Raw genomic sequence first — 144,179 nt, 5'->3', positions numbered from 1 at the left:
GGATGTAAGGTGTAGTCCATTCTTAAAATACTTTTTTTCAGCACGATATTCTCATGATATCTGATTTAGGGGTGTTTTCGGGGATTAGGTGGTCCCCCAGACACTTGGCCCTGAAAAATATCAGCATCGTGCTCTTCTTCCAAATACCATTTATTTAAACCCCATATTGCCATTAGTTTAGGGGAGTTTACAGGATGAGGCGTCCCCCAAACACATGGCCCCAAAATAGGTTAGCAAATTCGTTTTCTAATCTCAAATACCTTTCATTTGAGCCACATATCGGCATGGTGGAAAAAATGTTCACACTTTGGGGGATGTTTTGGGGAACGGGTGATGCCCGAAATACATGGTCCTACATTTGGATATCATTCGTATTCTACTCCCAAATACCTTTATCTTAGCCCCATATTGCGATGATCAGTACAAAATTGCTGTTTGTGAGGTATTTTGGGAAAGGGGTAGACCCCCAGAAAATTGGTCCCGAAAGTGGGTATTAAGTCTTGCCCTACCCTCCAATACCATTCATTTAAGCTCCACATTGACATGGTCGGTAAATATGCCCGATTTAGGTGTGTTTTGGGGATTGGGGTGGTCTCCCAAATACTAAGCCCGGAAAATATATCACCAACGTGCTCTATTCTCATATATCTATATATATTATTTATTTGAACCCCATATTACTATTGGATATCAAATTTGTTTTCTAATCTCATTTAAACTCCTTATTGCAAAAGTCAGCAAATATATCCGGTTTGGGGATTGGCCCTAAAAACTATAAATATTTAGGTTCCATTCTCTTTAAGACCCAAATTGTCTTGGTGAGTAAATACGTCCTATTTGGGGGTTGTTATGGTGGTGCGACATACCCTAGACAGTTGGTCTCTAATGTTGATATCAGATACGTGGTCTACATATTTCCATAGTCGGCAAGCATGACCGGCTTAGATGGTGTTTTGGTAGATGGCGAGTAGGCCTTGAAAATATATATCGGATTCGTGTTCCTCTGAAAACCCTCTTAGTTGAGCCTCATATTGCAATAGTCAGCAAATACTTCGTACTTGGGTGGTGTTGTGGGGGTGGGTGGTCCCATAGACACTTTTCCCAAATACCGATATCAGATTCGTGCTTTACTCCCAAATACCTTTCATTTGAGCCCCATGTGGATATGGTCGTAAATTTGGGGGAGATGTTTTTGGTGAGAGGCGGCCCCCCAACACTTGGTCCCATATTTGGATATTAGATTAGAATGCTACTCTACGAATGCTTTTATTTAAGCCCCATATTTCCATGGTCAGTAAATAAGTCCTGTTTGGGGGGAGTTTTGGGGAAGTGGTGAACCCCCAGAAACGTGGTCCCACATTTGGATATCAGATTCGTATTCTACTCGCAAATACCTTTCATTTGAGTTCCATATTGCCATGGTCGGTAAATATGTCTGATTTAGAGGTGTTTGAGGGATGGGTAATCCCCCTAACACTTGGTCCGACATTTCGATATCAGATACATTTTCTTATCTTAAATACCTTTCATTTGAGTCCCATATTGTCGTGATTGGTCTTAATATATGTTTGGTAGGTTTTAGGGTGGGACGGCTCTCTTAGGTACAAAAAATGTAGTACCCTATTTTCACCACGGGATCATTATGCACCATCTGTGGAAATTTTAACGAAATCGGTTTAGCCGTTTCTGAGTCTATACGGAACACACAAACAAACACACAAACAAACATAAATTGGTTTTTATATATAAGATACCTTTCATTTGAGTCCCATATTGTCGTTGTTGGTCTAAATATATGTTTGGTAGGTTTTAGGGTGGGCGGCCCCCCTAGGTATCCCATCCAAAATTTGGATACTAAATTTTTATTTTTAGGGTACTATATGAGAGCACACAAAATTTAGCTTAAATCGCACCACCCATCTCCGACATCTGGCGTTTCTGAAAATTAGGGTAAGGGTGAGGGTCCGCCTCCCTTCAGATATTAAAAAATGTAGTACCCTATATTCACCACGGGATCATTATGCACCATCTGTGAAATTTCAAGAAAATCGGTTCAGCCGTTTCTGAGTCTATAAGGACAGACAAACAAAACACAATTGATTTTTATATATAAGATATGATTTTTATACCCTCCACCATAAGATGGGGGGTATACTAATTTCGTCATTCTGTTTGTAACTACTCGAAATATTCGTCTGAGACCCCATAAAGTATATATATTCTTGATCGTCATGACATTTTATGTCGATCTAGCCATGTCCGTCCGTCTGTCCGTCCGTCCGTCCGTCCGTCCGTCCGTCTGTCTGTCGAAAGCACGCTAACTTCCGAAGGAGTATAGCTAGCCGCTTGAAATTTTGCACAAATACTTCCTATTACTGTAGGTCGGTTGGTATTGTAAATGGGCCATATCGGTCCATGTTTTGATATAGCTGCCATATAAACCGATCTTGGGTCTTGACTTCTTGAGCCTCTAGAGTGCGCAATTCTTATCCGATCAGAATGAAATTTTGCACGACGTGTTTTGTTATGATATCCAACAACTGTGCCAAGTATGGTTCAAATCGGTCCATAACCTGATATAGCTGCCATATAAACCGATTTTGGGTCTTGACTTCTTGAGCCTCTAGCGTGCGCAATTCTTATCCGATTGAAATGAAATTTTGCACGACGTGTTTTGTTATGATATCCAACAACTGCGTCAAGTATGGTTGAAATCGGTCTATAACCTTATATAGCTGTCATATAAACCGATCTTGAGTCTTGACTTCTTGAGCCTCTAGAGGGCGCAATTCTTATCCGAATGGAATGGAATTTCGCACGACGTGTTTCGTTATGATACCCAACAACTGTGCCAAGTATGGTTTAAATCGGTCCATAACCTGATATAGCTGCCATATAAACCGATCTTGGGTCTTGACTTCTTGAGCCTCTAGAGGGCACAATTCTTATCCGATTTGAATGAATTTTTGCACCAGGTATTTCGTTGTTATATCCAACAACTGTGCTAAGTATGCTTGAAATCGGTCTATAACCTGATATAGCTGTCATATAAACAGATCTGGGGTTTGACTTCTTGAGCTTCTAGAGGGCGCAATTCCTATCCGATTTGGCTGAAATTTTGCATGACGTATTTTATTTTTACTTTCAACAACTGTGTCAAATAAGGTTCAAATCGGATCATAACCTGATATAGCTGCCATATAAACCGATCTGGGATCTTGACCCCTAGAAGTCGCAATTATTATCCGATATGCCTGAAATTTTGTACGACGGATCCTCTCATGACCATCAACAAACGTGTTTATTATGGTCTGAATCGGTCTATAGCCCTATACAGATCCCATATAAATCGTTCTCTCTATTTTATTTCGTGAGCCCCAATGGTCGCAATTCTTATACGAATTGGCTGAAATTTTCCAACATATAATTTAATTGTGGTCCGAACCGGACCATATCTTGATATCGTTTTAATAGCAGAGCAAATCTTTTCTTATATCCTTTTTTGCCTAAGAAGAGATGCCGGGAAAAGAACTCGACAAATGCGATCCATGGTGGAGGGTATATAAGATTCGGCCCGGTCGAACTTAGCACGCTTTTACTTGTTATATATAAGATACCTTTCAATTGAGTCCCATATTGTCGTGATTGGTCTAAATATATGTTTGGTAGGTTTTAGGGTGGGGCGGCCCATCCAAAATTTGGATACCAAATTTTTATTTTTAGGGTACTATATGAGAGCACACAAAATTTAGCTTAAATCGCAACACCCATCTCCGACATCTGGCGTTTCTGAAAATTAGGGTAAGGGTGAGGGTTCGCTTCCCTTCAGATATCAAAAAATGTAGTACCCTATATTCACCACGGGATCATTATGCACCATCTGTGAAATTTCAAGAAAATCGGTTCAGCCGTTTCTGAGTCTATAAGGACACACAAACAAAATACAATTGATTTTTATATATAAGATATGATTTTTATATATAAGATATGATTTTTATATATAAGATATGAGAGGCTGGAGTTCAAAAAGTCATATATTTTATGGAATTATCATAACTGTCTATGTCTATGCTGTATGGCTATAGGATTGACCAACGCGATCGTCGAGAGATCTAACAAAGTTTATTTTAGGTTGCCAGTCTGCCATCAGACTCACATAGACGTTTTCGTCCATTGTCATACCAAAACCAGTAAGGAAAGGCAAAAGACCGGCGGAGCCGGGTATATAATACCATGCACCATCTATAGTAGGTAATACTTTTTATATGCAGAACTTATCTCGAAATCTAGTGAGACTTTAATTTAGATACCAAATCAAATAGAACATGGTAAGATTTTTCTACGATAGGGCAACAAATTTGGATTTCCACATCCTTAAAAGGCCATATTGGATAAAAGATTATATGGGAGTTATATCGAAACCAGTGCCAATTTTGATGACACATACTGGGACGTCAAATAGAACATCTCACGCCCTACATTGTAGAGATGTGACCAAAATTGTGGTTTTTACTGCCTTAAAAATCCATATCGGATGAAACATATGCATTGGAGCTATATCTAAATCAGGACCGATTTTAATGAAATTATATGCGCACGTATTGGAACGTCAAATAAAACGCCTCATGCAAAATCGGACGGCTTATGTATAGTTCGGATAAAAGATATATCGGAGACCTATATCTAAATCTAAACCGAATTTTATGAAATTTTGCACACGTATTAAGACGTTAAAAAAAAACACCTTGTACTGCATATTGTTAAGATCGGACTAAAATAATGGTCCATAACCTGATATAGTTCCCATAAACTAAGCTTAAATCGGTTCATAACCTGATATAGCTGCTACCTTAGCCGATCTCCCAATAAGACTTCTTGAGCCTCTAGAGGGCGCAATTGTTATCCAATTTGGTTGAAATTTTGCATATGTCGTTTTGGTATCTGTCTAAAACCTGATATATCCGCCAATCAAACCAATCTCCCGATTAATCTTCTTGAGCTTCTAAAGAGCACAATTCATATCCGATTTGACTGAAATTTTGCACATATCGTTTCGGTATGACGTCCATCAAATGTGCTAAGTATGGTTCAAATCAGTCCATAGCCTGATATAGCTGCCATATAAACCCATCTCCCGATTAAACTTCTTGACCTTCTAGAGGGCTCAATTCTTATCCGATTTGCCTGAAATTTTCGATGAGATATTTTTCTATGACTTGTATGGCATGACAAGTACAGTCCATATCGGCCAATAACTTCATATAGTTCATATATATTTAAAAAAGTAATTCAAAGAACTTGACAAATGCGATCCTTGGTGCAGATTATATAAGATTCTGCTCGGCCGAACTTAGCACACTTTTAATTGTTTCAAATGGCATATTTCCACGCAAATGTCGCCAGCATTAAGAAGGGTTAACCACCGCCAAAAAATTTTTCTGATGTGGACATGCTTACCTCAGCGTTACGGTGGCCTCGTCTGCTTAGTGGGACAGGGATCTGGGTCTGAGTCGAGTGGGTCTGGCTGGGTAGTTAAATAAAGCAGTGACGTGTGTACACCACACACGGGACACACATCCTGTACGATGACATCAAACCTTGCTCTGTTGGAGTTGAGGCAGCAGGTACTGCCGGGCGGTGATTGAGCCTGAACTACTCTGGTTTGCCGGTGGAGTTCACCCGGTAGCTGTTCATCGCATCTGCTACCGTGTCTGCATTAATGTTGTCTAGACCCATTTGACATACCGCTTGATCTAGATTTTCTCTCTTGTAGCGCTGAACCTCATGCTCTAGATCTAGAAGGCGTCTGGACTGTGGATTTGGAAGGTCCCTGCGATAACAACACGAAGGTGTTGCTTAGCTTGCTTTTCAACCTAGCCGAACATGATGGTGAGGTTGAAAAGAGGGAGTGGATATTAACCTGCCCCATGCCACTATAGACATACACCTGTGCGCTCTAAATACTTAAAAGTAACCTCGAAAAAGAATATCTTAATCAGCAATTCCGTGTAACATCAAAATCCCCAATCGTTTCCCATACCACACCCCTAATTTGGTTCATGTCTGGTATTATGTCCCCACCTAAGTATCTATGTCTGTATTTACAGACAGCATATAAGTTTGTCTTCGCACTGGGTAGGACCTTTGTCTCCTGATGAAGGAGACAGCGCGTCGTAGTTCGAAGAGCGATTCACTAAGCTGACGAGACCACACTGGCGTTGCATAACTTACCACAGATCGGCCAATTTCTTTGTGTGTGGTCAACGAGATTTCTTTGTCAGCACCCCAAGTGCTCCCGGCGAGTGACTTGAGGATCTTGTTTATACTTTTAACCTTATCGCAAATTGCTGTGGCATTTGGAGAGAAAACGTAAGAGCTGTCACAAACATTTTGGGACACTTGATGGTCGGAATCATTACCTCATCGACCTTCACATTCAACTCCTTATAAGAGACAAGTTCGTTGAGGTAGACGTTTAACCTATCGCAGATGTCACCGCCCTCCAGACGGTGGAGTGGAGGATAGGTAATGGTTAAACAGTGTCGAAGATATCAACCCCCCTTGGAGAACTTTCTGTTTCACTCTACGGTGTTTTGACTCCTTATCCATAAATTCCTCAAACAATTGGAAACCACACAGATAATTCCTGAACCGGCGTTTCAGGCCTAGCTAAAGGGATGTGTTGGCAGTGTCTACATATAGTTTGGCATGACTAAGTTAGGTTAAGTTGAAAAGAGGGTGCGGATGTTAATTAGCTTCATGCCACTATGGACATACGCCTAAGTCCGTAATCGGCTTGTTTTACGCCCTAAATACAAAAAAAAAGAGCGCAAATCCCGAGTTACAAAAAACTTAATTGTTTTCCATGACACGCCCCTAAGTTGGTTCATGTCTGATATTGTGTCCCCACCTAACTGCCGGTATCTGTTAGACGCGAAAGCCGGGCAATGGCAAAGGAAATGCTCCAACGAGTCATCATCTTCCCCGCATGCCCTACACATGCCGCACAGATTTTACATAAGTGAGCTCGTCGTCCTGTGTCCCGTTATGATACCAATACCTATACTGACCTCCTCCTTACTTCCTTTCAATAATAGCTGGATTATCGCCGTCCAACCGACCGTTTCGCTGTTCCACAGGGTTGCATGCGCATTCGTCGCCCACGCCCTTAACTCGGACTTCGTCAACGCGAAAGGATTCGGGTTAACCAAGTTTATTGACGGCAGTCCTCTGGCCTTTACCGCCAAATCGTCTGCTCTTTCATTTCCCCTTACTCCGTTATGGCCCGGCACACAAACGATGCTGATTTTGCCATCCTCAGAGAAGACGTTAATCTCCTTCTTACACTGCAAGACTGTTCGTGACCTTATCGTCCTGGTTGTTATTGCCTTTATGGCAATTTTACTGTCGGTAAAGATGTTCAGACTCGACGTCCTCGCGTTAGCACCACACCACTTCACGCATTCCGTGATCGCCTGGATCTCCGCCTGCAGGACCGTATTATGGTCAGGCAGTCTAAAACAGATCTCAGTCCCTGTGTTCTCAATGTAGACCCTCAGGCCCACTCTGTCCTCTAGCTTTGATCCATCCATGTAACATGATCTTCCAGAAGGCACTAACAAGGTTCCTACAGTCCAAGACTGTGCCGCTGGCCGCATTGCCTCGCAATCGACCTCAAGGTTCATCTTCGGTATCCGATCAGAAACCTCCTCCCTTCCATTGGACATCGGTTACTTTAAGAGTGTTCAAAGATAGGTAAGCACATTTGTAAGGTACTCGACTCGATTGAGATGGATGTCAATCGGCTCGGAGATCACGGATACGACGCATGGCCCTTCTCCTAGCCCTGTCACTCTCGGGTGGCACAATAAATTGACGGTTGAACAAACTGTCACATCACTTCGGACTAGTCACGGTTACGTCACCGGGGATCGAGTGACTTAATATTAGACCACAGCGTGCCTAAACCGACACCTAAGTTACATTGCTTCAAGTCTTCCAGCCACATATTCCGCTAATGTTCGTTGACACGCCGTTTATTTCAGCTCGCTGATTCTGGAGTTAGTGGGGACCGTGCAACGAATTCCATCACGCTCCTTTGAGAGTACCACTGCCTGCGCCGAGAAATTAGGCCGCATTTGGGGTTTTCGACTGGTAGGTATAAAAAAAGAGAGTTGCTGGTGTGTTAGATTAGACTCTCAGCAGCTAGCATATTTGTGAGGGATGTCAGCTCACTGAAGCGATGATTGGTGAATCTCTGAAGCAGACTCAATCGGCCTTCTTTTGATTGCTAAACGTCCGGCACTCAGAGGATATGAAGTCAGGCGGTCGGTCGATGCTACGCCTCTTTGTAATCCTAATGGGTGCATCCTCATTCCCCATGCAGAACGTGGATTTGTACTGCCAAAGCTATGCCCCGCTGGTCGTTGCCTGTTTGATTTTGTGAACGCGCGATGTTGATTTCATGCACCGACCGTTATGAACATCATCCCTACAAAATGTGTATGTGTACCAACCTTTAGTTTAAAAGACTCATTAAACATTGTATGTACGTAGGCTGCCGTTATGCAATGTGGTAAGACGTTTGTAAACACACTATCATAGGAAGATAGAACACAGGTTCGATTCTCAGCAGCACACAAAAACTTTTTGCAATCTTAAAAAAACTGTGCGCTAGACGTTATCAGAATGTAAACGGCTGTGGACAGTTTCGAACGTTCGATCACATAAAACTGTTGTTGATTTATGAGCATTTGTGGTTGATCTGACAACAGCTGTGTGTTGATTCAGTTTTTTGAACGAACGTGGTTGATTTTTATACCCACCACCGAAGGATGGGGATATATTCATTTTGTCATTCCGTTTGCAACACATCGAAATATCCATTTCCGACCCTATAAAGTATATATTCTTGATCATCGTAAAAATCTAAGACGATCTAGACATGTCCGTCCGTCTGTCTGTTGAAATCACGCTACAGCCTTTAAAAATTGAGATATTGAGCTGAAGCTTTTCACAGATTTTTTTTTTGTCCACAGTGAGTTGTGTTAGGCCATTCGACATCCTCCGTCAATATGGCTCCAATCGGTTCAGATTTGGGTATAGCTGCCATATAGACCGATCCTCAAATTTAGGGTCTTAGGCCCATAAAAGCCACATTTATTAGCCGATTTTGCTATGATTTGAGACAGTGAGTTGTGTTAGGCCCTACAACGTCCTTCGTCAATTTGGCTCAGATCGGTTCACATTTGGATATAGCTGCCATATAGACCGATCCTCCGATTTAGGGTTATATGCCCATAAAAGCTACATTTATTATCCGATTTTGCTGAAATTTGGAACTGTGTGTTGTCTAAGGCCCTCCGACGTCCTCTGTGAATTTGTCCAGATTTGGATATAGTTGCCATATAGACCGATCCACCGATTTGGGGTCTTAGGCCCATAAAACACGCATTTATTGTCCGATGTCGCCGAAATTTGGGACAGTGAGTAAGGTTAAGCCCCTTGACATACTTCTGCATTATCGCACTGATCGGTCCATATTTGGATATAGCTGCCATATAGACCGATCTCTCGGTTTTAGGTTTTGGGGCAATAAAAAGCGCATTTATTGTCCGATGTTGCCGAAATTTGGGACAAAGAGTTCAGTTAAGCCCCTCCACATATTTCTGCTATGGGCCATAAGTTATGAGTTTTGCACCGGATTTTGACGAAAAGTGGTTTACATATATAGCCGAGGTGGTGGATATCCAAAGTTCGGCCCGGCCGAACTTAACGCTTTTTACTTGTTTTCTATTGGTGTAAAACATACGAAAAATTATAGAAAATAACCCCCAAACTAAATGATTGGTCCCAGCCGAACCTACATGCATTCAACAATGGTCATATTTCGGTACAGAGCAAGAAACCACATTAATGTTTTTTTTTGTTATTACCTTATACACGACTATTAACAATTAAACGATCAAATCACTAGATAACAATTTTAAGGTCTATGTGCTTATTAATTCAGAAACCACACAACACTGTCCCTACATATTCAGTAAAAATCTCAACCTTGATATATTTTCCATACAATTCAACATGCTTTGTGCATAAAGTCCTGACATGTTCTTAGAAAGATGCTGAAGTGTAATATGAACTGGCAATCAGTTATTGTTTGTGTTAGATTTTGAAAGTGATGGAAAACACAGGACATCACGGCCTTATTAACATCAACACCACACACAAACAAACAAGTCAAGTGTTTTTCAAACACTTTTCACACCAAGTATGTCCTCTTGTTTGCACTACAATGGAATCACTTCAATGAGGTTGCAATTATTTGAAAGAGCTATGAGCACTGATCTCGAATTTCTAAGGTATGTTGGCGTTAAAGGAAACACCCGAATAGAAAAACACACACGTCCTTATGACAGTACAACAATCTTATCTACTATGGTGGTCCTGTTATGATGCTCATATTTTTTTCTTTATCATTTCTATTAGATTTTTTTTGTCTAGTGGTTTTGGTATATTTGTCTCTTATTCTTCTCCTTGCCGAGTTCAAGTATCAATTATCATATGCCTGACATATGTATATATGCGTCTAATAGCAGTACATCTTAGGAAAGAACAATAACAAGAAAAACAATGCCACAATTACAAAATGTATTATTGGGCCATACGATCCATCCTGGGAAGAAAATCGATGAGCACGTTTTTAAACCATGTGACCATTGCTAATCATTTTGGTCAATAAATATTCATATATTTTTTGAGTTTATGATTATGATCTCGATTTGTGCTCTTATTTTGCGATTGTCTTTCTTGGGCCACGACAATCACATATTGAAATGTACAATATTTCATGTTCAACTTGTCCCTTTTTTGTAGTACAACTAAGCGGATGTTCTTGTACATTGAAAACAATAAAACATGACCCCCCACATGAGTGGAGCCAGGTACAACTTATTATTATTGTGCGCTTAATATGTTGGACAATGCTAACCATTTGCTATAATGCAAGACATTTTTGTTAACATTGTTATATTTTCCACGACAGGATTCATCTCTCCAATTCATAGCTATATTCATCTTCCACTCTATACAGTATACGTTTGCTGATCTTAGTCCAGTATTTAGAGAGCACAACATGCTCATTACTGACTAAGATGTATATCCATAGTGGCATGGAGCGGATTAATATCCACACCCTGTTTTCAACCTTATCTTCCCTTAAAAACATCCACATTTTCATTTTGTTATCACAATGCTGGCGGATTACGTACAAAAACTAATGACGTATATCGCGCCTCATACCATCATGATTTTTATTTCGTCATTCTGTTTGTAACACCTCGAAATATGCGTCTGATCGTCATGTCATTTTAAGTCGATTTAGCCATGTCCATTCGTCCGTCCGTTCGTCTGTCTGTCGAAAGCACACTAACTTTCGAAGGAGTAAAGCTAGCCGCTTGAAATTTTGCACAAATACTTTTTATTAGTGTAGGTCGGTTGGGATTGGGCCAAATCGGTCCATATTTTGCCCGATATTCTGTCCGATCTTGGGTCTTGACTTCTTGAGCCTCTAGAAGGCACAATTCTCGTCCGATTTGACTGAAATTTTGCACGTGGTGTTTTGGTATCACTTCCAAGAACTATGTTAAATATGATTCAAATCGGTTCATAATCTGGTATTGCTGTCATATGAACCGATCCTGGACCTTGAATTCTTGAGCAATTGGGCGCGCAATCGGAACATAACCTGATATAGCTGACATATAAACTGATCTGGGATCTCGACTTCTTGCGCCTCTAGAGGGCGCAATTATCATCCGATTTGGCAGACATTTTATACAACGGCTTCTCTCGTGACTTTCAACATACGTGTCTAATATGGTCTAAATGGATCAATAGCTTAATAAGCTCCCATGTAAACTTATCTCCCGATTTTGCTTCTTGAGCCCTTACAAGCCGCAATTCTTATCTGAATGAACTGAAATATTACTCAATGACTTCTACAATGTTCAGCATTCATTTATGGTCCGAATATGTGTCCGAATTTGTTTGCATAAAAAGAGAAGCGCATAGAACTCGACAAATGCGATCCATGTTGGAGGGTATATACGATTCGGCCCGGCCGAACTTAGCACGCTCTTACTTGTTATATTATTGCTATGGTTGAAACTTGGTTGACATGACATGTCTTATCATCTGAACTGTTCAATTCTCCGTATGGGGTATATAGGCATGATCGTGTACTAAGCGAAATCGTTACGAGAGGAGGCAGTGCTCACTTAGTCATTGATTCATCATTGGGAAGTAAAGAAATACGTCTTCCTCATAAAAAATTTAACAAATTTGTGTATCGATTATTTTACCATCAGTGGATCTTTTCGAATATCAGGATTTCATATTCATTCAGAGCTATATTTCATCTCTGAGTAGTTATGAGCTGTATCCTTCCAGGTTTCCTATCATCGCCTTGATTATACCGCGATGGTATAATCCTTTCTCCCATCGCCATAAGTCGCAGTGGCTGCCTCACACCTAATCTATATGTCGATGGGTCGGTTATCTAGAACTGTCTGCAGTGCCCTAGTGAGCGTGGTCCTTATCGCTCCACCTATTCCAAGACATCATGTTCTCTGAACCTGATGTATGGCTATTATGTTGCGCTAATTTGCCATAGCAGTCCAACAAACTACTGAGGCGTAAATAAGTATTGGTCTAATTACGCTCCTGTACAGCCAGTGGATTATCTTCGGATTCAGGCTCCATTTCGAGCATACGGCCCGTCTACATAGTGCCCAACATCTGTGAGCCTTCTCAATACGCTCCTGAATGTGACACTTACAATTAAGTTTCCTAACCAAGATCACCTCTAAATATTTGACCTTATCAGATGTCGAAATCATTTTGTGGAGGAAACGTTGTGCATCAAATTGACGCACATTCGTCTTCCTCGTGAACAAGCAGATTTCGATCTTTTCTGGGTTAACATTAAGAACTCTAGATCTAGCCCAGTCATATACCATATGTAAGACCCTTTCGGCCCTTCTCCATAGCTGGTTCGGATTTTTACCCTTTAGAAATATCTTAACATCGTCTGCATAGCAGACCGGTTCAAATCCCTCCTCAGTTAGCATCCGTAAAAGGTCATTTTTGGTGGTAACCCATAGGAATGACCATAAAATGCCCCCTGTGGCGTGCCCTGTGTCACTTTCTCCCTTATATTTATGCCACACAATTTATCCACCTCTTCCTTTGCATATGGTTTATCCAGTCTTTAAGGAACTGGTCCGCACGGTACTGGCCTAAGGGTTGGATCAGTGTGTCATTCCGCACATTGTTAAAAGCCTCCGCGATGTCAATGCAAACCGCCAATGTGTTCGTTTTGGCAGCGAACGATTCTTCTATATAATGTACAACCTCGTGCAAGACAGTCTCCACCGACCTTTCCTTAAACATAGGCATGCTGTTTGTATTTGAGCAGTTCGCTGGATGTCCTACTCTTTATCATGGTGTCGACAATACGTTCCAAGGTTTTGAGTAGAAAGGACGTAAGGCTAATAGGTCTGCAGGCCTTTGGTGTCGCATAACTTGCCTTGCCGGGCATGGGTATAAATACCACCGTTACCTCCTGCCAGGCTTTCGGAGTATATGCAAGTCCCAGGAACGCTGCGAAAATATTGAACAGGTGGGGCGCCAGATAGTCGGCCTTCTTCTGTAGTTACACCGGAAACGTTCCATCACATCCGGGTGACTTAAATGGTTTGAAGCTCCACAAGGATTCCTTCACCATTAATTCCGTAATTATCAACCTTAGATCAACATGATTATTCTAACATTTTGGTGTCTCCGTGAGTCCCGTCGTGTGTTGTGGAAAATAGGTTTTCATTAAAAGCCTCTACGTATCCTCCGTTTTCTCTGCTCTCACTCCCACATCATCTACTAAAGTTTCAGTTTGGACAATAAACTTCCGCTTTTTTAAGACATGCTGTTTTAAAAAGTCTGCGTACCACTTTCCCAATATTGTGAGTCTCCCCGGTCATCCAAGATTTTTCTTGGGCTGATTTCGTTCCCCGAGGACAGAGGACAACTATCTTCGAAAGACCTTACCAGTGCTGTCGTAATTCTGTTGGCATGTTCGTCAATGTCTTCTATGCTTGGACAATCTAAATTATCTTGCACAAATCTTCTTCGTGTAGTCTTCCGAATTTTGTCCAGTTGGTTTTCAACTTATTCCGGAAGCTTATCGCAATCGGCGTTGGCTGTGCTTTTCTAAACCTAATGAAGCGATGGTCAGAGAAAGAGTGTTCCATGGAGACTCTAATCCTGAACCTCATCGATTAGATTTTCCGAACATATCGTCACATCTATTACCTTCTCCCTAAATCTATTAACAAAGGTAGCGGTGTTACCAATATTAAGTGTTATTAGGTCGTTAGTATTTAACAACTCTGCCAAGGCTTGGCCCCGCTTATTAGTGTTTGTACTACGCCACGAAATGTGGTGAGAGTTCGGATCGCACCCTATTAGTACCTCGTTTCTTCCGACTTGCTTGCTTGCGGGTGTCGAAAAGTTGAAAGGCAGATGAAGTGATGCCAGGTATGCTCCACCGTCTCCCTGTCTCACCACTGTTGCATATGAAGTTGACAACTTTGGGGAAAATATATAATTCAAATTTTTATGACAAATACCGCAGGTCCTCGCCCGAGTACCAGTGTTAGCATAGAAGAATTGGTAGTTGATATGATTCAGTCCAGAAACTTTGTTCCGGGTCACCCATAGCTCCTGAATTAAGGCAATATGAATCTTGCCCTTGTTGATTTTGTCCAACAGAGCGAGTGTAGCAGTCTCCCTCGCTGGAGATTCTTCTGGACTCTTTATAAAGTCGGTAATGGTTCCATCGTGGGGTCCCCGTTCGTAAGACTATATTGAGTTTCCATTCCCTGTACTGCCTGATGTTTCAATACTAGGATCATTACCTCTTAGTCTTCCAACACTTAAGTAAATAGGCCTCTTGGGAGTAGGTGATGGTATCATCATCGGCTCCCTGTTCAATATTCTGCATTGAGACTCCTGCCGCTGCACTGCCTAATGTTTCAATATTAGGATCTTTACCTATCAAAGTATTCCGAATCTTGAAGTCTATGACGGGTCCGTCGTCGGGTCCCTGTTTGTTAGGCTGTTTTGGGTCTCTCGCCACTGCACTGCCAAATATTTTAGTATTAGGATCTGAGCTTATCCTAGTCTTTCCAGAGGACAGAGTGGGCCTGGGGTTTACATTGAGAACCCAGAAACTGAGATCTGTTTTAGACTGCCTGACCATAATACGGTCCTGCAGGCGGAGATCCGGGCGATCACGGAATGCGTGAAGTGGTGTGGTGCTAACACGAGGACGTCGAGTGTGAACATCTTTACCGACAGTAAAATTGCCATAAGGGCAATAACAACCAGGATGGTAAGGTCACGAACAGTCTTGCAGTGTAAGAAGGAGATTAACGCCTTCTCCGCATCGATTGTGTGCCGGGCCATAACGGAGTAAGGGGAAATGAAGGCCAGAGGACTGCCGTCAATAAACTTGGTTAACCCGAAGCCTCTCGGGTCGACACAGTCCGTGTTAAGGGAGTGGGCGACGAATGCGCGTGCAATATTATGGAACAGCGAAACGGTCGGTAGGATGGGGAAAATCCTAAGGGGGGGATTTCTGAAAGGAAGCAAGAAGGAGGTCAGTATAGCTATTGGTATCATAACGGGACACATAGGACTACGAGCTCACTTATGTAAAATCTGTGCGGCAAGTGATTGCATGTGCAGGGCATGCGTGGAAGATAATGAGACGTTTAAGCATTTCCTTTGTTACTGCCCGACTTTCTCGTCTAACAGATACCGGCACTTAGGTGGAGACACAATACCAGACATGAACAAACTTAGGGGAGTGGTATTGAAAACAATTAAGGATTTTTAAGTAGCACGGAATTCCTAACTTAAAATTTTCTTTTTATACCCTTCACCATAGGATAAGGGGTATACTAATTTCGTCATTCTGTTTGTAACTACCCGAAATATTCGTCTGAGACCCCATAAAGTATATATATTCTTGATCGTCGCGACATTTTATGTCGATCTAACCATGTCTGTCAGTTCGTCCGTCTGTCTGTCGAAAACACGCTAACTTCCGAAGGAGTAAAGCTAGCCGCTTGAAATTTTGCACAAATACTTTTTATTAGTGTAGGTCGGTTGGTATTGTAAATGGGCCATATCGGTCCATGTTTTGATATAGCTGCCATATAAACCGAGCTTGGGTCTTGACTTCTTGAGCCTCTAGTGTGCGCAATTTTTATCCGATTGGAATGAAATTTTGCACGACGTGTTTTATTATGATATCCAATAATTGTGCTAAGTATGGTTCAAATCGGTTCATAACCTGATATAGCTGTCATATCAACCGATCTGGGGTCTTGACTTCTTAGGCCTCTAGAGGGCGGAATTCTTATCCGATTAGAATGAAATTTTGCACGACGTGTTTTGTTATGATATCCAACAACTGTGCCATGTATAGTTCAAATCGGTCTATAACCTGATATAGCTGTCATATAAACCGATCTTGGGTCTTGACTTCTTGAGCCTCTAGAGGGCGCAATTCTTATCCGATTGGAATGAAATTTTGCACGACGTGTTTTGTTATGATATCCAATTGAATTGTGCTAAGTATGGTTCAAATCGGTCCATAACCTGATATAGCTGTCATATAAACCGATCTGGGGTCTTGACTTCTTGAGCCTCTAGAGGCCGCAATTCTTATCCGATTGGGATGAAATTTTGCATGACGTATTTTATTCTTACTTTTAACAACCGTGTCAAAAAAGGTTCAAATCGGTTCATAACCTGATATAGCTGCCATATAAACCGATCTGGGATCTTGATTCTTGAGCCTCTGAAATTTTGTACGACAGATCCTCTCATGACCATCAACATACGTATTTATTATGGTCTGAATCGGTCTATGGCCCGATACATCTCCCATATAAATCGATCTCTCTATTTTACTCCTTGAGCCCCAAAGGGCGCAATTCTTATTCGAATTGGCTGACATTTTACACAGGTCTCCAACATATAATTTAATTGTGGTCCAAACCGGACCATATATTGATATCGCTCTAATTGCAAAGCCAATCTTTTCTTATATTCGTTTTTGCCTAAGAAGAAATGCCGGGAAAAGAACTCGACAAATACGATCCAAGGTGGAGGGTATATAAGAATCGGCCCGGCCGAACTTAGCACGCTTTTACTTGTTGGAGGTTACTTTATAGTTTTTAGAGCGCACAACAAGCCGATTACTGGCTTAGGTGTATGTCCATAGTGGCATGGGGCGGATTAATATCTGCACCCTCTTTTCAATCTAACCTAACCTAGTCTTTCCAATATTGAGAGAGGCCGTGATTGTCTCGTTGTCAGCCCCCTGTTCGTTGGGCGGTATTGAGTCAGCTGCCACTGCAAAAACCTGATTACCATTATCCATCTTCCCCCTCTGTGATGGCTGAGGTCTCAGTTTGGAAGTCGCAGTCCTCTATGAAGACTCAGGGGCCGTGCCCGTTTTTTTTCGTTCCTGTTCGGATTTTGTCTTCCTTCGCAGGACACTGTCTGGAGTCTCCTTTAATGGATGATTGGCTTGGTGTTCCCAGAGTACTTGGAAGCGGGGAGCTCCTCTTCTTCTTCAGCATTGAAGCAGTGTTATGCTCTGATTCTCTTCCAGCTTATGTAGAAGTGCTTGTAATTGCAGTTCTATCCCTTCTAGCACCTGCACTTTCGCCCGATTGCACTTCTGGTGTATACTCCTCTGTCGCTTTTGTCGTGCTCCGGATTCGTTTCTCTGTCTGCTTGTGAGCTTAGCAAAGCCAGCGCTAGCTTCTGCCGTCATTCCGATGCCCTCATCTCTCGATTCGGCTGCAATGACTGTTCCATTGGCACCGTTGCTTTCGGAATCCGAGTCGGAAACACCATCTGTTCTCAAAGGCTGGGGACGAACTGCGCATCCCTCTGGTTTATCCGTCTCGTCCTCATTGATAAGTCTGACGACTTTTGTACGCTTGAAGCATTACTCTCGACTACAGGTGCCAAGGTACCCACACCTATAGGAGGGGAGGACAACATGCTACGGTCTGACGCCACCGCCGCAGCTGTTGAGTCTTTGGAGTCAATTTCTAGCCTACTTCAAAAGGATTTAAAATTTTTTTGTAATAGGTAGTACCTATTCCGAGATACATATATATATATATATATATTTTTTTTTTTTCTTTGAGAAGCGAAATAAAAACACTTCCGCTCCACACAACGGCTACCTAGCCTAACGTGACGTATTTTGCTGAGTAGGATTGTGTACTTTAAACCCATAATTTTGGAAAGAAGGGGAAATGCAGCTCTTATTCTATACACCTGAGAGAGATATATTGACAAAATTGGCTTTTTACTGTCATGAATTGGCTTTATACAGCTTTGTTTCAGACCTATGATCCGTTGAATGGATTTTAAGAAATTCACTTACTTTGAATGGCAACAGGACCCAGCACACTTTATACCTCCGAATATTGTGAATTGACGAATATTGTGGAGCTCCGTGGCTCCAGCAAATTCGGATAAGAATTGTTTCCTCTTGAAGTGTAATCGCGAAGTCTATTTATATGGGAGCCATAATTAAAAATTGAGCTATTTCACCGGTTTACATCTGACCAATTGCCCATTTACACTTGGAAAGCGTCTCGTTAAACATCCTGCTGTTTTCCAAATTCAGTTCCCCACGTATGGGGTATTCGACCGTCTGAAAGAGCGAGTATATTCTGGTGTGAACATCAGAAAAAGAATTCAGCGATGTTTTTACGGTGCATTTAATTTTTAACTAATAAAATTTATTATAACGAGTTTTTGTTGCAGTAAATGTACTTAAGTTGTGCATTAAATTAAGCATATGTTTGTGTCCTTCCTGTAAAGCAGAGAAATTAAAAATCCCCTACGGCAAACCCCTGTTTTGGGTAACAAAAATTCTCAGATTGAAAAACAAAAACGATAAAAGAAAACAGCCAAAACTGTTCACAAGGAAACATTAACAACGACATGCCAAACAACCGGCAATATTTGACAGAGATCATAGAGCAGCCTAACTGCGGGGGATGACATTTGCAAGTTCACCTGGCCAAAAAAGAAATTGAAATCCACCAAAAATGCCCAACATTTGAGGTACAACCAACAAAAACCCATCTACACGATGGCCCATATCGCCAATGGAGGGACAATATTTGCCAAACTATGAATGGAAGCCAGTGAGTCAATTCAGCTTGATCATCTCCAGCGACGACCATAGTGGTGCAGTAAGTTCACATTGCATTTGGGTTTATCAGCTTTTTGGTATCGATATACCACCAGTCGATGGATGATCGTCTGTCTGTCTGTATGTCTGCCTCTTCGCCAAGGGAATAATCCAAAAAATGTACTTGTAACAAAAATATGATTCGTGTAAACATTCGAATACACCAACAACAATAGTTCCAAATAAATACTTTATGATGAGGATGTTTGAGGTTGATTCACAGTGGATGCTGCAAACAGAGAGCTCAGTTTGTGTCATTGATTTTTCCAACTGATTTCGCAGAATATGTTGGCAAACATCATAAACATCATAAACGACATGAGAGAGTATAGCGCTGAATAAAATTCAAAAGTTGTATCATAACCTGGGCATAGCAACGAATTTGATTCGGCCTATCGTGGGGATTTCACTTTGTGGTAGACAAATATGTTGAGGATCATATGGAAATTTTGGTGAAATTTTAATTGGAAAAGGATAATTACGAAATTTGAGTAAATATGGCTAAATCCTTGATATGATTTCTTGTTCACAACACAAAAAATCTGCACAAGAAAACCAATAGGAAAGAGGTCCTCAGACATTATAGCAGAGCACAGCAGAGCAATATGTATTATACATGGCTCAAGGGATACAATAAGATAATCAGGGTGAGGCACTCCTGGAAGCTTTTCTGCGAACAGGTCAATAGCATTAATGACGTCGCCAAACTGAAAATGTTTATCTCAATAATCCATGTACAAACTGAAACTTTAGTAAACGGCATGAGAGTGAGAGCAGAGAAGGGAGCATATGTTAAGGCTCGTGATGAGAACGCATTTTCCAGAGAAAACGACGTAACTCAAGAAGACATCGGAATCTTAGAATAATGAGGTTGATCGAAGGATTATCGTTTATGGTTAAGGATGCTTGAACGGCTCCCAACCATTTAAGTCACCCACAACTGATAGAAAATTTTCGGCATTATTACAGAAAGAGGCGGACTACTTCGCACCCCATCGGGGCGCTTAACTTAGAGCGTGACTAGGACTTGTTATACTCCGAAATGTAGGCAGGGGGCAACCCCGGAAATGCAAGTTATGCGACTCCAAAGACACAGAACAAGGACGTAGGCAGGAATAACTTTTTTTTTTTTTTGCGGGGGTCACATGGCATAACGTTAAGGGAGAAACTGGCACAAGGCATGCCACAGGGGGCATTTTATCTACACTCCAATGGGTACTCTACATAAATAATCTATTACTGATGTTGGCTAAGGAGGAAATTGAACCCGAGAGTTGCGAAAATAATGGGGAGATTGGGTACGGATCGAATGAAACTGCCTGTTTTCCAATATGAGGAGCCTCGTTTCCTCAACAGAACGATTTCGATATCCTACAACGTCAAATAAAGGGTGATTTTTTTGAGGTTAGGATTTTCATGCATTAGTATTTGACAGATCACGTGGGATTTCAGACATGATGTCAAAGAGAAAGATGCTCAGTTTGCTTTGACATTTCATCATGAATAGACTTACTAACGAGCAACGCTTGCAAATCATTGAATTTTATTACCAAAATCAGTGTTCGGTTCGAAATGTGTTCATTCACCGTTCAGCGATGAGGCTCATTTCTGGTTGAATGGCTACGTAAATAAGCAAAATTGCCGCATTTGGAGTGAAGAGCAACCAGAAGCCGTTCAAGAACTGCCCATGCATCCCGAAAAATGCACTGTTTGGTGTGGTTTGTACGCTGGTGGAATCATTGGACCGTATTTTTTCAAAGATGCTGTTGGACGCAACGTTACGGTGAATGAACACATTTCGAACCGAACACTGATTTTGGTAATAAAATTCAATGATTTGCAAGCGTTGCTCGTTAGTAAGTCTATTCATGATGAAATGTCAAAGCATACTGAGCATCTTTCTCTTTGACACCATGTCTGAAATCCCACGTGATCTGTCAAATACTAATGCATGAAAATCCTAACCTCAAAAAAATCACCCTTTACTTAATTGTGATCTTGGAGAGGAAACTGAACTGGAAGTGTTGCATTCGGAAAAGATGTACCCTAGGCTCGAAATGAGGCTTGAATCCGAGGATAGTCCACTGGATCTACAAAAGCGTGTTTAGACAAATACTTACTAAGGTCTCAGTAGTTTGGTGGACTACGACGCAGAAAAAAAGATTATATGGATAATACGATGAAGACCACGCCCCCTAGGTCGCTGGAGACTATTCTGATATCCGTCCCATTGACATGCAGATTAAGTGTGAGGCAGCTACTACGGCAATGAGACATAAGGCAATGGGTGTATGGATAGAGGATAGAAGCAGGTCACACCATCGCGGCATAATCGAGAAAATCTGGAAGGAATGGAAGAGTTTTTGATCGGATACACAGGTCGCCAGCGGCACAGACTGCACATTGCACATAGATGAAACTCGGGTACTTTTTGCTACAGTGATATAATATATACTATATATATACTATAATAGGGTCTTGGAGTTAGAGATCCGGACGATGGTACTAAAGCGATGCCATCGAATGGGAACATCTGAACGATCCACATTGTTTGGGTGCTAATGGAACGGCAGATGATTGTGCCAGCCATAAGGCTGAAAGGTAAGGAAAATTATGAGACGGTGGAGCTTTTCCTATGTGATTGCCCGGCTATCTCGGCTCACAAACTGCGGCACATAAGTGAGGATACAATGCTAGACATGAAACAACTTGGGTAGTCTACACTGCCTGGGATATCGAGAATTGTATCAGAGATAACAGAGTAGCCGTAGCCACTGCTTGACCATAAAGAAGACAGTCTTATCTTCACAGCATTAGTTGTAGAAATTTGTCCATCCACTACGTACGGAGACATCCAATATAGCATACAATTCTGTGTCGTCTACAGTGCAGCTTCAATGTACAAAAAGCCATCCGTTGCATCCGCTAGAAGATTTAAGAATGGAACACAAACCAACACCACGCATGCAGGCGCTATTGAGAAAACAGTGGCAGCACTCTTCCCCAAAGCACTGTACACTGTCTCCTATTCACATGCTTCCCCAGCTGCTGCCGTCGAAGTACCCAATGAATTTTCTTATTAACTGCCAACGCACACATTGAGCCTAGTCCAAAATCGTCCATGATTCCTTGAGCCACGGAATGATTCATGGGTTGATATATTGAGATTGAAGTTCCTTAATCCCCCAAGTATGGATTCGAGATATGAAAAATTCCTTGGTATCCATGCGTGCGTCATTGGGGCCGACGTGAGAAGTGGTCTAGGCTATTCTTACATTCTCTAAAACAAAAACAAGTAAGTTAAGGCAAAACTCGGGGGTACCGACTATATAACACCCTACTCCTACCCTATTGGAAATTGGAAGCTATCAAATTCTGAACCTATGACTGATGGACTACGGTGAAGGTTTTCAGATAGGTTATAAAATAATTCGTATTAAATCTGGAGCAAATGTGTTCAAAATTGCAATAAATAAGGCTCTATATGTGCGTATAGGGCGATGTATTCATGTTTAAGAAGCTAAGAAGCCAAACTCTTTATATATTGTGGCAGTAGTCGAAAAACGCGTTGTGCAAAATTTTTGGAAGATTGGCGAAAAAATGTGTTTGCAGTGGCTCTAGAAACAAAAGTCAGGCGAAATATATATGGAGTCTAAATCTGAACGCATTTACGAGTAATTCACCAGGAATGTCGAAAGTCAAAAGAAACCTTCTGTCCAAATATCGAGAGAAGCGGGTAACAAATGGCCACATAATGGCAATATAAGTCGAAATCCCACGAACATATAAATGATAGTCATATTCAAATTTGAAACAATTTTTATACCCACCGCCGAAGAATGGAAGTATATTCATTTTGACATTCCGTTTACAACACATAGAAGTAAACATTTTCGACCCTATAAAGTACATATATGTTCTTGATCGTAGTGAAAATCTAAGACGACCTAGCCATGTCCGTCCTTCTGTATGTTGAAATCACGCTAAGTCTTTAAAAAAGAAGATAATTAGCTGAAAATTTACATATTTCAGATTATATCTTAATATAGACCGATCTGCCGATTTAAGGTTTTAATATGGCCTCCATCGGTCTATATTTCGACAACGCTGCCATATAGACCGATTTTCCGCTCTAAGGTCTTAGGCCCATAAAAGGCGCATTTATTATCATATTTGGCTGAAATTTGGAATAGTGACCTATGTTAGGCTTTTCAACATCCGTGCCCTTTATGGATTAGATCGATCTGTTGTTGTTGTTGTTGTAGCAATGTGTTCTACACAGAGGCGGCAGCACTTGCTGATTAGGGATTCCATCGGGTCAATCCGGTACGGATAACCGGCTGCCATGGGATCGGTCTGTATTTGGATACAGCTGCCATGTATACCGATCTCCCCATTTGAGGTCTTGGGCCCATAAAAGGAGCATTTATTACCCAACTTCGTTGAAAATTGGCGCAGTAAGCTGTGTTAGATCCTTCAACATCTGTGTTTAATATGTTCCCGAACGGTCCATATTTCGATATATCTGCCATATATGTCGCGATCTCCCTATTTATGGTCTTGGGCCAAAAAAGGCCCATTTGTTATCAGATTCGACTGAAATTTGGTATAGTGACCTATGCTAGGTTTTTCGACATCCGTGCCCTATATAGCTCATATCTGTCAATATTTCGATATAGCTGACATATTGACCAATATTCTGTTTTAACAACTAGAACAGCGAATTGCATTTAGCATTATACTTCTCGATGTCCGTGCCGAGTTTGGTCCATATCGGACCATATTTCAATACAGCTGTAATGGGTTCATAAATGGTGCATTTTTCTCCAGATTATGGCGAAAGGTGATTGACATATATACCCGAGTGGTGGGTATCCAAAATTCGGCCGGGCCGAACTTAATACCTTTTTACCTGTTTTTATACCCACTGCTCTAGGATGGGGGTTTACTAATCTAGTCATTCTGTTTGTAACACCTCGAACTATTGATCTGAGACCTCATACAGTATATATATTCTGGATCGTCTGGACATTCTGATTCGATCTAGCCCGGTCCGTCCGTTTGTCTGTCGAAATCATGATAGCGGTCAAATGCGTAAAGCTAACAGCTTGAAATTCTTCACAGACACTTAGAATTGATAGAGGTCGTTGGCGATGGAAAATAGATCATATCGGTTCAGATTTGGATATAGCTCCCATATAAACTGATCTCCCGATTAAGAAATCAAATCGGTCGAACCCCTGGAAGTCTCAATTTTTGTCCGATTTGGCTGAAATTTTGCACAAAGTGTTCTGCTATGACTTCCAACAACTTTTCTAAGTACGGTCCAAATCGGTTTATAACCTGATATAGCTCCCATATAAAACAATTGCCCGATTTGACTTTTTGAGTCCTTACAAGCCGCAATCTTCGTCCGATGTGGCTGAAGTTTTGCATGTGATGTTCTGTTATAACTCCTAATAATTGTACCAAGCAAGGTCCAAATCTATTTGATTTCTTGAGTCCTTACAAGCCGCAATTGTTTTCCTATTTTGCTGAAATTGCACGCATGAGCATGACGTGCTCTTTTGCGACTTTCAACAACTGTGCCAAGTTCGGTCCAAATCGGTTTATAATCTTTAATAGCTCCCATATAAGCCGATCTCCCGATTTGACTTCTTGAGCCCTTGGAAGCCGCAATTTTTGTCCGATTGTGCACATAGAGTTTTGTTATTACTTCCAGCAACTGTACCAAGTACGGTCCAAATCAGTCTAGAACCTGATATTGCTCCAATGTAAACCGAACGGTCCATATTTCGATATATCTGCCATATATGTCGCGATCTCTCGATCATCGTTGTTCGGCTCTAGAAGATTTAATTTTTTCTGGTTGCCCTTCAACTAAATTAATTTGTATAAATTTTTAGCACAATCCATGGAGGTGGTTTCCAAAGATTCGGCCTGGCCGAACTCAATACGCTTTTACTTGTTTATTTTAATAGCCTTCTTCTCTTGGCTAAAAACAATGTCCGTGTCAAATTTGAAGATGATTGGATAAAAATCGCGATCTATAACTTGTACACAATTTAAAAAGGACAGACAGACGGCCAGACGGACATAGCTTAATTGAATTAGGAAGTGATTCTGTGTCGATGGGTATGCTTATCACTGGGCCCATCTCGCCTCCCTCTGGGTCCTACAAACAAATGCAGTAAGTTATAATACCCTGTACCAAAGTAGTTGTGTCATATCAAGTTATAGACCGATTCAGGCCATATTTGCCACGTATGTTTAGGGTCATAAGACACGGACTGCGCCCTCTAGGGCTCAAGAAGTATAATCAAGAGATCGGTTTAGGGGAGCTTTATCAAGTTAAACACAGCTTCAGGCCATACTTTGGACGTATGTTGGAGTTCATAGGAAAAATGATTGTACAAAAGTTCAGCAAAATTGGATAAAAATTGTGCCCTCTGGATACTCAAGACTATAATCGGGAGATCGGTTTATATGAGAGCTAAATCAGGTTTTGATCCGATTCGGACCATAGATCTGTTAAATGTCACAATCATCGTCAAACGTCATCGTACACAATTTTAGCCCACTTGGATTGGAAAGAGCTCAAAAAGTAGAACTGGGCGATCAGATTATGTGGGAACTATTTCAAAACGGGAACCGATATGGCCCATTTACAATCTTAACCGACCTATACTTATAGGACCTATACTTGTGTGCAAAACCTCAAGCGCCTAATTTTACTCCTTGATATATCATGGCAAACAAGAATATATACTTAATGGGGTCTTTGATGTATTACAAGCAGAATGACGATATAAGTATACTCCCTTCCTTTGGTGGACGGTATAAAGAAAAACCGAGAGTGAGAAAGGACAAATATATAGAACACGAGAAAGGACATTCGCTGAGGACAAACAAGTGAAAGCGTGTCATGTTCGGGCGTGCTGAATCTTATATATCCACTAACATGGATCGTATTTGCCAAGTTCTTTGCCCTGTATCGCTTTTAAGCAAATAAAGGATAAAGGATATGAATTGCTATGCTATTGGAGCTTTATCAGGTCATGAACCGAATCAGGTCATACTTGGTTTGAATGTTGGTAGATGCCATTGTTTATATAGGTTTATATAGGAGCTACATATATCAGGTTATGGACCAATTCATACCATATTTGACACGTATGTTAGGGGTCACAGAAAAAGTCACTGTGCAAAATTTCAGCGATTTCGATATGAATTACACCTTCTAGAGGCTCGAAAAGTAAACTCTGGAGATCTGTTTATATAGGAGCTATATCAGGTTATGGATCAATTCAGACCGTATTTGGCACGCTAGGGACTCAAGAAACACAATCGTGAGATCGGTTTATCTGGAAGCTATATAAGGTTTATGGACCGATTCAGACCATTCTTGGCACCTGTGTTAAAGGTTATAGAGAAAGTCACTGGGCAAATTTTTAGGTAAATCGGATAAGAATTACGCACTCTAGAGGCTGAAGAAGTATAATCGAGAGATCGGTTTAAATAGAGGCTATATTAGATTTAAGATCGATTCGGACAATACTGAGCGCGTATACTAGAGGTCGTAGAAAAAGTAGCTGTGCAAAATTTCAACAAAATCGGATAAGAATTTCGATCTCTTAAGGCTCAAGAAGTATAATCGGAAGATCGGTTAATAAGGGAGCTTGATTTAAATATGGACCGATATGGCCCATTTAAGACAAGAATTGAGCTACCATATGCTCAAGAAATAAAATCGTGAGATCTCCTAATATATCCAAATAAATAAACCATATTTAATATGTATATTAATGGTCATAAAAGAAGTCGTTGTGCAAAATTTCAGCCAAATTGGATAACGATTGCTCCCACTAGAGGCTTAAGAAGTATTATCGGGAGATCGGTTTTATGTGAGCTATATCAGGCTGTGAACCGATTTAGATCAAAGCGGTTAAGAACTAAAGATCCGAGATCGGTTTACATAAGAGCTATATCAGATAATGAAGCGATTTGGACCATACTTTGAACATACTTTGATGGTTAAAACAAAACACTTCATGCAAAATTTAAGCCAAATCTGATCATAATTGCATTCTCTAGAGGCTCAAGAAGTCAAGATCCGCGATAGGTTTATGTGGGAGCAATATCAGGTAATTGACACAGTTGTTGATGGTCAAACCAAAAGACTTATGCCAAATCGGATAATAATTGAGCCCTCTAGCGGCTCAAAAAGGTAAGATCCGAACCCGGTTTATATGGGAGCTACATCAGGTATTAGCACAGTTGTTGGTAATTATACCAAATCTTTTCATGCAAAATTTCAGCCAAATCTGATCATAACTGCGCCCTCTAGAGGCTTAAGAATCAAGATCCGTGATCGGTTTATATGGAAGCTATATCAGGTAATGAACCGATCCGAGCCATACTTGACACAGTTTTTGAAGGTTAAACTAAAACATTTCATGCGAAATTTCAGTGAAATCGGATAATAACTTGTTGGAAGTCAAAATTAAACTATTGGTGCACAATTTCAGCCTAGTATTGCGCCATCTAGAAGGTCAAGAATCAAGATCCAGGGTCCGTATATATAGCAGCTATATCAAAACATGGACCGCTATTAACCTAACTGACGCACACTAATTGGAAGTATTCGTGCAAAATGTCAAGCGCCTAGCTTTATTCCTTCGAAAGTTAGCGTGCTTTCGACAGACGGACAAGGCTTAATCCTAAGACCAATATTTCCTTGTGTTATGATCGGAATGACGAAGTTGGTATACCCCCATCCTATGGTGGAGAGTTTTTGAAAAACCCTAGGGGAGAAAGGACAAATATATAGAACTCGTGGAAGGACATTTTTTGAGCACAGTAGAGTGAAATTTTATATATTTGTGTTCAAGCATTCCAAAGATTGCACCCCATCTGTTGAGTTACTACATATCCTAACGTATTAACACATGCCTCGTAATTTTCAAATAATTTTTTTGAAATTTCCAGCATGCGCCGTGATTGTTGTTACCAACCATGTTGTACCTATTTGCTGTTGTTGAATTTTGGAAAAACTCATGGTTCAGCTGTTGGTTAGTTGCAATCGTTGCCAACGATCGGATTTTTTTTTTCTACCAAAAAAATACATCGCTTTTCTCTGCAGTCTCTTCTCCAACAGTATTGGGAAAGCAAATAATATTTTGTTGTGGCCAAAAGTAACACCAACAGAGTTTGTAGCGGTGAAACATGCTGTTTGCTCGGTTTCCAATTGGTATGGGTCGGGAGTTCCGTCTGTAGTATTACTTTTTTTTTGTTCGCTGTTTTTTGGGATTTTCGGTGGTAGTATCACTACCCGTATCATGCTGATAACTGGCAGTGTTCAATGGTGCAGCTGTTGTTGGTTTGGGCCAACAATGCCAAATATAACCGCTGCAACAATAGCAACAAATTCGACGAATAACTACAAGTACATTGTACTACAAAAAGCCGAACATACAACAGCAACAGAGAGACCAACAGATCTTTTAGCGGTTCATTTGTTTAAACAAAAGCTTTTGTGGTATTTTGGCACAACTGTTAAAAACTCTGCAAAGTTTGGGCAGAGCCGACAACGTTGTGCCCTGCTCGATGAACAACAATTACAGTAAAATTTTTGAGTTGGTTAGGTAAGATTGAAATCAGGGCGCAGATATTAATCCGCCCCATGACACTATGGACATATACCTAAGCCAGTAATCGGCTTGTTGTGCGCACTAAAAACTATAAAGTAACCTCTGTAAAGAAAATTGTAAGTTAGGAATTTCGTGCTACTTACAAAATCCTTAATTGTTATCCATGTCACTCCCCTAAGTTGATTCATGTCTGGTTTGTGTCCCCACCTAAATGCCGGTATCTGTTAAACGCGCAAGCCGGGCAATGACAAAGAAAATGCTCCAACGTCCCATCATCTTCCCCGCATGCCCTACACATGCTATCACTTGCCGCACCGATTTTAAAAAGGTGAGCTCGTAATCCTATGTGTCCCGTTTTGATACCAATAGCTATACTGACCTCCTTCTTGCTTCCTTTCAGTAATTACATCGTCTTCTAACGATCTGGATCCTCCCATAGGATTTTTGCCGTTCTACCGATCGTGTCGCTGTTCCACAATGTTGCATGCGCATTCGAGATCAGTTCCTGGGATCTCAATGTAGACCCCCAGGCCCACTCTGTCCTCTAGCTTTGATCCATCCGTGTAGCGTGATCTTTCAGATGGCAATACTAGGGATCCGTCAATCCAAGAGTGTGGCGCTGGCAGCACCCGCTCTCGACCTCAAGGTTCATCTCAACTATCCGATCGGAAACCTCTTGCCTTCCTTCCAGGTTTCCTAACGTCACCTCCATTAAACCGTTAGAGGATGAGCTGCTCCCATCCGCAATCCATTTTCCCATCGCCTTAAGTCTCATAGCAGCAGTGGCTGCCTCACACTTAATCTGTATGTCAATGGTTCGGATATCTGGAATAATCTCTTTTTGAATAAAAAGTGTTATAAAATTTTATTCTAGTTCCGTATATAGTATGGCTCTTTCCTCAATAAAATCGAAGCTATAGACTTGTCACCGATTGACATTAGTTTTGAAGCACTGTGAGGTAGATGAACGGCAAGTCCAATTATTAAACAACAGTATTCATGAGGTAAGACTCGATGAAAAGAAAATTGTGAATCCAAAATATGAGCTGCTTATATGCTGGTGGAAACAGAATATCATGATCATGTTCATATGGAAATAAATCAAAAAATTATGAAAGGTTTCGGAATAAAGTGATAAATTTGTGAAGTGAATGGAATAAGAAAATCTATTGGGGATATCAATATGAACAAGTAAAAGCGTGCTAAGTTCGGCCGGGCCGAATCTTATATACCCTCCACCATGGATCGCATTTGTCGAGTTCTTTTCCCGGCATCTCTTCTTAGGCAAAAAAAGGATATAAGAAAAGATTTGCTCTGCTATTAGAGCGATATCAAGATATGGTCCGGTTTGGACCACAATTAAATTATATGTTGGAGACCTGTGTAAAATGTCAGCCAATTCGAATAAGAATTGCGCCCATTGTGGGCTCAAGAGCTGTGGGAGCTGTATCGGCCTATAGACCGATTCAGACCATAATAAACACGTATGTTGATGGTCATGATAGGATCCGTCGTACAAAATTTCAGGCAAATAGGATAATAATTGCGACCTCTAGAAGCTCAAGAAGTCAAGTCCCCAGATCTGTTTATATAACAGCTATATCAGGTTATGAACCGATTTGAACCATATTTGGCACAGTTGTTGGATAGTATAACAAAATACTACGTGCCAAAATTCATTCAAATTGGATAAGAATTGCGCCCTCTAGAGGCTCAAGAAGTCAAGACCCAAGATCGGTTTATATGACAGCTAAATAAGGTTAAGGACCGATTTGAACCATACTTGGCACAGTTGTTGGATATCATAACAAAACACGTCGTGCAAAATTTCATTCCAATCGGATAAGAATTGCGCACTCTAGAGGCTCAAGAAGTCAAGACCCCAGATCGGTTTATATGGCAGCTATATCAGGTTATGAACCGATTTGAACCATACTTGGCACAGTTGTTGGATATCATTACAAACCACGTCGTGCAAAATTTCATTCCAATCGGATAAGAATTGCGCACTCTAGAGGCTGTAGAAGTCAAGACCCAAGATCGGTTTATATGGCAGCTATATCAAGTTATGGTCCGATTTAAACCATACTTGGCACAGTTGTTGGATATCATAACAAAACAAGTCGTGCAAAATTTCATCCCAATCGGATAAGAATTGCGCACTCTAGAGGCTCAAGAAGTCAAGACCCAAGATCGGTTTATATGGCAGCTATATCAAAACATGGACCGATATGGCCCATTTACAATACCAACCGACCTACACTAATAATAAGTATTTGTGCAAAATTTCAAGTAGCTAGCTTAACTCCTTCGGAAGTTAGCGTGCTTTCGACAGACAGACGGACGGACGGACGGACGGACAGACGGACGGACATGGCTAGATCGACATAAAATGTCACGACGATCAAGAATATATATATTTTATGGGGTCTCAGACGAATATTTCGAGTAGTTACAAACAGAATGACGAAATTAGTATACCCCCCATCTTATGGTGGAGGGTATAAAAAAGTTAATTGACTAATAACAAATAAAAACGCGTTAAGTTCGGCCGAATCAGGCAAATGAAGTAATTACGCCCTCCAGAGACTCAGAGGCTCAGACCGTAGCGTGTTGTCCTCCTCTCCTATAGGTGTAGGTGCCTTGGCACCTGTAGTCGAGAGTAAAGAGACGGATAAACCAGAGGGATGCACAGTTCGTCCCCAGCTTTTCAGTAAAGGTGGTGTTTCTGACTCGGATTCAGACAGCGACTGTGTCAATGAAACAGTCATCGCAGCCTAATCGAGAGATGAGGGCATCGGGATGACAGCAGAAGTGAGCGATGGCTTTGCTAAGCTCACAAGCAGACAGAGAAAGCGATCCGGAGCACGACAAAAGCGACAGAGGAGTATGCACCAGAAGTGCAATCGGGCGAAAGTGCAGGTGCTAGAAGGGATAGAACTGCAATTGCAAGCACTTCTACGGAAGCTGGAAAAGAATCAGATCTCCCGAAGAGCATAACAATGCTTAAATACTGAAGAAGGAAAAGAGCTCCCCGCTTTCAACTACTCTGGGAAAACCAAGCCAGCCATTCCGCAATGGAGACTCCAGACAGCGTCCTGCGGAGGTAGACAAAGTTGGAATAGAAACGAAGGAAGCACGGCCCCTGAATCTTCATGGAGGACTGTGGCTTCCAAAAGGAGTCCACAGCCATCACGGAAGGAGAAGATGGTCGCTGAGAATGGTAGGAGAGTGACAAGGAGGCACAACAGAGATGAGCTGACTTATGCAGTCATCAATATCGGCTGTGCATGCGGTAGGATTCCACCAGATCATCGGTCCCAAGTGGAGGATCTGGTTAACGATCGGATTTTTGAACATGTGTGGAATTCTTTAGAGGGTCTACCCATACAAATGATGTGCGAGTATAGAGGGGACACCTTTACCCTGCGTTTTGCGTCGGCGGAATGTGTTGATACCGTCAAACAGCTCGTCAGAGGTATTCACGCTCCCTGGAACGGCGCAAAGCTCGACCTAGTGAGAAAGATGGATATCCCCCAGCTCACAAAGGCTACGGTCTTCATCAAGGGATGGGGCAGTAAATTTTCGACGGAACGCATCTTCGGATTCTTGGGCAAGCAAAACCAAGGTTTGGTCGCGGAGAAGTGGGAGGTCTTCCACAGGGAGGAGAAGGAGGAAGAAACTCTCTTTGTGGTTGGCATTGATCAAGTCCCGTGACAAGTTTGGCTAAGGCTAAAGGCATGACGCACTACGGGAGCAAAGCTGTCTTTTTCAAGATTGGGAAGACTAGGATAGGTAGAATTTCAAATTTTCATTCTGCGACATCAGGCCCTGCAGTGGCAGGTGACTCAACACCGCCCAACAAACAGGGGACCGACAACGAGACAATCACGGCATCTATTAATATCGGAAGGACTAGGAAAAGCAAAGATCTTAATACTAAAATATCAGGCAGTGCAGTGGCGAGTGACACAACACAGCCTAACAAACAGGAACCCGGCGACGGACCCATCACCGACTTCAAGATTCGGAATACTGGGATAGGTAAAGATCCTAATATTGAAACATTAAGCAGCGCGCGCGATAGGAGTGTCAGTGCAACCCAACGAACAGGGAGCCGACGTTGGTACCATCAGCTACTCCCAAGAAGCCCATTTACTAAAGATTTGGAAAGCTAAGGTAGACAAAGATCCTAGTATTGAAACATCAAGCAGTACAGGGAATGGAAACGCAATACAGCTTAACGAACGGGGACTCAACGATGGAACCATTACCGACTTTATAAAAAGTCGAAAGACTAGACTAGGCAAAAACCTAAAACGATGACACCAGGCAGTGTAGTGATAGGAAAGTCAATGCAGTCTAAAGAACAGGGAGCACACGATGAGATCATCACCTACCATACATGGCGCAGTTATTGAAAGTCAAAACAAAACGCTACGTGCAAAAATTCAGGTAAATCGGATAAGAATTGTGCACTCTAGAAGCTCAAAAAGTCAAATCGGGAGATCGGATTATATGGCAGCAATATAAATAACCGATTTGGCCCATTTACATTCCCTACCGGCCTACACTAGTGTGGTGCAGAGATTTACATTGCTGTTATGGCATCCGGATTTGAATCCTGGCTAGGTATTTAGCCTGTGGTTTCCCGTTCGGACTCAACTGCTTTATCATTTAAGCTTACATGCCAAACGGATCCATTTCTTGACAAGGGGTCAATCTTTTCCTCCTCTCAGGTTGCAGACAAATGTACCCATTTAAAGGGTCCAACACCACAGAGGTAGGGTAAACACATTCAGTTAGTCAAGTCCATATCCGCGGAAGGAAAGAACCGAGAAAAAAAATCATCAAATACACCAAATGTACTGTGGCTGGGGGACCTCCTGGGTCTTTTGACTAAATGTTGTTGCTGTAGTTGTAGTAGTGTCCGATACCATAGTAGTCTTTGTGGTTCTTGTTGTTGTTACTTTGGTATCCGATATCTGTTGATGTTTTGACTTTTGTTAGCCTATGTTATGTTGTTGTCTTGTAGTTTATCGTATCTTTGTAGCACTACCTACAATAACAATAGCAACAACATTTATCGAAATATTGGAAATTGCTTTTTGCACACTTTTCCTTAGGATCGTCCTCATGTAAATATTTCTTATTTGCATAAATTATTTATGTGAACATCCACTTCATATTGATTGAATGATGACGATAAAGGATATGGAATTGAGTTGGTTGATAAGCATCATCAACTAACACAAGTTAAAGTTTGTCAAGATGCAAGTTTTCCAGGGGAGTTTCTAATAGTTCTTCTTTGTTTCTCTTGTCATAATACTTCCAATGGACAATGATCTATATTAGACGAAAGGGTCTTAGATATTTCATATGCCTAGTTGATATGAATATTGGCCAATTCAACGCTCCATGTAATCCCAACAGCACCATCTTTATATCCTACAAGATGAAGTAACAGGGAGTAATCTTGGATAGGAAACTGAACTGGAAGTGCCAAATTTTCGGGGCCAATCGACAAGACCCACAGATGTCATCATATTAAGGTGATTTTTATTTGAATCGATACTACGGTCCATATAATTTAATGTTTGAAGATTTTTTGGCCGTGACTGCGTCTCAAAGGGTCCATCCTAAGCAGATCGACCCATTGAGGCGTATGCCAATTTTGTCATACTCTTTCAAACATTTCGGCCAGTATCTCACAAATAAATGCTTCAATGTTGTCTTCCAATGAGGCAATGGAAGCGGACTTGTCTGACATGAGCTTTAACGTAGACCCACAAAAAATAATTTAAAAGAGTTAAATAGCACGATCTACGCGGCCAATTGATCGGTCCCGAACGTGAAGTAAAATATTCACCGAACTCGCCTCTCAATAGGTCCATTGTAACGCGAGCAGTGTGACATGTTGCACCGTCTTGTTGAAACCACATGTCATGCAAGTCAAGCTCATTTTGGGCAAAAAGTTGGATATCACAATAGCGCTAACCCTTCTCAGTTAAGTTACGATACGCATCATCTTTTAAGAAGAACGGTCCAATGATGCAACCAGCCCATAAACCGCAGCAAACTGTGACTTTTTCTAGATGCATTGGTAGCTCTTGCAATGCTTCTGGCTGATCTTCACTCTAAAATCGACAATTCTGCATATTTATGTACCCATTGGCGCCAAAACTGAGCCAAAAGAAGCGAGCGATAAACTTTCTTAGCAGAGCACGCACTTTGATAATAAAATTCAATAATTCGCAAGAATTGTTCGTTTTTAAAACGATTCATGGTTAAATTATTGACCAAACTGAGGATGTTTGACAGTGAAACTAAACACGAAACGTGCGTGAGCTGTTTAAGCCAGGGCTGACAAGAAAATAGTAATAAAATACCCTTTAGAAGAGCCACAAGTTCGAAAACGTATCTGAATACGAATTCAGGCCACTAGCTCTACAACAGCAAAATGAGATTAATACCTACTCTTGCCTCAGTAGAATAGTGCATAACGATGGAAATGTAGTGAAACATAAGGACATTACAACAGGTTTAAGATTTGTCTTGTCTAGGCACAAGTGGATCATTGATAACCAATCCTAATAGGTCACTGGAGACTCTTCAGGGTGGCCGACCGTAAAAAAATTTAGTATAGGAGATTTATGGCATAAGGAGAATAATGGACAGAAGTAGGCTGAACTGGCAGATATATTTTTTTGATGTCTGCGGTCGAGTGCGAAGCAAAAAATACTGCACCCTCTTTCCTTTACTTGTTTTAATTCTCCGCCAACTATGTCATACATTAAGTGCATAGCGTGACCACACAATTACTTTAGGTTAGGTCCGCTCCATGCCACTTTGGACATACACCTAAGCCAGTAATCAGCCGATTACTGGCTTAGGTGTATGTTGTGTGCCCTAAAACTATAAAGTAACCTCTAAAAAGAAAATTTTATGTTAGGAATTCCGTGCTGTTTACAAAATCCTTAATTGTTATCCATGTCACTCCCCTAAGTTGAATCATGTCTGGTTTGTGTCCCCACCTAAATGCCGGTATCTGTTAGACGCGCAAGCCGGGCAATGACAAAGAAAATGCTCCAACGTCCCATCATCTTCCCCGCATGCCTTACACATGCTATTACTTGCCGCACCGATTTTAAAAAGGTGAGCTCGTAATCCTATGTGTCCCGTTTTGATACCAATAGCTATACTGACCTCCTTCTTGGTTCCTTTCAGTAATTACCTCGTCTTCTAACGATCTGGATCCTCCCATAGGATTTTTGCCGTTCTACCGATCGTTTCGCTGTTCCACAATGTTGCATGCGCATTCGAGATCAGTTCCTGGGATCTCAATGTAGACCCCCAGGCCCACTCTGTCCTCTAGCTTTGATCCATCCGTGTAGCATGATCTTTCAGATGGCAATACTAGGGATCCGTCAATCCAAGAGTGTGGCGCTGGCAGCACCCGCTCTCGACCTCAAGGTTCATCTCAGCTATCCGATCGGAAACCTCTTGCCTTCCTTCCAGGTTTCCTAACGTCACCTCCATTAAACCGTTAGAGGATGAGCTGCTCCCATCCGCAATCCATTTTCCCATCGCCTTAAGTCTCATAGCAGCAGTGGCTGCCTCACACTTAATCTGTATGTCAATGGTTCGGATATCTGGAATAATCTCTTTTTGAATAAAAAGTGTCATAAAATTTCATTCTAGTTCCGTATATAGTATGGCTCTTTCCTCAATAAAATCGAAGCTATAGACTTGTCACCGATTGACATTAGTTTTGAAGCACTGTGAGGTAGATGAATGGCAAGTCCAATTATTAAACAACAGTATTCATGAGGTAAGACTCGATGAAAAGAAAATTGTGAATCCAAAATATGAGCTGCTTATATGCTGGCGGAAACAGAATATCATGATCATGTTCATATGGAAATAAATCAAAAAATTATGAAAGGTTTCGGAATAAAGTGATAAATATGTGAAGTGAATGGAATAAGAAAATCTATTGGGGATCAGGCAAATGAAGTAATTACGCCCCCCAGAGACTCAGAGGCTCAAACCGTAGCGTGTTGTCCTCCTCTCTTATAGGTGTAGGTGCCTTGACACCTCTAGTCGAGAGTAAAGAGACGGATAAACCAGAGGGATGCACAGTTCGTTCCCAGCCTTTCAGTAAAGGTGGTGTTTCTGACTCGGATTCAGACAGCGACTGTGTCAATGAAACAGTCATCGCAGCCTAATCGAGAGATGAGGGCATCGGGATGACAGCAGAAGTGAGCGATGGCTTTGCTAAGCTCACAAGCAGACCGAGAAAGCGATCCGGTGCACGACGAAGGAGACAGAGGAGTATTTACCGACAGCGTAATCGGGCGAAAGTGCAGGATGCTGGAAGGGATGGAACTGACATTCCAAGCACTTCTACGGAAGCTGGAAAAAGAATCAGATCTCCCGAAGAGCATAACACTGCTAAAATACTGAAGAAGGAAAAGAGCTCCCCGCTTTCAACTACTCTGGGAAAACCAAGCCAGCCATTCCGCAATGGAGACTCCAGACAGCGTCCTGCGGAGGTAGACAAAGTTGGAATAGAAACGAAGGAAGCACGGCCCCTGAATCTTCATGGAGGACTGTGACTTCCAAAAGGAGTCCACAGCCATCACGGAAGGAGAAGATGGTCGCTGAGAATGGTAGGAGAGTGACAAGGAGGCACAACAGAGATGAGCTGACTTATGCAGTCATCAATATCGGCTGTGCATCCGGTAGGATTCCACCAGATCATCGGTCCCAAGTGGAGGATCTGGTTAACGATCGGATTTTTGAACATGTGTGGAATTCTTTAGAGGGTCGACCCATACAAATGATGTGCGAGTATAGAGGGGACATCTTTACCCTGCGTTTTGCGTGGGCGGAATGTATTGATACCGTCAAACAGCTCGTCAGAGGTATTCACGCTCCCTGGAAAGCTCGACTTGGTGAGAAAGACGGATATCCACCAGCTCACAAAGGCTACGGTCTTCATCAAGGGATGGGGCAGTAAGTTTGCGACGAAACGCATGTTGGGATTCTTGGGCAAGCAAAACCAAGGTTTGGTCGCGGAGAAGTGGGAGGTCTTCCACAGGAAGGAGAAGGAAGAAGAAACTCTCTTTGTGGTTGGCATTGATCAAGTCTCCGTGACAAGTTTGGCTAAGGCTAAAGGCATGACGCACTACGGGAGCAAAGCTGTCTTTTCAAGATTGGGAAGACTAGGATAGGCAGAATTTCAAATTTTCATTCTGCGACATCAGGCCCTGCAGTGGCAGGTGACTCAACACCGCCCAACAAACAGGGGACCGACAACGAGACAATCACGGCATCTATTAATATCGGAAGGACTAGGAAAAGCAAAGATCTTAATACTAAAATATCAGGCAGTGCAGTGGCGAGTGACACAACACAGCCTAACAAACAGGAACCCGGCGACGGACCATCACCGACTTCAAGATTCGGAATACTGCGATAGGTAAAAATCCTAATATTGAAACATTAAGCAGCGCGAGCGATAGGAGTGTCAGTGCAACCCAACGAACAGGGAGCCGATGTTGGTACCATCACCTACTCCCAAAAAGCCCATTTACTAAAGATTTGGAAAGCTAAGATAGACAAAGATCCTAGTATTGAAACATCAGGCAGTACAGGGAATGGAAACCCAATACAGCTTAACGAACGGGGACTCAACGATGGAACCATTACCGACTTTATAAAAAGTCGAAAGACTAGACTAGGCAAAAACCTAAAACGATGACACCAGGCAGTGTAGTGATAGGAAAGTCAATGCAGTCTAAAGAACAGGGAGCAGACGATGAGATCATCACCTACCATACATGGCGCACTCTAGAAGCTCAAAAAGTCAAATCGGGAGATCGGATTATATGGCAGCAATATAAATAACCGATTTGGCCCATTTACATTCCCTACCGGCCTACACTAGTGTGGTGCAGAGATTGGCATTGCTGTTATGGCATCCGTATTTGAATCCTGGCTAGGTATTTAGCCTGTGGTTTCCCGTTCGGACTCAACTGCTTTATCATTTAAGCTTACATGCCAAACGGATTCATTTCTTGACAAGGGGTCAATCTTTTCCTCCTCTCAGGTTGCAGACAAATGTACCCATTTAAAGGGTCCAACACCACAGAGGTAGGGTAAACACATTCAGTTAGTCAAGTCCATATCCGCAGAAGGAAAGAACCGAGAAAAAAAATCATCAAATACACCAAATGTACTGTGGCTGGGGGACCTCCTGGGTCTTTTGACTAAATGTTGTTGCTGTAGTTGTAGTAGTGTCCGATACCAAAGTAGTCTTTGTGGTTCTTGTTGTTGTTACTTTGGTATCCGATATCTGTTGATGTTTTGACTTTTGTTAGCCTATGTTATGTTGTTGTCTTGTAGTTTATCGTATCTTTGTAGTACTACCTACAATAACAATAGCAACAACATTTATCGAAATATTGGAAATTGCTTTTTGCACACTTTTCCTTAGGATCGTCCTCATGTAAATATTTCTTATTTGCATAAATTATTTATGTGAACATCCACTTCGTATTGATTGAATGATGACGATAAAGGATATGGAATTGAGTTGGTTGATAAGCATCATCAACTAACACAAGTTAAAGTTTGTCAAGATGCAAGTTTTCCAGGGGAGTTTCTAATAGTTCTTCTTTGTTTCTCTTGTCATAATACTTCCAATGGACAATGATCTATATTAGCCGAAAGGGTCTTAGATATTTCATAAGACTTGTTGATATGAATATTGGCCAATTCAACGCTCCATGTAATCCCAACAGCACCATCTTTATATCCTACAAGATGAAGTAACAGGGAGTAATCTTGGATAGGAAACTGAACTGGAAGTGCCAAATTTTCGGGGCTAATCGACAAGACCCATAGATGTCATCATATTAAGGTGATTTTTATTTGAATCGATACTACGGTCCATATAATTTAATGTTTGAAGATTTTTTGGCCGTGACTGCGTCTCAAAGGGTCCATCCTAAGCAGATCGACCCATTGAGGCGTATGCCAATTTTGTCATACTCTTTCAAACATTTCGGCCAGTATCTCACAAATAAATGCTTCAATGTTGTCTTCCAATGAGGCAATGGAAGCGGACTTGTCTGACATGAGCTTTAACGTAGACCCACAAAAAATAATTTAAAAGAGTTAAATAGCACGATCTACGCGGCCAATTGATCGGTCCCGAACGTGAAGTAAAATATTCACCGAACTCGCCTCTCAATAGGTCCATTGTAACTCGAGCAGTGTGACATGTGGCACAGTCTTGTTGAAACCACATGTCATGCAAGTCAAGCTCTTGCATTTTGGGCAAAAAGTTGGATATCACGATAGCGCTAACCATTCTCAGTTTAGTTACGATACGCATCATCTTTTAAGAAGAACGTTCCAATGATGCAACCAGCCCATAAACCGCAGCAAACTGTGACTTTTTCTAGATGCATTGGTAGCTCTTGCAATGCTTCTGGCTGATCTTCACTCTAAAATCGACAATTCTGCTTATTTATGTACCCATTGGCGCCAAAACTGAGCTAAAAGAAGCGAGCGATAAACTTTCTTAGCAGAGCACGCACTTTGATAATAAAATTCAATAATTCGCAAGAATTGTTCGTTTTTAAAACGATTCATGGTTAAATTATTGACCAAACTGAGGATGTTTGACAGTGAAACTAAACACGAAACGTGCGTGAGCTGTTTAAGCCAGGGCTGACAAGAAAATAATAAAAAAATACCCTTTAGAAGAGCCACAAGTTCGAAAACGTACCTGAATACGAATTCAGGCCACTAGCTCTACAACAGCAAAATGAGATTAATACCTACTCTTGCCTCAGTAGAATAGTGCATAACGATGGAAATGTAGTGAAACATAAGGACATTACAACAGGTTTAAGATTTGTGTTGTCTAGGCACAAGTGGATCATTGATAACCAATCCTAATAGGTCACTGGAGACTCTTCAGGGTGGCTGACCGTAAAAAATGTAGTATAGGAGATTTATGGCATAAGGAGAATAATGGACAGAAGTAGGCTGAACTGGCAGATATATTTTTTTGATGTCTGCGGTCGAGTGCGAAGCAAAAAATACTGCACCCTCTTTCCTTTACTTGTTTTAATTCTCCGCCAACTATGTCATACATTAAGTGCATAGCGTGACCACACAATTACTTTAGGTTAGGTCCGCTCCATGCCACTTTGAACATACACCTAAGCCAGTAATAACTGGCTTAGGTGTATGTTGTGTGCCCTAAAAACTATAAAGTAACCTCTAAAAAGAAAATTTTAAGTTAGGAATTCCATGCTGTTTACAAAATCCTTAATTGTTATCCATGTCACTCCCCTAAGTTGATTCATGTCTGGTTTGTGTCCCCACCTAAATGCCGGTATCTGTTAGACTCGCAAGCCGGGCAATGACAAAGAAAATGCTCCAACGTCCCATCATCTTCCCCGCATGCCCTACACATGCTATCACCTGCCGCACCGATTTTACATAAGTGAGCTCGTAGTCCTATGTGTCCCGTTGCATGCGCATTCGTCGCCCACTACTATAACTCGGACTGCGTCGACAAAAAAAGGCTTCGGGTTAACCAAGTTTATTGACGGCAGTCCTCTTCTTCTTCTTCGTCTTCACGGTCAAATCATCAGCTCTTTCATTCCCCCTCACTCCGTTATGGCCCGTTTGCCATCCTCAGAGAAGGCTTTTTTAATTAGGTACTTTTATACCTTTTAATGTTTACTTCAATATTTAAATAGTTGCGTTGCCAAAGTTGTATTTATACGTAGCCAACATATTAAACCGCAAACGCCATTGTCATGCCAAAGAACACCAAGTAGGGCCACACGCCCGCAACACAATTGCGATCTCTTTTAGCATGCTCTTTCTATCGCACATACCAATTACCTCTCTCTGCACTCTCGCCATTAATACTCGCTCCTACACCTTTGCATTTACACTAATTACGGTTGCTTAAACAAAACGCAACAATAATTAATTTTAAATACTTTTATTGAAAATTGATTCCTCATTTTCAAGGATTTTTTTTTTTTGGAAAATTTATTTTCATATATATTATGCACATTTCTGGAAAAAAAGATTTCGATTGATGCCAATTTCATTCATGTCCATGTGTCTGTCCGTCTGTCGGTTGTAAACACCCTACAGCTTTTTGTGCTGAAATTTGGTGTAGTGAGTGGTGTTAAGACCCCCAATATACATGTGGTGTATGGTATAGGTCGGGTTATGTGTTAATGTAGCCCTTATATTGATCGATCCCCAGATCGAAAGCTTTAGGCCTATTAAAATCACATTTATTGCTTAGATTTGACACAGTGAGTTGTGTTATGCTCTTTGAAGTCTGTGCCGAATATATCACCCTTATAGACCAATCGAAGAACTTTTTACCAAAATTGGCCTATTTTGCACCAGATTTTGCTGAAATTTGGCACAGTGATACATGATAACACCTTAACATCCTCCCCGAATATTGCACAGATAAGACCATATATGGTTACAGCTACCGTTTCTTTAGGGAGAACCCCAAAACTCTTGTCTCCAAAATTGGATATGAAATTCGCTTTTTACTCTCAAATATCTTTCATTTGAGTCCCATATTGTCATGATCGTCAAATAAACCTATTTTAAGGGGTTTTGGGGCTGGGACGGCCTCTCAGGTACGTGGACCCAACTTTTATTATGAAATTCGTACTATACTCTTGAACACCTTTCATTTGAATCCCATATTGTCCCGATTTGGGTAGTACTTTTGGGGTAAGGGGGAGGGAAACTTGTGAAAACAGTAGTGAAAAGCATATGATCAACTTTGAACACATTCCCTGTACCTCTCGGGCTTTTTTTCTATGTTCGGGTTGGCTTTGCTATTCGAATAATTTCTACCCCCAATAGATGGCGCTGAATTTATTGTTGGTGATGCTCGCTGTTGTTTCCAATCACATTGTCATCATTTTGTCTATTTTTAAATCAGTCGAATTTCCACTTTTTTCGGCCCATCTAATGTCACCGTTGCGCATGGGAAAGCATCTTCGGCTTACACATGACAAAAATATCAGAAAAAATTTGAGCACTGGATATTCCTTCAATAATAGTTGCGACATTAATCATTATCCATTTATGATTTCAGTACAAAATCGTACGGCCTAGACCACTAAATTTTTTTTTCTTTTTATACCCTCCATCATAACCTTATTTCCTCCTTCCGTTTGTAAAGCATCGAAATAGTCAAATGAGACCCAACAAAGTATATATGTATATTTTTGATGTTCTTGACATTCTAAGTCGATTTAGCCATGTCGGTCCGTCCATCTGTCAAATACATGCTAATCTTTGATGGGATAAAGCTAGGCGCATTAAAATTTTGCACAAATACTTCCTATTAGTGTAGGACAGTTGGGATTTTAAATGGGTCATATTGGTCTATGTTTTGATATAGCTGCCATATAAGCCGATTTTGGATCTTGACCTCTTGAGCCCCTAAACGCCGCAATTCTTATCCGATTTGTCTCAAATTTTGTATAAGATATTTTGTTTTGACTTCCAACATCTGTGCCAAGTATGCTTCAAACTGGTTTAAAACTTGATGTAGCTCGCATATAAACCGATCTCCTAATTTGACTCTCTGGGCCTATAGAGGGCGCAATTCTTATGCGATTTGGCGAAACATTATTTTAACGTCTTCTGTTATGACCTTCCACATACGTGCCAAATATGGTCCGAATGGGTCCATAACCTGATATAGCTCCTATATGATGAACCGATCTCCCGATTTTAATTCTTAAGCCACTATAGGGCTCAATTCTAATCCAATTTTTGCTGACATTTTGCAAGCATGTTCCGAATTGGTTGATAACCTAAAATAGCTCCAATAGCTTTGCAATTTTTATCCGTTATCCTTTGTTTGCCTCTAAAGAGATATCGGGCAAAAAAATGACAAATGAGATCCATGGTAAAGGGTATTTTACTTGTTGTCACTCGAATCGTTCGTCAAGTCATGTAAACAGCTAATTTCCCTTTATAAAATCAGCTGTTTTCAATGGCTTGGCGAACGAATAGATTTACAAAACGAAAAAAAAATGTGTGCTCATCGGCATGCCACCTGGGCTCGACTATAAAAAGGAGCTAAATTTTCAATCAAACCCGCTCCACTGAACTTTCGCTTTCAAGATGTGGGTGGCTGATGAATATTGCTACAATGATGAATATTGCTACATTTTTTTTTCGGTGTATGGAATACATTTTTCTTTTATTCATGTTAAATTAAATTATTAAATTAATTATTAAATTATTATTAATTAAATTAATTAATTAATTAATTAAATTAATTATTAAATTATTATTATTAAATAGAAAAAAAGTTATTACATTTTTTTTTGGTAGCGGCTTTCATCAGCCACCCTGTATAAGAATGCCACCTCTGTAACGTAACCTACTCTCCAATAGCTCTGATTCTGTGTACGTTCGTTGAGCCTTCCCCTCTAACAGTTTAACACAAACTTGGATATTCGCGCTCTACTAAATAATTTTTTTTCTATTGCAAAAATAGCCACTTAAACTACCTGAATTATCCATCTTAGGGTGAGAAATTTGCAAAAATAGTACAGCAAACAACCGCAACGAAATTCATAGACTTTATTTTACGGACCGATAGGTTGCAATAACAAAGATATACGCTGCATGATCAACTTTTACCACTCTGCCCCCTCTCTGTTCGCGGTGGCGTCCCATTCAGTTGATCAATTTCCAAACAGAATATTTAAATGTTAGTGCTGTCATCGATAAGGGAAAGGTTTAGACTTTAATACCCAAAATGTTAACCAAATAACTTAAAAGTTCTCCGTTCCATGTCGTACTGGATGCTTGCGCAATCACATATAAACGACTGAGAATTTTACATTTCTCCTCTTTTAGAGCTTTTTATACCCTCCACTAATTTCGTCATTCTGATTGTAACTACTCGAAATATTCGTCTGAGACCCCATAAAGTATATATATTCTTGATCGTCGAGAAATTTTATGCTGATCTAGCCATGTCCGTCCGTCTGTCCGTCCGTCCGTCTGTCTGTCGAAAGCACGCTAACTTCCGAAGGAGTAAAGCTAGCCGCTTGAAATTTTGCACAAATACTTCTTATTAGTGTAGGTCGGTTGGTATTGTAAATGGGCCATATCGGTCCATGTTTTGATATAGCTGCCATATAATCCGATCTTGGGCCTAGACTTCTTGAGCCTCTAGAGTGCGCAATTCTTATCCGATTGGGATGAAATTTAGCACGACGTGTTTCGATATTATATCCAACAACTGTGCAAAGTCTGGTTGAAATCGGTTCATAACCTGATATAGCTGCCATATAAACCGATCTTGGGTCTTGATTTCTTGAGCCTCTAGAGTGCGCAATTCTTATCCGATTGAAATGAAATTTTGCACGACGTGTTTTGTTACGATATCCAACAACTGTGCCAAGTATGGTTCAAATTGGTTCATAACCTTATATAGCTGTCATATAAACCGATCTTGGGTCTTGACTTCTTGAGCCTCTAGAGGGCGCAATTCTTATCCAATTTGAATGAATTTTGGCACGTAGTATTTTGTTATGATATCCAACAACTGTGTCAAATAAGGTTCAAATCGGTTCATAACCTGATATAGCTGCCATATAAACCGATCTGGGATCTTGACTTCTTGAGCCTCTAGAGGTCGCAATTATAATCCGATTTGCCTGAAATTTTGTACGACGGATTCTTTCATGACCATCAACATACGTGTTTATTATTGCCTGAATCGGTCCATAGCCCGCTACAGCTCCCATATAAATCGATCTCTCTATTTTACTTTTTGAGCTCACAAAGAGCGCAATTCTTATTCGAATTGGCTGACATTTTACACAGGTCTCCAACATATAATTTAATTGTGGTCCAAACCGGACCATATCTTGATATCGCTCTAATAGCAGAGCAAATCTTTTCTTATATCCTTTTTTTGCCTAAGAAGAGATGCCGGGAAAAGAACTCGATAAATGCGATCCATGGTGGAGGGTATATAAGATTCGGCCCGGCCGAACTTAGCACGCTTTTACTTGTTTCAACTTATGTTATGAATCTATACATTTCCTTTGTCTATGCTGCTACTAGCTTGGAGCGGCCTAGCGCCTATAACATTGATTATCATGTGTTGGTTGTCTATAACTGACTATATGGCTACCTGTTGAATAGTCATAATTTAGTCTTTTTTAAATCAAATCGCCATATTAAACGATTCTCAGTGGTAGAGAACTAATTTGCCGGTCTTTATATTAGTTGCGGTGGCGACAGTTCTTAGAAATTTAACCATGTAAAACTTTTGAACATGAAAGAGTTGCCCAGCAGCACGTTGTTTGGACTTGTCTAGGAAAAGAAGGTTCCTTGTTGATGAGCTAAATATGGCGGCCACCTTGACTTAAGGTTTGCAACTGCTCTTATCACACTGAACTTCATAACTTTGAGGGTACTGCGGCAGTGTCCTGTTAGGTCATTATAATTGATCAACTGTTTCAAGGCGAGGTGGTCCGCTAGATATATGAGCAGAATAGTCCACAACCTTATACATTGAATTTAACCCCATAGTATCATAATTGGTGTATACAGCCGTTTGGTGAGGGGCGCCTCACTCCATCTGCCACAAATTTGAATGACGCACTCCACTTAAAAATATCTATCACTTGATTCCCCATTGTTTTAATGGGGAGGTAAAGCACCATCTAGATTCTTGGACACAAAGTTTAATGTCGTATTCGTAATCTGCTACCAAATGCCTTTAATTTGAGGCTCATCTATCTAGAATCGAATCATATTACCATTTGAGGGTGGGGCGACCCCCAATTACTTGGACCTCATTTTTTATATCATATTCGTAGTCTAGTCCAGAATACCTTTCATTTGAGTCCCATATTGATATTTACGTCCAATATGTTTGTGTGGGGAAGTTTTTGGGGTTGGACGACCCCTCGCATACTTCATCCCAATTTTTAATACCATATTCGTATTTTACTCCCCAATGCCTGTCATTTAATACCCATATTGTCCCTATTAAGTCAAATGTCCTGGATAATAGAATTTCAGTGCAAAGTTGTTGTTGTTGTAGCCAATAGGCGAGCAAGCTCGTTCCGGTCTACACAAGCGTTCGCAGCGGGAACATTGTGGCCATAGGTCATTTAAAGGCCCCAAAAACTCGCCTTGTCATATCGAGCATCATATGCCTCAGTATTTAAGCAAGAGCCGGTTCCACCAGCCCTCTCTCCGCTCGATACCACTGATTGTCCACGACTGCAGTTGCAGCTACTCCGTATGGAACATTTCACTATCCGTAACCTATGGACGCTCCCCGTAGCTCCCAGCTAAGCTTCTCGTGATAACGAAGAACACCATATAATTTGAAGTTCAAAGTTTGAGCCTGTGTGATGCTCATAGTGCAAAGTTATCCTGATTTGTTATAAATATCATGCATTTACAGATAATAATAACCGGTTACAGATAATAATAACCGGTTATCATGATTTGCACTATATAGTATTGAAATAAAATTCAAAAAGTACAACTTGGTGTTAATTGTACCTACTTATGTTATCTAAATATTTATAAAAAAAATACAATAAAAAATAGTAACGTTGAAAACAAAAGTCAGAACAAAAGATTTCTTCCCAAAAAATCCCACTTTTTTCTCCGAATCTCAAGTCTCCAAGTCAAAGAATTTGTCCGCATTTTAGAAAATCAATTCTCATTTTGGGAAGAAATCTCCAAATGCTGGCATAATTAGAGATGGGTTTCTACCCAATGCTTAAGTTCTTGTAGACCCCTACCCATTTCTGTGAAGTGTGGTCCAGATCGGACAATATTTGGATATAGCTTCCCTATAGACCGACCGCCCGATCTCCTGATATAAGGTATTTAGGTCATTAAAATTCCATTTCATTGAAATATAGCACAGACCATATTTGCATATAGCTGTCATATATAACGATCGCCCGATATAGTGTAATGTGCCTATAAGGGATCATTTTTCATCTGATTTCGATGAAATTTGGCACCTTGAGCTCTGGTAGACCCCTACACCTATTTGTTGAATGTGGTCCACATCGGACCCTATTTGGAAATCGCATGAAAATGAGTTCAATACTCTATATCGGTCTATATGGCAGCTATATCCAACTATAGTCCGATCTGGACCACATTCAACAAATAGGTGTAGGGGTCTACCAGAACTCAAGGTGCCAAATTTCATCGAAATCGGATGAAAAGTGCCCATTTTATAAGCTAAATACTCTATATCGGAAGATCGGTTTATATGGCAGCTATACCCAAATATGCTCCGATCTGGACCACATTTGACTTGAATGGGTAGAGGTCTACCAGAACTCACTGTGTCAATTTTCATATAAATTGGGTAAAAAAATTGATCTTTTATGGCCTTAATACCTTATATCGGGAGATCGGGCGGCCGCTCTATAGGGCACCTATATCCAAATATAGTCCGATCTGGGCCACACTTCACAGAAAATGGTAGGGGTTTACCAGAACTTATTGCGTCAATTTTCAAACTCAAATTTCGAAATCGGATGAAAAATTATCAATTTATTGCCTCAAGACTTTAAGTCTGGAGATCGGTCTATACAGCGGCTATATATAACCAAATTCCGATTTTATGGGATTAGAAGATCAGGTTTGTTTACAAAGAATACGAAATCATCAAAAATGGCTTGGAAAAGGTTTTATACCCATAATATCTGCAAAATTATATATACCCAGCTTTTGGGTATATATGTGTAAATACCTGGGTATTTATCCAAATTACCGGGTAAATACCTTTTGGGTATTTACCCATCGCCCATCTCTAGCCATAACGAATGCGTTGGAAAAAAATCAACAACAATTTGATGTGTTCAAATTGATGCAAATACAAATTTCTGCCCATGAACTAAGGAACAGGGGCAAACTTCTCACATATCAATAAGTGCAGTCCGATTCCAAGTTTAAGATCAATGATAAGAGGCCTCCTTTTTATAGACGAGTCCGAACGCCGTGCCTCTTTGGAGAGCAGTTTAACATGGCATAGTACCTCACAGATGTTGCCAGCATTAGAAGGGGAAAACCACCGCCGAAAAATTTTCTGATGGTCTTGCCAGGATTCGAAGTCAGGCGTGCAGCGTCATAGGCGGACATGCTAACCTCTGCGCTACGGTGTCCTTCTTCCATTGATACCAATTTAATTAAAATCCATTCAGCTGTTTAGCCGTAATTTGTACCACAAAATCGTCTTTATAAAACCATTGGCCGTCTAGTAATATATATTATAACTAGCAGAGCCCGGCCCGCTCTGGTGCGCGCGATTATTGGCAATAAGAACTCTAAATTTTTACACTTGTACGTAATTGTAGTTGAAAATGTATTCCAATTTTCCTATGGATTTTTCTACACTCAAGTACCTCTTATTTAAACCCCACATTGCAATAGTCACTAAAAGTCCTTCTTGGGGTGTGGTGGACCCCCCGACACTTGGTCCCAAAAGTGAAAGTCAATTTCGTGCTCTATTCCCAAAGACCTTTAATTTAAGATCCATTTTGCCATGGTCGCTAAATATGTCCGATTTGAGTGGTTTTATAGTGGTGGGGTGACACACGAAACACTTAGTTTCGCAATTGGACATCAGATTCGTTTTCTACACTCAAATACCTTTAATTTGAGTCCCGTATTGTAGTGGTTGGTCTATAAATCCGTTTGCCGGGTTTTGGTGGTGGGTGGCTCTCCTAGGCATCGAACGCCAGAATTTGATACCAAATCTTTTGCTTTTGGATACTTCCTATATTCCTATATATATTTTTGTTTATTCAAAGGACCGATAGGTTGTCATGACAAAGATACAAGCTGATGATAAATTTTTACCACTATGCCATCTCTCTGTTCATGTTGGCATGTTTTGAATTGGATCAACTAAATCCAATTGGATCAAATAATTTCAGTTGAAGACTGCCAGATGACGCTAATTTGAATGTTAGTGCTACTCGCTTAGAGTGGATCATATGGTATGATGGTTGTCTATGAATAGTCATTCATAGACAACCACCATACCATATGACTACCATCAGTTAGTCCTTTTTTATACCCACCACCGAAGGATGAGGGTATATTCATTTTGTCATTCTGTTTGCAACACATCGAAATATCCATTTCCGACTCTATAAAATATGTATATTCTTGATCAGCGTAAAAATCTAAGATGATCTAGACATGTCCGTCTGTCTGTTGAAATCACGCTACAATCATTAAAAATAGAGATATTGAGCTGAAACCTTGCACAGATTAGTTTTTTTTTTTTTATCCATAAGCAGGTTAAGTTCAAAGATGGGCTATATCGGATTATATCTTGATATAGCCTCCATATATACCGATCCGCTGATTTAGGGTCATAGGCCCATAAAAGCCACATTTATTATCCGATATTGCTGAAATTTGGGACAGGGAGTTGTGTTAGGCCCTTCAAAACCCTTCGCCAATTTGGCTTAGATCGGTCCAAACTTGGATATAGCTGCCATTTAGACCGATCCTCCAATTTAAGATCTTAGGCCCATGAAAGCCTCATTTATTATCCGATTTTGATAAAATTTGGGACAGTGAGTTGTCTAACGCCCTTCGACACCTTTCTTCAAATTGGCCCTGATCGGTTCAGATTTGGATATAGCTGCCATATAGACCGATTTCTCGATTAAGGGTTTTGGGCCCATAAAAGGCCCATTTATAATCCGATTTCACTGAAATTTGACACAGTGACTTGTGTTAGGCTTATCGACATCCGTGTCATATACAGTTCAGATCGGTTTATTTTTAGATATAGCTACTAAAAAGATCACTATTTTGTTATGCACACTTGAACAATTGAATTGTGCTTATTAGTATTTCGATATATCTATCTGTTGTAAAAAACTAATTTCCCAGTCTGTATACTTGGTACGGTGGCGATAGTTCTTACCGTGTAAAACTCTTGAACAAAAAGTGTTGCCCAGCAACACGTCGTTTGGTCTAGTCTATCGGTGAGCTAAAAATGGTTGCAACCTTATCGTTAAGGTTTGCAACTCCTGCTTTCACGCTGAATGTTATAATTTCGGGGCTATGGCGGCCTATACATTAATTAATTCACACAGCGTCCTGTTAGGTCATTATAATTGATCGACTGTTTTGAGGTGAGATGGTCCGCCAGATATATGAGCAGAATAATAATAGCAGATTCGCCATACACAACCGTATACCTTTAGTTGAACCTCATATTGTCACGATTGGTGTATACAGCCGTTTGGTGGAGGGCGTCTATATGAGGGTTGTGCGCCACATTGCCACTTGAGCACAAATTTTAATGACGCACTCAACTCAAAAAAATCTATCACTTGATTCCCCATTGTTTTCATAGATCAAATAACCTATTGGTGGCGATTTTAGGAGGTAAAACACTACCTATGCTCTTGGATACAAAGTGTAATATCATATTCGTAATCTGCTCTCAAATGCCTATCATTTAAGTTTCATCAAGCTATGATTAAGCGATATTCCCTTTTGGGGAGTTTATCGGGGATAGGGCGACTATCAATTACTTGGACTTCGTTTTTTATGTATTATTCGTAGTCTACTCCCGAATACCTTTCATTTGAGTCCTATATTGATACATACGTCCAATATGTCTATTTGGAGCAGTTTTCGGGCTTGGGCTACCCCTTGGATACTTGAACCCAAGTTTTTATAACACATTCGCTTTCTACTACTCTCCAATATCTTTCTTTATACCCTATCGGTCAAGTTTTGATTTTGGGTGGCGTTTTTGTGGTAACGGGGGAGGATTCGCCCCTTCCCACAAATTACATAGCCTATACCTCCTTCCTGACCATATTCGTAATCTACTCGCGAATACCTTTCATTCGAACCCCATATTGTCATTATCGTCCAATATACCAATTTGGAGGGTTTTGGGGTCGGAGCGGCCCCCAATTTCGTGGACTCAACTTTTAATATGGAAATCGTACTCTATTCTTGAATACCTTTCTTCGGTCTACTTTTAGTTTTGGGTGGTAATTTTGGGGTAAGTAGGAGGGTCCGCCCCCTTGCGATATCAAAAACTTGTATAGCCTATTGCTCCTTCGGGACCATATTCGTAATCTACTCCCGAATACCTTTCATTCTATTCCCATTTTGTCATTATCGTCCAATAAACCTATTTTGGGGGGTTTTTGAGGTCGGACCGGCCCCCAATCACTTGGACCCAATTTTTAATATGGAAATTGTACTCTACTCTTAAATACCTTTAATATAAGTCCCATATTGTCCCAATCGGTCCACTTTTATTTTTGGCTGGTACTTTTGGGGTAGGGGGAGGGTCCGCCCCCAATGCGATATCAAAAAATTATATAGCCAATTGCTCCTTCCGGACCACTCCCCACAATCTGTGTAAAATTTCATAGAAATCGGTTTAGCCGTTTTTGAGTCTATACGGAACAAAAAAATTTACAAACTCACAAACAAACAAACACAAATTAATTTTATATATATAGATTAATAAGTTAACGAGGTATAATGTTTCTACTTTTTCGGTGAGAGGCTTTGACTAATTGACTTTGACTATATTACTCTGAATTCAAATATTACATTATTCAAAAGAGTACCAAACACATGGAACAACAAGTAAAAGCGTGCTAAGTTCGGCCGGGCCGAATCTTATATACCCTCCACCATGGATCGCATTTGTCGAGTTCTTTTCCCGGCATCTCTTCTTGGGCAAAAAAGGATATAAGAAAAGAGTTGCTCTGCTATTAAAACGATATCAAGATATGGTCCGGTTCGGACCAAAATTAAATTATATGTTGGAGACCTGTGTAAAATTTCAGCCAATTCGTATAAAAATTCCGCCCACTGGGGCTCACGAAGTAAAATAGAGAGAACGATTTATATGGGATCTGTATCGGGCTATAGACCGATTCAGACCATAATAAACACGTTTGTTGATGGTCATGAGAGGATCCGTCGTACAAAATTTCAGGCATATCGGATAATAATTGCGACCTCTAGGGGTCAAGAAGTCAAGATCCCAGATTGGTTTATATGGCAGCTATATCAGGTTACGAACGGATTTGAACCTTATTTAACACAGTTGTTCAAAGTAAAAAAAAAAATACGTCATGCAAAATTTCAGCCAAATCGGATAGGAATTGCGCCCTCTAGAAGCTCAAGAAGTCAAATCCCCAAATCTGTTTATATGACAGCTATATCAGGTTATGGACCGATTCGAACCATACTTGGCACAGTTGTTGGATATCATAACGAAATACTTCGTGCAAAATTTCATTCTGATCGGATAAGAATTGCGCACGCTAGAGGTTCAAGAAGTCAAGACCCAAGATCGGTTTATATGGCAGCTATATCAGGTTATGGACCGATTTGAACCATACTTGGCACAGTTGTTGGATATCATAACAAAACACGTGATGCGAAACTCCATTACAATCGGATAAGAATTGCGTCCTCTAGAGGCTCAAGAAGTCAAGACCCAAGATCGTTTTATATGACAGCTATATCAGGTTATAAACCGATTTGAACCATACTTGGCACAATTGTTGGATATCATAACAAAACACGTCGTGCAAAATTTCATTCCAATCGGATAAGAATTGCGCACTCTAGAGGCTCAAGAAGTCAAGACCCAAGATCGGTTTATATGACAGCTATATCAGGTTATAAACCGATTTGAACCATACTTGGCACAATTGTTGGATATCATAACAAAACACGTCGTGCAAAATTTCATTCCAATCGGATAAGAATTGCGTCCTCTAGAGGCTCAAGAAGTCAAGACCCAAGATCGGTTTATATGACAGCTATATCAGGTTATAAACCGATTTGAACCATACTTGGCACAGTTGTTGGATATCATAACAAAACACGTGATGCGAAACTCCATTACAATCGGATAAGAATTGCGTCCTCTAGAGGCTCAAGAAGTCAAGACCCAAGATCGGTTTATATGGCAGCTATATCAGGTTATGGACCGATTTGAACCATAGTTGGCACAGTTGTTGGATATAATAACAAAACACGTTGTGCAAAATTTCATTCTGATCGGATAAGAATTGCGCACGCTAGAGGCTCAAGAAGTCAAGACCCAAGATCGGTTTATATGGCAGCTATATCAAAACATGGACCGATATGGCCCATTTACAATACCAACCGACCTACAGTAATAAGAAGTATTTGTGCAAAATTTCAAGCGGCTAGCTTTACTCCCTCGGAAGTAAGCGTGCTTTCGACAGACAGACGGACGGACGGACGGACATGGCTAGATCGACATAAAATGTCACGACGATCAAGAATATATATACTTTATGGGGTCTCAGACGAATATTTCGACTAGTTACAAACAGAATGACGAAATTAGTATACCCCCCCTCTTATGGTGGTGGGTATAAAAACACTACATTAGCATCACTGGCTTGCTCCTAACTATTGAATCTCCACACTTCCCTCCACTTGGAAACTACAGTACACTAAAGCTATTAGTTTGCTTTTTTATTACTTCGAATCGGTCGCAAAGTTACGGGCTCCTATCTAAAGCACAATTTAAACATATTAAATCCTATCTATTGGGACAAAAAAGTTCAAAGAGGACAAATAACTACTTTTGTTTGCACAAAACATTAAAATTTTCCAATAAACAATAGGAAATATAGCAAAAAAATGTGTTTTCAGTGGTTGCCAAATTCTTTTTGTGCGAATGTGTGCCATAGCTCGCTGAGCAAAATAAAACAAAACAACAGTGTGGTGAGTTTGAATTATCCTCCTCCATTTTCACCTTTTATTATTTTTTGCTGTCGCTGAGTGGTGGACTTATGTTTGTTTTTGTTTTTGCTATATATTTTAAAGGGAGAGTAATGAAGTAAAGTCAAAACATGTTAAAAAAGGACAGAAAATGAAATAACAAAATGCTCTCAAAAATATACGTATTTTGAAGAGTATAAACAACTGGAGTAAGATTAAGAGATTTTCTCATTAAGAACAGACAATGCGATTACAGAAGGTGTATTTTGTAAGAGATGGCAAAAAGCAATTAATAGATCAGTTCCCGAGACACACTTAACTTCGCAATGATTTGATTTATGTTCGTTTTCCACCGTTGAAAACCCATATGTTTTCGCGATTACTTTTTTGAAACACTACACAAATAACAATGATAAAATAAAAATTTTATTAAAATTTTAAATTAGGCGATGAGAGAATGTCTTACTTAATGAAATCAGCAAGTTTCTTTGCTTTAAAATTTATTGTCTAAAAAAAGTAATTGACGAAAAATATCGCGAAAAGCTTTAATGTTGTCATTCCTCTTGTAATAACTTCAAGAACACAAATATGAAAACCGTTGTTGTCAAGTAATCGGAAATTTTACATAGAAAGCGTATTTTAAAAAGATCATAAGAAACCTCCTATTAAAATTAAAAAAAAGGAAATATGGTCAATTTTATGGCTTTAAAAGCCATATTACAAATCGGGGTTTAAGAGCAATATTTTTATATAAACAAGGTTTTGTTCAATAATGGTCAATTTTCAAGTGTGCAAAAAAAAAAAAAAAAACAACTAATTGAGGGTTTATATCAGTTGCACCATTTTTGACCATGGTTATACATCTAAAGTTCATAGATTATATTTAATGGATAATTACAGACACATAAATCTTTTCCGTTCGGTTTTAACACTTCATGCAAGTATTTGTGTAAGAAAACTTCAGAGTCTTAATTGTTTCCATCGTAAAGCTAAAATAATAGTTTTAATCCAGCGTTAGAGTTGACAAGTGGAAAACTTGTAATCACTTGCGCTCTAAATTGAATTTAGAAACATGTTTCTAGCAATTTTTTATGAAAAAATGTCGCAGATTAAGGCCAGTCAAAGTTAGTATCTGCAAGTTGTTGCGTCTTTTAAAGTATTTCTCTTCAACATGTTATCCATTATCTACCCTGATTGGCAAAAACTCCATTTAAATTGTGTTAAAACTGTAGTAAACACATGTTAAAACTAGTATATTAGAGTTTCCTTGCTTGAAAATTATCTAACAGTAGCTGGGATAACGGCAATCCTTTAAGAACCGACTTCTCGTGAACATGCTATTTAAATTTCATCAAATAAAATTCGTTTTATTAATAAATGTCTTAATTTCTCTAATTTTATACCCATCACCGAAGAATATACCCCCGTATTATATACCCCCATATTAATTTTGTCATTCCGTTTGCAACACATCGAAATATCAATTTCCGACCCTATAAAGTATATATATTCTTGATCAGCGTAAACATCTAAGACGACCTAGCCATGTCCGTCCGTCTGTCTGTTGAAATCACGCTACAGTCTTTAAAAATAGAGATATTGAGCTGAAACTTTCTTTTTTTGTCCATAAGCAGGTTAAGTTCGAATATGGGTTATATCGGACTATATCTTTATATAGCACCCATATAGATGAATCCGCCGATGTATGGTCTATAAAAACCTAACCCAAGCACGTTTTCAACCTATTTTTATATTACAATATAACATTTTGTGAACGTAGAATTACTTCTACTCGGACACATTGATATGTTATCTGGGTCTCCTACTTAAATATACACGCATGATGTTTTATATTTGTTTTACTTTTGCCTCAATTTCACTATAATTGCGCCTACAAATAAGGTACTGACGAATATTTACCAACCCAACCCACATTTTTCAAAATAAAAAATCGCCAAAATTCTTGTTACTGTCAAATTGGTAAAGATTCCCCCTTTTTTTAGAATTGTGGTAGCTTTTGACACATCGTCATTTGGTCATAAAGCCAGAGCTGAATTTTACACTGATATTTGCAACACAGTGCAAATATCTTTCGGAAGTTGTATTAATAGCTTTGAACGCTAAGCAACGGCAACGTCTATTGCTGCTGCTCCGTGCGCTCAGATTGGCATTATCTGCAAAAAATACCCAAGAATAGGCCTGTCGTAAAAAAATTAAATTTGGGTTGGCGTAAAGTAGACGACTGAAATCAGTTACAAAAATTTTTCCCGTCATGTGTTGGGGGAATAGTGTCTTGTCAAAAGTCAATTATTTATATCACAGAAATCAAACGAAAAAAATGTTCAACATTTTTAGGAGTGAGATTTCTGGAATCCGTTTTAATGTTTTATTATATATAGATTTTTGTTTTAATGTCTTGTTGCATTTGAAGGTTTTTTAAAAAAGAAATTATGGCAATAATTCTACTACTTTTGACAGCATTTTATGGCAAAATCATTAAATCCAGCTTTCTTCGCTAAATGGTCATAAAATATTAAGAAAATGTTTTTTTTAGGGGCATAGTGAAACTGTATCGCAATTTTAAGATCTTTAGCTCAATCCTTAAATAAAGTACCATTTTGTACGTTTTAGTACCTAAATGTACAAATTTCAAAACAAACTTCTAGCCATCCCTTATTTGACAGTTGTAGCTCAGTTTGTAAATAAAGTACCACTTTGTACGTTTTAGTACCAAAATGAACGAAAACGAAACTGTATTCCAAATTTCAGATCTGATCTATAAAGAAAGTACTAAATAGTACCAATTACAGCGCTTAAGTACTTTTTATTCCACTCCTGCTACGATTTCAACTTTTCGTATTTGGTACAATGTAAATTTTGCCCATGAACATTCTAAGGATCAGGGGCCCCTATTTGGTAGAACTTATCGCATAATAGGCAAGACATCAATCATTTTTAGCAAATTTTTTCATTTTACCCCTCTCCGTTCACTGTAAAAGTATATAAACTATTTCGTACTTTTTGGTACCAAAATTAATGATGTTTTAAAAATTACTTAGTCAGCAAACATACATTTCTTATTAGAATCTACATGTTAAATTTCAGAGCTCTGGTTCAATCCGAAAAGAAAATATGATATGGTACCAAATACGGTACTAAACGCACGTTTCTTCCGTTTCCATTCATATTTTTTCTATCGACCCCCTTAATTTCGCAACAACAATCATTTAAGCCAAATTTCGAAGTTCTCGCTCTACCCGTTCGCCCTATGCAAAGTTCACCTATTTCATACCTTTTTTATACCCACCACCGAAGGATGGGGGTATATTCATTTTGTCATTCTGTTTGCAACACATCGAATCAAGTTAAGTTCGAAGATGGGTTATATCAGACTATATCTTGATATAGCCCCCATATAGACCGATCGGCCGATTAAGGGTCTTAGGCCCATAAAAGCTACATTTATTATCCGATTTTCCTGAAATTTGGGTCAGTGAGTTATGTGAGGCTCTTCGATATCCTTCGTCAATTGGGATCAGATCGGTCCAGATTTGGATATAGCTGCCATAAAGACCGGTCCTCCGATTTACGGTCTTAGGCCCATAAAAGGCACATTTATTATCCGATTTTGCTGAAATTTGGGACAGTGAGTTGTCTTAGGCCCTTCGACATCTTTATTCAATTTGGCCCTGATGGGTTCAGATTTGGATTTAGCTGCCATATAGACCGATCTCTCGATTTAAGGTTTTGGGCCCATAAAAGCCGCATTTATTGTACGATGTCGCCAAAACTTGGGACAGTGAGTTAAGTTAAGCCCCATGACATACATCTGCAATATGGCGCAGATCGGTCCAGATTTGGATATAGCTGCCATATGGACCTATCTCTCGGTTTTAGGTTTTGGGTCCTTAAAAGGCGCATTAATTATCCGATGTCGCTAACATTTGAGATAGTGAGTTGTATTAGGCTCATCGACGTCCTTCTTCAATTTGGCCCAGATCGGTCCAGATTTAAATATAGCTGCCATAAAGACCAATCTATCGATTTAAGGTTTTGGGTCCTTAAAAGGCGCATTTATTGTCCGATATGGCCGAAATTTGGGACAGTGAATTGAATTCGAAATTTTTCTGCAACTTTGAGCCAAGTTCCAGATTTGGATATAGCTGCTATGTAGACCGATATCTCGATTTAAAGTCTTGGCCCCACAAAATTAAAAAGGCGCTTTTATAATCCGATTTCACTGAAATTTGACACAGTGACTTATGTTAGTCTTTTCGACATCCGTGTAATATATGGTTCAGATAGGTTTATTTTTAGATATAGCTACTAAAAAGACAAGTATATTATTATACACATATGAACAATGTAAGTTCAAGTCATTGTTGAATTGTGTATAATAATACACTGGTCTTTTTAGTATTTGGTCCAAATCGGAACATATTTCGATATAACTGCTATGGGACATAAGGTACGCAATTTCGCCGGATTATGATGAAAAGTGGTTTACATATATATGGGTATCCAATGTTGACTCCGTCTGAACTTAACGCCTTTTTACTTGTTTGTACTTCAAGAAGTCAAGGCCCAAAATCGGTTTATATGGCAGTCATATCAGGTTATGGACCGATTTGAACCATACTTGGCGCAGTAGTTGGATATTATAACAAAACACGTCGTGCAAAATTTCATTCCAATCGGATAAGAATTGCGCACTCTAGAGGCTCAAGAAGTCAAGACCCAAGATCGGTTTATACGGCAGCTATATTAAAACATGGACCGATATGGCCCATTTACAATACCAACCGACCTACACTAGTAAGAAGTATTTGTGCAAAATTACAAGCGGTTAGCTCTACTCCTTCGGAAGTTAGCGCGCTTTCGACAGACAGACGGACAGACGGACGGACATGACTAGATCGACATAAAATGTCGCGACGATCAAGAATATTTATTCTTTATGGGGTCTCAGACAAATATTTCGAGTATTTACAAACAGAATGACGAAATTAGTATACCCCCCATCCTATGATGGAGGGTATAAATATCGTGCGATTTTTTATTTTTTTTTTTAACAAGCAAAAATCGCCTAATACGATTATGCGATTTTTGGAAAATATTTTTAAATTTTTGAAAAAAAGCTAAAATCGCCGCGAAAAAATCAAAAAATCGCTCTATATTTGAAAATATTTTTTTTTAAGTTTTTTTTTTTTAATTTTAAATCGTTTATGGCGAGAAATATTTTAAAAATAGCGAACTTTTTTGAAAATATATCTATTTAATTAAAACAAGAACCAGTAAGGAAAGGCAAAAGTCGGGTGGTGCCGACTATATAATACCCTACACCACCTAGTGCATGTAGTACTTTTTATATATAGAACTTATCCCGAAATCTAATCAGAGTTTAATTTGGATTCCAATTGAAATAGCAATTTAGAACCTTGTAAGATTTTCCTACCATAGGACAAAAGATCGGGATTTCCACATCTTTAAAAGGCCATATCGGATAAAAGATTATATGGGAGTTATATCGAAACCTGTGCCAATTTAAATGACACATACTGGGACATGAAATAGAACATCTCACGCCCTATATTGTAGAGTTGTGACCAAAATTGTGGATTTGGCTAAAAGTCCATATCGGATGAATTATACACATTGGAGCTACATCTTAATTAGGATTGATTTCAATGAAATTTTGCGCACGTATTGGAACGTCAATTTAAACGTCTCATTGCTAAATGAGATGAACGATATATCTGGGAGCTATATCTAAATCTAAACCGATTTTTACGAACTTTTGCACATACATTGAGACTTCATAGAAACGACTCCACGCCAAATTTGGTGAAGATCGGACCAAAATTGTGGCTTCTACAGCCTTAATAGTTCAAATCGGATGAAAGATATATGTGGGAGCTATATCTAAATCTGAACCGATTTTGATGAAATTCCAGATATGTTAGGATCAGTATCAAAACAGTCCGTGCCAAATATTTTTGCAGATCGGTTGAAAGTTGTAGCTACTACGGCCATTTAAGTGCAAATCGGGCGATACATACAATATATATGGAAGTTATATCTAAATCTGAACCTATTTTTATAAAATTTTACACACATATGTACCTTCAATAAAATACCCAATGCCAAATTTTGTAAAGATCGGACTAAAATTGTGGGTTCTACAGCCTTAAAAAGCCATATCGGATGAAAGATATATATGGCAGCTATATCTAAATCTGAACCGATTTTTTCAAAATCAATAGCGTTTGTCCTTGGGCCAAAAAAAAAGACATGTGCAAAATTTCGTAACAATTGGATAACAAATACGACCTGCACTTTGATTACAAGAATACATTAACTCACAGGTGGACAGACGGACATTGCTAAATCGAATCAGAAAGTGATTCTGAGTCGAACGGTATACTTATCAATGGGTCTAGGTCTCCTCCTCCTTGCAGCGTTGCTAACAAATGCACAAATCTAAAATACCTTGTACCACAGTGGTAGTGTAGGTTATAAAAAAAAATTTATACAAAATAATTTTAGTTTTATAAAAAGGCATAATTTTATTCTAAAAAAAATTTATACAAAATAATTTTAGTTTTATAAAAAGGCATAATTTTATTCTACATACCAAACTTCTGTCAAACCAGCAAAAATTAAAGCTTCTAGGAACCGAACAAGGATGATCGAGAGACCGATTTACATTAGAGCTATAGCAGGTTAGAGACCAATTAGGACCGTATTTGGCACAGTTATTGGAAGTCGTAACACAACCCTACATGCTCAATTTCAGCCAAATAAGACAAAAATTGTGGCTTGTAAGAGTTCAAGATGTCAAATCGGGAGATCGGGTTATATGGGAGCTATATCAGGTTCCTAACAGATTTGGACTGCATTTGGCAAAGTTGTTGAAAGTCGTAACAGAAGAAATAGTGAGATCGGTTGATATGGGAGCTATATCAGGTTGTGGAACATTTTGGACCGTACTTGGCACAGTTTTTGGATGTCATAATAGAACACCACGAGCAAAATTTCAGCTAAATTGGACAAAAATTGTGGCTTGTAAGGGCTCAAGAAGTCATATCGGGAGATCAGTTTATATGGGAGCCATAAAAGTTGTTGTAAGTCATAACAGAATACTACACGCAAGAATTCAGCCGTACGGACAAAAATTGCGGCTTGTAAATTGCGGTCAAATCGGGAGATCGGGTTATATGGGAGCTATATCAGGTTCCTAACCGATTTGGACTACATTTGGCAAACTTTTTGAAAGGCATAACAGAACACCACGTGCAAAACTTCGGCCAAATCAGACAAAAGTTGCGGTTTTCAGGGGCTCAAGAAGTCAAATAGTGAGATCGGTTGATATGGGAGCTATATCAGGTTGTGGAACATTTTGGACCGTACTTGGCACAGTTTTTGGATGTCATAATAGAACACCACGAGTAAAATTTCAGCTAAATTGGACAAAAATTGCGGCTTGTAAGGGCTCAAGAAGTCATATCGGGAGATCAGTTTATATCGGACCCATTTCAGGTTATATTGAGACCGATTTGAAACTTACTTACCACAGTTGTTGTAAGTCATAACAGAATACTACAAGCAAGAATTCAGCCGTACGGACAAAAATTGCGGCTTGTAAGGGCTCGAGAAGTCAAATTGGGAGATTGGGTTATATGGAAGCTATATCCGGTTATAAGTTAATTTGGACCGTACTAAGCACAGTTGTTGGAAGCCATAACAGAGCACTTTGTTCAAAATTTCAGCCAAATCGGGCAATAACTGCGGCTTGTAAGGGCTTGAGAAATCAAATCTTGAGATCGGTTTATATGGGAGCTATATCTGGTTATATACCGATATTTAAAAAATGTGCCGCAGACGTAGAACATTTTAAAAAATCGCGCGATTTTAAGATTTTTTTTTTCATTTTAGGTTTTTGCAAAAAAAAAAAAAATACCGCTGACGAAAAAAAAATTTTTGAAACTCGCGTTATTTCCATCAATTTTAATTCTTAACGATCAATAGCGAGCAATTTGGAGCTTATGAGTTTTAAGATGAGAACTTTTGGTTAAGCTACTTGCTTTAATTCCATTTTAATTTTTTTCTTTTTTTGTTTAGCTGCTTGCTTTAACTCCATTTTAATTTTTTTCCTATGACGAAAACCTATGCAAAGAACTTGACAAATGCTATCCAAGGTTATACCCTCCATCTAATTTGGTACGGCCGAAAATACCATTGTTTTATTAACTTTGGTTTTAACTTGGCAGAATGTTTAAGCTGCTATTCATTTTTTTCTTAATTATTTGCCAATAATCTAAATTTGCATTTTGCTGCTGATAAAAATATCACATAATTGGAAGCTAGTCCTACCGCTTAATTTTTCCCAAGGCTTCCAAGGTTAATAAACAAACAGATTTTCAACATTGCTCTGCCATAGACATTAACACAGATTGCGCAGTTTTTCAAAATAACGATGTGGAAAATTGTTGATAATAAGACACAACTTTATTATGCCACGCGTTCCTGGCTACCAAAGACAGAAAGACGGACAAGCGGTCTCATATAGTCTTTGTCGTTTGCCTTTGGCCCGCCCTGCTTCCCTCACTTAGTGTTATTGCCTCAATTTCAAGGGTGGAAAATAATCATAAAGACTTAATTTGATTATAATATTTTATGTATGCAATAACCGACAACGAGCAGGATAAGGGTAGCAACGCACCATTCATTCACCACGCACTCGTTATCCTGCTTCCTTATCATTATCATCGTCATCGTCATCATGGTTGTTGCTGCGTTGTCAATATGCAAAAATTATGAAAATGTTGTGAAGCAGCAACTCAAGTTGAAATTGGGTGTTGTTTTTCCTTCTCGCGGAAACGAATAAAGCAAATTTTCGTCGAGAAGAGTGTTAACACAAAACCCACGAAATTTAACGCCTGATATGAAAAAGGCAAACCGAGAGTAGAATTGGGGTGTGGTGGAGAGGGTGCTGATGATGCTGTTGCCAAATGGAGGGTGGATAGGTAGTATCTCGGCAGCAGTAGAGTAGAGGATATCCATTACCCTCCCTCCCCCTTCCCAGTTAATAGATACATTTTAGGATAAACAAATAAAAGTCATTTAGATACATTATCACAAGTACCACACCATTCTCACACATACAGTGGGTATAAACCGATAGACGCACGGACGGTTAGTCAGTCAGTCAGTCATTTAGCATTAACTGGGCTAGAGTGAGAGTGAGGGTAGCGATGATTATCATTATCATCATCATCTTTAGCCGACGTAGTAGCAGTATCAGCATCATCAAATTTAATTTAATTTTCTCCAACAAACAAAGCCCACACCCTACCACTATCTTACCCTCACCCCTACCCCTCTTTCTACCAACCATTCGTGCTGAGGCATATCCTGGACGACCTTTTTGATTTGTTTTCCAGCGGAAGTGCAATACCAAGATAAACATCACCAAAGAAATCTAACCTTTGCTTGTCAGATAATTGAAATCACTATCTTGTTAACCAAACGACAAGGGAAACGAACCCAACCACTGGACCCCAATCAGAGTAGCAGACCAACATCAGAAGAAGAAGAAAAAACGAAACATAGCATAAAAGCGAAACTGTTTAACAATGACAGCTACTGTGACAGATAAGACTTGGAACAATGGCCACAGTTCATCATGCCAGCAACACTATCAACCTCCAATTGGAAACAAAAGAAAAACTGGGATTTCTTTGTCAAGAGATATTGTGCTCTTTTTGAAAACTAATCAAAGGATGGGTCAATATCCCACATGCACACTTATTGACTTAAGTGCTTGGACTTTGAATGGTCATGATATTAAAAATTAATAAAAAGGTCATTCTCACACAAAGAAAATTCAATCCAATTTTACCCATGCATATCAGGGAAAATTTCTTTGCCACTTGTTTTCTGCTTTCTTCTTGTTGGTTGTCAAAATACTCCAATAAGAACTTTTAATAATTCCATTAGAAGAGATTGTTGTTTGCCATGATTGTTTCTTCCAACAGGCACTTTGACTTCTTGTAAAATTGACTTGCGAGTTGACTTACAACTCGTTCCCTTCTTGTTGTTCAACTGGACTCATCAATTATTACTGAAGAATTCTAAGAGCAACAAAATGTGATGTCCATTTCTTAATGAAAATGGACATTTAGCTATGGTTGTTTTCAAGATGACATCGAGAAACAACATGTGAAAATGGGTTAATAATCTCTATAAAGTGTTTATATATGCCCCCTTCTCAGCACACTAAAAGATGTTGTTTACAAGGCTCTCTGCAATAGGGCAAAGTAGGCTTAGTGAAATGGCTATGGGTGAATTTGTCTTAAACCGGGATTTTTATACTCACCACCATAGGATGGGGGTATACTTATCTAGTCACTTCGTTTCTAATACCTCGAAATATTGATCTGGGAAAGTAAACATATTCTGGATCGTATCGACATTCTGAGTCTATCTAGCGATATTCGTCCGTCCGTCTGTCGGTCGAAATCACGATGGCGGTCGAAAGCATAAGGTTAGCCACTTGAAATTTTGCACAGATACTTAATAACGATGTTAGTCATTGGGGATTGCAAATGGGCGATATCGGTTCATATTTAGATATAGCTCCCATATAAACCGATCTCCCGACTTGACTTATTGAGCCCCTGGATGCCGCAATTTTTGTCCGATTTGGCTGAAATGTAGTGTTCTGTAATCACTTCCAACAACTATGCCGAGTACGGTCTGAATCGGTCTATAACCTGATATAGCTCACATATAAACCGATCTGCTGATTTGACTTCTTGAGCCCTTACAAGCCGTAATTTTTTCCAATTTGGCTGAAAATTGGAACAAAGACTTGAACCGGTCTGTAAACAGATATAGCGCCCATATAAATCGATCCCCGGATTTGACTTCTTGAGCCCACAGAAGCCTCAATTTTCATCCAATTTGGCTGAAATGTAGAAGAAAGACTTGTGTTATGACTTCCAAAATCCATGCCTAGTACGATTCGAATAGGTCTATTACCAGATAAAGTACCCATATAAACTAATCCCCGGATTTGACTTCTTGATCCCTTAGAAGCCTCCATTTTCATCCGATTTGGCTGAAATTTGGAGCAAAGACTTGAGTTATGACTTTCAACATACATGCCAAGTATGATATAAATCGATCTATAAACAGATATTGCTCTATATAACCGATCCACTTTTTATGGGCCCAAGACATGCAATCGAAAGATTGGTCTATATCGCAGCTATATCCAAATCTGAACCAATCTGGTTCAAATTAAGAAATATAACGGAGGCCCTAACATGACTCACTGTCCCAAATATCGCCAAAATTGGGAAATAAATACACCATTTATGGTCACAAGACCTTACATCGAGAAATCGGTCTATATGGCAGCTTTATCCAAATCTGGACCGATCTGGGCAAATTTGAAAAAGGATGTCGAAGGGCCTAGCTCAAATCACTGTCCCAAATTTTGGCAAAATCGGACAATAAATGCGCCTTTTATGGGCATAAACCTTAAATCGAGAGGTCGGTCTATATGACAGCTATAACCAAATCTGGACTGATCTGGGCCAAATCGAAGAAAGATGTCGAAGGCCTTAATACCACTCACTGTCCCAAATTTCAGCGAAATCGGGCAATAAAAGCACCTATTATGGGCCCAAGACCTTAAATCGAGAAATCGGTCTATATGACAGCTATCTCCAAATCTGGACCGATCGAAAATTGAAGAAGGATGTCGAGGAGCCTAACACAACTTACTGTCCCAAATTTCAGCAAAATCGGATAATAAATGTGCCTTTAATTGGCCTAATACCTTAAAACGGCTGAACGGTCGATGTGAGAGCTATATGAATATATAGTCCGACATAGCCCATCTTCGAACTTAACCTGCTTATGGACAAAAAAAAAAAGAATTTTTGCAAAGTTTCAGCCCAATGTCACTTTTTTTAAAGATTGTAGCGTCATTTCAATAGACAGACAGACGTACAGATGGACGGACATGGTTAGATCGTCTTAGATTTTTACGACGATCAAGAAAATATATGCTTTATTGGTTCGGATGCGGATATTTCGATGTGTTGCAATCGGAATGACAAAATGAATAAACCCCCATCCTTCGGTGGTGGGTAGAAAAATGTATTAAAGTACATTTAAATGAAAAATGAACTAAGGTACATTTAATGCAATGCACGGCATTTTGCAATATTTCGAATTTGCTTCTTTGTTTAAAAAAATTTATTTCCATTGCTTGAAGAGTCCTTGAACAAAAACAAAAATCATTGATAGACATAGGATATATCATGAAAATCTCTTGGCCAAACGTACTTATACATGGAAAGGACACACGAATTTCATAGAAGTGCAACCATTATTATTTCGCATGCCTTTAGGCGATAATAAAGAATATTTTCTTCTATCGTAGTTTTTTTTCGTGCATATTCCTCATTTCCTTTCGCTGGGGATATATGAGTCTTAATTGAAAAGAAATTCATTTCTATGAATATCGACGATTTCTGTTAAGCTTGAGGGCATTATACGATATACAAATAAGAATGCCATTAGAGAGTTAAACTCGTCAAAGACAAGTTTGTCTTTGAATAAGAAAAAAATTCCAATAAATGACAGTGTTGATGTCTGAGGAGATATATCCTGTTTGATAAAGATTTTTGGTTGTTTTGCCTCCAAAAAAGGAGAAGGTATGAAAAAGGGAAACTGTTGTGAACTTATGATTTGTGCTGAGCTTGGTTGTCTGTTTTTTGGGAATTCTTATTTTTTTTCTTTTGTTGATTCCGGCAAGTGACACTTTCACCCGTTGTTGTAATTAATTTTCCAAAAAACATCATCAACATACCCAAGATTCGCAATGCTGAGCCACCATCCTTGCTGTATTTGGCTGCCTTTGGCCATAGAAAATGGGAAAACTTTGACTCTTCAAGCAAAGGCAAGTTCCTGGGGCAAGGATAACAAAACACCCTGAACGAATTCGAAACGTATGTATCAATTTGGGATGGTGTGAAATGCAGCCAACCTCTTTTCCTGCCCTTTTGGCCACAAACGCACTCTCATTCCAATTTCCAAAAGGATGAACTTTAAGAAGGGCCAGAAATGCTGCTGTATAACGATGCCACAGCAGTGCACAGTGCACACACCCACCCCCCGTCGCGAAGGTAATTCATCTGATGCGGTTATAAATTTCACTCATATTTCTTTGGTCTTCTAGAGTTTGAATGCACGCACCATTGTAGCAACCATCATTTGCAGTAGCCAAAACAATGAACAAGCAGAAGTAGATACATTGTTGTGGCCAAAGTAGGTGTGTCAGATGGGGTGTAAGTGTCCTTCGGCTGTGATCCGCCCCCTGCTCTTCACAGGACCGAACAACAGAACAAAATAAAACAAATATAGCCAATGTACGCGTCAACGCAGCAATTATTAATCCCTGCGTGCGTACGATTATCAACATCAATGAAATGAGCATGAGTGGGCGCCCACACTCGTCAGTTACAAAACAATGTGTCCTTCTGGGGCACGTGCATCCGGCCAACACACCAGGATTCATTGGGATGCTCGCAGCTCTGCTCTGTTGTTCAAACAAAACCTAATGTGTTGCTCATTAAATGTTTGTGAATCCTTTAATGCCACGGGAAACGTAGAGAGAGAGAGAGAGCGAACGAAATTTTCATTGATTAGTTTTTTCATGTCAACGTTGTCGCTTGGGGCATTATACGTGTATCCTGGCTATTTCTGTTCTTATTGTTTCTGTGTGTTTTCTAACATCATTATTGCCATGATTTGTGTGAATGTTTTCTGATGCATGATGCTTTGCCGATGTTGTGTCGAAATCGTTAAGGTGGCTGTAAGATATTTAAGCGTTGCTAATTGAGAAGTGTGTTTAACGTTTGTTACTCCTAATGAACAAAAAATTTATGATGTTCTTTGGAGTGCTTTTTCTCAGAGTCTTTCAGTCAATCTATAATAAGGCAAATGAAAGGTTTCACACCAAGGGAAATTTGTATCTATGGTGAAATACATATTATAAGAAGTATTTTATAAAATTTATAAAAGTTTTTAAACTTTGGCAACTATTGGTTTTTCTGTGCATAAATATAAAAGTTAGAATAGCCTAGGATGTTTGCGATTGATTTTCATTTGCTGGCACCGTTCGTGAATGTCTTCCTTCCCTCAATCTTTCAGTTTTCCAGCACAAAAGTACAAAAATTAGCAGATCACATTTGTTTTCATTTATTTTGCATTTTGAGGCAGTCCAAAGTCTAAATACCCTACAACTTTAATTATTTTCGGAAACCTTTCCGGTGGACTTCTTTCTTCATAAACTCAAATGGGCCATATGTTTGCGGTTAGGTAGAGTTTTACTTGAAGTCTGCAATCAGATTAGCTTAGATATTTTATACAATTGTGATACACCCGGAAAAATCAGTTGATAATTTCAGCAAACAATGTCTGTCGATGTTAAATTAAAAGTTGTTAGCCTTCGAAGGAAAAAGTTGAAGCTTTTTGAACATCTAAACATTAGGTAAGACATTTCCTATATTTTAATGTATTTTTTGACAATTGTAGGTAAACATTTTTTGTTCAAAACAAAAATAAGATTTTGGTAGATCTTTTGTCTGTTTTTATTTTGAAATAATTAAAAAAGACTATTAAAAACAAGATAAGAAGTGCAGTGTTCGGCCGGGTAGAATCTTGAACCCACCACCATGGATTCTGCTAAAAATTTATTCAAAATAAATTCAGTTGAAGGGCATAATTTTATTCTGCATACCAATATTCTGTCAAATCAGCAAAAATTAGAACTTCTAGGAACCGCTCAAGGATGATGGAGAGACCGGTTTGCATGGGAGCTAAATCTGGTTATAGACTTATTTGGCACAGTTGATGGAAGTCATAACAGACCCCTACGTGCTAAATATCGGCCAAATCGGACAAAAATTGCTGCTTGTAAGGACTCAAGAAGACAAATAAGGAGATCGGTTTATATAGAAGCTATATCAGGTTATAGACTGTTTCGCACCGTACTTGACACAGTTGTTGGAAGCCATAACAGAACACTGCATGTAAAATTTCAGCCAAATCAGATGAAAAATTCTGTTTCCAGGGGCTCCTGAAGTAAAATTGGGAGATCGGTTTATATGGGAGCTATATCAGACCGATTTGGGCCGTACTTGGTCAAAATTTCCGTACAGCCAAATCGGTCAAAAATTGTGGCTTGAAAGTGTTCAAGAATTTAAATCGGGAGATCGGTTTATATAGGAGCTATATCAGTTTATGGAACTAACTGGATTCTGACTATACTGGACACAGTTGTTGGAAGTCATAACAAAACACTACAGCAAATTTCAGACAAACCGGACGAAAATTGCGGCTTGAAAGAGCTCAAGAAGTCAAATCGGGAGAGTTTATGGAACTGACTGGACTCTGACTGTACTGGACACAGTTGTTGGAAGTCATAACAGAACACTACGTGCAAAATTTCAGCCAAATCGGACAAAAATTGCGTCTTGTAAGGGCTCAAGAAATCAAATCGGGAGTTCGGTTTATATGAGAACTATATAAAGTTATGGAGCGATTCGGACCATACTTGGCACAGTTGTTGGAAGTCTCAACAGAACACTAATGCTAAATTTCAGCCAAAAAAGACAAAAGTTGCAGCTCAGGAGTTAAGACGGGAGATTCAATATGGGAGCTATATCTAAATCTGAACGGATCCCCAACGAACGGATCCCCCCTACATCAATATTAAGTAACTGTGCATAATTTAAAGCGGCTAGTTTTACGCGTTCGAAATATAGTGATTTCCACAGACTGGCAGACGGACGGATATGGCTACATCGATGCAGAACGACGAGACGATTAAGAATATATATCCTTTATGGGGTCTTAGACGAATATCTCGAGGTGTTACAAACGGATTGACTAGATTTGTACACGCCCATCTTATGATGGTAGGTATAATTAAAAGATAAGATGAAATATACACGTTTTTAGAGTATTCTTTATATTTTGATGCTAAAAACAATATTTTACCATCTGAAAACAGCAGAAAATGGTTGCTATTTTGTAAAAAATTACTGCTGTCCCATTTTGCTGTGTTCACTAACAAATTTCTCTGAGTGCACCACAAAAACGTGACTAGGAAGATGTCTTCCGAATGTTCCTAAAAGAACGCAAAGTGTTACCCCTTCTCAGCAGATACTCTATCTGTTTCTGCATATCATCACAACTTTTGCTAATTTTCCAATCAGACTGTCAGCTTTCATGACGGACACGATGGGTGAGACTTCTGCCAATGAGCCAACGACATCAAAGCGGTGGAGCTCTTTAAATTTAGATTGGGCCAAATAGTGTATCCCATTCGCAACCATCCGTTGCCCTTCGGATCTTACCTGTAAAAATAAGATAATTTTTCGACAAGTAAACTTCTTTTTTTGCGATGAAATCTTGTAAAATTTGTAAGAAGTTTAAAATTTTTGTTTTACCCTGACAATATCTTTGATTTTTGATATATAAAACATGTTATTCGGGGTATCAACTACTTTTTATAACCACCATCATAGGATGGGGTATATATTTTTCATGAAAACCTATGCCAGGTTTTAAGCCACTAGAGGCCTAAATTTTCATCCGATTTCGTTAAGTTTCAGTTTTTGCCTAATTCAGCAGAAATTTGGTACGTTGTAAAGGGTGATTTTTTTGAGGTTAGGATTTTCATGCATTAGTATTTGACAGATCACGTGGGATTTCAGACATGGTGTCAAAGAGAAAGATGCTCAGTATGCTTTGACATTTCATCATGAATAGACTTACTAACGAGCAACGCTTGCAAATCATTGAATTTTATTACCAAAATCAGTGTTCGGTTCGAAATGTGTTCATTCACCGTAACGTTGCGTCCAACAGCATCTTTGAAAAAATACGGTCCAATGATTCCACCAGCGTACAAACCACACCAAACAGTGCATTTTTCGGGATGCATGGGCAGTTCTTGAACGGCTTCTGGTTGCTCTTCACTCCAAATGCGGCAATTTTGCTTATTTACGTAGCCATTCAACCAGAAATGAGCCTCATCGCTGAACAAAATTTGTCAAAATTTTAACACATTTCGAACCGAACACTGATTTTGGTAATAAAATTCAATGATTTGCAAGCGTTGCTCGTTAGTAAGTCTATTCATGATGAAATGTCAAAGCATACTGAGCATCTTTCTCTTTGACACCATGTCTGAAATCCCACGTGATCTGTCAAATACTAATGCATGAAAATCCTAACCTCAAAAAAATCACCCTTTATAAACACGGATAAAAATAATTTTGGTAAACAACAAAATTTTTGTCAAAACAAGTGAAAGAGTGCTAAGTTCGGCCGGGCCGATATGTTGGAGACCTTTGCAAAATTTCAGCCAATTCGAATAAGAATTGCGCCCTTTGGAAACTCAATTAGTAAAATAGAGAGATAGATTTATGTGGGAGCTGTATTCAGACCATAACAAACACGTATGTTGATGGTCACGAGAGGATCCGTCGCACAAAATTTCAAAAGTTAGCGTGCTTTCGAAAGACAGACGGACGGACGGACGGATCGACATAAATGTCGCGACGATCAAGAATATATATACTTTATGGGGTCTCAGACGAATATTTCGAGTAGTTACAAACAGAATGACGAAATTAGTATACCCCCCATCCTATGGTGGAATAACATTTTGCACGACGTGTTTTGTTTTAACTTTCAACAACTGTGCTAAGAATAGTTCAAATCGGTCCATTACCTGATATAGCTGCTATATAAATCGATACGAAATCTTGATTTCTTGAGCCTCTAAAGGGAGCAAGTATTATCCGATTTAGCTGAAATTTTGTACAACGGCTTCTCTCATGAACTTTAACATACGTGTCGAATATGGTATATGTGTGGTTTAGTGGGAGTTAACAGGTGGGGCGTCCCTGAAACACTTGACTATGAAATCCACAAATATGTCCAGTTTGAGGTGTATGCAGGGTGGGGCGGCCACCCACGTACTTAGCCCTGAAAAAATATCAGCATCGTGCTTAACTCTCAAATTTCTTTTATTTTAACCCCAATTGCCATTGGTTTAGGGGGAGTTTATGGGGTGACACGACCCCCAAACATTTGGGCTCAAAACTGGATTTCAAATTCGTTTTATATTATCAATACCATACCACATTCTCAAACATCAATAGGTCCTCCTGTGTCCATCCCAATTTGGGGGTAAACTTTGTACTGTACTACCAAAGCCATTTTATTTCTATCCTATTCTATCCTGATCGGTCTTTATATATTATTTTTAATTCCTTTTTCTTTGTGTAGGATAGGGGGAGGGGGATACGTCCTTTCATTTGATTATAATATATTCTCGGTCATCCTACATGACAATTTGGCGTTATATTTATTGGGAGGAGAGGCAACGCTAAGAACCAAACGATAATTTATTTAAGTCTTTTATTGTCGCGATCTACTTGTCCAACGGAACGGTAGGACATGACCCATATACTTGAATCCTTATATCAACATCAGATTCAAAATATACTGTCAAAGACCTTTCTTTTAATTGATATACCAAAAAATAATACTTTGTGTCAGATTTGTATTTTACGGTGAAAGCGGTGAAAGTGTCCTGTTGGGTGGTGTTTTTGGGAGTGGGTGGCCCCCCGACACTTCGGGTCACATTTTAATGTCAATTCGTACTTTACTCTTAAATACTCTTCATTTGATACCCATATTGCCCAAAGCAGTGAAAGTGCCCCCTTGGGTCTTTTTTGGGGTTTGAGGACCCCCGAAAATTAAGAGTGAAATTCGTATATCGAATTCGTACTCTACTCTTAAATATCTTTCATTTGATACCCATATTGTCCCAATCGGTACACATGTTCGTTCGGGTGGATTTTGGCATGGGGCGTCCCCCCATATTATTTTACCTCAAAATTGTATACCAATTTTGTGTTTTTGGGGTACCATAAGGTGGCATACAAAATTTTGCTTAAATCAGTGCACGCATCTCCGAGATCAGGCGCATGTCAAACAAGTAAAAGCGTCGGCCGGGCCGAATCTTATATACCCTCCACCATGGATCGCATTTGTCGAATTCTTTTCCCGGCATCTCTTCTAAGGCAAAAAAGGATATAAGAAAAGAGTTGCTCTGCTATTAAAACGATATCAAGATATGGTCCGGTTCGGACCACAATTAAATTATATGTTGGAGACCTGTGTAAAATTTCAGCCAATTCGTATAAGAATTGCGCCCATTGGAGCTCACGAAGTAAAATAGAGAGAAAGATTTATATGGGATCTGTATCGGGCTATAGACCGATTGTAACTACTCGAAGAAGTCAAGACCCAAGATCGGTTTATATGGCAGCTATATCAGGTTATGGACCGATTTGAACCATACTTGGCACAGTTGTTGGATATCATAACAAAAAACGTCGTTCGAAATTCCATTCTAATCGGATAAGAAAGCGCCCTCTAGAGGCTCAAGAAGTCAAGACCCAAGATCGGTTTATATGGCAGATATATCAGGTTATGGACCGATTTGAACCATACTTGACACAGTTGTTGGATACAACAACAAAACACGTCGTGCAAAATTTCATTCTGATCGGACAAGAATTGGGCATGCTAGAGGCTCAAGAAGTCAAGACCCAAGATCGGTTTATATGGCAGCTATATCAGGTTATGGACCGATTTGAACTATACTTGGCGCAGTTGTTGGATATCATAACAAAATACGTCGTGCAAAATTTCATTCTGATCGGATTAGAATTGCGCACGCTAGAGGCTCAAGAAGTCAAGACCCAAGATCGGTTTATATGGCAGCTATATCAGGTTATGGACCGATTTAAACCATACTTGGCACAGTTGTTGGATATCATAACAAAACACGTCGTGCAAAATTTCATCCCAATCGGATAAGAATTGCGCACGCTAGAGGCTCAAGAAGTCAAGATCCAAGATCGGTTTATTTGGCAGCTATATCAAAACATGGACCGATATGGCCCATTTACAATACCAACCGACCTACACTAATAAGAAGTATTTGTGCAAAATTTCAAGCGGCTAGCTTTACTCCTTCGGAAGTTAGCGTGCTTTCGACAGACAGACGGACGGACGGACAGACGGACGGACAGACGAACGGACATGGCTAGATCGACATAAAATGTCGCGACGATCAAGAATATATATACTTTATGGGGTCTCAGGCGAATATTTCGAGTAGTTACAAACAGAATGACGAAATTAGTATACCCCCCATCTTATGGTGGAGGGTATAAAAATGTTGTATCGTATTTTCACCGTGGACCCAAACTCTACCATCTATGAAAATTTCATGATGGTAGAGTTCATTCGTTTTTGGGTCTATACGGAACAGACAAACAAACTAACAAACAAGCAATCAAATAAACAAACAAACAAATAAACAAAGCGCAATAATTTCATTTTTATTATATAATAAACTAGCTGACCCGGGCCCGCTCCGCTGCGCCTTCTTTTACTTTATATGGAACAAAAGTTTCCTTGGAATATTTATTTTCGACATTTAAAGAACTTTTAGTGAAATACCATGCTACGAAAATATTGGGTTGCCCAAAAAGTAATTGCGGATTTTTTAAAAGAAAGTAGATGCATTTTTAATAAAACTTGGAATGAACTTTAATCAAATATACTTTTTTACACTTTTTTTCTAAAGCAAGCTAAAAGTAACAGCTGATAACTGACAGAAGAAAGAATGCAATTACAGAGTCACAAGCTGTGAAAGAATTTGTCAACGCCGACTATATGAAAAATCCGCAATTACTTTTTTGGCAACCCATAGTATATCGCGTGACTAACAGTTTAACAATATAAGCGCCTTTATCTGAATCCCACATGATATTTATTGGTCTACGAATTTAAGTTTGGATGCAAGGTGTACTCCATTCTTAAAATACTTTATTTCAGCCCGATATTCTCATGATATCTGATGATTTAGGGGTATGAGGTGGTCCACCAGACACTTGGCCCTGAAAAATTCCATTTATTTAAATGGAATTGCCATTGGTTTTGGGGAGTTTACACGATGAGGTGCCCCAACCAAAGGCACCAAAATAGGTTATCAAATTCGTTTTCTAATCTCAAATACCGTTCATTTGAGCCACATTTTGGCATGGTCGAAAAATTTTTACCCTTTGGGGGTGTTTTGGGGAAGGGCTGATGCCCTAAATACATAGTCCTTCATTTGGATATCAAATTCGTATTCTACTCTCAAATAACTTTATTTGAGTCCCATATTGCGGTGGTCAGCAAATTGCTGTTTGTGGGGTATTTTGGGAAAGGGGTAAACCTTCAGAAAATTGCTCCCGAAAGTGGGTATCAATTCTTCCTCTACACCCCAATACCTTTCATTTATGCTCCACATTGACATGGTCGGTAAATATCTGTTATCATATATCTGCAATACATATCGTTTACTTGAACCACATATTACCCCATTGGCCTCCTCATTGCAAAAGTCAGCAAATATGACCGGTTTGGGGTATGGGCCCTAAAAACTATAAATAATTAGTTCCACTTCCGTCTTGGTGAGCAAATATGTCCCATTTGGGTCTTGTTACGGTGGTGGGACGTCCTCTAGACTGTTGGTCCCTAATGTTGATATCAGATACGTGGTCCATTCTAAATACCTTTAATTTGAGCCCCATATTTCCATAGTCGGCAAACATGGCCGGCTTGGGGGGTGTTTTGGGGGATGGGCGGCCACTCAATGAGTTGGCTTCGATAATATCTATCAAATTCGCGTTCTACTTCAAAACCCCTCTTATTTGAGCCTCATTTTGCAATAATCAAATGAGGCTCAAATCCTATTTGAGTGGTGTTTTGGGGTTGGGGTGGCTCCATAGACACTTTCCCCGAATATTGATATCAGATTCGTGCTTTACTCCCAAAGACCTTTCATTTGAGCCCCATATAGCTATTTTCGTAAATTTGTCCCCTTTGGGGGATGTTTTTGGAGAGAGGTGGCCTCCCTAACACTTGGTCCCATATTTCGATATCAGATTTGAATTCTACATTCAAATACCTTTTATTTAAGCCCCATATTTCCATGGTCACTAAATAAGTCCTCTGTGGGGGGTGTTTTAGGCAAGGGGTGGACACCCAGAAACGTGGTCCCACATTAGGATATTATATTCGTATTCTACTCGCAAATACCTTTCGTTTGAGAAGTCCCATATTGCCGTGGTTGGTAAATATTTCCGATTTAGGGGTGTTTTTTTGGGGTCTCCCTAACACTTGGTCCGGCAATTGGATATCAGATTCCTAAATACTTTTAATTTCAGTCCCATATTGTCGTGATTGGTCTAAATACATGTTTGGTAGGTTTTAGGGTGGGGCGGCCCTCCTAGGTACCCCATCCGAAATTTGGATACCAAATTTTTATTTTCAGGGTACTATATGGGACCACACAACTTTTTCGCTTAAATCGCACCACCCATCTCCGAGATCTGGCGTTTCCGCCTCCCCCTTACCCTAATTCCGCTAACTTTCGAAGGAGTAAAGCTAGCCGCTTGAAATTTTGCACAAATACTTCTTATTGGTGTAGATCGGTTGGTATTGTAAATGGGCCATATCGGTCCATGTTTTAATATAGCTGCCATATAAGCCGATCTTGGGTCTTGACTTCTTGGGCCTCTAAAGAGCGCAATTCTTATCCGATTTGCCTGAAATTTTGTACGACCATGACCATCAACATACGTGTTTATTGTGGTCTGAATCGGTCTATAGCCCGATACAGCTCCCATATAAATCGATCTCTCTATTTTACTTTTTGAGCCTCCAAATGGCGCAATTCTTATTCGAATTGGCTGACATTTTACACAGATCTCCAACATATAATTTAATTGTGGTCTAAACCGGATCATATCTTGATATCACTCTAATAGCAGAGCAAATCTTTTCTTATATCATTTTTTGCCTAAGAAGAGATGCCGGGAAAAGAACTGACTAATGCGCTCCATGGTGGAGGGTTTATAAGATTCGGCCCGGCCGAACTTAGCACGCTTTTACTTGTTGTTTATAAGACTAACTGAGCCCGGCCCGCTCTGCTGCGCCCGATTATGCTGTGTTGGAGAGACGTACTCTAAATTTGAACATTTCTGCGTAACTGTAGTAGAAAATATATTCCAATTTTCCTATCGATTTTTCTACACTCAAATTCCTCTTATTTAAACCCCACATTGCAATGGTCAGTAAAAGTCTTTCTCTCTCAAATACCTTTAATTTGAGTCCCATATTGTAGTGGTTGGTCTATAAATCCGTTTGACGGGTTTTGGGGTTGGGCGGCTCTCCTAGGCATCCCACCCCAGAATTTGATACCAAATTTTTTGCTTTTAGATCTTTTCTATATTCCTATATTTTATTTTTCTTTATTCAAAAGACCGATAGGTTGCCATAAGAAAGATACATGCTGATGATTAATTTTTGCCACTCTGCCCTCTCTCTGTTCATGTTGGCATGTTTTCAATTGGATCAACTAAATCCAATTGGGTCAAAACATTTCAGTTTGAAGACTGCCAGATGACGCTAATTTGAATGTTAGTGCTACTCGCTTAAAGTGGATCATATGATATGATGGTTGTCTATGAATGACTATTACCTACCTATTAAATAGTCATCATTTAGTATATTTTTATACCCACCACCGAAGGGTGGGGGTATATTCATTTTGTCATTCCATTTGAAATATCCATTTCCGACCCTATAAAGTATCTTGATCAGCGTAAAAATCTAAGACGATCTAGACATGCCCGTCCGTCTGTCTGTTGAAATCACGCTACAATCTTTAAAAATAGAGATATTGATCTGAAACTTTGCACAGATATTTTGTCCATAAGCAAGTTAAGTTCGAAGATAGGCTATATCGGACTATATAAACTGATAAACCGATTCGCCGATTTAGGGTCTTAGGCCCATAAAAGCTACATTTATTATCCGATTTTGCTGAAATTTGGGACAGTGAGTTGCGTTAAACCCTTCGACTTCCTTCGTTAATTTGGCCTAGATCGGTTCAGATTTGGTTATAGCTGCCATATAGACCGATCCTCCGATTTAGGATCTTAGGCCCATAAAAGCTACATTTATTATCCGATTTTGATAAAATTTGGGACAGTGAGTTGTCTTACGCCCTTCGACTTAATTTGGCTTAGATCGGTCCAGATTTGGCTATAGCTGCCGTATGAACCGATCCTCCGATTAAGAGTCTTAGGCCCATAAAGCCACATTTATTATCCGATAGATGAAGTTTGGGACAGTGAGTTGTCTTAGGCCCTTTGACATATTTCTTAAATTTGGCCCTGATCGGTTCTGATTTGGATATAGCTGCCATATAGACCGATTTCTCGATTTAAGGTTTTGGGCCCATAAAAGCGCATTTATTTTCTGATGTCGCCGAAATTTGGGACAGTGAGTTAAGTTAAGCCCCTTGACATACTTCTGCAATATCGCACTGATCGGTTCAGATTTGGAAGCTGCCATATAGACCGGTATCTCGGTTTTAGGTTTTTTGGTCCATAAAAGGCGCATTTATTGTCCGATGTCGCTGAAATTTGAGACTTACTGTCTCACTCACTGTTGTCTTAGGCTCTTCGACGCCATTCTTCAATTTGGCCCTGTTCGGTCCAGATTTGAATATAGCTGCCATATAGATTGTTCTCTGGATTTAAGGTTTTGGGTCCATAAACGGCGCATTTATTGTCCGATTTCGCCGAAATTATGGGCAGTGTGTTGGGTTAGGCTCTTCCACATTTTTCTAAAAATTTTTCCAAATCGGTCCAGATTTGGATATGGCTGCCATGTAGACAGATATCTCGATTTAAAGTCTTGGCCCCATAAAAGGCGCATTTATAATCCGATTTCACTGAAATTAGACACAGTGACTTTTGTTAGGCTTTTCGACATCCGTGTCGTATATGGTTCAGATCGGTTTTTTTAGATATAGCTGCTAAAAAGATCACTATTTTGTTATGCACAATTGAACAATTGAATTGTTCTTATTAGTATTTGGTCCAAATCGGAACATATTTCGATATAACTGCTATTTGCATAAGGTATGAAATTTTCACCGAATTTTGATGAAAGGTGGTTTACATATATACCCGAGGTGGTGGGTATCCAAAGTTAGGCCCGACCGAAATTAACGCTTTTTTACTTATTTTTAAATCATATTAAATTGCCATATTGAACGATTTTCTGTGGTAAAAAAACTAATTTGCCGGTCTATATATTTGGTGCCGTGTCGATAGTTTTTACCGTGTAAAACTCTTGAACAAAAAATTGTTGCCCAGCAATACGTCGTTTGGTCTCGTCTATCGGTGAGCTAAAAATGGTTGCAACCTTATCGTTACGGTTTGCAACTCCTGCTTTCACGCTGAATGTTATAATTTCGGGGCTATGGTGTCCTACACATTAATTAAATTACACGGTGTCCCGTTAGGTCATTATAATTGATCACCGTTTTGGGGTGAGGTGGTCCGCTAGATGTATGAGCAGAATAATGATATTATATTCGCCATACACAACCGTTTACCTTTAATATAACCTCATATTGTCATGATTGGTGTATACAGCTGTTTGATGGAGGGCGTCCATATGAGGGTTGTGCGCCACACTGCCACTTGAGCAAAAAATTTGAATGATGCACTCAACTCAAAAAAATCGATCACTTGATTCCCCATTGTTTTAATAGGTCAAATAACCTATTGGAGGCGATTTTAGGAGGTAAAACACCACCTAGGTTCTTGGACACAACGTTTAATGTCATATTCGTAACCTGCTCTCAAATGCCTGTCATTTGAGTTTCATCAAGCTATGGTTGAGTAGTATTCCCATTTGGGGAGCTTATCGGAGATGGGGCGACTATCAATTACATGCACCTCGTCTTTTATGTCATATTCGTAGTCTACTCCCGAATACCTTTCATTTGAGTCCTATATTGATATATACGTCCAATATGTCTATTTGGAGCAGTTTTCGGGCTTGGGCTACCCCTTGGATACTTGAACCCAAGTTTTTATACCACATTCGTTTTCTACTCTACAATATCTTTCATTTGATACCCATATTGTCCCTATCGGTCAACTTTTGATTTTGGGTGGCGTTTTTGTGGTAACGGGGGAGGGTACGCCCCCCTCCAACATCAACAAATTTCATAGCCTATACATCCTTCCTTACCATATTCGTAATCTAATCGCGAATAGCTTTCATTCGAGCCCCATATTGTCATTATCGTCCAATAAACCAATTTGAGGGGTTTTGGGGTCGGGGCAGCTCCCTAATTACTTGGACTCAATTTTTAATATGGAAATCGTACTCTACCCTTGAATACCTTTTATTTAAGTCCCATATTGTCCCAATCGGTCCACTTTTAGTTTTTGGGTGGTACTTTTGGGATAAGTAGGAGGGTCCGCTCTCCTTGCAATATCAAAAACTATTATAGCATATTGCTCCTTCGGGACCATATTCGTAATTTACTCCCCAATACCTTTCATTCGATTCCCATATTGTCGTTATCGTCCAATAAACCTATTTTGGGGGGGTTTTTGGGGTCGGGGCAGCCCTGCAATTACTTGGACCCAATTTTTAACATGGAATTTGTACTCTACTCTCGAATACCTTTAATTTAAGTCCCATATTGTCCCAATCGGTCCACTTTTATTTATGGCTGGTACTTTTGGGGTAAGGCGGAGGGTCCCCCCCCCCAATGCGATATCAAAAAATTATATAGCCTATTGCTCCTTCCGGACCACTCCCCACAATCTGTGAAAATTTCAAAGAAATCGGTTTAGCCGTTTTTGAGTCTATACGGAACAAACAAATTTTCAAACCCACAAACAAACAAACAAAAATACAAACAAACAAATATACAAACAAACAAACACAAATTCATTTTTGTATATATAGATATATATACCAATTTTAAGGCTTCATAAAGTTTTGTGAATACGGCCGTAAATATTTTGAATAATAATATTCTCGTATGAGTAAGCACCTAAAAGTATGCAATCTTTCGTTAATTTGCAATGCGCATTATAATATGTAAATATTAGTAAAAAGTAAAGAAACGTTACCTTTGGGCGAGAACAAGGTCAATCACTGATTTGGCAAGGGAGCAAGTGACCAAGACTTGCTTTTTTTTTTTGGTTTAGACTATAAAAGATTTTGAGCACAACTTATCACATTTTTTATTACCCTCTGATACTCAGTCATAATTCAACAACACCAGCATTTGACTGTGAGAACTGGTAGCCTGGCAAACGAAACATTTCTTACCATTGGCAACATCTTCTCATAACTCATGCAAACAATGAGTCAAAATCAAATGCAGTCTCAAGCTTGAAATAGCATCAGCTCACAATTGCAGACTGTTGAACGCATTGCAACCATTTTTCGGGGTTGACATTAGAACGCGCGCCAGCTATTTAAAGGCATTAATGTTCAGTATCTGTTGTTAATGTTCTAATTATGGTAATTTTTGTGCATTAAGACAAAAGTTTAGTTATTTTGTATGGTAAAAAGTAAAAAAAAAAAATATGAAAACAATTACTCGAGTATTTAAGGCATTTGATAGTCGCAATAAGACAGCAGCGAGTGTTTTTAATTTCTTTATTTTTTAAGGTTGACTGAGAAAAGTTTCGTAGATGGAATGTTCGTTCAACCTAAGGGCTGTTGAAGTGTTGATATTTTTAAGTTATTTGATTAAGAAAATTTTTCTTCGAAAATCAGTTTCAGGTGTCAATGGGTTATAATAACATGCCAATTTCCGTATGCATATGTGTATCTATACTTTTAAAGAGGTTGAGTTTTCAAATTGTTTAAGCTTTTAGTTAAATTTTTGTCAGTAATCTTCTTCTTATATATAACAAGTAATAGCGTGCTAAATTCGGCCGGGCCGAATCTTTTATACCCTACACCATGGATCGCATTTGTCGAGTTCTATGCGCGGTATCTCTTTTTAGGCAAAGAAATAATATTGAATAAGAATTGAGCCTTCTTGGGGCTGAGAAAGCAAAATCGGGAGATCGCTTTATATGGGAGCTGTATCAAGCTATAGATCGATTTAGACCATATTAGGCACGTATGTTGAAGGTCATGAGAGAAGCCGTTGTACAAAATTTCTTCGGCTGAGATCGGAAATCGGATGAGAATTGCGCCCTCTAGAAGCTCAAGAAGTCAAGATCCTAGATCGGTTTATATGGCAGCTATATCAGGTTATATACCGATTTGCGCCGTCCTTAGCATAGTTGTTGGAAGTCATAATAAAACCCCTCATGCAGAATTTCAGTCAAATCGGACTTGAATTGAGAATCGTGTTAAGTCAAATGCAATTGGCTTGGACGGAGTTGATCCGAGATTTGTACGAATGTTACTTCCATATGTCCTACCGTACTTTACGTTTCTGTTTAATTCAATTTTGAGCTCCAGTGTGTATCCTATTGCGTGGAAGCATGCAAAAATTATCCCCATTCCCAAATCCAACGTTGATTATCGGCCGATATCAATTCTATGCTATCTCTCTAAGGTTTTCGAGAAAATTCTACATGGACAAATGTCGGTATATCTTCAGCAAGAGTCCCTGTTGTCAGAAAGACAGTCCGGCTTCCGTTCTGATCATAGTTGCATTACTGCATTGGTTGAAGTGGTTGAATCGATCAGAAATGACATTGATGAGAACAAAATTGGCTTTCTGGTTCTTTTGGATCACTCCAAAGCTTTCGACAAGGTTGGTCACCTGAATTTGTACATGAAACTACGGAATTTTTTTAACTTCACATCGAGGGCAACGAGTCTGATTATGTCGTATCTGAGCGATAGACGGCAGTCTGTTTGCGCAGGGAATATATTATCTAACCCCTTGTTCGTACCTAAGGGGGTTCCCCAAGGCTCGATAATAGGTCCACTCTTTTTTCATTGTATGCGAACGACTTGCCTCGTCAACTAGCACACGGTCAGAATATGATGTATGCTGATGATGGTTTGTTGTTAAATAAGTCTAAATGTTTGGTTGTTCACAAAAACAAGAATTTCAACATGCGACAACCAGATATTTACGTTAATGGCCAGAGGATTGATATTGTATCTAGTGCGAAGAATTTAGGCGTGGTTTTTAACAGTTCTTTGAGCTGGTCCGATCATGCTAACATTGCAGCCGGGCAGACTTATGCAAAGCTTCGTGCTTTATGGATCACACACTCTTTTACACCCATAAATATCCGACTTCTTCTGGCGAAAACATTCCTAGTCCCAGGTTTCATATATGGTTGTGAACTTTTTTCGAATTGTGATTCTTCGAGCCTCTGAAAATTGAATGTAGCTTTTAACACAGCATGTTTCACAATATGTAGATTCTCTATTAGTTTCAACAATCTTCTAAATACCAGATCATTAATATTTTTATATAAGATTTTAGTGGAAAAGACACCCAGATACTTGTTTGACAGACTGAGGTTTGCCCAATCTGATAGAGGAAGAAAGTTAATACCTTTTAGAAGACGGCGTCTTATGTTTGAACGACAATTTTATATCAGCAACATACGTCTTTGGAATAATCGACCACACGATATTCCATGCATCAGCAACACGATTACATTTAAAAAACGGCTTATTCAGTTAACTGATATTTAATTTCTTTAAATATTGCTTTGAATTTTTTTAAAATATTTTGTTTTTGTAATTATTTTTTATTTGTGCTTTTTGTTAAATTCCAAATTACATACGGCTGTTTTTTTAACACTTTTTATTTGTAAAAACTGTTATGTTCCACATTTTATTTATTGTAACCTAGTTTATTTATGAAGAATCTACTTTAGTCGGATGTATTATATAACAATAAATCTACACACTAATTATAAGATATTTATCACTTGAAATAGGTTTATTTGACGATCATAACAAATGAAAGGTATTCGGGAGTAGATTACAATAAAGGTCAGGAAATAGGAATTGGCTTCAAAATTTATTGAAACGAAAGGGGGACGGACTCTCCACCGTTACCCTGAAAACACCACCCAAAATCAAAAGTGGACCGATGAAGACAATATAGATATCAAATGAGAAGTATGCAAGAGTAGATAACGAATATGGCATACAAATTCATGTCGAAGTATAGGGGGTCACCCCAGAAAGCGGCAGAACCGATTTTCTCGATATTTTCGCATATTATATAGGTTAGTTTGGAAAGAAACATAGGCTTTATCACTTTTCAGTGTGGGAAGGATCCTCCCCCTTATGACAAAAACACAAGCCAAAATCAAAAGTGGACCGATCGGGACAATATAGGTATCAAATGAAAGGTATTGGAGGGTAGAATACGAATATGGTATTAAAATTTGAGTCTAAGTAGCCTTTGGGTTGGGGTCCTTAGACTCAAACAGACATATTGGACGTTAATTTCAATATGGGGCTTTAATGAAAGGTATTCGGGATTAGATTTCGAATCTGGCATACAAAATCAGATCGATGTATAGGGGTCACGCCACCCCCCAAAAACGCCATTAGACCCATTATGACTATATGATACTTGGCTGAACCCATTTTCTTAAAATTTTCATAGATTGTGTACATTTGTCTGGAAGGAAACATAGGCTATATAATTTTTATATATCGGGTAGAGGCGGACCCTCCCCCTTACACCAAAAACGCCACCCATATCCGAAAGTGGTCCGCTGGGCGCAATAAAGCGTATCAAATCAAAGGTATTGGAGACCAGAAAACAAATATGGTATTAAAAAGTGCCGGTGGCTGCCCCAGCCTCAAAATAACCTACAAACGGTACGTATTTACTGGTCAGCAATATGGGGCTCAAATTAAAAAGATTTGGAAATGCACCACGAATTTGATATCCGTATTTGAATCGAAATGGCTGAGGTGCCATCCCTCCCCTAATGAGGACATTACTCTAAGGAAGAACATTACCACCAGGAATCGAGAAGGGGCAAATTCTCACACATCAATGAGTGCTTTCCGATTCAAGTTTAAACTCAATGATAATGGACCTTTTCTTATAGCCGATTCCGAACGATTCCCTCTTTGGGGAAAATGTTTTAAATGACCATGCATGGCATTGTACCTCGCAAATGTCGCTCTGTCCGATGTTCTCACCAGGATTCGAACGCGTTCAGCGTCATAGGCTACAATGGCACGAATTCGATATCTGCATTCAGAGCGAAGTGTCCCCCCCCCCCCCCCAAAAAAAAAGGTATTAGAAAATTAATGAAGGCGCAGCGGAGCGAGCCCGATTCAGCTAGTGATTTATAAAAAAATCTCAACTTAGTTTTTTTCTTGCCCATGTTTATTGATTAGCTTCCATTTTTATTAAAAAAAATTGTGCCAAATTTTCTACCTATACATGCATACACCTTTCTACCACATGTTCAATTTATCTTCATTGCTCAAGCCGCTAGCGTTTTTCGCGTGTTTACAGCGATGCGTTTTTCATTTGAGTTGTTGCGTATTTGCGTTACATGTCCTGACATTTGTTGCCATTAACAAAAATCCATTAGTTTGACAACAATATAGTACGACATGATTGCATCGATAATATCGCCATCATCACTTTAAGCTTTTTCCTTCTTTTGAACATATTGCTCTCAAGATAACTATCGTTACAACAGCAACAAAAATGGAAACGAAAACAGCCTTTACAACAACAGCGTTGTCAACATCAGTTCGCTCACGCACGTTCCGCTACGAGTATGTAAATATCGTTAAAAGATAAACGCTTTCATAGAAGCGCGCTAACTTCTTGCAACACTCCTAATTTCTCATAGAGGGATTTTGCTTAAAGCAAGGGCAGGTGGGGCCTTAAAATTCATAGAGGACAATTTTGAGATAAATATTAGTGGGCAGGTACTTTCTAGCCCTCATAATGGACTAAATAATGTTGGAGCGTTCACAGCTTGCAATTTGTGAACATCGTTTACCTTATGGGCTTTATCTTTAGCATATAAGCTTGCATGTCGCTAGGGACATAGCCACAGATTTTTGCCACCCTGGAATATGTAAGGTAAAGGTTGATTTTTAAGAGCTATAGGAAAGTTTTGCAAAAGAAACCGGTGAAGAAAGACAAAAGTCGGGCGGAACCGACTATATAATACCCTACACCAACTAGTATACATAGTACTTTTAATATATAGAACTTATGTACAAATTTAGTAAGACTTTAATTTTGCATAGCCTTACGATAGGACAAAACAAGTAAAAAGGCGTTAAGTTCGGTCGGGCCGAACTTTGGATACCCAACACCTCGGGTATATATGTATCGATGAAAATTGCATAGCAGTTATATCGAATTTTGACCCGATTTGGTCCAAATACTAATAAGTACAAGTCATTGTTCAATTGTGTATAAAAAAATATTGGTCTATATCTATATAGCTATATCTAAAAATAAAGCGATCGGAACCATATACAACATGGATGTCGAAAAGCTTAACGTAAGTCAATGTGTCAAATTTCAGTTAAATCGGATTATAAGTGCGCCTTTTAGGGCCAAGACTTTAAATCGAGATATCGGTCTATATGGCAGCTATATGCAAATCTTGATCGATCTAGACCAAATTGCAGAAATATGTGAAGGGGCGTAACTTAACTCTTTGTCCAAAATTCCGGCAACATCGAACAATAAATGCGTCTTTTATGGGCCTAAAACATTAAATCGAGAGATCGGTCTATATGGCAGCTATATCCAAATCTGGACCGATCTGAGTGAAATTGAAGAAGAATGTCGAAGGGCCTAACACAACTCACTGTCCTAAATTGCGGCGACATCGCACAGTAAATGCGCTTTTTATGGCCCCAAAACATAAAACCTAAAGATCCGTCTATATGGCCGCTATATCCAAATCTGGAAGTATATGGAGAGGCTTAACTTTACTCTCTGTCCCAAATTTCGGCGACATCGCGCAATAAATGTAGCTTTTATGGGCCTAAGACCCTGAATCGGAGGATCGGTCTATATGGCAGCTATATGCAAATCTGGACCGATCTGGGCCAAATTGACGAAGGATGTCGAAGGACCTAACACAACTCACTGTCCCAAATTTCAGCAAAATCGGATAATAAATGTGTCTTTTTTGGGCCTCATACCCTAAATCGGAGGATCGGTGTATATGGCAGCTATATGCAAATCTGGACCGATCTAAGCCAAATTAACGCAACTCCCTGTCCCAAATTTCAGAAAAATCGGATAATAAATGTGGCTTTTATTGACCCTAAATCGGACTATATGGGGGCTATATCAAGATATAGTCCGATATGGCACATCTTCGACCTTAACCTGCTTATGGACAAAAAAAGAATCTGTGCAAAGTTTCAGCTCAATTTCTTTAATTTTGAAGACTGTAGCGTGATTTCAACAGACAGACGGACATGTCTTGATCGTCTTAGATTTTTACGCTGATCAAGAATATATATACTTTATAGGGTCGGAAATGGATATTTCGATGTGTTGCAAACGGAATGACAAAATGAATATACCCCCATCCTTCGGTGGTAGGTATACAAAGTGGATTTCTACAGCCTTAAAAGGCCATTTCGGATAAAAGATTATTTGGTAGCTATATCTAAACCTGTGCCGATTTCGATGAAATTTTGCACACCTACTGGGAGGTCAAATATTGTATAGATGTGACCCAAATAGTGGGTTTTACTGCCTTAAAAGCCCATATCGGATGAAATATATATATATATGGGAGCTGTATCTAAAACAGGAGCGATTTAAATGAAATTTTACTCACGTATTGGAACGTCAAAAAAGAAAACATCTCATGCAAAATCAGACTAAAATAGTGGCTTGTACAGCCTTAAATGTCGCATAAAAGATACATATGGGAGCTATATCTAAATCTGAACCGATTTTTATAAAATTTTTGCACACATATGAAGACGTCAAATAAAACACCTCATCCCAAATTTTCTAAAGATCGGACCAAAAATGTGGCTTCTACAGCCTTAAAAGGCCATATCGGATGAAAGATATATGTGAAAGCTAAATTTAAATCTGGACCGATTTTTAAACAATTTTGTACAAAGATAAGGACGTCAAATAAAACAGCTCATGCAAAATGTTATAAAGATCGGACCTTGGCTGCTACAGCCTTAAAACTTCATAACGGAAAATAGATGTATATGGGTACTCTATCAAAATAGGAAACCATATTTATGAAATTTTGCACTCGTATTCGGACTTTATAGAAAACTCCTCGCTAAGTTTTGTATAGATCGGACCAAATTTGCAGCTGCTAAAGCCGCAAAACTCCATATCCGATGAAAGTTATATATGGGAGCTATATCTAAATCTGGACAGTTGTTGGAAGTGGTACCAAAACACTACGTGCAAAATTTCAGTCAAACCAAAATTTCAAGCGGCTAGCTTTACTGCTTCGAATGTTAACGTGCTTTCGACAGACAGACGGACGGACAGGCGGACGGACATGGCTAGATCGACATAAAATGTCATATCAATCAAGAATATATATACTTTATGGGGTCTAAGACGAATATTTTGAAGAGTTACAAACAGAATGACGAAATCAGTATACCCCCATCCTATGGTGGAGGGTATAAAAAAATTGGATATCATCTCACGGTAGCGCTCACCATTCAGAGTTACGTTACGATTTGTATCGTCTTTGAGGCCACCAGCCCATAAACAGCACCAAACTGTGACTTTTTCTGGATGCATTGGTAGCTCTTGCAATGCTTCTGGCTGATCTTCACTCCAAAATCTGCTTAATTCTGCTTATTAACGTACCCATTGAGACAAAAATGAGCTTCGTCATCGATAGAAGAAGCGCGCAATTAACTTTCTTAACAGAGCATGCATTTTGATATTAAATTTCAATAATTTTTAAGCGTTGTTCGTTGTAAGACAATTAATGGTTGAATTACAGACCAGATAGAAGATGTTTGACAGTGAAACAAAACACGAAACGTGCGTGAGATGGTTAAACCAGTGTTTCCAAAAAGATATTAGTTAAAAAACACCCTTTACTCCTAAGACTTGGAGGCTTCTACAATTCCCCGTTATATAATTCTTTGGGATATCTCCAAGGGCCCGCCACCCAGATAGCGAGATCTGCGATAGTTGGTTAAGATCGGTTTTTATACCCTACACCACCACTGTGGTACAGGGTATTATAAGTTTGTGCACTTGTTTGCAACGCTTAGAAAGAGAATAGCTAGACCCATTGATAAGTATACTGATCAACACAAAATCACTTTCGGAACAGGCTAATGTACGTCTGTGAGTCCATGTATTCTTGTTATCAAAGTGCAGGTCGTATTTCTTGTCCAATCATCACGAAATTTTGCATATATCACTTTTTTGGCCCAAGGACGAACGCTATTGATTTTGATAAAAATCTGTTAAGATTTAGATATAGCTCCCATATGTATGTATCGCCCGATTTGCACTTAAATAGTAGCTACAATTTTCAACCGATCTGCACAAAATCAGATTTGGATATAGATCTCATATATATGTATCACCGATTTGCACTTAAATGGCCGTAGTAGCTACAATTTTCAACCGATATGCACAAATTTAGCACGGATTGTTATACCCTCCACCATAAGATGGGAGGTATACTAATTTCGTCATTCTGATTGTAACTAATCGAAATATTCGTCTGAGACCCCATAAAGTATATATATTCTTGATCGTCGTGAAATTTTATGTCGATCTAGCCATGTCCGTCCGTCCGTCTGTCTGTCGAAAGCACGCTAACTTCCGAAGGAGTAAAGCTAGCCGCTTGAAATTTTGCACAAATACTTCTTATTAGTGTAGGTCGGTTGGTATTGTAAATGGGCCATATCGGTCTATGTTTTGATATAGCTAAGGCTCAAGATCGGTTTATAATCTTGAGCCTTAGGGTGCGCAATTCTTGTCCGATTGGGATGAAATTTTGCACGACGTGTTTTGTTATGACATCCAACAACTGTGCCAAGTATGGTTCAAATCGGTTTATAACCCGATATAGCTGCTATATTAGCCGATCTTGGGTCTTGACTTCTTGAGCCTCTAGAGTGCGCAATTCTTATCCGATTGGAATGAAATTTTGCACGACGTGTTTCGTTATTATATGCAACAACTGTGTCAAGTATGGTTCAAATGGGCCCATAACCTGATATAGCTGCCATATAAACCGATCTTGGGTCTTGATTTCTTGAGCCTCTAGAGTGCGCAATTCTTATCCGATTGAAATGAAATTTTGCACGACGTGTTTCGTTATGATATCCAACAACTGTGCCAAGTATGGTTCAAATCGGTCTATAACCTGATATAGCTGCCATATAAACCGATCTTGGGTCTTGACTTCTTGAGCCTCTAGAGTGCGCAGTTCTTATCCAATTTGAATGAATTTTGGCACGTAGTATTTTGTTATGATATCCAACAACTGTGCCAAATAGGGTTCAAATAGGTTCATAACCTGATATAGCTGTCATATAAACAGATCTGGGGACTTGACTTCTTGAGCTTTTAGAGGGCGCAATTCCTATCCGATTTGGCTGAAATTTCGCAAGACGTTTTTTATTGTTACTTTCAACAACTATGTCAAATAAAGTACAAGTCGGTTCACAACCTGATATAGCTGCCATATAAACCGATCTGGGATCTTGACTTCTTGAGCCTGTAGAGGTCGCAATTATTATCCGATTTGCCTGAAATTTTGTACGACGGATTCTCTCATGACCATAAACATACGTGTTTATTATGGTCTGAATCGGTCTATAGCCCGATACAGCTCCCATATAAATCGATCTCTCTATTTTACTTCTTGAGCCCACAAAGAGCGAAATTCTTATTTGAATTGGTTGACGTTTTACACAGGTCTCCAACATAAATATAATTTAATTGTGGTCCAAACCGGACCATATCTTAATATCGCTCTAATAGCAGAGCAAATCTTTTCTTATATCCTTTTTTTTGCCTAAGAAGAGATGCCGGGAAAAGAACTCGACAAATGCGATCCATGGTGGAGGGTATATAAAATTCGGCCCGGCCGAACTTAGCACGCTTTTACTTGTTTTATTACTGATCTTAACATATCTGCGAGAATTCATCAAAATCGGCTTAAATTTGGATGTAGCTCCCATACATATTTATCGCCGGATTTGCACTTATATGGCCGTAGTAAAAACAATTTTTACACGTTCTGTTTGAAAGTCGGTTCAGATTTAGATATAGCCCTCATATACATGTATTTTTATATATTGCGGGAATTTATAATTGTAGGGTAGGTGTAGGGCATTATATAGGCGGCTCCGCCCGACTTTTCCTTTTCTAACTGGTTGAATTTAGGTTAAATGGCTAATTTGCCAATCGTTGCACAGTGAGAGAAAATCAAAAAAAACTAATAAAAACGAGACCTATATCCAAATCTGAATCAGCTCTTTTTATGATAGTCGTAGAAGAAAGAGTTGTGCAATGTTTTGAGAAGATCGGTTGATACATGCGCTTGCAAAGGCTCTATAAGTTAAAATCGGGTGACAGATATATATGGGAGCTATATATGTATCTGAGCCGATTTCTATCACATACCAGTAATGTCGAGACTTATAAGAGACTCCCTTGTACCAAATTTTGTGAGAATCAGTTCACAAATCTGAAACCATATTTTGCAATTTCAATAAACTTCGTATCTATGCCAAAAAAATGCCCGTTCCAAATTTGAGGACGATCGGATGAAAATTGCTAACTGTACTTTGTACTCTAAGTGCAATAGCGAAGCGGGCCACCGAAAGTAGTCTAGGTGTAAATGCGTGCAAGACCGAAGTAGTTCCTTTCAGCAGGAGATACAAGTAACCTACAGTGGCACCTGTCTCCTTGGGAGGATAGAATGTTCCATTTACACATTTCGAACCGAACACTGATTTTGGTAATAAAATTCAATGATTTGCAAGCGTTGCTCGTTAGTAAGTTTATTCATGATGAAATGTCAAAGCATACTGAGCATCTTTCTCTTTGACACCATGTCTGAAATCCCACGTGATCTGTCAAATACTAATGCATGAAAATCCTAACCTCAAAAAAATCACCCTTTAGTATGTTATAACGACGATTGGCATAAATATCTTCTGCGGCAGCCAGGTAGCCATTAAATCCCTGGAGAACTTATTTCTAGAAAAAAGCGCCCTCAAATGTCGCAGATCTCTCAACGAGATGGTAATTCACCTGTCCTGGTTACCGGGCCACATAGATATCGCAGGGATTTGTAAAGCTTGCGAGATTAGGAACTAGCTTACACATTCCACACAAACTGGAATCTCTGGGTATGCCTCCAGCGACATGTAAGCTTAGTTTTTAGAACCAGTCTGATTTAGCGGATGGGAATATTTGCAAGTCGGGCTTTTTAAAGCGATCTGGATGGTTCAACGTTTGGAACTAGAAGGCATATTCTTGTTCTGTTCCTGTGGTATAATAGTGGAAGAAACATCTAACTGTTTGTAACAACTAACATTGTACTCAAATTAACTTGCACAGACAGACAGACGAAATGACGGACGGACAGACATAGCTAAATTGAATCAGAAAATGATTCTTAGTCGATCGATATACTTAACGATAGGTCTGTTTAAAACAAATACACTAAGTTATAATACACTGTACTACAGTACGAGAGTATGATCGGCTCGGCCAAATCAGGACTCTACGGAACTCAAGAATAACCAGAGTGCTACGAGCCTGTAGGGAATCCAGACTCGGAAAGAGGTGTTAATCCATCTTTTTGTGACACAACATGTGCTCGATCGTCTCCTACTCTTGCTTGTCATCGTACATTCTACAGAAGTCAACCTCGGGAATATACGTTTTTTTATACCCTCCACCATAGGATGGGGGGTATACTAATTTTGTCATTCTGTTTGTAACTACTGGAAATATCCGTCTGAGACCCCATAAAGTATATATATTCTTGATCGTCGCGAAATTTTATGTCGATCTAGCCATGTCCGTCCGTCTGTCCGTCCGTCCGTCCGTCTGTCTGTCGAAAGCACGCTAACTTCCGAAGGAGTAGAGCTAGCCGCTTGAAATTTTGCACAAATACTTCTTATTAGTGTAGGTCGGTTGGTATTGTAAATGGGCCATATCGGTCCATGTTTTGATATAGCTGCCATATAAACCGATCTTGGGTCTTGACTTCTTGAACCTCTAGAAGGCGCAAATCTTATCCGATTGGAATGAAATTTTGCACGACGTATTTTGTTATGATATCCAACAATTGTGCTAAGTATGGTTCAAATCGGTCCATAACCTGATATAGCTGCCATATAAACCGATCTTGGGTCTTGACTTCTTGAGCCTCTAGAGTGCGCAATTCTTATCCGATTTGAATGAAATTTTGCACGACGTGTTTTGGTATGATATCCAACAGTTGTGCCAAGTATGGTTGAAATCGGTTCATAACCTGATATAGCTGCCATATAAACCGATATTGGGTCTTGACTTCTTGAACCTCTAGAAGGCGCAGATCTTAGCCGATTGGAATGAAATTTTGCACGACGTATTTTGTTATGATATCCAACAATTGTGCCAAGTATGGCTTAAATCGGTTTTTAACCTTATATAGCTGGCAAATAAACCGATCTTGGGTCTTGACTTCTTGAGCCTCTAGAGTGCGCAATTCTTATCCGATTTGAATGAAATTTTGCACGACGTGTTTTGGTATGATATCCAACAATTGTGCCAAGTATGGTTGAAATCGGTCCATAACCTGATATAGCTGCCACATAAACCGATCTTGGGACTTGACTTCTTGAACCTCTAGAAAGCGCAAATCTTATCCGATTGGAATGAAATTTTGCACGACGTATTTTGTTATGATATCCAACAATTGTGCCAAGTATGGTTCAAGTCGGTTCATAATCTGGTATAGCTGTCATATAAACCGATCTGGGGTCTTGATTTCTTGAGCCTCTAGAGGGCGCAATTATCTTCCGATTGAACAGAAATTTTGCACGTATTGTTTTGGTATTACTTTCAACAACCGTGCTAAGTATGATTCAAATCGATTCATAATCTGGTATAGCTGTCATATAAACCGATCTTGGATCTTGACTTCTTGAGCTAATTGAGGGCGCAATTCTTATCCGATTTGGCTGAAATTTTGCATGAGGTGTTTTGTTATAACTTTCAATAAATGTGGTAAGTATGGCGTAAATCGATATAGAACCTGATATAGCTGCCATATAAACCGATCTAGGATCTTGACTTCTTGAACCTCTAGAGGGCGCAATTCTCATCCGATTTGGCTGAAATTTTGTACATTGGCTTCTCTCATGACCTTCAGCATACGTGTCTAGTATGGTCTGAATCGATCAATAGCTTGATACAGCTCTTATAAAGGGTGATTTTTTTGAGGTTAGGATTTTCATGCATTAGTATTTGACAGATCACGTGGGATTTCAGACATGGTGTCAAAGAGAAAGATGCTCAGTATGCTTTGACATTTCATCATGAATAGACTTACTAACGAGCAACGCTTGCAAATCATTGAATTTTATTACCAAAATCAGTGTTCGGTTCGAAATGTGTTCATTCACCGTAACGTTGCGTCCAACAGCATCTTTGAAAAAATACGGTCCAATGATTCCACCAGCGTACAAACCACACCAAACAGTGCATTTTTCGGGATGCATGGGCAGTTCTTGAACGGCTTCTGGTTGCTTTTCACTCCAAATGCGGCAATTTTGCTTATTTACGTAGCCATTCGAACAGAAATGAGCCTCATCGCTGAACAAAATTTGTCGATAAAAAAGCGGATTTTCTGCCAACTTTTCTAGGGCCCATTCACTGAAAATGATTTGCAAGCGTTGCTCGTTAGTAAGTCTATTCATGATGAAATGTCAAAGCATACTGAGCATCTTTCTCTTTGACACCATGTCTGAAATCCCACGTGATCTGTCAAATACTAATGCATGAAAATCCTAACCTCAAAAAAATCACCCTTTATAAACCTATCTCCCGATTTTGCTTCTTGAGCCCCTACAAGGCGCAATTCTTATCCGAATGAATTGAAATATTATACAATGACTTCTACAATGTCAATTAGCATTCATTTATGGTCCGAATCGGACTATAACTTGATGTAGCTCCAATAGGATAACAGTTCTTATTCAATATTCTATGTTTGTCTAAAAAGAGATACCGCGCATAGAACTCGACAAATGCGATCAATGGTGGACGGTATATAAGATTCGGCCCTGCCGAACTTAGCACGCTCTTACTTGTTTTGTTTTGCAATTTTGACCGAGACCTGCTTCGTACTAGTACAAGTCCGAATCTTATATACCCACCATGATGGATCATATATGTCAAGTTCTTTGCCCCATATCCCTTAATAGGCAAACAAAGAATAACGGATGAAAATTGTCATGCTATTAAAGCTATATCAGGTTATGGACCGATTCGGCCCTTTTTGGCTTGGATGTTTGGGCACATATTGCAAGTCATTGAGCAAAATTTTAGCCATATCGGATAAGAATCGAGAGATTGGTTTATATGGAGCTATATCAAGTTAGGGACCAATTTAGAACATAATTCTAAGAAGACGATACAAAACACTTCATGCTAAATTTCAGCTAAATCGGATAATAATTGCGCACTTTAGAGGCTCAAGAAGTCAAGATCCCAGATAGGCTTATTTGGCAGCTATATCAGGATATGAACCGATTTAGACCATACTTGGCACAGTTGTTGGAAGGCACAACAAAACACTGCTTGCAGCCAGATCGGATGAAAATTGCGCACTTTTAAGGCTCAAGAAGTCAAGACCCGAGATCGGTTTATACGGCAGCTATATCATATCTTGAACTTGTTTTGAACCATACTTAGTTGTTGGAAGTCATAACAAAAAATGCCGTGCAAAATTTCAGCAAAATCGGATAAGAATTGCGACCTCTACAGGCTCAAGAGGTCCATTTCCGAGATCGGTTTATATTATTTTGGGACCGATTTGGCCCAATTACAATCCCAGACGACCTTTCAACAGACGGACGGACGGACATGGCTAATTCGACTCAGAACGCCAAGACGACCAAAAATATGTATACCAAATATATATATATATATATATATCTCAGTTCAATATTTTGATGAGTTAGAAACGGAATGACGAAATAACTCCATCCTATGGTGGACGGTATGTAAATTGAAAATCGGACTACAACCAAAGATTTGGCAACCCCAACAAATTTTCGGAATACCGAGGTGACCAAATTTTGGGTTCTGTCAAAAGGCGCCAGGAAAACCTAGGAATATCAAATTTGCACATGATTTCGCTTAAACCTCAGCTCTAACCATTCCAAGTTTCAATGACATATCTCTACCCGCTCTCACGCTGCATATTTATACCCTACAGCACTACAGGGTATAGAGTATTATAACTTACAGGGTATTATAACTTAGTGCATTTGTTTGTAACACCCAAAAGGAAGAAAGTTAGAGTCATTGATAAGTACACCGATTGACTCAGAATCACTTTCTGATTCGATTTAGCTATCTCCGTCTGTCTGTCTGTCCATGTTAATTTATGTACAAACTATAGGACGCAATTTTCATCCGATAGTCTTCAAATTTGGTACAGGAATATTTTTCGGCCTAAAGACAAAGCTTATTGAATTTGGAAAAAATCGTTTCAGATTTGGATATAGCTCCCATATATATGTTCATCCGATTTGCTGTAATAATTCAATAAAATGGTCATTTGGAAACCAACACTCTTGAAGTTTGGTTTTCTCTTGACTCGCGGGAAAGAAATCGGTTCAAATTTAGATAAAGCTCTCATATATATATGTACATATCGCCCGATTTTCCTCCCTAGAGTCACTGCAAGCGCATTTATTGACAAATCTTCCAAAATTTTTGTTCAACGCTTTCCTCTTTGGCTTTGCTCGTAATTTAATACGGATTGTTTAATAACCCGTTTGAAAAATCCGCCGAGGTCCATCAAAATTGTTTCAGAATTAGATATAGATCCCACTTTTTACCTACAGTGTAGGTGTAGGTTATTGTAAAGTCGACACCTCCCGACTTGTGCTTTTCCTTATTGGTTTTTACTAGTTTCTTTCGATTTTCTCCCACACGTCCTGCTTCGCGAAATACTCTGCCGCAGGGCCTTTGACAACCTATAACCTGCAGCACTAGCCTACCTTTTATTCCCGTAATCGAGAAGTCGTCCACCTTACCAAGAAGCTCGCACAGTGTAGGTCTCGTTGATTCCTGGGACCCAGCAGAGCTTAAAAGCCTCTCCCATGGTTCGAAGAAGCTAGCCAGTTTCAATATCACGCAGCCCGACGCAAGAGCATTCAGCGCCTTCTGATTGTCCACCTATATCGTGACGGTCTGATCGGGCCACCGCTGCCGCATCAACATCGCGAAAACCCCCGCCTGAAAAACTCTGTACCCATCGAGAAGTCTCCAAGATTCCCCGACTCCAAGGAATTCAATAAAGACTCCTGCTACAGTGCCCCATCTAATTCAAACCCATACGTGTATACAGAGGGCTCCGTGAATGGGGGGGTGCCCCCTTCCCATAGACCACTTTTTAGGTAAAGGACTTCCATACCATCAACAAGGACGAACTCCCCTGGTATACATTCAGTCGCGACGCATGTAGAAGATGAGCGCCATGTACCTGAGTGCTTCAGTCTCTTGACGATCTTTGTTGCCACACACCCAGCATATATATGCAAAGGCATTGGATCGAGAATGGCATTCAACACCTCTCTCGGGCCGCTTCTTCCTCCCCAGATATTAGCACTGCCGCGGTATGCTGTACCTTATCGATTATCCTGCGAAGGGCACAATTGTCCAGACTTTTGTATCACACCACACAACCATAGGTGAGAATTGCCCGAACGACCACCTTAAACATCCAGTGCATCCGTCCCCGGCCAAATGAAGGGCACTATCAACTGATCCACCATTAGTATATGCATGCTAATAGCCTATACCAGTGAAGGGTCGAGACGGCCCCTAATGCATATGTCAATTAATCTCTCCAAAGTCTTCAAAATGAAAGATGAGAGGCTTATTAGTCTGTAGTCCTTGGGTAGGGAATGGCTCGGATTTCCCGCTTTCGGGATAAAAACCTCCCTAACCTCCCGCCACCCAGTCGGTATAGAGCCCCGCAAAACGAAGCTCCTACAAATCATCTCAAGGAGTTGTATGACAATCGGTCTTGCGCTTCGCAGCAAAGCAGGCAGTACGCCATCCGGTCCTATTTGACTTGCAGGGTTTAACGAATATCATCTCCTCAACCACGGACAGTGACTCGGCACTTAAAACAAGCAATCTTCTGTTTCTTCTCGTATGCTGCCTACTTCTTCTCTTATAATAACTGGCATCACCAAACTGTTTGAGAAATAAAGGAAAAAATCCTGAACCCACAGTTCTATTGTTTGACTAAGTTCTCTTGAGGATGGAATGATCGCTGAATAAAAATATGGATATTTTGGGTAGCCTGGGCAGCTACTTTTTCCCGAGCTCAGTTAAGGGAATTTCTCTCTTTGAGGTGTCTATTTTTTGCCCTTCTTACGAGGTGATATTCTTGCGAAGCTTTCTTCGGCTCTTCACTTAACACAACCATTCAAACAGGTCGGTCCTATGGAACTCTTTGCTCCAAACTTTAAAAAACGGCTAAAACGACCTTCAGAAGTCAAATTGGGAGATTAGCCTTTTGTTTGGACAGACGATCAGAACTATAGTAGATAGTCTTAGTTTTATTGTTGTTGGGTTCGAAAATAATATATCATTATGAAACAAACGAAAATTAGGAGCAGATCATTTTTATACCCTCCACCATAGGATGGGGGTATACTAATTTCGTCATTCTGTTTGTAACTACTCGAAATATCCGTCCGTCTGTCTGTCGAAAGCACGCTAACTTCCGAAGGAGTAAAGCCAGCCGCTTGAAATTTTACACAAATACTTCTTATTAGTGTAGGTCGGTTGGTATTGTAAATGGGCCATATCGGTCAATGTTTTGATATAGCTGCCATATAAACCGATCTTGGGACATAACTTCTTGAGCCTCTAGCGTGCGCAATTCTTATCCAATTGGAATGAAATTTTCCACGACGTATTTTGTAGATATCCAACAACTGTGCCAAGTATGGTTCAAATCGGTCTATAACCTGATAGAGCTGTCATATAAACCGATCTTGGGTCTTGACTTCTTGAGCCTCTAGAGGGCGCAATTCTTATCCGATTTGAATGAATTTCCGCACGAAGTATTTTGTTATGATATCCAACAACTGTGCCAAGTATGGTTCAAATCTGTGTATAACCTGATATAGCTGCCATATAAACCGATCTGGGGACTTGACTTCTTGAGCTTCTAGAGGGCGCAATTCCTATCCGATTTGAATGTAATTTTGCATAACGTATTTTATTCTTACTGTCAACAACTGTGTCAAATAAGGTTCAAATCGGGGTATGACCTGATATAGCTGCCATATAAACCGATCTGCGATCTTGACTTCTTGAGCCTGTAGAGGTCGCAATTATTATCCGATTTGCCTGAAAATTTGTACGACGGATTCTCTCATGACCATCAACATACGTGTTTATTATGGTCTGAATCAGTCTATAGCCCGATACAGCTCCCATATAAATCGATCTCTCTATTTTACTTCTTGAGCCCCCAAAGCGCGCAATTCTTATTCGAATTGGCTGACATTTTACACAGGTCTCCAACATATAATTTTATTGTGGTCCGAACCGGACCATATCTTGATATCGCTCTAATAGCAGAGCAAATCTTTTTTTATATCCTGTTTTGCCTAAGAAGAGATGCCGGGAAAAGAACTCGAAATGCGATTAATGGTGGAGGGTATATAAGATTCGCCCCGGCCGAACTTAACACGCTTTTACTTGTGACTGACATAGTTTCTCAAGAAATCCAGGTTATTTATTTATAATACACACAAGTTACAAGTCTATTGGAGAATTTTCTAAACTAGGCAATTTTTTTAAGATTCTTGAATATTTTTTAAAAGGCCTTGCACCTCATTAGTGATCCGCCGCTGATGTGGCGTTGTTGCAGAATGTTTAAATGAAATGTATTTTTCTTTTTTCGTTTGATTATTCATTTATTTACACAGATCGTTAAAACGATCGATTGATCACATTTAACGCAAATTGCATATCGCGTGATTACAATGAAGGAGAAAATAAATATTGCCAACTTAGGCTAGGCGCTGAAGCATCCATTCATTGGTGTTCACCAAACTGGCGGTGAAAAGTGGCCAGACCCATTGACAGTCTGAGTAGCAAATACGAGTATGTATATGCGAGAGTGGCTGCAGCATTTTTGGATTCGTAGAGACATTTTTGTTCTTTTATCCTTAACTCAGTGACCGACCAGATTAAACGACATTTTGTTGAGAGTAAAGGAAAAAAAATTCAATTTGGTTTGCGGCCAGCCGGTGAATGCTTTGTCTTTTGCGACAAAAATCATTTGGTTTTACAGACATTGCAACATGCGCCAAATGCCACCAATTGGCGAACGCATCAACATGTGTCCATTTCTATGCCTTTTAACCATCTTTCGATGTGGCATTGCCTGCATGGTGATGTTGCCGATGGGGGATGCCACAAACGGCATGAAGTTGGAAATGATGTTGGTGGTGGTGTTGTCGGCGGCGGTTTATGCTAGGCCGGTCTGTCTCCTCTGAAGTCTGTCCTTTTACTTCCCTATGCGTCTGGCATTTTGGTATTTCATTTGCATCTACCTTTCTGTTTTTATTTCGTTTTCGCTTTGGCATTGCGTTAAGAACGCATAAATTTTGCAATTTCAATATAAAAATTTACATAAACATGTTTTTTAACTTTGCCAACAAACGGTTTATCTTAACGATGCGTTTTTTTATTGCTTTTGATTGGTAGGGCGTTTGTACTATGATTTCGGGTTTTGTGTTTTATGTTTTGCTCATCATAGCAATGATGGATATTCGTCATCTTCTTTGTTTTCTCTCATTGCTGGATAAGTTTTGAAAACGATTTTAGATGTCAATAGTTAAGGATGAATATAATCCAAGATATCCCATTCCAAAATTTGACCCTGCAAGATATCAAAGTACAAAAAGAAAATCTGAGATCTCCACCATAGAAAGCTATTTACTCTTTGTACATCCTAATCGTCTGGAATGAGTATTAGTCCCGCAGAAGCATTGCTTCATCTAGAAGCTCATTTTTGTAGCGCTGAGCCTCTCACTCTAAATTATGTTAATCCTACTCGACATTTCTGGTTGGTTGTTGCCTAACTGATGATTTGGATGGCTGCTGCAATAACAAACCGGTAGATACTGCTTAGGCAAAACATAAGGATATTTTTCACCTGAATCATGGGGCCTGAAGCCTTGATCGTACAATCATTCGCCTATGATATAATCACTATAACCTGATAGTAGAGCACAACAAACCCATATCAATACTTGAGCAATGTCGTTTTGATTTCCGATTTAGTTACCTGATTCTATGATTACTAGCATCTCATCCTTGGTCAGAAATACGTTTTCCAGGGATTCAATGGTCCTCAGTGCGGCTGTGATGTATTAAGCAAGCCATCTTTTGGATCCAGGTGAGAGTTGAACAGTAAGCGCACTTTTGAAGCGCCGTCTACCAGACCACAACACCATATGACATTTTAAGTCGGGCAACCGCTGTATATACCCAGTGCATGATATGCGGTTTGAATCCCCAACTTTTGGCAATGACGCTCTTGCAGGTGTTTAGGACAAGAGTAGTCTTTCTTGTCCTTTCGAAAATATAAAGTTCAATTTCTCGTCCAACAAAACGCCCATGTAATTTGCGCTTTCAGTCAATGGAACATTCTTTCCTCCCAAGGTGACAGGTGCCACTGTAGGTAACTTATATCTCCTGCTGAAAAGAACTACTTCATTCTTGCGCGGATTTAAGCCTAGACCACTTTCAGTTGCCCACTTTGCTGTGGCACGCAGAGCTTGTCGAAGAATATCTCTTAGAGTGTTGGGAAACTTTCCCTTCAACGCAATTGCCACGTCATCAGCATACGCAACCACTTTTACAACTTTTTCTTCCAGAATTGTTGTAAAAGTGGTTGGTTTTCAATAATATATTGTTAATGGCTATATTCCTAAGTAGAGGAGACAGTACACCTCCGTGAGGCGTTCCTCTGCAGACCCATCTTTTTAGATCCACAGATCCCAAGCCTGCCATAATGCATTTTTTAGTAAGTAAGTTATTAATAAACTTTCTTACGGTAGAGTTGATGCCTAGAAACTTCAACTCCTTCATGATTGACGTCGGTTTTACATTATTGAAAGCACCTTCAATGACAAGAAATGCTACCATTGTATATACCTTGACAGCGAGAGAACCCTCTATGTAGCCGACATAGAGGGCTGTTTCAGTGGATTTGCCTTTGAGATATGCATGCTGCTGCCGCGGCAGTCGATCTCCAGAGAATCTTCACCACAAAGTATGACAGCCTAATGCGACGAAAATCTTTCGCCTTCGTGTGGTAGGGTTTTCCTGCTTTCGGAATGAAAATGACCTTTGTGTCCCTCCATCCCGCAGGTATATATGGCAAGCTGATACAAGCAGGGTATATTTTCCTTGCCAGGGAACCAGGCTATCAGACACAGCATGTAATTCAACCGGTGTTACATCATCAGGGCCTAGCGAAGGAGTCGAAACTTCGTATCGCCCAAAGGTTTTTCTGCTACCAGACAATTTCCCTAATAACCTCCGACGAACGCATACCAGTGACAACCTCTTCTGGCGCCATGTTGTCCATCGGAGATTTTCCCAGGAAATGTGTATCAACGAGTACAAAAGTTCTAGTGTTTCCTCACTAGACATTGTCCATACATTCTCTGACTTCTGAATATACACCACCGTAGTAGGTCTCGAGGAAAGAATCTTGCTTAGCCTCGAGGTCAATTGTGTCCTCCACGGAGCTTCAGAATTCCACCTAGGATTTGTTCTGAGCCTTTCTCGGCTCGCCCTTATATCTTCTTAACTCTGCCTTATGTCGCAGTCGTGTGGTGCTCTTGTGGCTTTTGTTCTGTTGAAGAGTTTTCTGCAGTCTTTCCTTAGACCAAACATTCTGGGTTCCACCATGGCGGTCGCTGTTTGCCCCTTGGCTTGGCACTAAGACATGCTAACACAAATGAGTCATTCAGGGTCTTCATGATCCGACCATAGTCAGAATTTAGAACTCTACCACTTTTGCGTTAGCCTCGTCTTCTGATTCCGCCAGGGTTTTATCCTCACAAGATTCGTTAGATCTTGTCATGTTGAGCTTCCGTGCGTATCCAGGAGAAGGTGAGAGAGCATTGAAACTACACTTCCTCAGGACACTGGACACTTGCGGTGTAGACGATTCATCCTTATATGTCTCACTAGCTTCTGCTGTCGAAGTAGTTTTTGAGTTCCGTCCTTACCCGCTGGCGCACACCTTGAGTCCAGTCCAACCGAATGACCCACCCACACAGGGCTTGACGGGTCTCGTTTCAATGCCTTTCCACAATCGTGCCAAGGGGATTTTTAGTCTCCTGCAATCTGCCAGCCCATAGCGACTTGGTCGATAGTTCCTCAGGCAAATGTTCAGCAACAACTGCTGACTCTCCTGATTCCCCAACCCAACGCTTCTATAGACTTTCAGTTTCAACTTGTTGAATCCGTCGTATACAACCCCTTCAGACTTGTTGAGGTCTGCGAGACAGCCGGAGTTTAGTACAAATACTGCATGTCTTTGGTCACCATCAGCCTCATCCAATCTACCAATCTTCCAGTCGGTGGTTGAAAGATTGGGATTACATTACCTTATTCTTCCAAGTATCGATTCGGGATCTGAGAGAATCCTTGGTATCCAAGCATGCGCCATTGGTCGAGAAGGAATATCTTCCTTCTTGACTTAATCTAATACTGCACCTGGCCAGATCTCACCAATGATTTTTGCGCACAACGATACATTTCAATTTAACGTTGATCCCTGATGGTAATTAGTATCAGCCCCGATACCAGCCTGCATCGTCACAAACTGGAGGAGGCCCAAAAAATTCCGCAAGAACATCGGAGTATACTGATAAAAGTCCATAGAGTATCCTATTCTATTCTAATTATTCCTGGGTATGTAGCAATGTTCTTCTCCCTTATCGACAACTGCCATCATCAAACTTTTCCTAACGACATTAGCAAAGATTCTTTGACCCATTTTACTATTGTTCGACCTTGTTCTTTAAGGCATGGGGTGTCCTCCATGTGACCGTAGCCGTTTGGCTGACTGCTGTGCTGTTTCCGAATCTCGACTTATAGTCTTTGGGATAGCCTGTGCAGCGGATCCCGGAGCCCAATTTAGGTTGTCTCTCTTCCTTCTAGTGAGTATCTTAAGATCATTCGCACCAAGCCTGTCAATAAACCTGAGAGCGGTGCGTCTTCTATTATTCCAACCTCTTGAAGAGCATGACGGTTTGCCGTGGAAAACCGATGGCCTAGGCAAATTATAGCCATGCGAAGATGGAATAGGTTCGGCCTTGTCCTTAAGACTCGAACCAAGTGTTTTCGTCAAATGCCCCTGTTAACCAGTCGTCGGTCGGCAAGTGGATCCTGGAGCAACCGCTCCACCAGTCAAGGTTTCAGTAGCAGACAAAATGCTTTGGCCTGATACTACCACCGCAGCTGTTGGGTCTTTGGAGTCCATTCTAAGCTTACTCCCGGGCTCTAGATCTGCCGCTTCACTGGAATCAGACGCAGATCAACAACTGCCTAATTTATACCACTATCGTAGCTATCCTTGTGCTACTTAATTTTTTATACCCACCACCGAAGGATGGGGGTATATTCATTTTGTCATTCCGCAACACATCGAAATATCCATTTCCGACCCTATAAAGTATATATGTTCTTGATCAGAATCTAAGACGATCTAGACATGTCCGTCCGTCTGTCCGTCTGTCTGTTGAAATCACTCTACAGTCTTTAAAAATAGAGATATTGAGCTGAAACTTTGCACAGATTCTTTTTAGGTCCATAAGCAGGTTAAGTTCGAAGAAGCGCTATATCGGACTATATCTTGATATAGCCCCCATATAGACCGAGCCGCCGATTTAGGGTCTTAGGCCCATAAAAGCCACATTTATTATCCGATTTTGTTGAAATTTGGGGCAGTGAGTTGTGTTAAGCCCTTCGACATCCTTTGTCAATTTGGCTCAGATCGGTCCAGATTTGGATATAGCTGCCATATATACCCATGCTCCGATTTAGGGTCTAAGGCCCATAAAAGCCACATTTATGGTCCGATTTCGCTGAAATTTGGGACAGTGAGTTGCGTTAGGCCCTTCGACTTCCTTCGTTAAATTGGCCCAGATCGGTTCAGATTTGGACATAGCTGCCATATAGACCGATCCTCCAGTTTAGGGTCCTAGGCCCATAAAAGCCACATTCATTATCCGATTTTGCTGAAATTTGGGACAGTGAGTTGTGTTAGTCCCTTTGACATATTTCTTCAATTTGGTCCAGATCGGTTCAGATTTGGATATAGCTGCCATATAGACCGATTTCTTGATTTATGGTTTTGGGCCCATAAAATGCTCATTCATTGTCCGATGTCGCCGAAATTTGGGACAGTGAGTTAAGTTACCCCCTGACATACTTCTGGAATATCGCACAGATCGGTCCAGATTTGGATATAGCTGCCATATAGACCGATATCTAGGTTTTAGGTTTTGGGGCCATAAAAGACGCATTTATTGTCCGATGTCGCTGAAATTTGAGACAGTGAGTTTGGTTAGACTCTTAGACATCCTTATTCAATTTTGCCCAGATCGGTGCAGATTTGAATATAGCTGCCATATAGACCGATATCTCGAAAAAAAGTTTTGGCCCCATAAAGGCGTATTTATTGTCCGATTTCGCCGGAATTTGGGAAAGTGCTTTGTGTTAGGCTCTTCGACATGTTTATGCAACTTGGCCCAAATCGGTTCAGCTTTGGATATAGCTGCCATGTAGACCGATATCTCGATTTAAAGTCTTGGCCCCATAAAAGGCGCATTTATAGTCCGATTTCACTGAAATTTGACACAGTGACTTATGTTCGGCTTTTCGACATCCGTGTCGTACATTGTTCAGATCGGTATGAGGTATATGAGTACAAGGTATGAAATTTTCACCGAATTTTGATGAAAGGTGGTTTACATATATACCCGAGGTGGTGGGTATCCAAAGTTCGGCCCGGCCGAACTTAACGCCTTTTTACTACAAGTTGCAGAAAAATTCTTGCGGTGCGAAATAACAAAACGTTCGCTACACTCAAAGGTTCAAACAAGAATCAAAAAATTGGTAGACCGAAAAATTTTTTGAAATGCCGAAGTCATCATTTTAAGGGTCCTGCCAATAGGAGCCCAGACCACCTAGGGACTCAAGATTGTCAGTAACGACTTTTGTAGAAGCTTCGAGGAGGTCGAAGAAGAGACTATAGAAATCTGCTGCGTGGAGATTCAAATTAGGTTCTCATTCCTTTGAGAACTTGTCTGATTTAGCGGATGTGAACTTTCGTGAGGTGTGGGGCTTTCGAAAGCGATTGGATGGTTCAACCGTCAGAATTAGAAGGCATATACAACATTTCAGGGCATTAAGATACTCCTTCATCTTGTGTGCACACCTAAAGCAACGTTTCCTCTCATCCCAAGATCTCAGCCGACAAATCTTCAATTCAATCAGTAACCTGCTAGTCTGCAGCTTCTCATTGACGAAGCTGGCTGGTAGGACTTTACTCTTATGCATGTTTGCCTTCTGTATTTTAAACATGCCGGACGCATGCGTCCTTTACATCTTTCTGAGCCATGTAGGTGATCCGTCCCGCCTTTTTCGCTATGTATGCATATATAACATTTCAGGGCGTTAGGGAACTCCTTCATCTTGTGTCCACACCTGAAGCAGCGTTTCCTCTCATCCAGATATCTCAGCCGACAAATCCTCATTCCATTAAGGAACCTGCTAGTCCTTAGTAGCTCATTGACGCAGCTAGCTAGTAGGAAAACGATGTGCCTTCAGTGATCTCTGGAATATAGTGCAGTTAGCTGCACAGTCACTTCCTCCGCTGTGGTCCCCGTTTGCAGTGACCTCTTCGGCTGCTGTGTTGCTTGGTGTCTCCAGTTAGATGGGACCCAATCTCCAGTTAGATGGGACCCAATCTAACTGGAGACACTAAGCAACACAGCAGCAGAGGAGATGGAATCGATCTTTGGAAGGGGATCCAAAGTACTCAGAACCAAAGAAGAGGTAGAAATAAAGCGTTATTCGCGATTCCCTCAAGAACACCCTTAGCGAGGCTGCAGTAGTGCAAAGCCTAAGACCAAAACTTAGAGCCGTTATCTGTATCCGAAAAAGTCGCCCTTTATGTTGACTCCGAGGGAGTCTTTACAAGCAGTGAGCTCGCGAGGCTTGAGGCAAGACCTGATGAGTTCTTGCGTTAGAGTCAGTTCGGCCATTTATGTGAATATCTTATCAACAGATCCTACATTACCAACATAAAGGTCACGAAGCACAGAGTGTTCTCTAAGCCTCTTCGTTAAGGGGAACTATTCGACCATGTTGTATAATACTTGTCTATTTCTCCAATAACCAGGAGAAATATTGTCACCAACTCTGCTCTAATTTAATGACCTTTAATGCGTCTGAAAGTAAAACAACATCATGTTTGAGTTGCGCATGCGTTTGTCAAAAATAATAGTGTTAGCCAGCAGATGACCATTAAGCAAAGAATTTATTACATTTAAGATTAGTTCAAGTGATAGCTTATCCCATATACGATACCCCTACGCATTCGATGCAGCAGCAACGGCAACAAGAAGACTGTTTGTGTATTTCCAATGAAACCATTCCATTTGCCGTTGGACTAACACCAAATTTCCACTAACCAATGTTCATGCCGTAGATAAGACTGCTTGAACCAACTAAGGCGAGTGCTACATGGACATCTGTCAACCGAAAAGATGTCATATGGACAAGAAAGATACGATGGCTGGCTGCAACAATGACTGACCATTAAGTGACACATGTTGACACAATTGACTTAAAAACAGCATTCTGTCCTTCCTGATTGTTAGTTTGTAATTGCGCTCATGTAATTTTTAATTAAATGCATTAAATCACCGACTCTCGCCAATTGGTTTCTAGATTTCTCTGTTCGCCGGAGTTGACACAAAAAAAGAACCAAATAGGTTGTCATGCTTGTGTGTCCCTATGGAACGCGTAACATCTTCAATAGCCATAATTGTGTTTATTTAAAACTTCATTTTCACATGAATTAATAATAATAACGACAACCACAACAAACATGTAGAGTGAGAAGTGAGTTTCTACTTTACCCTGCTTTGCTTGGAACTCTCTGTGTGTATGTGTTCAGCATCCTACTCGAGACCTACAAAATGTTAAATTAAATATTTACTAACAATGAACAGCACTAATGATGCCTACTCTTCAATTCGGTTGAAGTCTCATACGATGCAACTATAAACAGTGGTCCATGTCTGATGACCACCCTATACATTTCAGCATTGTGATGGACAAACAATTCATCCATCCTGGCAGTGATGATGATCCGGGAAGTCTAAACAAAACAATTGGCTTAAAGTGTTTGTTCCCAGTTAGATTTTTTGCGTATTTGAGCTTTGTGAGAAACGACATTATCAACTGTTCAGAATAACAAACACTTTGATTGTTTGATGACAAATATGACCAGAGAGGACGATACATGTAGCCTCTTAGTATCATTGGTGTTGGTCAAACTGGTCAATATGGTTGTTGAAATGTTTTCAGTAGTGTGATAGGCTAGTCTGAAAATTCTTGCAGAGGTGGGCAACCAATTTTCGGTGCCAGAAAGATTATCGAAGCGTTAATTATTAAAACATAATCTTTTTATTTAGGTGGCTAAGGCAGAATTTAAGATTTCAATCCGAAAGTAAGGATTATGTTGAAAAGAGGGTGCGGATATTAATCCGCCCCATGCCACTATGGCCAAACACCTAAGTCAGTAATCGGCTTGTTGTGCGCTCTTAATACAAACAAGTAAAAGCGTGCTAAGTTCGGCCGGGCCGAATCTTATATACCCTCCACCATGGATCGCATTTGTGGAGTTCTTTTCCCGGCATCTCTTCTTATGCAAAAAAAGGATAAAAGGAAAGATTTGCACTGCTATTAGAACGATATCAAGATATGGTCCGGTTCGGACCACAATTAAATTATATGTTGGAGACCTGTGTAAAATGTCAGCCAATTCGAATAAGAATTGCGCCCGTTGGGGGCTCAAGAAGTAAAATAGAGAGATTGATTTATATGGGAGCTGTATCAGGCTATAGACCAAGTCAGACCATAACAAATACGTATGTTAATGGTCATGAAAGGATCCGTCGTACAAAATTTCAGGCATATCGGACAATAATTGCGACCTCTAGAGGCTCAAGAAGTCAAGATCCCAGATCGGTTTATATGGCAGCTATATCAGGTTAAGGACCCATTTGAACCATACTTGGCACAGATGCTGGATATCATAACAAAACACGTCGTGCAAAATTTCATCCCAATCGGATAGGAATTGCGTCCTCTAGAAGCTCAAGAAGTCAAGTCCCCAGATCGGTTTATATGACAGCTATATCAGGTTAAGGACGGATTTCTACCATACTTGGCACAGATGCTGGATATCATAACAAAACACGTCGTGCAAAATTTCATTCCAATCGGAAAAGAATTGCGCCCTCTAGAGACTCAAGAAGTCGAGATCCAAGATCGGTTTATATGGCAGCTATATCAATACATGGACATGTTGGAAGTGATACCAAAACACCTCGTGAAAAATTTCAGTGAAATCGGACGAGAATTGACCAAGATCGGTTTATGTGGCAGCTATATCAAAACATGGACCGATTTGGCTCATTTACAATCCCAACCGACCTACACTAATAAAAAGTATTTGTGCAAAATTTCAAGCGGCTAGCTTTATTCCTTCGAAAGTTAGCGTGCTTTCGACAGACAAACGAACTTGGCTAGATCAACTTAAAATGACATGGCGATCAATAATATAACCGCACTAAACTGTGACTTTTTCTGGATGTATTGGTAGCTCTTGCAATGCTTCTGGCTGATCTTCACTCTAAAATCGACAATTCTGCTATTTGTGTACCCATTGAGCCAAAAATGTGATTCGTCGATGGAATGGAAGAAGCGAGCGATGAACTTTCTTAGCATTGCACGCATTTTGATAATAAATTTCAATAAATTGCAAGCGTTGTTCGTTTGTAAAACGATTAATAGTTAAATTATAGATTAAACTGAATATGTTTGACGGTGAAGCAATAGACAAAACGTGCGTGAGCTGTTTAAACCAGTGTTGTCAAAAAGATAATAGGTAAAAAGTCACTCTTTACATGCCCTAAGCACTCGTACGTATTCATCGCATAAATGGTCGAAAGCTTTTTGCAGCATCTTTGGATAAATGCCGTTAGGCCCCGGAGACTTAAATGGTCTAAAAGTGTATATTGTGTAGTGCACACTCTCATTATGTTCCGTGAGGTTGCAGTCCGGAGAGACAGTCCCCTCCCCACTTGACCTCTGTAAGCTCCCATGTACGGACTGTCCTTCGCTTTAGCTTCCGTAGTCTGGTAGTCTCCTTTATATTAGAGAGTTCGCCAATCAATCTGACAAAGTCCTCCCGTTGGGATTTTGGAACCTCCTCCTTGTACGCAATGAGCCTTTCTTTACATATGTCCCACAGTTCGATGTTACCACTACCCCTTGCCGCATTAAATGCCCACCTAGCATCCTTTCTTGGTATCATTGTTCCACCCCCTTTAATCCTTTTTCTTCTGCGTCCTAAGTGAACAGGCTGACACAAACGCCGATGTCATCTGCTCCTCCAAGTCCTGTACCACGTGGTCAATATCATCTACACTACAGATCTGAACAGGATCGTCATTTATCATTCTACCAAACGATTCCTTGAAGAGCCCCTACTTTGTCCTTTTGGGGTTTTTAAATTTCAGGCTCTTATTGATTTCAGCTCCGTTTATTATAAATGTATGTATTTGTGATCCGAAAACTTAAATCCGCCGATATAGCCCAACAATAGATAACAAATTCCTGCATATTTCTCATAGTGAAATCTAGGACCTCACTTCTATTAGAAATTTCAAATGTGGCGTTCGCCCCTCTATTGTATTGACGCAAGGCTATCTCCAAAATAAATTCCAGGACACTCCCCCAAAGATGATAAGCGTTAGCATCTTAGCCCAATAGTAAATCCTTATTACTTGTCTTACAGTATCGAACGAGGTCCCTTACCAAGCGGTGACTGCCTATCAACATGCGGGAAGTAAGCGGATGAAATAATCAATTCTCTACCACCACACGACAGGGAACCAAGGTTTGGTTCCTGCTTGAAACTGATTCAGAGTAAAACATGAAAGGTTCTTGCTAGCCATAATACAAGGCCTTTATTTCACATTCTCTTTATTAAAGATGATATCATAATTTGTGTCCTTGCATCCTATGATTTTACTTCCGTTGATCCATGGCTCTTAAATCAACGCGACGTCTATTTTGTACCTATTTCGCACTTTTAGGTGTCCCGTTATGACACCAAAAGCTATACTGACTTCCTTTTAGTAATGGTCTCGTCCTCTTACGATCTGGATCTCCCCATAGGATTTTCGCAGTCCTATCGACCGTTTCGCTGTTCCAAAGGGTTACATGCGCATTCATCGTCCACGCCCGAAAGGACTGCTTCGACCCGAAAGGCTTAACCAAGTTTATTGACGGCAGTTCTCTGGACTTCACTGCCAAATCGTCTGCTTTCTCATTTCCAGTTACTCCGCCATGGCCCGGCACCTAAACGATGATAATCGTGCCATCCTCAGAGAAGGTGTTTATCTCCTTCTTACATTCCAATACTGTTCGTGATCACCAAATTACTATCCTCGGATTCATGCCCCATTTCGAGCCTGCGGCCAATCTACATAGTGGCCAAAATCTTTGAGCCTTCTCGATAGGTTCCTGCATGTGACACTTCCAATTTAGTTTCCTAACCAAGATTAAACCTGAGTATTGACCTTGTCAGATTTCGAAATTGTTCTATCGAGATTTCAGTTTTCTCTAGGTAAATATCGAGACCCCTAGGTGTGGCCCAGTCGTTTGCCTTTCGGCCCTTCTGCATAACTGGTTTGGGTCCTTATCCCTTAGGATTATTATTATTATTAGTCTGCGAAGGGTTTAAATCCCTTCTCAGTCGGCATCCGTAGTAGATCATTTATGTTTGTTACCCATAGCAGTGGCGATAAAGTGCACGCCTGTGGCGTGCCTTGAGCCTTTTTCTCTTTTGTATTTATGTCAAGGGACACACAATTTATCCACATGTTCCTGATCTGAGACCTAACAGAGTATATATAAAATCTTGATTGTCCTGAAGTTCTTAGTTGATTTAGCCATGTCCGGCCGTCTGTCTGTTTGTCGACGGCACGCTAAATTTCGAAAAATTAATTGACAAATACTTCTTATAAGTGCATGTCGGTTGGGATTGTAAATTGGTCCACGTTTTGGTATAGCCGCCATATAAACCGATCACGGATGTTGACTTTTTGAGCCTCTAGAGGGTGCAGTTCTCATCCGATGTGGCTGAAGTTTTGTACGAAGTGTTTTGTTATGACTTCTAACAACTATGTCAAGTATGGAATAAATCGGTTTATAACCTGATATAGCTGATAAATAAACCGATCTGGGATCTTTACTTTCTGAGCCTATAGAGTGCGCAATTATTGTCAGACTTAGCTGAAGTGTTTTTTTTTTTTTTTTGACTTACAACAGCTAAGTCAAGTATTGTTTAAATCGGTTCATAACTTGATGTAGATACCATATAATCCGATCTTCAGATTTTATTTCATGAGCCTTTAAAGTGCGCAATTTTTATACGGTTTGGCTTAAATGTTGTATAATGACTTCTCCTATGACCTTCAACATATGTGCCAAATCTAGTCTGAATCGGTGCATAACCTGATATATTGTAGCTTCTCTATAAACCGATTTCCCGACTTTACTTCCTGAGCCCCTAAAGAACCCAATTTGTGTCCGATTTGGCTGAAATTTTACTCAATGACCTCAACAATGGTCTTCAACATATAAACCAAGTATGGCCCGAATCCGTCCATTACCTGGTATTGCTTTAATAGCATGGTAAATTTTATCCGTTATCCATTGTTAGCCTATAAAGAGATACTGGACAAAAAACTTGACGAATGCGATCCATGGTGGAGGGAATATTAGATTCGTCCCGGCCGAACTTAGTACGCTTTTGCTTGTTTGAAGTTGTTCTCCACAAAACTATTTGGCGCATACTTTCATTTTTGATTTGTGGTGCAATTTCCCAATCTTCATGCCACCGTTCTTTCTTTTCGACGGGTTGAATGTCGTTTGTACAGAAAAGGACATGGAGTAACCCTCCTTTCCCAGGACTTTCAGTACGGAGAAAGGAGGGGTCTTCATTGGATGCGAGCACCTCATCCAGAGTCGACGTTGATTAGCTTGGAGTTGTGGAGTTTTATAATCTTCTAAACGGGAGTCCTTCAGGTTGGAGACTTCGCTTTACTGAAGGCAATGAAGACGATTTTGACACAGTAGCAGCTGGAGAGATTCGTGGACAAGTAAGTTTGCTCTAAAGGCTCTGCAGTCGTGGCATGTGAGGTCGAAGCGAATAAAAAGAGGGCTATCACATTGTGCTAGGGGAACGAGGCGGCCTACAGATTTAATGAGCTCTTCGCTCCATGCAAAACTCTTCTAGGGTGGAATCTTTCTACGATAGCTGGTTTGTGGCAGATTCGCCAAAAGCCGAGTATTTAGGGAAACAGACTGAAACATCCGAGAAAGCACAATCTTAAATTATTTCAAATTTGACCAGGGGCCATAGTTTTGCCTCCACACCCTTCAGTCATTAACTGTATTTATTAAAAGAAGTCTTGTTTAACCTTTTTAGATGTATTAACCCCTCTTGTTTTAGTTTTGTGTACACATTTTGAAATCGGTTGTATGATGCTAGGCCAGACCATTATTTGCCCAAGTATCATCGATTGGCGACGACGATGGCAACCACAACGATTTGAAGGCAAATTAAGAAATGTTTATTTCTAGAGATGGACTGATGACTATCAACGATGGCAACCGATGTATCAGCAACGGCAGCAACAGTAACAACAACATGAAATAAACCAATATATCAACAACGTAAACTCAAATCCATTAAAATTTTTTCACTTTTCTGTGGTGTTTCGAAAATAATTCTTAGAAAAAATTTGGTCAATCTCTTTGGGAAAGTGGAAGCTTTTGTCTTTTAATGGCTGACAGTAGGTAAGTGGTGGTCAAGGGTGTTGTTGGACAAACGATTTCACATTAACAAATATTTGCGTGCATAATGTTATTGCTGTTTATTTGTTCGTATATACTATGTGTATTGTCTTTTGGGTAGGAGGAAAAAGGTTTTTTTATACCCAATACTGAAGGATGGGGGAATATTCATTTTGCCATTGCGTTTGCAACACATCGACATATCCATTTCCGACCCTATCTTATATATAAAAATCAATTTGTATTTGTTTGTAGGTTTGTTTGTTTGTGTGTTCCATATAGACTCAAAAACGGCAGAACCGATTTTTACTGATGGTGCATAATGATCATCCCTACCAAATATATATACATCAATCACGACAATATGGAACTCAAATGAAAGGTATTTAAGATAAGAAAACGTATCTGATATTCAATTGTCGGGACAAGTGTTTGGGGGGACCACCTAACCCTCAAAATACCCCTAAATCGGACATATTTACCGACCATGGCAATATTGGACTCAAATGAAAGGTATTTGCGAGTAAAATACGAATCTGATATCCAAATTTGGGACAAAGATTCTGGGGTCCACCTCTTCCCCTAAACCCCCCTCAAGCAGGACTTATTTACAGACTATGGCAATATGGGGTTTAAATAACTGGTATTTGTGAGAAGACCACGATGCTGCTCACCCCGAAAACACCCCTAAATCAGACATCATGAGAATATCGGGCTGAAATAAAGTATTTTAAGAATGGATCACACCTAACATTTAAACTTAAATTCGAAGACCAATAAAGATCGTATGGGATTCAAATAAAGGCACTAATATTTTTTGTTAAGCGATATACTATTGTATTTTCGTAGCATGGTACTTCACTTAAAACTCTTTAATTGTCGAAAATAAATATTCCAAGAAAAATTTTGTTTCATATGAAGTAAAAGAAGGCGCTTCGGAGCGGGCCCGGTCCAGCTAGTAAAGTATATATCATGATCGTTGTAAAAACCTAAGACGATCTAGCTATGTCCGTCCGTCTGTCTATCTTTTTAAATCACGCTACAGTCTTTAAAACAAAAGAGGTATTGAGCTAAAACTTTGCACATATTCTTTTTTGACCATAGTTGGGTTAAGTTCGAAGATTATCCCACTTTGAAATTTGAGACAGTGAGTCGTGTTAGGTCTCTCGGTATCCTTCTTCAATTTGGCCTAGATCGGCCCAGATTTTGATACAGCTGCCATTTAGTCCGATCTCTCGATTTAAGTATGGTCTTGGGCCCATACGGTGAGTTTAGGACGGTGAGTTATGTTAGGCCCTCTGATATCCTTCTAGTAGATGGCCCAGATCGGTACAGGTTTGGATATAGGTTAGGTAAAGTTGAAAAGAGGGTGCGGATATAAATCCGTCCCATGCCACAGTAATCGGCTGGTTATAAGCTTTACAAACTAGAAAGTAACCTAGAAAAAGAAAATCTAAGTTAGGATTTTCGTGCTATTTACAAAATGCCTAGTTGTTTTCCATACCACTCACCAAAGTTGGTTCATGCCTGGTACTGTGTTCCCACCTAAGTGTCTGTATCTGTGTAGACAATAAATGCGGGCAATGACATAGGAAATGCTCGAACGTCTTATTTTCTTCCCCGCATGCCCTACACATGCTATCACTTGCCGCACTGATTTTTAATAACTGAGCTCGTAGTCCTATGTGATATGATATGATACCAATAGCTATGCTGACCTCCTTCTTACTTCCATTCAGTAATAGACTCGTCCTCTTACGATCTGGATCCCCCGTAGGATTTTCGCCGTCCTACCGACCGTTTCACTGTTCCACCATGTTGCATGCGCATTCGTCGCTCACTCCCTTTACTCGGACAGCGTCGACCCGAAATGCTTCAAGTTAACCAAGTTTTTTGACGGCAGTCCTCTTGCCTTCACTGCCAAATCGTCTGCCCTTTCATTGCCCCTTACTCCGTTTGGCGCGGCACCTAAACGATGCGGATTGTGTCATCCTCAGAGAAAGCGTTAATCTCCTTAGTACACTGTGAGACTGTTCGTGACCTTACTGTCTTGGTTGTTATTGCCCATGTGGCAATTTTACTGTCCGTAAAGATGTTCACACTCGACGTCCTAGCGTGAACACCACACCACCTCACGCATTCTGTGATTGCCCGGATCTACGCCTGCAGGGTCGTATTATGGTCAGGCAGTCTAAAACAGATCTCAGAGCATGGGTTCTCAATGTGAACCCCCAGGCCCACTCTGTCCTCTAGGATTGATCCATCTGTATAGCGCGATCTCTCAGATGGCAAAACCAGTGCTCCATCAATCCAAGACTGTGCATCTGGGAGCAGTGTCTCGAACTCAACCTCTTTTAATCAATCCAGATTTCCAATCGTCGCCTTGAATATACCACTATTGAATGACCTGTTCCTATCCTCTATCCTTTCTCCCATCGCCTTAAGTCTCTTAGCCGCAATGGCTGCCTAATACTTAATCTGTATGTCAATAGGTCGGATATCTAGAATAGTCTCCAGTGTCTTAGTGGGCGTGGTCCTCATCGCTCCGCTTATGCCAAGACAACATGTTCTTAAAGGCGTTAAATCGCACGACCTAGGCGACCAATTGACCGGTCCCGAACGTGAAATAATATATCTACCCAACACGCCTCTCAATAAATCCATTGTTACGCGTGCTGTGTGGCATGTGGCACCGTCTTGTTGAAATCGCATGTCATGCAAGCCATGCGCTTGCATTTTTGGCAAAAAAAAAGTTGGAAATCATCCCACGATACCGCTCGCCATTCACAGTTACGTTACGATTCACATCATCTTTGAAGAAGTACGGTGCAATGATGTCACCAGCCCATTAACCGCACCAAACTGCAACCTTTTCTGGATGCATTGGTAGCTCTTGCAATGTACTGGCCGATCTTCACTCCCAAATCGAAAATTCCGCTTAATTGCGTAGCCATTAAGCCAAAAATAACTTCGTCGCTGAACACAATTTTTGATGATGAACTTTCTGAGCAGAGCGCGCATTTTGATAATAAATTTCAATAATTTGCAAGCATTGTTCGTTTGTAAGACGATTCATAGTTAAATTATAGACCAAAACACGAAACGTGTTTGAGCTGTTTTAACCAGTGTTGTCAAAAAGATAATAGCCACGGCTCCAAATCAGTATGCTCAGTATGCTCTTAAATGTGACACTTCCAATTCAGTTTCCTGTCTAAGATCACACCTGGGTATTTTACCTTGTCAGATATCGAAATTGTTCTATTGAGGAAACGTGTTGCGTCAAATTGGCCCACATTCATCTATCTTGGGAACAGGCAGCTTTTAGTCCTCTCTGGGTAAACATTGTGACCCCTAGGTGTAGCCCAGTCGTATGTTATTTGCAAGACCCGTTCGGCCCTTTTTCATAGCTGATTTGGATCCTCACCTCTTAGATGTACTATTACATCAACGTAGCAGACAGGTTCAAATCCCTCCTCGTTCAGCATGAAAAAATGCAAATTTGCCCATGAACATTCCATTAAGGAACAGGGACAAACTTCGCACATATCAATGAGTGCTGTCCGATTCACGTTTAAGCTCAATGATATGGGGCCTTTTTAAAGCCGAGTCCGAACGGCGTGCTGCAGTGCGACACCTCTTTGTGGAGAAGCTTTTACATGGCTGCCATATCAAATGGTACAGTACCACACAAATGCCGCCAGCATCAGGAGAGGATTACCACAGTTGAAATTTGTTATGATGCTCTCGCCAGGATTCGAATCCAGGCGTTAAGCGTCATAGTCGGACATGCTAACCTCTGCGCTACAGTGGCCTACAGTCATCATCCATAATAGGTCATTTATGGTGGTCACCCAAAGGAGTGACGATAAAAAACTTTTCAAAATCTATTATATGCAAACCTCGTGCAGAACACCGACCTTCCCTTGATATAGGCATGCTTTTTAAATTTGAGCACTTCGCTGAATGTCCTACTCTTTATCATGGTATCCACAATACGTTCCATGGTTTTGAGTAGAAAGGATGTACGCCTGTGGAAAATGTTTTTTCATTAAAATCTTCAACATGTCATCCGTTTTCACTGCCCGCACACCTATGCCGTCTGCTAACCTTTCGTTAGGACATGGGATTTTGAGAGATAATTTTTATACCCTCCCCCATAGGATGGGGGTATACTAATTTCGTCATTCTGTTTGTAACACCTCGAAATATGCGTCTAAGACCCCATAAAGTATATATATTCTTGATCGTCATGTCATTTTAAGTCGATCTAGCCATGTCCGTCCGTCTGTCTGTTTAAAGCACGCTAACTTTCGAAGGAGTAATGCTAGCCCCTTGAAATTTTGCACATCAAATTTTGGGATTGTAAATGGGCCAAATCAGTCCATGTTTGATATAGCTGCCATATAAACTGATCTTGAGTCTTGACTTCTTGAGCCTTTAGAGGGCGCAATTCTCGTCCGATTTGACTGATATTTTCCACGTAGTGTTTTGGTATCACTTCCCACCACCTTGTTAAGTATTATTCTAATCGGTTCATAATCTGGTATAGCTGTCATATAAACCGATCTTGGATTTTGATTTCTTGAGCCTTAGCGATTTGGCTGAAATTTTACATGAGGTGTTTTATTAAGACTTCCAATAACTGTGCTAAATATGGCGTAAATCGGTACATAACCTGATATGGCTGCCACATAAACTGATCTGGAATCTTGACTTCTTGAGCCTCTAGAGGGCGTAATTCTCATCCGATTTGGCAGAAATTTTGTACAACGGCTTCTCTCATGACCTTCAATATACGTGTCTAATATGGTCTGGATCGATCAATAGCTTGATACTGCTCCCATATAAACCTATCTCCCGATTTTGCTTCTTCAGCCCCGACGAGGCGCAATTTTTATGCGAATGAACTGAAATATTACACAATGACTTCTACATTGTTTAGCATTCATTTATGGTCCGAATTGGACTATGACTTGACATAGCTCCAATAGCCAAACAGTTCTTATTCAATATTATTTGTTTGCCTAAAAAGAGATACCGTGCATAGAACTCGACAAATGTGATCCATGGTGGAGGGTATATAAGATTCGGCATGGTACGAAGCTTAGCACGCTCTTACTTGTTCATACTGGCGGCGTCATTAACGCTATCGACCTATTTGCAGAAGAGTGGGTAATACATTAACCAATAGACTTCAGTTTTTTTACGACCCGCTCTGTTTTTAAGTCTATGGACCTTTTTATTCCTGATTTCCTTTCTCCTTAAAGGTGTCTTAAGCGAATATTTCGTGGTGTTATAAACGGAAGGACGAAATTAGTATACCCCCATTCTATGATGGATGGTGTAAAAAAGATTAAGAAACGCAGATAAAGATAGAGGCCACTGTAACGGAGAGGTTAGTATATCCGTTTTTGATACGCTGAATGCATGGGTTCGAATCCTGTCGAGAATATAACAACAAATTTTCAACAATTGGCTGTACCCTCCAAAGAGGTGTCACACTGAGGAACGCCGTTCGCATTCCGCTGTAAAAAGGAGGTCCCTTATCACTACTCATAACCTTGAATCGGACTTAAATTGATATTTGAGAAGTTTGCCCGTTATTCCTTAATGGAATGTACATGTGCCAATTTGCAATTTGCATTGAGAAAGATATATCCCACTAATGGAGGAGAGTGCAATTGTCCAAATATTTGCCTTGAGGTGTATTTACAATTATATTTTAGGTAAATATAAATATCAGTCATCTTATTTTCATCCAGGCGAAACCTTACCTGTCATCTAAACAATTTTTAAATTTTTGTATATTTAATTGGAAAGTAGAAATTTCTTAGAAGTATTCCCAAATCTTGGTCGCCCCGGTAGCTGAGTTGGATCACCAGTGAGGAGGTCGTGGATTCAATTACCACAAGTGGCCTGGTCTGTCGCTACTGTAGAATTACCATGAACTAAAAATGTCCCTGGGATAAGGCTATACTAATTTTGTCATTCTGTTTGTAACTCCTCCAATTATTCGTCTCAGACTCCATAAAGTATATATATTCTTGATCGTCATGACATTTGAAGTCGTTCGAGCCATGACCGTCTAGCTAGCCGCTTGCAATATTGCACAAATACTTCTTATAGGTGCAAGTCGGCTGGTATTGTAAATGGACCATGTCGGTCCATGTTTTGATATAGCTGCCATATAAACCGATGTTGGATCTTGACATCTTGAGCCACTACAGGGCGTAATTTTTATCCCATTTGGCTGAAATTTTGCATGAGGTGTTTTTTATGATTTTCATCAACTGTGCTAAAAACAGTTAAAATCGGTCCATAACCTGATATAGCTGTTATGCAAACTGATCTGGGGTCTTGATTTCTTGAGCCTCTAAGGGGCGCATTTCCTACCCGAGTTGGCTGAAATTTTGCACGATGTGTTTCGTCATGACTTCCAAAACTTGTACCACGTTTGGTTCAAATCGGTCCATGTTTTGATATAGCTGCCATATTAAGCGAGCTTGGATCTTTACTTCCAGAGCAACTACAGGGCGCAATTCTTATACGATTTGGCTGAAATTTTGAATGGGGTGTTTCCTTATAATTACCAACAACTGTGCCAAGTATGGGTGACATTGATGCATAACCTGATATAGCTGTCATATAAACCGATCTGGGGCCTTGACTTCTTGAGCCTTTAGAGGGCGCAAATCCTATCCGATTTCACTAAAATTTTGCACGACGTGTTTCGTTATGACTTTCAACAAATGTGCAAATATGGTTCAAATCGATCCATAACCTGATAAAGCTGCCATCTGGGATCTTGATTTCTTGAGCCTCTATATGGCGCAATTTTTATCTGATTTGGGTGAAATTATCTGATTTGGGTGAATTTGTACAACGGCTTCTCCCATGTCCTTTAACATACGTGTCAAATATGGTCTGAATCGGTCTATAACCTAATACAGCTCCCCTATAAAACGATCTTCCTATTTTACTTTTTGAGCCCCTAAAGGGCGAAATCCTTATTCGATTTGACTGAAATTTTACACAATGACTTCTACTGTGGTCTCCAACATTCATTCCACAATGGTCCAAATTGGAACTTGATATAGCTCCAACAACAAAGCAATTATTTTCTTTTATCCTTTCCTTTCCTTTGTTTGCCTAAAAAGAGACAACGGGAAAAGGACTCGACAAATGCGATCCATATTGGAGGGTATATAAGATTCGGCCCGGCCGAACTTACCACTTAATTGGAACCCAATTAACCTTTTAAAAGAGGTTATTCTTGAAAATGATATGTGTTTGCATTTGGAAATTTTAAGTTCCATAAAGTTCTGGTTGCACCATTCGTAAAGAGTATCAATGTCATACTGAAGATAACGCTGTTCAACAGAGTCTCTCATCGATCTGAAGATCTTTACATCATCTGCATACATCAAAATATTTGAGTGCTTTAAAGTAAAAGGGAGATCGTTTATGAACAAATAAAACAGCACAGGGCCGAGATGGCTACCCCGTGGAACACCTGAAGAGACAACAATAGATTTGGAAACTGCAGTACCAAATTTAACTCTTTGAGTTCGTCCAGTCAGATATGATCTGATCCACTTTAGTAAAGAGGCACTGAAACCAATAAGGTCTATATTTCTTAACAAAAGGTTGTGGTTGACTTTATCAAATGCTTAACTAAAATCGGTATAGAAAGTATCCGTTTGGTAGCGTTTCCTAAAACCCTCGTTGACGAAACAAGTAAATTCTCAAAAATATGTGTTATCCTCGATTTCGATTTCCGGAAACCATGTTGGTACGAGGACAAGATAGAAGAGACTTGATGTGAGATAGTATCAGTCAAAATTTTCTCAAATAGCTTCGGAATAGCATTCAAAATGAAATGCGCCTGTAATTAGACACCTCATTGCGATTTTCGGCTCTAAATAACTGTCTTATATAAAATTGCTTCCACAATTCCGGCAGATGTCCATGTTTTAATGAACTGTTGAAAAGTGCACAAAGGGGATATGAAAGTTCGAGACCGCAATGCTTTAAAATGTTCGATGGAATTCCATCTGGACCAGGATTAAAAGTTATCTTCAGTGACCTTAAAATTTCAAGTACTACGCTTTCGCCAATCCTAGACACACGTCTATAAAAGCTGAATTGTTAATTGTGTATGAATATGTTCTACATAAATCATAATAATTATCTGAGTAAGTAGTGCTAAACAATGTCTGCAAAGATGTCGGCAATACCTGAATCGTTGTCAGCTACTTTAGCTTTATATCTAAGAAAGTTCGGTATACTATTACAGCGGCGCTTTGAATTCACAAATTTACAAAAAGACTATGTGCGTTACAAAAAGTAATTTTAGGGACAGATTGAGAAATAAAGTCAAGTAGCATAGTATAATAAGTTAAAATCATTTAATCGATATCTTTAGATCTAAATTAAAAAGATAAACTGCCTAATCTAACGTAACCTAACCGTCCCCAAATCTAGGTCGATCGGGTCTCCGAGCTGCGGTGGGAGTATTAGGTTCGATCCCCCCAGCGGCTAGGTCTGTCGTTACAGTGATATAACGATGGAATAGTCTAAGTGTGTCTCTTTTTAAAATAGACTGTCACTCTAACCTTACTTAAACCACTCTAACCTAACCAAAACCACCCTAATCTAACCAAAACCACTTTAACCTTACCTAACCCCTTTACTATGGAAAATTTCGAAAACATATCCTTGACTGGTGAAATGATACTAAAATGCATTCAAAGAAGCACAAGAAAATATACGAAAATACTATTTCAATACATAAGCGAAAGAGAATAATGGGCCTTTGACAAATACCCTTCCCACTTCTTTCATACCAACATTCAAAAAAGACCATAATAAAAATACTTTTATAATGTTCTTAATCAATTTTATGTGGATTCCGAAGAGGACCCCCATACAAATGTGCTAACAAATCATTTCATTAAACCCATGTTAACGGAATATTGTAGTTGTGCCAACGGCGTAAATAGATGGATGAGTGACACGGTACAGCAAAGTGCCAATGGTCCCTCCCATTCGAGAATGGACCCTTGAAATAAAAAAAAACTCCTTAAAAATCAAATCGACCGAATGGCAAGACATTCATGCGAAGTGAACGCCTTATGCCAAACCGAACTGAAAACACTCACAAAAACAGAAACAAGGCAGAGAAACACAAAATGTAATTATGGCCATTATGGACCCTATTAATTATTGTTTAAATAAGGGGTTAATTAAATCATAGTGGGTTAAGGGAAACCTTCACCCCCTTCTCTCCCCCCCCCCCCCCTCAAAAAAGGACAACATTATTTGCCTTTAAGGAATTAAGCTGGCAAGAAAATGAAAAAGGTGGTAATTTTTCCACTTGGCCGGCAGCCGGTCCGAATTTCAATTTAAAAAAAATCACAAGAAATAATTGAACATAAAAAAGACATTAAACCAATGTTTTTTGGCGTTTCTTTTCTCTCAAATTTGTGGAGAAGGGAACTTAGGCTAAAGGGGAAAGATTTCTTTCAATTGGTATTTTGTTGCTGCTCCGAAGAAGGAATTGAATTTGCCCCGGGAACCCTTTCGTTTTATTGCTTGAACGTTAACGGAAGTGGAAAAACGCGGAGTGTCCTGCCCTACTCCTGTCGTGTGAATTTGAAAATTGGAATGACCCCCCAAGAAATCGGGTGGTGGTTTATAGATGCTTTATGGGTTGGTTCTTGATTTCATTTCAGTTTTTAACACTTCGACGGCGTTTGCATTTGTTTTTGTGTTTCTCCTTTTTTTTTTTCGTTGAAAACTTCACTTTGGGTGGCTCTTTTAATTTCTTTTTGTTGGGCTCAAAATTACCGCAAGTGAAAATTATTTCGTTATTTTACCACTTTTTGTTTTGGGCGACGGTTTGGGTTGGGTTGGGGTATAATTTTCTTAATAAATTTGTCCCTTCCCACCTTTCAACCCCGTTTACCACCCTTTTTCGCCATTTAGTTGAGCTTGTTTTTGCTGCTAGTGCGTATAGCCAAAAAATGTTGTTAATGTTTAATGGCCCTCTAAATTTTCTTTTAATTCTTTTATGGCCTCTTTGCAGTAACCAAAATGTACCAACAAACAACAAACTTTGGGCAAATTCCGTAAATTATGGTTAAATGTATTCTAACCAAACCACCACATTAATGTCTAATTTCGATAAATGGTCAGACAGATGGACGTAGGTTACAGTTTTTCTTTCTTTGCCTTGCTGGGTTTTGGAAAGGCTAAGTACGAGTATGCTTTAGTGAATTCCTTAACCCTTTTCAGTAATTGTCACATTTTGGGTATTTATGGCTTAATTTGCAGTACTTTTTTTCTTCACTTTGATGATTGATTTGCTAAATGGCAGGTCAGATATGTGTCCATTTTCATTTACCCCAGGAAAATTTTAGAGTGTATTAGCTACTTAACTTAAATTGGCTTATAGTTGATTTTTGAAGAAAAGGAGATTTTAATTAATCATTGCAGTTTGGAAAAGTATGGTTGATTTTGTTCATAAATATAGACATAACTTTCTGACAGGACTGGTCTATGTAAAGGAGACCTCTTTCCACTGAGCTTAAACTTGAATCGGACAGCACTCATTGATGTGTGATAAGTTTGCCCCTGTTCCTTAATGGAATGTTTATGGACAAATACGCAATTTGCTGATACGACTGTCTATTCGCTTCCGTCCGTCTGGGTAAAAATACCTGCATTCGTGCTGCTTGTAACTCGATTTTCACCCATTCAGAGCTATAGACAAGGTAAAACCAGTAAGGAAAGGCAAAAGTCGGGCGGTGCCTGCCGACTTTATAGTACCCTACAACTACCCTATTGGTAAAAAGTGGGAGCTATGTCTAATTCTGAAACAATTTTTATGGGCCTCGTCGGATGTTTTCAAATGGGTTATTAAACAATCCGTATCACATTTTGATATGTTCAAACTGTAATAAATACGGTTCACAAATGACAACATTATTGCACATTACCAAAATTTTTGACTAACATATATATGTGAGCTATGTCTAATTCTAAACCGATTTCGAGCAAACTTTTAGCAATATTGGTCAATAAATACGCTTGCCGTGGCTCTGGAAGTGAAAATCGGGTGATATGCATATATGACAGCTATATCCAAATCTTGGCCGAGTTCTATGAAATTCAACAGTGATGTCCAGAGTCATTAGGAAATCCTTCCTGCCAAATTTCGAGAGAATCGATTAACAAATGAGCGCTTTATTGCAATATTTTTCAAAATCGGACAAACATATATATGAGAGCTATACCTTAATCTGAACCGATTTCGACCAAAATCTCAGATACTGTGGCAGTCGTCCAGGAAAGCGTTGTGCAAAATGTTGGCAAGATGGGTCAATAAATTGCGCTTGATGTGATTCTAGAAGTTTAAATCGGGCGATATGTATATGGCAGCTATATCTAAATCTGAATCGATTTCTATGAAATTTATCTATAATGTCGAGAGTCAAATTCTTCATGCCATATTTTGAGAGAATCGATTAACAAATGACCATTTGATTGTCATAAGAAAATCCTTCCCAACAAATTTCAAGAGCCATTTTATTGAATTATTACTGCAAAGCGGACGAACATATATGTGGGAGCTATATCTAAATCTGAACCGATTTTTTCCAATTTCATTAGGCTTCGTCTCTAGGCCGAAAAACATGCCCATACCAAATTTGAAGACAATCGGATGAAAATTGCGACCTGTAGTGTGTACATAAATTAACATGAACAGACGGACATAGCTAAATCGAATCAGAAAATGATTCTGATGCAATCTAACATTGCAGTTCATTGGAGAATATCCGGAAAATTCTTTTTATGGTTAATTTTGCGAAACGGCCGGTAGGACGGCGAAAATTGTGTGGGTTTATCCGGATAGTGAGAATAACACCTATATAACACCTAACAATATTTTTGAAACCATCTTTTCTCCAAAGGTGTATTTTGTAAAAAAACTCGGACAGCATTTATTTTTAGTTTTTTAAAGACACTTTTATTTGCCAAATTTAAAAAGGAGTTACCAAAATATCTTTATTCGTTTTTTCTTAATCGCATTTGTCAAGTTCTTTTTATAGGTAAAAACATAAAAAGATCAAGCAATAAACTTCAGTGATTTTTATATCCACCAACATATGAAAGGAGGTATATTAATTTAGTCATTCCTTTTGAAACACATCGAAATACCTCTTTCCGACCCTTCAAACTATATATATTCCGGATCGTCTGTGTGTCCGTACGTTGTAGTCACGCTACAGCCTTTAAAAATTGAGTTATTGAGCTAAAGTTTGTCACAGTTTCGTATTTTGTGTATACGTAGGTTAGGTTCTTAAACGAGCAAAATTGGATCGTATTAAGATATAGCTGCCATATAGATCGATCTACCGGTTTAAGGCCTTAAGCCCATAAAAGCAGCATTTTTATCCGATTTCATTGAAATTATAAAACCGCAAGTTGTACTAACGCCCCCGACATCCGAATCGAAAATTGTCCACATCGGGCCATAATTAGATATATCTGTCATATAGAACGACCTATCGATTTAAGGGAGCATTTGTCACCCGATTTTGTTGAAATTTAGACCAGTGACATCCTATCGACATCCGTAACCAGATTGGTCCAGTTCGAACTATATTAAGATATGGCTGCCATATGGACCAATCTGCCAATAAAGGGTCTTAATCCCATAAAAGCCCAATTTGTTACCTGATTTCTCTTAAATTTCGTCATTAGGCCTCTCGTTGTGCAACCTGAACAATGCCCAGGTGGGATCATATGTGGATAGAGCAGTATTGTAGACCGATCTGCCGAATTATGGTTTAAACCCCATAAAAGCCCTATTTGTTACCCAATTTCGCCGAAATAAGTTGTACTGGGCCTCTCATTATCCGAACTGAACATAGTCCAGATCGGACTAAATTTGGGTATAGCTGCTATATAGACAGATCTACCAATTTATGGTCTTAAGCCCATAAAAAGCCGTATTCTCCTATTTCGCTGAAATTCAAAGCAGTGAATTGGACTAGATTACCCGTTGTGCGCACCAAATTCGGTGGAGAAGGGAACATACTTTGATATTAATTTGGAATATGGAGTTGCACTAGGCCATCCGATACCCGAACCGCGTATGGTCCATATAAGACCATGTTTGGATAAAGCCGCCATATGGACCGATCTGCAGATCTGGGAACATGAGTCATAAAATCATCATTTATAACCTGATTTCCTATTGACTTCTCGGTACCTGTACCATATATGATCCAAATCGGCCCATACTTGGACATTAATATGGATGTAGAAGGTTTTTAATAAAATAGGATAATAAATATATCCATTGTGGTGGCTATCCAAAGTTCGAACTGAATGCATTTTTAATTGTTTTTTGAAACTTTATCAGAGGCTGTTCCCTTATTTTTTACTTGTGAAGGCATTTCTCAGGTGTTATAGCTGGTTAATACCTCAACAATAAAAATCTAAAATTTCGTGATGATATCTTTATGCTTTCAACAACGGCAGACTTATGTCCACTAATTTTTTCCCATTCCACTGTGCGTTATTTTCCTGGGGCTGAGGAAGCATGATTTTGTGCTGTTGATTGGTATCCTGACTGGTCCTTGTAACCTCAAGTTTTTGACGCCGTGCTGAACACAGGGAAGGGGACACAGGATAATGTCCCTACGGGAAATGTGTAATCATTTGCCCCAAATATACCCGTCCTATTCTGGAGAATCAGTTAGCTGTCACAGAACATATCCTCTAGGGAATGAAAAGTTTTAATTGTCATAACTTATGATTCTACAGTATTATTTTTTAACAAGTAAAAGCGTGCTAAGTTCGGCCGGGCCGAATCTTATATACCCTCCACCATGGATCGCATTTGTCGAGTTCTTTTCCCGGCATCTCTTCTTAGGCAAAAAAGGATATAAGAATAAGAAAAGAGTTGCTCTGCCTATAAAACGATATCAAGATATGGTCCGGTTCGGACCACAATTAAATTATATGTTGGAGACCTGTGTAAAATTTCAGCCAATTCGTATAAGAATTGCGCCCATTGGGGCTCACGAAGTAAAATAGAGAGAACGATTTATATGGGATCTGTATCGGGCTATAGACCGATTCAGACCATAATAAACACGTTTGTTGATGGTCATGAGAGGATCCGTCGTACAAAATTTCAGGCATATCGGATAATAATTGCGACTTCTAGGGGTCAAGAAGTCAAGATCCCAGATCGGTTTATATGGCAGCTACATCAGCTTATAAACCGATTTGAACCTTATTTGACACAGTCGTTGAAAGTAAAATTAAAATACGTCATGCAAAATTTCAGCCAAATCAGATAGGAATTGCGCCTTCTAAAAGCTCAAGAAGTCAAATCCCCAGAGCTGTTTATATGACAGCTATATCAGGTTATGGACCGATTTCAACCATACTTGGCACAGTTGTTGGATATCATAACGAAATACTTCGTGCAAAAATTCATTCAAATCAGATAAGAATTGTGCCCTCTAGAGGCTCAAGAAGTCAAGACCCAAGATCGGTTCATATGGCAGCTATATCAGGTTATAGACCGATTTGAACCATACTTGGCACAGTTGTTGGATATAATAACAAAACACGTCGTGCACAATTTCATTCTGATCGGATAAGAATTGCGCACGCTAGAGGCTCAAGAAGTCAAGACCCAAGATCGGTTTATATGGCAGCTATATCAGGTTATGGGCCGATTTAAACCATACTTGGCACAGTTGTTGGATATAATAACAAACCACGTCGTGCACAATTTCATTCTGATCAGATAAGAATTGCGCACGCTAGAGGTTCAAGAAGTCAAGACCCAAGATCGGTTTATATGGCTGCTATATCAGGTTATGGACCGATTTGAACTATACTTGGCGCAGTTGTTGGATATCATAACAAAACACGTCGTGCACAATTTCATTCTAATCGGATAAGAATTGCGCACGCTAGAGGCTCAAGAAGTCAAGACCCAAGATCGGTTTATATGGCAGCTATATCAAAACATGGACCGATATGGCCCATTTACAATACCAACCGACCTACACTAATAAGAAGTATTTGTGCAAAATTTCAAGCGGCTAGCTTTACTCCTTCGGAAGTTAGCGTGCTTTCGACAGACAGACGGACGGACGGACGGACGGACAGACTAGATCGACATAAAATGTCACGACGATCAAGAATATATATACTTTATGGGGTCTCAGACGAATATTTCGAGTAGTTACAAACAGAATGACGAAATTAGTATACCCCCCATCTTATGGTGGAGGGTATAAAAAGTCGCTTACTTATTGTTAAAAATTGCTTATCCGTTAAATGTTATCTCCCTTAAAAACACTTGCAAAGTATACTCATCCTTTTCGAACTGTCCCAGGACCTATCCTACGGTGTTAGAATGGTGGCAATTAGTCACCTCGAGCGACAAACCCTTATAAAAGCGATAGGTTTTTGCCATGTAAGGGGACGAGAACTGGGACCGGTCCCCATCACCAGAAGACCTATCCCGTCACAGGTTTGGGCCCTGTCCCAGGGTTGTGACAACTTTTTTCCCTGCCTGAAATGCCTCCAAGCACTTAGGTTAAGATGAAAAGAGGGTGCTGATATTAATCTGCCCCATGCCACTATAGACATATACCTAAGCCAGTAATCGGCTTGTTGTCCGCTTTAAAAATCTAAAAAGTAACCTCGAAAAAGAAAATCTAAGTTTGGGATTCCGCCCTACTTACAAAATCCTTAATTGTTTTCGATGTAACGCTCCTAAGTCTTTTAGCTGCGAAAGCCGGCAATGACAAAGGAAATGCTCCAACGTCTCATAATTTTCACCGATTTACATAAGTGAGCCCGTAGTCCTACGTATCCTGTCATGATACCAATAGCTGTACTGACCTACTTCTTGCTTCCTTTCAGTAATAGCCTCGTCTCCTCACGATCTGGAAAACCCCATAGGATTTTCGCTGTCCTACCTTGTCCTTGTTCCACAGTGTTGCATACGCATTCAAAGCCCACGACCTTAACTAGAACTGTGTCGACTTCGGGTTAACCAAGTTTATTGGCGGCAGTCCTCTGGCCTCAACCACCAAATCGTCTGCCCTTTCATTTAAACTTACTCCGTTATGGCCCGGCACCCAAACGATGCGGATTTTGCCATCCTCAGAGAAGGCGTTAATCTACTTCTTACTCTGCATGACCGTTCGTGAATTTACCGTCCTAGTTTTTATTGCCCCTATGGCAATTTTACTGTCGGTAAAGATGTTCACTCTCGACGTCCGCGCGTTAGCACCATAACACAGCGGTGTTATCAATATTAGGTTTTATAATGTTGTTAGTATTCAAGGACTCTGCCAGGGCTTGGCCCCGCCTATTAATGTTGTTACTACCCCACGAAATGTGGTGAGAGTTCGCATCGCTCCCTATTAGTACCTCTTTTCCAGTCTGCTTTGCTTTCCTCACCAGCCGTTGCAGCTTCGACCTGGTTGGCGGTGTCGGAGAGTCGAAAGGCAGATAAAGTGATGTCAAGTATGCTCCACCGTCTCTCTGTCTTACCACTGTTGCATCCGACGTTGAAAACTCTGGTGAAAATATATAATTCAGATTATTATGACAAATAACGCAGGTCCTCGGCCGAATACCAGTGTAAGCATAGAATAATTGGTAGTTGATATGGTTCAGTCCAGAAACTTTGTCCCGGGTCGTCCTTGAATTAGGGCAGTATGAATCTTGCCCTTGCTGATTTTCTCCATCATAGCGTGTGTAGCAGTCTCGCTCCGGTGGAGGTTTATCTGGATTACCTCAATCATGGGCATCTTCGAAGTAGGTGGTGATCTCATCGTCTGTTCCTTGTTCTTTAGACTGCATTGACTTTGATGTCACTGCACTGCCTGATGTTATCGTATTAGGTTCTTTGCCTATCCTAGTCTTCCGAATCTTTATAAAGACGGCAATGGTTCTATCGTCGGGTCCCCGTTCGCTAGGCTGTATTGAGTTTCCATTCCCTGTACTACCTGATGTTTCAATACAAGAATTTTTGCCTATCGTAGTCCTCCAAATCTGAAGTAAATGGGCTTCTTGGGAGTGGGTGATTGAACCATCGTTGGTTCCCTGTTCGTTAGGCTGTCGCTGCACTGGCTAATGTTACAATATTACGATCTTTATCCTAGTCTTCCGAATCTTGATGTCGGTGATGGGTCCGTCGTCGGGTCTCTGTTTGTTAGGCTGTGTTGAGTCTCTTGCCACTGCACTGCCTGCTATTTTAGTATTAGGATCTTTGCTAATCCTTTTTAATATTGAGAGAACCGGTGATTGTCTCGTCGCCAGCCCCCTTTTCCTTGGGCTTAGGCCTTAGTCCTCTCGTATTATGCAGTTCTAGAGACGACTTAATTGGCTGACTGATCATACTCTCACCGGCGACACTTCCTAGTTCACCTAGTTCCCTACTTGTTTGTCTTTATTTTCTGTCGGATTTGCTCTCATGTCCCATGCTATTGTGTATCTCATGAACACAAGGTTTCCAAGTGAAGCAGCTAGCAACCCATGTTGCTTGTTCATATTTATTAGTTTTGGGCGGAAGATAAAGAACAATACGAATCACATTTTCGTCACTTTCCTCCTTAACATTTCTTTATATTCAAAGATTTAGGGTAAGGAACAAATTTATTCAATTTCATAAGACCCACTGTTTATTTGGTTATGATTCAGACCATAAATTAGTCAAGTTTATATGGCAACATTTAAGCTAACATAACGTATATAAAATTTAACGATTGAATAATAATTACCAACAATTTATGGTTTCACCAAATAAAATTTATTTTTTTGTTTTCTGAATAATGTATGATACAATGATACCAATTGGGATAGATACGTACTCACACACAAACACACATAGTAAAATAACCTCACTCATGAATCATAGGCCTTTTATGGACCACACACACACACACACTCCCCCAACGGAACCACACACAGCCTGATCACACCATGCCTAAGGCATGAGAGTAGGATTGATTCATAGGACAAACTCATGAACTGACCGTTGGCCAGTCGTGCCGTTCTCGCTCACTCTCTATTGACTATTCCAAGTGAGTGCAGAGTGGAAATTTATGAAAACACATTTCGTTAACGATTGTGGCCAGAAATATAATAGCAATAATAATATTTGGCTGAAATTTTCTCATTGGTGTAATAATTTAATAAACACTTTTATGACGACATACACCCAAACACTCACTCGCCCATAGCAAAAAGAGTTGCCATACTGAAAAAATTATTGTATGTTTGTAACATATAAAAGAATACGTCTCGGGTATGGGATCATTGTCACTCCCTGATTCATTTTTGCCATGACCATTTGGTTCCTTGGATCCAGATCCATAAACACTGCGACAAAGGTGGTGTGTGTCCAGAGCTCTGGGTGTGGATATTCAACAGAACGAAGCAGACGAAATTTAGAAGATAGAACACAACACACCTTTTATATGGAAGTTGTATCTAAATCTGAGCTGTAAACCAGGTGATGTGTGACGTGTGGTACCAGGTCACAATCGAGACACACATCCTACACGTTGGCATCAATTCTTGCTCTGTAGGAGTTGAGGCGGCTGCATCTGCCGGATCGTAATTGAGCCAGAACTACTCTCGTTTGCCGGGGAAGTAAAATTTCTCAGGTGCGATGGGTGCCGGTCGTTCAAATTCACCTGATAGCTAGTCATAGCATCTGCTACCGTGTTTTCATGAATGTCTTCCAGACCCGCTTGGTATACCTCTTGATCTTCTTGAGGTTCTCTCTTGTAGCGCTGAACCTCTCGCTCTAGACTATGAAAATCCACCTTGAGGCTTCTGGGCGGTGGAAACCTATCCACAAGATGATGACTAATATTGTTCTTGCGATAACAGCCCAGAAGAAATTGCTTATACAGCATGGAGTTTTGTCTTCGCACGGGTAGGGTCTTTGTCTCCTGATTGAGGTGGTCCACGTGAGAACTGCCCAGGAGACAGCCCATCGCAGATCGGCATTCTGACTAAGCTGAATTTTATTCCACTGCGTGTCACATAGCTGACGAGGCAAAACTGGTGCTGAACTTACCACAGACCGGCCAATTGTTTTGTAAGTGGTGAACAAGATTTCTTTGTCAGTGCCCTAAGTGTGGGTGGAATGGAGGATATGTGGAGGTTAAATAGTGCCTGAGTTATCACCCGTCTTTTTATACCCTCCACCATAGGGGGTATACTAATTTCGTCATTCTGTTTGTAACTACTCGAAATATTCGTCTGAGACCCCATAAAGTATATATATTCTTGATCGTCACGACACTTTATGTCGATCTAGCCATGCCCGTCCGTCCGTCTGTCTGTCGAAAGCACGCTTACTTCCGAAGGAGTGAAGCTAGCCGCTTGAAATTTTGCATAAATACTTCTTATTAGTGTTGGTCGGTTGGTATTGTCAATGGGCCATATCGGTCCATGTTTTGATATAGGTGCCATATAAACCGATCTTGGGTCTTGACTTCTTGAGCCTCTAGCGTGCGCAATTCTTATCCGATTAGAATGAAATTTTGCACGACGTGTTTTGTTATGGCTGTGCCAATTCTTATCCGAACTGGCTGACTTTTTAAACACAGGTCTAACATATAATATAATTGTGGTCCAAACCGGACCATATCTTGATATCGCTCTAATAGTAGAGCAAATCTTTTCTTATATCGTTTTTTGTCTAAGAAGAGATGCCGGGAAAAGAACTCGAGAAATGCGATCCATGGTGGAGGGTATATAAGATTCGGCCCGGCCGAACTTAGCACGCTCTTACTTGATCACTTTACGGTGTTTCGACTTAATTCCACAAAGGACTGGGTACCATGCAGATAATTTGCGATTAGTGCATCAACTACCTGGAGTTAGCGATGTCCTCAAATAGTTTGGCATGGCTGACCATGTTGAATGCTTTGGATAAGTCCAGTTCCGTTAGGACCGTCCTATCATACGGCCCGTGTTGATTGAAACCACGGCGATTGTGTACGGTGTAAAGCAATTGTTGTGTTATGCAGTCTTCGAAAACAGTGCTGATGCTCGGGGAATGGAAATTCTCCAACGAGTCTTAGGAGTAGTAGTCTCTCATGCGTGTTGGCTACTGGTGCCAGAAAGGAGATCTGTTTGTACGACTCCCCCTTATTTGGGTCTTTTGCAGACTTCGGAAGTGGGATTACTCTGCCCAACTTCCAGACATTGCGTACTATTAGAGTGTTCAAAGTCGGGTTGAGGACAATCGCACAGTATTGCCAAATCGCAAAAACTTGGAAATAATTCTGGAACTTTTGAACAGATTGTGATATGGACACGAAACATAACATAGTCAATGTAGAGGTGTTTTCCAATAAGTGAGGAGCGTAGTAGGTCCATAGGCTGATCAATGGGGCTTGAAAAAGGTCACCTCGATTTAACAAATTTTTTTTTGTCTGAAAATTGTCAATTTTGGAAAGGCCTTAGGTTAGATCAGGTTAGGGTGAAAAGAGGGTGCAGATATTTTTCCGCTCCATACCACTTTGGACATACACCTAAGCCAGTAATCGGCTTGTCGTGCGCTCTAAAAACTATTAAGTAACCTCTAAAAAGAAAATTTTAAGTTAGGAATTCCGTGCTACTTACAAAATCCTTAATTGTTTTCAATACCACTCCCCTAAATTGGTTCATGTCACCACCTAACTGCCGATATCTGTTAAACGCGAAAGTCGGGCAATGAAAAAGGAAATGCTCCAAAGTCTCATCATCTTCCCCGCACGCCCTACACATGCTATGACTTGCCGCACCTCCTTCTTGCTACCTTTCAGTAATAACCTCGTCTTCTCACGATCTGGATATCCTATAGGATTTTCGCCGTCCTACCGACCGTTTCGCTGTTCCACAATGTTGCATGCGCATTCGTCGTTGCATGGCTGTCATTTACAGACTCACTTAGACAATTTTAAGTCCATTGTAATTCCACATTGGCGACAGACCAAGGCTTCTGGCGGGAATCGAACTCACTGCAAAAATAGTGGCCAGATAAGGCGGCAGATAATTTGCCTCTTTTTGTAGTACACCGGAAATATTCCATCAGGTAAATTATAAACCTTCGATTAACGTCATTATTCCAAGATTCCGTTGTCTGCGTGAGTCCCGTTGGGTTTTCATCAAAAGCTTCAACATCTCCTCCGTTGCCTGTGCTCTCACTCCCATGTCGTCTATTAAAGTTAACGTTTGGACATGGGGTTTTGAGTGAAACTTTCTTATCTTGTCTGCGTCATTAACGCTACCGACCTGTTGGCAGAAAAGTTGTCAGGAGGCACGTTTTGCAGCTCTGGAAATCTTATTGTACTCCTTGAGCCGTGTGAAGTCCCAATATACTTCCGCTTTTTAACGACGTAGTCTATTAAATAGTCTGCGGTCCCAATATTGCGAATCTCCCCGGTCATCTAGAGTTTTTCTTGGGTTGATTTCCTTTTCCGAAGACGACAACTATCTTCGAAGGACTCCACCAGTGCAGTCGTAAGCGTGTTCACATTTTCGTTAATGTCTTCTATGGGGATGCAATGGAAATGTCTGGAGAGCTGCTGCACCTCCTCGTAATCCTATTGTGGGCATCCTTATTTACCGTGCAAAATGTGGAGCTATGCTCAACTGGTCGTTACTTTAGGGAGATTGTCATGAAACGTGATGTGCATTAAAGTCTCCTAGAACCAGGCGATAATGGCCAGACAGTATGCCACTAAAGCCTGTCCAAATCTGTCATGTGAACGACAAATTATCCATCTGGTTCTTATATTTTTCCAGCATCTGACGTAGTGTAATTATCTGGTCTGTCTGGTGGATTTAGGTGTGAGTTCACAATGTTTGGTTATCCCGAAAAATTTAATTTTCATAGAAAAATTACTTGTAATTGATATAAAAATAACTACGGCAACTCTGTACTCAAATTGCCACAGCCATAGACACTAGTCGATGAAAATTGCTTTGCAGCACAGTTTATTAGTTTCCGCTTCCTTGACTACCATGCGTTTGTATTTCTAAGGGGATTCCTTTATTCACATTAACACACGCGCTCGCATTGTTTAGGCACTTGCCAAAGGTATGAAAAGGGCAGCTGGCCCTCATGCTAGTGTCCAGCACTTGAGACAATTGAATGGGAAGGTATATCGCTAGGACTTTTCAAAGTGCCACCACTACCGCTACATACTTAATATGCTCCCCTCGTTCCGTGTATACGACAAACGGACGTGTTCAATCAAAATATTTTGTTTGGTTAGCCGAATTATAGAGCGGCCTGGATTTTTATGGCAAAGTGAAAGTGGCCTCATCTCTGGCTCACCACCAGCTATTGGTGTTCAAAATCGAAAAACAAAATATTAAACAAAATATCTTAAAGAAGAAAAGCAAGACTCGTAAAACATATTTTTATGAGTTTGATTAAAAATATATGCTCCCACTACCCCAATCGAAACTTCCACTTCTCCGCCCTGTTAAAGGATCAACCCATGGTAGTAATATTCCATTTGGGAAAAGGAATAAAATAAAAGAATTTTTATGGACTCATAATTAAGAAAACCGCTGCCAAAGCTATGTGGTGAAGTGATTTCATAAAACCTGAGAAGAATATCGAAACAATTTGTCTTGAATCCCCCCCATAAAAGACCATCACGTCATCAACACTTCTTTTGTCGTCTGCAAAGATGATTTTTTTTTACTAAAAATTAATTTGTTCGGAGGGTCTTACTTAACCTTTGCTCTCCCTCACTCCCACAATATATATCCGCCTGTCATTGTTAGACAGTTTTTATTTTTGAACTAAAAATTAAATCTTCTAACATCATTAATCTCAAATGATCTTTTATAAGGAGGGAAGGACCATTGATCTTTTTAAGACAAATTTTGTGTAAATGTCAGCAAGCAATCTTTCAGTTTGACAAATACTAATGTCAACATGGTCTCAAGTGCATCCACCCTCGTATTGTGAATGCTTAAATAAATTCAAAGAAAAATAAATTAACATATGACATATATGTCAAATGAGTTTTGGTTGCATCTGTCCAACCAGAGGCACGCTGCTAGAACAAAAAACGCAAAACAATGATGCGCATGGTACAAAATTGATTTCATAGTTTCATAATACTTGGAACAATGCATTGTATAAACCTAGGATGATCTTGAGAAAAGTATACTCTATTACGATACAAGTAAAAAGGCTTTAAGTTCGGCCGGGCCGAACTTTGGATACCCACCACCTTTCGTCATAATCCGGTGAAAATGCATAATTTATGCCCCCATAGCAGCTATATCGAAATATGGTCCAATTTGAACCAAATCCGACACGGATATTGAGTGGTCTAATAAGTAAAAGTCACTGTTAAATTTTTGGTAGCCATATCAAAATATAGACCGATTTGAACCATGTATGACACGGATGTCACAGTGTCAAATTTCAGCGAAATGGGATTATAAATATACCTTTTATCGGGTCAAGACTTTAAATCGAGAGATAGGTCTATATGACAGCTATGTCCAAGTCTGAACCGATCTGGGCCAAATTGAAGAAGGATGTTGAAGCGCCTAACCCAAGTCACTGTCCGAAATTTCGGCGAAATCTGACAATGAATGCGCATTTTATGGGCCGAAAACCATAAATCGGGTGATCGGTCTACATGGTAACTATATCCAAATCTGGACCGATCTGGTCCAAATTGTAGAAAGTTTTCGAAGAGCCCAACGCAACTCACTGTCCCATATTTCGGCTACATCGAACAATAAAAGCGCCTTTTATGCGCCCAAAACCATAAATCGAGAGATCGGTCTATATGGCAGTTATATCCAAATCTGAACCAATCTGGGCCAAATTGAAGAAGGATATCGACTGGCCTAACACAACTCACTGTCCCAAATTTTGGATAAATCGGACAATAAATGCAGCTTTTATGGGGCCAAGACCTTAAATTGAAAGATCGGTCTATATGGCAGCGATCTGGGCCAAATGGCACAAATATGTCGAGTGGGCATAATTCGCTGTCCTAAATTTCGGTGGCATCAGACAATAAATGCGTCTTTTACGGGCCCAAAACATTAACTTGAGACATCGGTCTATATGGCAGCTATATCCAAATCTGGACCGATCTGGGCCGAATTGAAGAAGGATATTGACTGGCCTAGCACAACTTACTGTCGTCAGTTTGAGAAAAATTGAATAATAAATGTGGCTTTATGGGCCTAAGACCCTAAAAAAAAAGAATATGTAGCTTGATACAGCTCCGATATAAATCGATCTCTCGATTGTGCTTCTTGAGCCCCTACAATGCACAATTCTTATCCAAATGGACTGAGATATTACACAATGACTTCAACAATATTTAGCTTTCAATTCATTTATGGTCCGAATCGGACTATGTCTTGATATTGCTCTAGTAGCATAACAGTTCTTATTCATTATTCTTTGTTTGCCTTGAAAGAGATACCGCGCAAAGAACTCGACAAATGCTACCCATGGAGGAGGGTATATAAGATTCGGCCTGGCCGAACTTAGCACGCTCTTACTTTTTGAAGTACATATAGGACTCGTTTAAGTTAACATATCTTATTCAAATTTTACTTTAAGTGCATCTACAATATGTCCTCTTTAAAAAAAAAAAAAAAATAAATAAATCGCAGTATCTAAGCAAATTGTTTTCAATAAAGACTATTTAATGAAAATATATTTTTTTTTACCAAAAAAATGCAAACATTTTTTGGACTTCCAAACTGTATAACTTTTAACTGAATTATAATATATGGACACTTTTGTGTCACAGTCATTGTAAATTTTGCCAAGAATGCAAATCATGCAAAACAAGTAAAGGTGTGCTAAGTTCGGCCGGGCCGAATGTCATATACCCTCCACCGTGGATTTTATATAAAAGATAAAAGACAACAAATGCTATGCTACTGGAGATATATCAAATTATGGTTCGATTCGGACCATAGTTGAACTCATTGTGTAAAATTTCAGCCAATTCGGATAGGAATTGCGCCCTCTAGAGTCTTAAGAAGTAAAATAGGGAGATCGGTTTATATGGGAGCTGTATCAGTCTATAGACCGATTCGGACCATATATAACAGGTATGTTATTATTATGGGAGAAACCGTTGTTCAAAATTTCAGCCAAATTGGATAATAATTGCGCCATTTAGAGGCTCAAGAAGTCAAGTTCCCAGATCGGTTTATATCAGCTATATCATGTTATGGGCCGATTTGAACCATACTTGGCATTGTTGAAAGTCATGATAAAACACGTCGTGACAAATTTCAGCTAAATCGGATAGGAATTGCATACTCCAGAGGCTCTAGATCGAGTTATATGACAGTTATATCAGGTTAGTGCTTATTGACATTTGTCTTAAATCTCTGGATGTCATAGTGGGTTGGAAAAACACTAGCCGGAAGTCAATTCCACATACGAATGTTTCGGGCAAAATAAGAATTCTCACTATAATGCAGTGTCCGGTCCGCTTGCCAATCAATTACAAAAGGGTGTAAGTTCCTGGAATGTCTAGTATCCCTCACATACATCCTTACATCAGGAATAAGAAGACGAATATCAGACGAACACACACAATGAAAGTACCGATAGAACAGCGCCAAAGAACCCACATGATGAAGGGGGCAATAGAGTTGGATAACCCACTGTCCCCAATCAACGCCATCGCTCTCCTCTGTACACGGTCCAGTAGCTCCAGGGATGATTTTAAAGCACCAGCCCATACATGTGAGTTGTACTCCATTTTCGGCCTTATGAAAGTGGTGTAGATGTTAAGAAGCTCAGACGGAGTGAAGTAATTCTTAATGCGTGAGCTCTATCCGACCAAAAGTTTTGAAATCGAAACACAAACCAAAAATGTGGTCGTTTGAAATGGTAGCACTTCGTGCCAGCTAACCTGTTTAGAATGATCTCCCAAATAAACGCCTTTGGTTCATAAATGATGGAATTTCCATCTGGTTTCGATTAAATGTAGATACGATATATGTGGTGGCGGTGGTGGTGATCTATCTACGCACCTCAAACTACGATTTTTAAGTTCTTGTACTTCATATGAGATCAATATTTGGCAGATGTTAAAAATAGCTTTAACTGATGATCTCTACTCGGTGACATCACAGTTGATATATACGGGAAACTAAAATTGGCATGGCTGTTACCAACCGTCTTTTAACAAAAATAAAAAAAAAAATGATTTTTTTTTGTCGGTCACCTTATAAAGGGTGATTTTTTTGAGGTTAGGATTTTCATGCATTAGTATTTGACAGATCACGTAGGATTTCAGACATGGTGTCAAAGAGAAAGATGCTCAGTATGCTTTGACATTTCATCATGAATAGACTTACTAACGAGCAACGCTTGCAAATCATTGAATTTTATTACCAAAATCAGTGTTCGGTTCGAAATGTGTTCATTCACCGTAACGTTGCGTCCAACAGCATCTTTGAAAAAATACGGTCCAATGATTCCACCAGCGTACAAACCACACCAAACAGTGCATTTTTCGGGATGCATGGGCAGTTCTTGAACGGCTTCTGGTTGCTCTTCACTCCAAATGCGGCAATTTTGCTTATTTACGTAGCCATTCAACCAGAAATGAGCCTCATCGCTGAACGGTGAATGAACACATTTCGAACCGAACACTGATTTTGGTAATAAAATTCAATGATTTGCAAGCGTTGCTCGTTAGTAAGTCTATTCATGATGAAATGTCAAAGCATACTGAGCATCTTTCTCTTTGACACCATGTCTGAAATCCTACGTGATCTGTCAAATACTAATGCATGAAAATCCTAACCTCAAAAAAATCACCCTTTAGTATGGCGGAGTATGGACACACTTTTAGTTGATGTGTCAAATATCACCCTTTAAGCGACGTGATTGAACATACCCGACTTTCAATACAAATTGTTGCTACTTTTAAACACAAGTTAAGTTAAAAAAATAAAAGTGGCTACTTTATCATCAATAGACAAAAATTATTTCAAAATGTAAGGGGGCAACAAGCAAATCTTCTGCTTTTTGAAAAGCGCACAGCCCTTCAAACAATTTGACATTTGTTGTATTGACAATTGTCAAAAGCGTTGACATGACGCCTCTAATGTTTTGATGATAACCGCAAGGTGCGGCGGCAAGTTGTTTTAAATGTTAATCCATACGAATGTCTTCCATGTCTCGATGCCATTGTCTGTCCCATGAATTTCCTACGACTCTGTGTTAAAGAAGCATGTATCGCTTCAAATTAATCACGAATGCTGATGTAGTAGGAGAACAAAAATCCATCACCCTTAAGATATATCCACATCACAAATGAATAATTATCCTCTGCACACCATAGATATGGTTTGTCTAGTATTTTAGGAATTCGTATGAGTGGGACCTATGTCAATAGGGGGATAGGGACTGCCATTTCGCTATAAGTATCTGTATCTGCGTTCATATCTAAGTGGTATTGATTGCATGAGCGTATCTGGCGGGGATGGTGGCGTTATTAAGACTTTGAGGCTTTCCAAGTCTGTATGCAAACAACGTCGCCATGTCATGTGTCAATTTGATGTTTTGTATGTCATCATGTGTATGTGCGCAAGTTAGCGCTAGCAACTAGCCAAAGTTTCGGCTAATACTCAGATGTATCAGTCAATGTCTAAGGTTGTATATTGAACGCCGCAACAATTTTAACATTCGGATAGATTGACGCAACATTGATCGTCACATTTAGCAAAACTGTTGCTTTCAGTGTTTAATCACTCGAAAATAGGTGTTGACAACGTGTCATTGTGTCAGCTTGGAACGCCGCCGATATGCGAATGTTATTGAAAATCAATCTGCAAGGCAATACGTAAATGAGTCGATGAGGATTTAAAAAGGCTAAGCCAATTGATTTACATAAGTTGTGATAATTGAAGAAATGGGTATTTGAAGGTTTAATGCATATGTATATACCCACCACCGTAGGATGGGGGTATACTCATCTAGTCATTCCGTTTGTAACACCTCGAAATATTTGTCTAAGATCCCATAAATTATATATATTCTTGGTCGTTTCGACGTTCTGAGTTGATCTAGCCATGTCCGCCCGTCTGTCGAAATCACAACAGAGGTCGAACTCGTAATATATACGCTTTCACAGATACCTATATCGATGAAGGTCGTTGGGGATTGCAATTGGGCCATATCGGCTCAGATTTAGATATAGCTCCCATATAAACCGATCTCCCGATTTGACTTCTTAGACCCCTGGAAGCCGTAATTTTGGTCCGATTTAGCTGAAATGAAATGCATGTGGTGTTCTGCTATGACTTCCAACAACTGCACTAAGTACGTGAAGAACCTAATATATCTCCCATATAAACCTATTTGACTTCTTGAGTCCTTACAAGTCGCAGTTTTTGCCCGATTTGGCTGAAATTTAGCATGTAGTGTTCTGTTATGACTTCCAACAGCTGTGCCAAGTACGGTCTAAATCAGTTTATAACTTGATATAGCACCCATGTAAACCGATCTCCCGATTTGACTTCTTGAGCTCTTACAAGCCGCAATTTTTATCCTAGGGTCGTTAGGTTATCTAAAGGTCGCAATTATTATCCGATTTGGCTGAAATTTAGCATGTAGTGATTTGTTACTACTTTAACCTGATCGGTCTTTAACCTGATATAGCTCCCATGTAAACCGGTCTTTCGATCATTCTTGTTCGGTTCCTAAAAGCTTTAATTTTTGCTGGTTTGCCAGAAGTTTGGTAAGTGAAATAAAATTATGTCCTAA

Source organism: Stomoxys calcitrans, chromosome 1, assembly GCF_963082655.1.
Source record: "Stomoxys calcitrans chromosome 1, idStoCalc2.1, whole genome shotgun sequence".
Taxonomy (NCBI): Eukaryota; Metazoa; Arthropoda; class Insecta; order Diptera; family Muscidae; genus Stomoxys; species Stomoxys calcitrans.
The sequence above is the reverse complement of the archived record's forward strand: the minus strand, read 5'-3'. Positions refer to the sequence as shown.